The 101,099-nt window shown below is 39.4% G+C and overlaps 2 protein-coding genes across 4 annotated transcripts; one reads left to right on the top strand and one right to left on the bottom strand.

The window, feature by feature from the left end:
- Nucleotides 1-9,413: 9,413 nt before the first annotated feature.
- Nucleotides 9,414-33,823, bottom strand: TMEM41B (transmembrane protein 41B). Its single transcript, XM_083349449.1, has 7 exons — nt 33,557-33,823; nt 25,391-25,508; nt 22,948-23,076; nt 21,918-22,011; nt 18,751-18,855; nt 13,287-13,425; nt 9,414-10,177 (listed from the first exon to the last, which is right to left on the bottom strand). The coding sequence occupies exons 1-7, from the start codon at nt 33,660-33,662 to the stop codon at nt 10,008-10,010; spliced, it is 861 nt and encodes a 286-aa protein (XP_083205575.1). The 5' UTR covers nt 33,663-33,823; the 3' UTR covers nt 9,414-10,007.
- Nucleotides 33,824-40,053: 6,230 nt separating this feature from the next.
- IPO7 (importin 7) lies at nt 40,054-86,320 on the top strand. Of its 3 annotated transcripts, none has more exons than XM_083349447.1 (25): nt 40,054-40,280; nt 52,877-52,958; nt 54,165-54,318; nt 54,638-54,796; nt 56,821-56,977; nt 57,163-57,252; nt 57,961-58,055; nt 58,171-58,255; nt 59,435-59,569; nt 59,806-59,905; nt 61,254-61,330; nt 62,898-63,014; nt 63,975-64,064; nt 66,529-66,694; nt 67,915-68,075; nt 68,680-68,808; nt 74,296-74,362; nt 74,459-74,584; nt 74,740-74,837; nt 76,390-76,485; nt 79,021-79,241; nt 79,489-79,697; nt 80,522-80,725; nt 81,825-81,941; nt 85,216-86,320. In XM_083349447.1, exons 1-25 carry the CDS (start codon nt 40,125-40,127, stop codon nt 85,311-85,313), a joined length of 3,189 nt encoding a protein of 1,062 aa, XP_083205573.1. In that variant the 5' UTR covers nt 40,054-40,124; the 3' UTR covers nt 85,314-86,320. The 3 variants fall into 3 exon arrangements, with proteins under 3 accessions (XP_083205573.1, XP_083205572.1, XP_083205574.1); XM_083349446.1 differs by having other exon boundaries at nt 80,519-80,725; XM_083349448.1 differs by lacking the exon at nt 40,054-40,280 and adding an exon at nt 41,480-41,537 and having other exon boundaries at nt 80,519-80,725.
- The last annotated feature ends 14,779 nt before the right edge of the window (nt 86,321-101,099 follow it).

Genomic DNA, 101,099 nt, shown 5'->3' with positions numbered 1-101,099 from the left:
CCGCCCGATCGCCGCGATCTAAAAACATTCTTATTCGAACAAGCCAGCCTGGCCTGATGGGGGATTGGTGGGGTTTTTTACTGTTGTTTTATTGGGGTTTTAATTATTGTATTGATTGTTTTTAGTGGGCATGTATTTAATCCTTTTTTAATTTTTGTAATTCTGTGTTTTTATTCTTGCCCTGTTCACCGCCCTGAGTCCTTCGGGAGAAGGGCGGTATATAAATATTATTAAATAAATAAATCGTTGTCAAATTATTGTCAAATTGCTATTGTTGTCAAATCATTGCCAAGAGCTGGGATGGTATGAGATCCTTTGCAAGAAGAGGAATAGTGAGGAGCACAAAATCCAATAAATTCTAATTGGCCAGGTTAGTATGTGGTGGGCTTCAACCAATGCCTGGGATATGTATCACTAAGCACTATCCCTGAAAGTGATCACATGCATACGTTTAAGATTCAAGAGTTGTCTCTCACTATCTTCTGAACCACTGTCTTTTAATCCTAAAAATGGAAGTGCATTTTTAATATAAGTCCTCAAGATCTATAACAAATCAATTTTTTTACAGGTTTGTTACCAGTTACTGCTTCCAAGTTTGGTTTCCTATCTTTTAAAGAGCATTTCCTTTTTGCTTTATATGTTCTCCTACTCTTAAACATTTAAAAGACAAATATATTTGTTCCACAGCCCTCTTACAGGAAAAGAGTTAATTGTGCTTTTTATTCCATTTTCTATCTCAACTCTACTGTGCTTTCACTCCATTCTTTGCCATCTTTTCCAAATCACCTGAAATGTGCAGAATATTAGTTTGCCTGCCTTTTATTCTTTCAGCTCTGTGATTTAGAATGAAATATCATCAGCCATTATTAAAAGAAACATACTGAATTATATACTAAGTGCTAAATTGTACTCATAACCATGCAATAATTTCACCTTACTTTGAACTTTTTTACCAAAAATGTAAGAATTTTGAGAACATGTAAAAATTAGAAGACTTGTTTTATGTTTCAAACACCAGTAGACTTCTGACTGCAATTTAGGGTGCTGGTAATTATTTTCTCTTAGAGGTTTAAAACATAATTGTTCCACAGTCTTCTTTCAGAGAGAGGTAGTTGCGCTTTTGGTTGCTACCTTTAAAACCGGTCCCATCTATTTAATAATGTCACCTGATGAGACCTGGGAAGTGTGTTGAACCATTCTCTTTTAGAAGAACATCCTGCTCCACCCCTACCCACCCACCTCCACAAATATAAATGACCCACCCTCAGGACGTGTTCAAGAGTTTGAAAACTTGGATCTTTCTCCAGGCCTTAGTGGGCCCTGTATGTCTGATTGTGTTTTAATTGTTTTACTATATGTTTTGCTATACATCACTCAGAGTTCTTATAGTTTCTAAAATAAAAGTTTGTGCCAAATAATAATGAACAAAACATCTGGAAAACTCTTTCAGAACTGATGTGGACACTAAGTAAACAGTACATAGAAAATTGTAACTTGCGCTACATTTATTTTGCTCCAATTCTGTATTGCTATAAGATTCATTCTTCAGTAGAAACTCTCTGGAAACTGGCTGAATTCCTCTAGCAACGTTCTTTATTTATTTTTTTTATTTTAATCCCATTTATATCCCGCCCTTCTCCGAAGACTCAGGGCGGCTTACAATCTAAGCACAAATCAAATGTTCTTCACTTGCTCCAAGTATTCATAAGATGCAGAATGAAAGAAGTCATGCAAGGAACTGTTGGTAATTTTTATTTAATTTTTTATTAAAAGATTTTATAAAGATAGTAAGAAATATATTCAAAGAAAGAAAAAATACACTGTACTAATTTATTTTCAAGAACAGACTGTACTGCTTGCCAGGCTGAAAATATATACCTTCTGTTTGAAGTAGAATTTTCACCTAACAGAGGTGTTCTCCCTGTTGTGTGGGCCAAGCCAGATTCCCATTCCCCTAACCAGCCCTCATCTATCTATATGAAATGTTTTATTTAAAAAAAAAGAGGTGGAATGCCAGAGAATAGAGGAAAAATTTCAGCCAGGGAGAAGTGGGAAGATTTAAAAGTTAACAAGCAGAGAAAGAGAGAAGATACGAAACACTCACCTCAGTCAGAAATGGTGAAGTTAAAGAGAACACTGGCTTCTATCACAAGCAATCTAATTCTTCTCAGTATTAAAAGATCATGGTGAACTCCTGGTCTAAGACTGACCTGGACTGCATCAGAAGGAACTTCAGAAGGAATTACTGCTAAGGTAGGAGCCAGCACAATCTGACATTGTTAAGTAATTGTGCTGAAGCAGTGTGCATAATTCAGGGCCCAACTGTTTGGCCAGGTCTTTGAATAAGTCTATCTTGAGTCCCATGACCACAGAGTGTGGGAGAGTATAGAAGCTGAAGGATTTCAGAACTTCGGTGACAGCAGAGAAATAGATCATGATCACACCAGGTGTTATTGATGTCAAGATAGACCAGGTCAAGAAAGTTATTTCAAGAAGACTATGCAAGGTATAATACCAGAATTTTGAAAGCCTTGCAAAATTTCTCCTATCTTCTGTCTTGTACCCCCGCCCCAAAATCAAAACCTTTTCTCTTTCAGGGATTACTGGTATTTATTCTACTACCCTTGCATTCCTTCTTCAAAGTAATTGCTGTGCTTCTCTATACTTGAGGTAGAGTGAAACCCAACCCAGTCTTGGATAACCTGAGAAAGACTATATCCAATACTATCACATTATGTCAAACATCAGCTCTATCGTACCACTGGAGCAAGTGTCCTGAACAAACCATGCTCCCAATACTTCCAAATGTGAAAAATGGAATTTTTCCAGGAGAGATTTTTCCCAGGTGAAAACCCAAATAAATCAGATTTAATCTAAAACTCATGAGGGGGGAAAAAACAACCACCAGAAAAATTCCCAATAATGATTTCCCTGAATTCAGTCTGGATGCTATTCCATCCATGAAATGACTGAAAATGGTCATGAATGTCCATCGTGAGTGAGTGGCTAACCAATTTAAAATCATCCATCCATCCATTCATTTCATAAAATCAAGGTAAAAGCGAGTCTGCAACAATTAATCTCATTAGCTCCAACTAATAATATGACCTCCATTTCCCAGGAAGACATCTAAACCTTCAAGGGTTGTAGATGTCTTTTCTTTCATTTGTTTCACTATAGATATTTTACTTATATTTGCTTTGTACTGTATTTATAATTTTTTTTGTAAGCTGTTATAAATCAGTATGGAGTCCAGCCATTTACAAATCATGGCATAAGGCTTGGTGCATTTGGAAAACCCTGTGAATTAAGGTATATTCAACCAGCAGACCTTCATAGGCCTGAAATACATACATACATATATACATACTGTACATATATACACTCTGCTATAAACATTTTTTGCTTTGTATTATGAGTTGTATTAGTTACAGGATTAGCAACTATATAAATTCTATGAACAAACAAATCAATATAAAACCTCCTGTGTTTTAATAGTTATTCCTCTATCTATCCCAGGGGTAAGCAACCTTGGCTCTTTTATGACTCGAAGACTTCAACATGGCTGGCTCAGGAATTCTGGGAGTTGAAGTCCATGAGTCATAAAAGAGCCAAGGTTGCCTACCCCTGAATGAAAATAAATTGGATCTGACCAATTTAACACGTTTCATGTCGCTCTCTTCCAAAAAGAGTAAATGCTAAAATCAGAATGGAAATTATAACTTTCAAAGGTTATAAAATGAAAACATCAAATATTAGTCTGAAGTTATTAATATATGCTGGGATATTTATATTTTTGCAAGCTATATTTGCAAATACTATAGCCTTCTACAAGGTATTGATATATCCCTGCCCGAAAAAATGTAGGTTACTACACAATAATCCCATCTATGTGGTATTGCTAAGCACATTTGATTTGTGCTTAGATTGTAAGCCGCCCTGAGTCTTCCGAGAAGGGCGGGATATAAATGGGATATTTGTTTTGCAATTTGATCTTTGTTCATTCACTTTCTCATACTGTTCATTCATTTCTGTGTTCTGTATTCAGTTCACATTCATTTACCATCTATTCATCCTTGACCCTTTTTGTTGTTTTACCACACATATTTTTCAAACATACAAAAATTTCACTGCTATACAACAAAAATAGGCACGTTTCTCTTATTGCATTCATCAATAAAACTTCAATTCCAAAGTTGTACATAACATTCCATAATTCAAATCTATTCGTCATAGGTTTTCTGTAAATCAACACATGTACTTTCTCATATTATGTCTCTGAATGACCAAATTCATCAGATAACTATAAATTGGCATCATTATGGAATGTTCTCACTTTATGGATTCGCATGACCCTTAGCAGTTTTTTAGAAAGGAAAAAAGGTTTTATTTCAATGTTTCAAAGTTATTTTTTCTTTTTAGATCTGGCATACCAATGTTTTTCACTGCCGTTTCTTGTTTTAAATTCTGAAACAATCCTCTGCATTTACTTGACACGATCTACAGGTAACCCTAGGAGTAAAACTACTCTTTCAAAAACCTTTCAAAGTTACAGTGGCACTGAACTTACAAATGGCAACTAAAGTTGCAGTTGTCAGGGTCCCCACTGTCATGTGATTGCAATTGGAGCACTTGGCAACTGGCTTGTTCTTAGGACAGCAACCACAGTAATGAGATGGCCATTGGTGACTTTCCCTGACAGCTTTCCACAAGCCAAATCAATGGGGAAGCTGGCAGATCACGTCACTTCAGTATCTTGCTGCTTTCTCTCCCAAAGAGCCCTTGGGTGGCAGGGTGAATGCAAGCTCTGATGGGTAGGCAGCTGCCCATTCAGCCTCATGCTGGGTTGTAACATTGCCCACGTAGCCCTTCTGCACTCAAGTCCCTTGCCTGTTCACGCTCACAGAACAGCACGCATTCCTACCACTCACCCACCCTTGCACCAGCTACAACACTCACCCATGCACCCAGCCACACTCACATCATCTGCCCACCTGCTTGGCTGCACTCACATTATAACACTACCCTACTTGTTATAACCAGGACTTGCAACTTCCTGCCAGCTTCCCCATTGACTTTGTTTATTGGAAGCCAACAGGAAATCAGGTCATGGTCACATCAGGTCCTTGCGTAACAACCCAGGACCGACAGCAATGGAGACTGCCAGTGGTTAACAGGTGAACACATGATATTGTGCTTAATGGCCTCATTGCTTAGCAATGGAAATTCTGGTCCCAATTACTATGGTGAAGCAAAGACTATTTGCATTCTTTATTTTTTGTTTGATAGGGGATTTTTAAGACATAGTTTAACTAACAATCATATTTTAATTATTAACTGTTCTATTTTTTTAAGAAAACAAAACTTCCTGTACTATTCTTTATTGTTGTCTCAAAAATAAAAATGGTTTCAGTTCCTCATTTAAAAATAAAGCATTTCCCCAAACTTTAGGATTGAAATAGTCTGTATTCAAAACACTAGGTTACATATATTTGGTAAGAAAAAACTCCCATTTTCTACATGAAGTTCCAAAACATATTCACTATTCGACTTCCTGCCTTTTCAGTTGAAATAGAAAGGCATGTTTATCTTTTTGTTTTGTTTTGTTTTGAGGTGATGGGCCCAAGGGCAAAATCATGCATGTAAAGACCTTCCTCCAAAAAATAAACATATAAAAACAATTAAAATGGCCATTCTCACTTGCAGAAGTACAAAGGACTTACAAGATTGGGATGTTTGGCCATTCTTATTTTAGGATGCTATCAAAGGATTGATGTATTGCTGCCTCTCAACATATGGAGCCCTAATTTTATACCAAAAAAATAGATCAGACAAAGATAAAACCAACAGAACAAATCAGATGAAAATAAGACATGCAGAATAAAAAAATGCAGAAGAGCCTCTTCAGATGATTTCAGTGGATGCAATGAATATTCTTTTTTGTGCTGCTCTGTAATAGTATATGCAGAAAAAGTGCTGCTGTCATCTTTTTACATTCAAGAGAATGTTAGCTGCTCAAAATCTTTACAGCAGTAAAATAACACAATTTTGTTTTAATCCTTGTAGCTTTTGTGTTCCAAACCAGGCACTTTTGCTGTTCTTTTGTAATGCCTGATAGGAAGACTAACTGAACAATGGAAATTCAATCCTCATTGTCAGTCTTCTCAGCCACAAAGAGAGATGGCTAAGAAAGGCTGTGAAAAAGAAAGCTTGCTGTGATTATTGAGTCAATAGCTTAACTATTTTAATTATAGTTTATTTTAAAAAATTATTTAAAAATGTTATGTATTATGAACTGCAAAGAGTTATTAAAACCTAAACAAACCAATTCAAGCTATACAATATCCCGAACAACAAAGACAGAATATATTATTGCCTCTGTATTGGCAGAATTCATCAAGAACATTACACTTATTTCCCAGTAAATACAACTGTAAACATTTAACTTGACTAAAATAATTCATATCAAATTCATGGCATTAATTATACATTTTCAGACGTACCTGAACCAATCTCTTAAAAGATCTAAGCAGTACAAAATTCTAATTGCCATAATACTGCATGTACTGCTGAAAAAAGTTGCAGCAGTGAATTGAAAGGAAACTATACTTGAGAAAGTTAAGCATATATTCTTAGAAATTTACATATAATCCTGCAGTAAAAGAATTCAGTACATATTATAAAAAGTGGTAGAATGCTCTTCCCACATTCTTACATTTCAAGGACTCCACTGAAAATAAGGCCGTTTTCAAGATGGCCAGGGCGTGGAGATTGCAGAATCCTGTATTTTGCATACATACATATTAATAAAAATTCACCAAGGATTAAACAATTGCTACTTCAGGTAGTCTCAAGTAATTTCAGTCTAATAAAGCACTTACTTAGGTCTATTTTTTTTAAAAAAAAACAAGATTATCACTACAATCTGGATTAGGTCTGAATAAATTCCATGTTCCATCTCTTCAGTGAAAATTAATTCCAACTCATTCTTTCTGAATTATTAAATTAAAACAAATACTTTGCTACCATAATTCAAGAGTGTTAATTTGGCCTTTTGTATATCAGATTGCTGGTCAGTCATCTTGAAGGTTTCAGGTTATTTTATTCTTAAATTGTCCACATTCTCCCACCTATTATGCTATAACTATTCAGTGAGCGAAGTTACAACGGCATGGGAAAAAGTGACATATGACCATTTTTCACACTTATAATGGTTGCGGTACCCCCAGTGTCATTTAATCAAAATTTGAATGCTTGGCATGTATTTATAACAGTTACAATGTCCTGGGGTCATGTGATCACCTTTTGTGACCTGACAAGTCACTGGGGTAGCCAGATTGATTTAACAACCCTGTTAGTAACTTAATTTTGGTCACCATACTACAAAAAAGTTGCTGAGACTTTGGGAAAAATTCAGAGAAGAGCAGCTAAGATGATCAAAGGCCGGGAGACTAAAACATATGAAGAACAGCTGCAGGACTTGGGTTTGGCTAGTCTAAAAAAAAGAAGAAACGGGTGACATGATAGCAGTATTCCAGTATTTGAGGGGCTGCCACAAAGACAAGGGTGTCAAACTATTCTCCAAAGCACCAGAGGGTAGAACAAGAAATAATGATTGGAAACTGACCAAAGAGAGAAGTAACCTGGAATTAAGGAGAAACTTCCTGACAGTGAAGACAATTAACCAGTGGAACAACTTGACTCCAGAAATCATGGGCACTCCATCACTGGAGATTTTTAAGAAGAGACTAGACAGTCATTGACTGAAATGATATAGGTTCTCCTGCTTGAGCAGGGGGCTGGACTAGAAGACCTCCATGGTCCCTTCCATCTCTATTCTATTCTATTAATAACTGTGATTCACTTAATAAATGTGGCATGAAAGGTCACAAAAAGGGGCAAAATTGACTTAATTGTCTTGCTTAGCAATGGAAATTTTGGGCTTAATTGTGGTCGAAGATCAAGGACTACCTGTAAACCACCACTAACATTCTAAAACCCGAAATTGAAGCATAGAGTATTACAGCTGCGCCTTCAACAAAGTAACGGAATGCCTTTTATTCAAAACTGAATAAATTTTAGGTGAGTTGGGAAACAAGTACTAATGGCATGTCATTCAGACAGAAAAAGTACACATAGGCATATAGGAATGGAATAGGTCCTACACAGGCCAATTATATTATTTGTAGTAATTAGATGCCATGTTGTGTTCGGTGGCTGTATGGCTTGATTGGTTGACACTGTGATCATTTTACAGTTGTAAACTGCCTGCAGTCTTAGAAAGCAGGTGGTATAGAAATCTGGGTATGAAAATGTAATTTCTTGTATACTTGCCTTACGTATTGGCTTTGTTTCAGAGACGGTCAAAGAAAGTTGGTTTTGCTTGTATGATCTGTAAAACTTTCATTTGATTGCATATATCTACAAGTGGTCCTCATTTAATGACTGCTCATTCAGCAACCATTCAAACGTACAATAGCATAGCACTGAATGAGTGATAGCTGCAAGTGCTGTGGCCACTTGATCACAATTTGTGACCTGCCGTCAGCTTCCCAGAATCGAATCAAAGGAAAAGCCAATAGGAAGCCATGATCATACATGGTTCTCACTAAACAATGGCAACCGAAACTGTTGGAACTGCTATGTGTCATGGTCACATGGTTTTTCAATGCATGACATCACTTAATAGAATTTCCAGTTTCAATTAGTGTCATTAAACAAGGATTACTTGTAATAAAATTAAGCGCACAGAACAATCAGTATTAGATATAGAGGCATGGTTGAGCGATATTCTGAAGTAGAACAGTATATTAGATCTCATAAATGCAGGAAAAATATTCCATGACAATAATAATTCAGTAAAATGTATCATTACTTTTGAAAGTAAAATGCCTGAAGAGTACTTAAAATTCAAAAGTCAATCTTCATTTCATTTTTAATACGATACTTTTCCATTTGAAAAAGGATACATCATATTAGCAAAGCCTATTTACAAAATATACAATTTCTGCAGGTTAATTTTTGCCCAGTGAATAACACTTCTTCTATTGCAGTCTGAAATATATTCATACTTAGGCACTTCTCATTCATTTCAACTGCTGGGTAAAATATGACTGAAGGAATCTGGGCTTTAAGGGGAATTTGGAATATCTTTGGTTTTTTAGATTCAAGCAATTCATTGAATTTTTACTTAGCCAAATTGTATTTGTAAGTTTTAAAAATGGTGCTACACCTGGAAACTTTAATAAATCCTGCCACCCAAAAGAAAATGACTGCAAAATAAAAGGCCATTCCTACATATTTTCCTACAAAACCACCACTATAAAATGTATTCTGATGACTGTTGCTTTTTGACAGACAATAACAATTTCATTAAATTTTAGCCAAATAACTGAAATACTCACAAAGATAGGAATATTAAAAGTAGTATTTTATGTACCATGATAAATTAGCTCCATTTCAAGAAAACAAAAAAATAATATCCTAGAGTTAAATCATTCAATCTTTTACAAAATGAACAAAAAACAAGGACCCAGAAATTTCTGAAAAACACTGGTCAAGCCACCTAATCACGTGTTCAATGAAGACTTTATGCATAAAGAAATGATGCAGTCTCTTTACTCCGTTGGGATTATAGAATTCATTGTGCAATTTGTAAATTTCTTAGGATTCAGTGATGAGGAAAAGATGGGAGAAACAAATAATTCATATTAAATGATCAAAAAGGAATCAAAGCATAAATTCAGATTCAATATTTTAGATTAAAATTGACAATGCCTCAGAATTCTTCAAAAGGTGTGGTTCACCTTAGAATTTTCTTCCAGCTGTAGATTTTGTCCCCTCCCCCCCGCCCCCCATAAATATAACCGAACAAAATTAAAAGATCTAAAAATTTCAGTGTCTCTTCAGCTTCCTCTTACTAAGTTATTTAACATCCATTAGAAAAGGAATCACAGAAGTAGAGCGGATCCTGAGATGAAATGGAAAATGAAGATCCAGGTTGATCCTTATGCAAATTTTTGTTTAAGTTTATTCTGGAAAACTGCTGGTAGAATGGACAGAATTGCTAGAATCATAAGGATAAAGACTGAGTTCCAGGAAACGGCTTCACCTGCTGTAGTAAGTTGATAAAGTGTAGTTCCAGCTTTAATTGCTACAAAAGATGGTGGCGCAACACCTGGAAACAAAAGGTAAAAATGTTTTGGTTAGGAATTATAAATAGCTTCAATACAGAGAATCACACTTTTAATATTATTTATTTATTTATTTTATTTATTTAGTTATATTTATATACCGCCCTATTCCCTGAGGACTCAGGGCGGTTTACAGGGAATTAAAAATCCAAAATACAAAAATTAAGAACAAATTAAAAAGTATTAAATTAACCCTGTAGTCAGTTAAAAAACCCCAAATTAAAAATTCTTCCTCAGTCTGGGCCCGAGAGCTGAAAAAGCCAGGTCTTCAGGCCCCGGCGGAATGATCGGAGGTCGGGGGCAGTCCTCAGCTCCACCGGCAGCTGGTTCCAGAGGGCAGGCGCTCCCACTGAGAAGGCCCTATCCCTGGGTGTCACCCGCCGGCAATCTCTCACCGGCGGAACCCTGAGCAGACCCTCCCTGTGGGAGCGCACTGGGCGAAGGGCGTTTGATGCCGGCAGCAAGTGTTCCCTCAAATATCCCGGACCCAGGCCATGTAGGGCTTTATAGGTGATAACCAGCACCTTGAATTTCACCCGGAGGGCAACCGGAAGCCAATGCAGCTCGCGGAGTAGAGGTGTTACATGGGAGTATCGGGAAACCCCCATTACAACTCGCGCGGCCGCATTCTGCACCAGTTGAAGCCTCCGAGTGGTCTTCAAGGGCAGCCCCATGTAGAGAGCGTTACAGTAGTCCAAACGGGAGGTCACAAGCGCATGAGTGACTGTGCGTAGGGCGTCCCGGTCCAGATAGGGACGCAACTGGCGCACCAGGCGAACCTGTGCAAAAGCCCCCCTGGTCACGGCTCCTATGTGATCTTCAAAATTGAGCCGTGAATCCAGGAGGACGCCCAAGTTGCGAGCCCTATCAACAGGGGGTAACACCTCACCCCCCATCATTAGAGGTGGAATAACATGGTTAACCCGGGACGCCGATACGCACAGCCACTCGGTCTTGGCGGGATTGAGACGAAGCCTGTTTCTCCCCATCCAGACCCGAACCGCCTCCAGGCACCGGGACATCACGGTGAGGGCATCACTGGGTTGGTTCGGGGTGGAAAGAAAGAGTTGGGTATCATCAGCGTACTGGTGATACCCCACCCCAAAACCACGAATGATCTCGCCCAGCGGCTTCATGTAGATGTTGAACAGGAGAGGTGAGAGAACCGACCCCTGAGGAACTCCACAAATGAGAGACCTCGGGGCGGATCTCTGCCCTCCTGTCAACACCGACTGCGAGCGGCCCCGGAGGTAGGAGAACCACCGTAAAACGGTGCCTCCCACTCCCAACCCCCTGAGACGCCGCAGCAGGATACCATGGTCGATGGTATCAAAAGCCGCTGAGAGATCTAATAGGACCAGGACAGAGGAGCAACCCCTGTCCCTAGCCCTCCAGAGATCATTCACCAGCGCGACCAATGCCGTCTCCGTGCTGTATCCGGGCCTGAAGCCCGATTGGTACGGGTCCAGATAATCAGTCTCCTCCAGGAACAGAGGGAGCTGATGCGCCACCACACTCTCAACAACCTTCGCCAGAAAGCGAAGGTTGGAGACTGGACGATAGTTGTTTAAAACAGCCGGGTCCAAAGCAGGCTTCTTGAGGAGGGGTCTCACCACCGCCTCCTTCAAGGCGGCAGGGAAGACACCCTCCTTCAAAGAAGCAGTTATTACTGCATGGAACCAGCCTCGTGTTCCCTCCCGAGCCGCATAAGCTAGCCAGGAGGGGCACGGATCCAACAAACAGGTGGTGGTGCTCAGTCTCCCCATGATCCTGTCCACATCATCAGGGGAAACAGGGTCGAACTCAGTCCAGATAACATGCTCAAGACCGCCTGATTCCTCCACGTCGGACTCTGCCCAGTCAGAGTCCAAGCCGGTCCGGATCAGAGCGATTTTGTCCGCCAGATGGTGACTAAACTCCTCGGCTCGTCCCTGCAAGGGATCCTCTCTCACCTCCTGGTTAAGGAGGGAGCGAGTCACCCTAAACAGGGCGGCCGGGCGATTATCTGCGGACGCGACAAGGGCGGCAAAGTAGTTAGACTTCGCCGTCCTTATCGCCGCAAGATAAGACCTTATAAAGGTTCTTAACTGCAATCGGTCGGATTCGGACCGGCTGGATCTCCAACCGCTCTCTAGACCTCGTCTCCGACGCTTCATCTCCCGGAGCTCCACAGAGAACCATGGGGCCCAACGGGATCTGCGCCGAGTCAGAGGTCGCATGGGTACAACGCAGTCGAGTGCCCTGGTGGCAGCCGTTTCCCAGGCCTCCACCAGAGCATCGACTGGGCTGTGGGTAAGGGTGATAGGTATCGGCCCAAGCGATATTAGCAAGTGACCGTTATTTTATCTAAGCCAAAGCAGTCATAACAGAAAATGTAGGCAGCTATGTTAAATTCCTGTGTATATCCTTTTTATAGCAAGGGAATACAAGATGTTATGAAACCAGCATCCAAAAAGATTGCCTTGCATATACAAGTTAGAGCAGATACTTTGGTTTTCAAACTTGTATGCCACCTGACCCCCAATAACTCTCTTTTTTTAATTCTTTAATTGTAATTTATTGCACAGATGATTTCAATTTATTTTTATCTTGATTTCTGTACTTATTATATGTTTTGTTGTTAGCCGCCCTGAATCCTTCAGGAGATAGGGCGGGATATAAATCCCATCAATAAATAAATAAATAAATACATATTACTTCACAAAATAATGAATGAATGTAAGTAATAAGTAGAAACCCTGAAAAATTTGTATCAGTTGGCTAAATGAATTAGGTTAAGTGAGCTACAATTTCCACATCCTGGGCACAAAACAAAAAACAATAAAAAAGACAGGTCTCCATTATGTTATCTACCCACCTTATTTCACAGATTCAAAATAGATTTTTGTGGAAAATGTAAAATTTTAACACTGACTGGTCATTTGTTTATACATATGCTTGTATCTATAAACAATTCTCATAAAAAAGATCAAAATATGAAAATTATCCAAAATTTCTATAATTGGCCCAACAGATGGCACTATGCACTAATAAATCATGCATACAAAGAAGCATGTATATTTTAAAATCTTAAATATTAAAAAGAATTCTTACCAAGAAAAGTACCAATAAAAAATACTTTCAATGGCACATTTATTACAGGAGAAGTTATATTGATGAACCAATTAGGAAGGAAAGGAGTGATTCTCAAAAATATTATGTAGTTAATGAGATGTTCCCTGTGTCTTTCAACCTGTGGGACATAAGAATACTTAATTAAAATAATCTTGCTTTGAAATTCAGCAGTTTCATCTTAGCCAAGTAATAAATCCCATTACTGGAGCTCAGGAGTATTAGCCTTTGTGTAATGAAATCAATACCAGCCACATAAAAGGGAGATATTAATGACATCGGCAACATAAATTTCTAGAGAGTAAAACACAAAAAGATTAATGCCATACATACTTTGGTAGCAGGATGCAAGCTTTCACATTTCACAGAATTCCTAATTTGCCAATGAAAATGTCTTGTTTTTCCATGTTCCAGTTTGGCGTGCGACGAGACGGGTAGAAGAAGCCGGTGCACCAGCTTCCCAGCCCGATTTCGTTCTGCCCGGCAACCCTAAGGGGTCGGAAAGTTGCCCTGGAGGGGCAACGAAGGAGGGATGTTTCAGGAGTCCGGACCAGATGGCAATCGGTCCAGGCGGACTGAAGAAACCCTCTGAAAGGACGGAGGAAAGGCTGCTGGGTTCGCCCAGGCAACCCAAGTCATCACCAGCCGGAAGAAAAGGAGCCGTGGCGCTCCGTCAAACAGCTGACTGTCAACAGTGTGCTGAAACTGGGTGAGCCAGTTCTTTTTTCCTTTTCCTTCTGGAACTACAATTAAAAATGTTGACCCCCCCCCCCCGATTGGGAAGAGCTAAAAAAAGTAAAGACCCCAGAAGAACTAGAGGAGAAAGTCAAAGACGGTGAGCAACTACAAGTGGAAAGGCTTTTCAAGGAATACAAAAGATCTCTTAAAACTGAACTCAGATTGATTCAAAGAAAGACTACTTAATTTACAAGAGGTGGAAAAATCATTTTTAGCTATAATTCTAAGAGTAAATAAGGTATAAAGAACTTTAAAAGGAAAACTTTGTAACAACTTTTTGAAACCAGACATTGACTAAACAGCATATGAGGACATCTAGTGGTGAAAGATGATATTATAGTAACACCAAACAATAAAGAAAATCTCAGTGTGTGTGATCTTGAGACAACACCTGTTCTAAACGAAGCCCTTTTGTGTGAGTTTTTAAGTGAAAAGACTCTTCATAACTAGAGTTGTTGACTCTGGATATAACTAAAACAGAAATTATTTGAAGACAGCGAATATTTTACATCTGAAACTCAACTGGAGGAGTTGGATTTGGCCTAAAGAAATTGGCTTGTTTTTTCCTGGCTGGATTTTAACCTAAGACAGTTGGCTTTTTTCCTCTTTTTTTCTTGTTGCTTGCTTTATTCTGTTTTCTCTCTTTGAGATATTGAATTTAGCCTAAAGAAGTTGGCTATTACTTTAGTTTTTTCTCTATTTATTTTCAGTCCTGCCATTTTCTCCATACTGTTCTATCTTTCCCAAGAGATTAGGAATCATCTCCAAAGGTTCTTCTAAAATAAACACCAAATCATCAGCAAATGCTTGTAATTTATATGTTTCACCTTTTATTTCTAATCTTTTAACTTCTGTATCTTGTCTAATATTTCTATTTAAAACTTCCAGAGTGAAAATAACAGTGAAGATAGTAGGCATCTTTGCCTTGTGCCTTTTCTTATCTCAAAGTTCTCCGTATAGTCTCTATTCACAATCGCTTTCGCTCGTTTATTGTATATCGTTTTTATCATATTTATAAAATTCTGTCCAAAGGCCATTATTTGTAAGTGTTCAATCATAAATTGCCAGGAAACATTATCAAATGCCTTTTGGGCATCCAGAAATACTAGTGCCATTTGTTTTCCTGGATGCAATTCATAGTATTCTAATACATCCATTACCACTCTTAAATTGTTTTTAATCTGTCTCTTTGGTAAAAAAAAAACACCATTCTGATCTGAATGTATAAATTCAGTTAAATATTCAGTCTCTCTGCCATTATTTTGTGCAGTAATGGTTAAAAACCTTATAGATAAGCAACCCCCCCCCTAAATATCGGAAAAGACAGAATTACAGATAGTTAACAAGGTTAAATAACTGGGGATATAGTTAACAGCAAGATGTTCAATGATAAAAGAAGATAATTACACAAAATTATTGACTCAAATAAACTGGATTTGGAAAAATAGAAAAATTTGCAATTCTCAATATTAGGAAGAATTGCCACAGTGAAAATGAATTTACTACTGAAAATTTTATTTCTATTTCAAATAATTCCTATAAATTTGTAGATTTTTTTTTGAAGATTTGAACTCACTAATTTTGAAATTTATTTGGCAAGGAAAGAAAGCTAGAATTAAGTGGAAATTGTTACAAGATGCTAAGGAAAAAGGAGGATTTGGCCTACCAGAGTTATCAACCATCTGTATTAATGTGAATAAAAGAACGGATAATTCTTAAAAACAAAAGGTGGTTATATCTGGAGGGCATGATTTACAATTGGGGTGGCATGCTTTCTTATGATATGAGAAAAATAGAGTTCATAAATATTTCCAAAATTATTATATAAGAAATGCATTGTTAACAACATGGGAAAAAATAAAAAGTAAAATATATTTTTAAATTCCAGGGTTGTTGTCAACTATGGAAGCATTTTTGCACCCAAATTTAGTGGACTTTGAAAAAGTCTGGACATATAGAGATATAGAGAACGAAATCTGGACATATATAGAGAAGGAAATTTAAAATCTAAACAAGAAATGGAAAATCAGGGTATTAACCTAACATGGTGGACACATTTACAAATGCAAACTAGATATGATAAAGATGTTAAAATGTATGGATTTTATAAGAAACAAACTGTGTTTGATAAGACATTTTTGACTTCGGATGAAAAATTAATAAAATGTTTAATTTTTTATTAACTTTAGAAATGGAAAGTGAACAAGTCAAAGAAACAATGATAAGATGGGCAAAAAAATTTGGTTATAATATAGGATTAGAAAAATGGGAAAATTTATGGGAAAGAAACTACCGTATTTTCCGGCGTATAAGACGACCCGGCATATAAGACGACCCCCTACTTTTCCTGTTAAATTATAGGGTTTGGGCTATACTCACTGTATAAGACTACCCCTCTTCCAATGCACACCAAATAAAAATTAAAAAACATCAGATTTGATTTTAATATGGTAATTTTATCAAATGCTTATGACATGCAGGTGCTTAGAAGGAAAACTGTCACTTATAAACATAAGGCTGTTTGTCATCAAACATGTAAACATAAAACAGTGCAAGTGGATTAAACTTTTCCTAATTCACTCTAAAGCTGAAAGGAAGGATAAAGACAATAAACCCATGGGAGCTGCCATGCTGTTTGTTTTCTAAGCTGTCAACCAAACTGGAACTGATGATGATAGGAGGAAGATAACAAACAATATAGAGAGAGTAAGTGCCGGGCAAGTCCCTGGCGAGTCAGCAACGCCCATCGTAACTCCAAAACTTCCTGTCGCTGGGTTTCTCGAGTCCCTTGCCGCCGCCATGGCCGCGGCCTCTTCGCAGAAACACGACTCCCGCTCGGCTGGAGCCCTGGGCTGAATGGAAGCAGGCGATGGCGACCCGTGGTTAAGCGGCCGACGGCGAACGGGTGATGGAAGGCAAACTTGTCAGCTTCTGGGGCGGCTGCTGCAGCTGCTGCCGTTGCTCGGTCAAGGACTGGCCGTGCTAGCGCCTCCAATGCTTGGCTGTCAGGTCCCCGACGAGAGGACGGGCAGGCGGTCCCCAGAGGCGCCCCGCTGGACCGTAGGAAGGGAGAGCCTTTGCTCCCGCCGAGGCACCGCCTGACTCGCGCTGACCACAAGAATTGCTTGCTCGGAGTGCGGAACTGAGAGCAGCAGCGCAGCAGGCAAGAGAGCTCAGAGACAATAAGGCGAGGCGCCCCTTTGGCGGGAAAGGAGCAAAGCTGGGCCAATCACAGAGCAGGCGGAGCAGGGAAACAGGGAGGGAAACAGGGCAGCGGCTGCTCGAGACGACAGGCGCGGGCTAGTCCCGCTCCTCTCATCAGGGACCTGTCAGCCAGCATTGGAGGCGCTAGCACGGCCAGTCCTTGAGCGAGCAACGGCAGCAGCTGCAGTAGCCGCCCCAGAAGCTGACGAGTTTGCCTTCCATCACCCGTTCGCCGTCGGCTGCTTAACCACGGGTCGGCATCGCCTGCCTCCATTCACCCAGCGATCCCGCCGCCCAGCAGAAAAAAGATCCGAAGGGGTTTTTTTCCGGCGTATAAGGCGACTGGGCGTATAAGACGAACCCCCAACTTTTGAGAAGATTTTCAGGGGTTCAAAAGTCGTCTTATACGCCGGAAAATACGGTATAAATTCACAATATCAACTTCCTATAAAGAAAAGTTATATAAAATGTTTTATAAATGGCACTTGCTACCAGCAAGATTAGCAAAAATGTTTAAAAATATGTCAAATAGATGTTGAAAATGTAAATAGTAAGTCAGGCACATATTATCAAGTTTGGTGGACATGTGATGAAATAAAGAATTATTGGAAAAAGATACATACTTGGCTAGAAAAGATGTTAGGAGAACATGTTGATTTTAAACCTGAACTTTTTAAATTAGGTATAATGCCAGAAAAGACTAATAAACAAAGCTTATACCTGACTTTGCATGTCACAACAGTGGCAAGAATTATATTTGTGTAACACTGGAAAAATGAAGGAATACCATCAGATGAAGAAATAATTAAAAAAATACTAGAATGCGCAGAGATGGACAGATTGACTATAAGACTGGAAAAAAAGAAGAAACGGACTATTATCAAACCTGGGATTTATTTTACCATTGGCTGGAGGAAAGAAGAAACGATTAGGAATATTAGCATGTAAACTCCGACAGCATGTTGGTTGAAAAATTACTATTGCATGTATGGAAAAATGAATTTAAAAACTTATATAAAAAACAGAAATGTTTTCCCAACAACTCCTGATCTGTCATTCATTGAAAGAAATATTCTTCCAACAGTTTTGAACATAGTTAACCTTTAAACCTAAATATTAAGTCATGCCATCTGCTTGCTTGTTGATTAGAAAATCGGACTAGATGCTGAGATGAAGTAATGAAACTGTTCATATGATGGATCCTTCTTGCCTTTTCCCACCATTATTCTGTTCTGTCAGAACAATGAAAGCAAAGGGACCACAGATGCTGAATAATAGAAGGTAGGCAGAAACAGTATTAAAAAGCTAGGTAATTAGCAGGGCTGCTTCATGCCAAAAACACACGAGTATTTCAGCTCATGTGAGACACATTATCACTCCTTAATACTATAATCAGTTATAGGAATAAACTAGCTTTTATGACCAGAAATAGGAAAAAAAATGATGAGATATCCTGTTACTAATTTAATTATTCAGGATGTATGTTCCACCAGAGTGACCTTACCTGTTTTGACCATTTTACTGCTTTCTCTGTTAAATATCTATATACAACTGGTCTTCCAACTAAATATGATAGCATATAACAAAAGGAAGCTCCAAGTCCAGAGCACTGCAAATAAATAGAAAAGCTGTATCTTACATAGAGATACTCAATTTAATGTAATTAATATGCAACAATGATTTGTAACTAAATTAAATAAATTTCAAAATAATACAAAAATTTGATGTGTACATTTAAAATTGCTCCTTCTTTGGTTTAAACTGTATGAAAAGTTTAAAATGCAAGTCTGGGTTTGATTGCATGGAAAAAAGACTCTAATACACAAAAACAAAACAGATAGTAGCAGCACATTTTTTAAAACAGAAAAACCCTGAGAATGCAACACACTATATTCCTTGCATCTGAACATTTTTAAGGTGGGCACCAAGCAAGCAAGGATATAGAAAGAGAGCACCCAAAGTAACTATCATCATTATGGAGGCAAAATTCCTAACAGCTAGTTATGTTAATTCTAAATGTGATGGTGAAACTTGTAATAGTGTAGAAAAATTCAGTGAACAAGTTTCAATGAGGGAGTAATTCTCAAATAATGTGGACTTCAATTATCTGAGCTGTGCCCAGAACTAAATGTATTACTGGGATAGGCAGTTCTAAAAGTAAAAATAAATAAATAAGTTTCTAGTCTACATTTGCAAGAAAAAGTATGTGAACCCTTTGGGATTACATGGAGTTTTGCATGAATTGGCCATAAAATGCGTTCTAAACGTCATGTAAGTCACAACAATAGAAAAACACAGTCTGCTTAAAATAATACTACACAAACATTAGCGGTTGTCATGTTTTAATTGAACATAAGATGGAAACATTCACAGTGCAGGGTGGAAAAAGTATGTGAACCTTTGGACTTAATAACTGGTTGATCCTCCTTTGGCAGCAATAACCTCAACCAAACATTTCCTGTAGTTGCAGATCAGACCTGCACAACGATCTGGAGTAATTTTGGACCACTCCTCTGCACAAAACTGTTTCAGTGTAGCAATATTCTTGGGATGTCTAGTGTGAATCGCTCTCTTAAGGTCATGCCACAGCATTTCAATCGGGTTGAGGTCAGGACTCTGTTCTGTTGAAGCCATTGTTTTGTTGAATTACTTGTATGCTTTGGGTCATTGTCCTGTTGCATCACCCATCCTCTGCGGAGCTTCAGTTGGCGGACAGATGGTCGTACGTTTTCCTGCAAAATGTCCTGAAAACTCTGGAATTCATTTTCCCACGTTTTCCTGCAAAATGTCCTGAAAACTCTGGAATTCATTTTCCCATCAATGACAACAATCCGTCCAGGCCCTGAGGCAGCAAAGCAGCCCCAAACCATGATGCTCCCTCCGCCATGTTTTACAGTGGGGATGAGGTTTTGATGTTGGTGTGCTGTGCCTTTTTTTCTCCACACATAGTGTTGCGTGTTTTTCCCAAACAACTCAATTTTGGTTTCACCGGTCCACAGTATATTTTGCCAGTAGTGCTGTGGAACATCCAGGTGCTCTTTTGCAAACATGCTGCAATATTTTTTTTGGACAGCAATGGCTTCCTCCGTGGTGTCCTCCCATGTACTCCATTCTTGTTTAATGTTTTCCTTATTGTAGATGTGTCAACAAAAATGTTAGCATGTGCCAGAGATTTCTGTAGGGTCTTTAGCTAACACTCTAGGATTCTTCTTTACCTCATTAAGCATTATGCACTGTGCTCTTGCAGTCATTTTTACAGGACGACCACGCCTAGGGAGAGTAGCAACAGTGCTAAACTTTCTCCATTTGTAGACTGCCTTACCGTGGACACATGAACATCAAGGCTTTTGGAGATACTTTGGTAACCCTTTCCAGCTTCATGCAAGTTAACAATTCTTGATCGTAGGTCTTCTGAGAGCTCCTTTCTGCGAGGCATGGTTCACATCAGACAGTGTTTCTTGAGACCAGTAAACCCAAAACAGGTGTGTGTTTTTAAAGGGCAGGACGGCTGTCAGCAACACATCCAATATCATCACACTGGAGTCAAGGTTGGCTCACTCCTAGCTCCAATTAGCTCTTGGAGAAGTCATTAGGCTAGGGGTTCACATACTTTTTTCACCCTGCACTGTGAATGTTTCCATCTTATGTTCAATTAAAACATGACAACAGCTAATGTTTGTGTAGTATTATTTTAAGCAGACTGTGTTTTCTATTGTTGTGACTTACATGACGTTTAGAGCGCATTTTATGGCCAATTCATACAAAACTCCACGTAATCCCAAAGGGTTCACATACTTTTTCTTGCAACTGTAGCTAAAACATTCAATTTTTTAAGTAGCTTTGCAAGAAGCACATTATAGTAACCTAATCTTTATCTTACCAAACTATCAGTAACCAGAGAAGATATTTTTCTTAGGAAGTCTTTTTAGCTAAGGGTGCTTTATAAATGTATGATGTTGAAAGATGTGAATTTCTACTCAATCCAAACAGTTTGATCTAAAATTCTTTGACAGAGCTTGCTACACTATCGCAATTTATATTTCTGTAACGTTCGGGCTCAATTAATGCAATCATTATACTGCTGTATGTTTTCCAACAGTTTAGGAAAGGAGCATATGGTACAGTATATTTACCAATTTTGTGGTAGCTATATTCTTTGCTCATTTGCTAGAGAATTCAAGCCTCTTTTAAACTGTAGGACAAAGCCCTGTATTTGTGAGTATATTCATGTTATAAACCTTAGCAGGTCTTATTATTCATATCATATTTGTGGCAGGTTTTCGACAATGATGATGATTAGTCAGGCATTTTTACCAATAACTATATATTTTTGAAGCCTTCCTGAAAAAATGATATGGAAAATGACTTTTCAAAGTTTTTAAGAGATATTTTAAAAGAACCAGATGTTGGTTGTGTTCAATATTATTTGCAATAGTTATTTCTATGTTATTACCGAGTTAACATTTTGAATTGCATTTCTTTTACTTTAAATAGATTTGAATTCCCTAGGAAGCATTTAAAAAGTACAAAAAGGACAAATATATTCCCATGCCATTCATTAGGTAAGAATAGACTTGATATTTTGCACTATTCACATACTCGGCTTTTCACAATAGCTTAAGTATTTTTTAAAAAAAGAAAGCACATACTACCTTTGCAATAAATACTTACCAGACAAACAAGAAATAGAGCTAATGGAAAAGGATAAAGAAATCCTGAAAGTATACTCAAAAATATAGATCCAGGAATAGCAAATGTTTGCAGGCTAGATGGTGAGTCTAGTTAAGAACAAATTTCGATAAATTAATGAACAAATGAGACCTTCTGTAGTCTTACAGTATAATCCTATAGATTACTGAAGGGTAGACATGTTTTCAACTATAAAAAATTAAAATGCAAGACAAAGTTTTTAAAAAGTATTTCCTGAATAAGCAGTAATAAATTTTCATTTAATATTCTGTATGACAGATGCAACAGTCTGAATCACAATCTAAAATCCAAGTAGAGATTGCAGTTGAATTCATATACATTTTTAAAATAAAGATTCATCTGTCAAAAAACTGCATCTCTTATCAACTCATAATAGACCTGTTCACTTAATGACCACATGATCTGCTTTACAATCACACTTGCTTTACGATCATCGTAAAAAAGGTCATAAAATTTAACTGGGTCAGGTGGTGTCTCAATTTATGACCGCAATTCTGTGTTCCATTGACGTCATAAGTCAAGGACAACCTATAAAGGACAAATACTTATTAGTAGTATCTGTAAGGCTTAAGGTATTTCTTTCATCCATTAAAGTCAGTGTGAAATTCTTGATGTTCACTGAGCTGGAAGGTATTTCATTACCCAACTAGGTAACATCATTAGTTTGATTGAATGAGGGGTTTGCTGCCTTGGTGTTTTCTTGCCAGTTTTGATGGGAGATATGATTTCCTCCTTAGAATATTGTTTTCTGCTTGATGTTGATCCCTGCTTATCTGAATGTTGGCTGCTGAAGGGGATCTGTTTTTTTGTTTCTTTCCTGGGTTTTTTACGGTCATTGTTTTTGTCTGGTATGTTAATATGGTTTGTCTCTATGCATCTATTTCACTTTCATCTTAGAGGTGAAACCATAGCATTACAAGGATTATTAATATATTATTAATATATCATATCACATTCCACAGCAACTTGTATATATTTTTAGAAAGGATACAAGACATAGGTAGCAAAATAGGCCACTAATACTTGAACATAGAACGTCTCCTTGTACTTAGAGAGTACTTTTCCTAAGGCTTTAGCATCATCCATATCTCTAGGAACTTTTATACATTCTCTCTCTTCTCTGCAGGGGAAAAACAGAAAATGTTATTAATAGATATAGTGAACTCTTGCCTCCAGTCAACAAAAAGTGTACTACATATAAACTACCATGATATTATAATTCCCAGTTTTTAATGAAAGCTTTGATCCCATTGTACCAATTTTGCATCACTCAATTCATGTAACTAATTCAACAATCCAACATCAAATCTTGCTAGTCTTCTTGTATAGTCACTGCAATGTTTACTTCAGAAATCATTAGATTGTTTTAGATGAACAAAGTATTCCAACTTAATTTTCTGGCAATTATTAGTCAATTTCAAAATCATCATTCTAAACAAGGTTCCAGAACAGATTTCACCACAAAAGTCTCAAATTCAATTATTTTCATCACTGCATAGCAGACAAAGAATTGAAAATTTATGTCTATCCTATTAGATCTGATGGGATTAGCAAATGCTCTGAGAGAGAACTTGGTCTCATGCCATATGGGGCTTTAAAGATAATAATCAGTACCTTGAATTGCACCCAGAAGGAAACTGCGAGCCAGGACAGCTCACTCTACAGGGATGTCACGTGGGCAAACCTAGGAGCATCCAACACTGGTCATGCTACTGCATTCTGGACCAGTTATAGCTTCTGGGGGATCTTCAAAGGCATGGACAACACTTTGCAGTCATCCAGATGGAAAGTGACCAAGGCATCATTATGAGCAGCATCTTCCCAGTCCAAGAAACGGTGCAATTGGCCCCCAAGGCAAATCTGTGTAAAGGTCATCCTATCTATTGAGTAGGGGCCATGAGCCCAGGAGGAACCTCAAAGTACGCATCAGTTCAGTCTGGGGAAGAGCAACCCTGCCCAGAGTCAAAGCTGACATATCAACAGACCCTGGGACTCAAAACCCAAAGCCACTCAGTCTTGACAGGATTGAGTCAAAACTGTTCCTCTCTATCCAGACCCCCAAACCTCCAGATGTTTAGTCAGCAGTGCAATCTGCATAGCTCAGGGTAGAGAGGTGTAACTGTGAACATCAGAATAATGCTAATACTGCACCCTGTGCTATCAAATGACCTTGCCCAATAGTTTCATGTAGATATTAAACAGAAGATGCAAGAGACTCAAGTTCTCAGGCACCCCCACATTACAGGGGCATAGGGTTCAACCTCTCCCTCCCCACCAACACCCACCGGAACTGGCTATGGAGAAAGGAGAAGCACAACTGCAATGCAGTGCCTTCTACTCCCAATGCCCATAGCCAGTACAGAAGGATATCACAACTGATAGATTTGAAAGCCACTGAGAGATCTAGGCAGTGGCGTAGCGTGGGTTGTCAGCACCCGGGGCAAGGCAAGTAATTTGCGCCCCCTAACCCGTGCACCGCACCGCACTCCTGGCACCCCCCCTCCACAGTGGGCGGCGACCCGGCGGCTCGGATCGGATTCGCACAGCCAGCACTGCAGTGAGAGTGAGTGAGCCAGGCAGGGGCAGAGAGCTGCGAGTGCGAGCGCCCCCCCTCGATGTTGCGCCTGGTGTGGCTGGCCCCCCTGCACCCCCCACGCTACGCCACTGGATCTAGGAGAGCCAGAATTTTACACCACCCCTCTTCCTGGGCCCCTCAAAAGTCATCTGCAAATTGTGTGTTCAACCCAAGGATAGTTTCTTAATCAGATTACCTTTGTGCTATTTGAACTTTGAACCACTTTACTTACAAACTGGACAACCTTTTTAATCTAAATTAGCAAGGATGCAGGTAATCAATATTTATTTATTTTATTTATTTATTTTTATTACATTTATATCCCGCCCTTCTCCGAAGACTCAGGGCGGCTTACAAGCTTAGCAGTAGCCTTCATTCTATGTATATGTCTGCTTGTTAGGGCTTTCACACACACCCCAAGTGGCATTATTACAAAGTCAGCTTATTGCCCCCAACAATCTGGGTCCTCATTTTACCTACCTTGGAAGGATGGAAGGCTGAGTCAACCTTGAGCCTGGTGGGATGCGAACCTGCACTAATTGCAGGCAGCTGGTGTTACTTAAGGAGGCATTAGCCCACTGCTCCACCAAGGTATAAACCTACCTCACAATAATTTTTATAGTTAACATACATATTTTACCATTTGAAAGTATTATCTGCAAATAATTACAGTATAATAATTTGCTAACAAGAGAAAACTAAATATAATTTGTTGGGATTTTTTGAAATTAATAATACGTTATGCTTTTCCAGGGGATACTTGGAACCTTTTAATACCTCACAAGACCTTACATAACTTCTCTAAGTATGTATAATTACAGATGTTAGAAATAGAACGAATTCTTTGTGGTATACTTACTCACTAAGTTGGGGAAAGTTTTTATATACCATCAACATAACAGAAGCAGCTGTTAAGAAGATGGACACTAAGATGAGGAGTGACATTCGTGCAGATCCACCTTCTTTATGTGCTTTTCCTGAAATGCAATGAAAGTGAATTAATTTATTTTTTATTTATTTTATTTGTATCCTGCCTTTATTATTTTTGCAAATAACTTAAGGTGATGAAGATGCCCAACACCAATTCCTCCTATTTTCCTCACAACCCTGTGAGGTGGGTTGGGCTAAGAGAGTGTCAGCCCAACCCACCTCACCCAAAGTCACCCAGCTGGCTTTCATGGCTAAGGTTGGACTTGAACTCATGGTTTCCCGCATTCTAGCCTGATGCCTTAGCCACTAGAATCTATTCTAGACCATAAATTTACTTGAGGAATTGCAGTGAGAAGGGACACTGAGAATATACACAGATTTCTCTAGGATTATAATCCAAGTTACATTTGGAAATATATATGAAATCAAACTGAGGAGACAAAATGCAACATCAAGTTTTATTAAACGTAATTTAATGAATGTAAAATTATGTATGTAATGTAAAGAGACAAAAGGGAGCTGAAATCCAAGCTGAATTTTCGCCCCCGCAAGTGAAGAGGCAGCACAATAAGGTAAGGAGTCCAGGCGCCTCACAGGGTGTGGGGGAGCCCTTTGAAGACTTGGTGCAGGCTGCTTAGGAGGGTCTTTCTGCTCAAGGGCTGAAAATCCTGCTTGATTTTGGCAAGGAAGCTTTTTAGACTCTGAGTGGAGAGACAGTGGGGTAAGGAGCACAGGATGCCGGGGGGGGGTGCTACAAGGCCCAGTGCAGGCCACATGCAAGTGTCTCTTTGCTCAGAGGTTGAAAATCCTGATTAGATTTTGGGAGGGAGAATGTTCAAGTCCTAAGCAAAGAGGAACTTGTATAGCCAGGCCTTCCACAGTCTCCTCCACCCAAGTAAGGCACCCTGTGCTGCTTACCTGGAACTCTGTCCACTTTAACAGGCCCTGAGATCACTTAAAAACTGGAACCAAGAGTGCCAGGACTGCAGTAGTTGAGCAAACCAATCATGTGACATCTCACTTAACAATCCCACTTCTGCTTCTACTCCCATTTGTGGTCATAAGTCAGCAATTACATATTATATGCAGTGGGCAGTTATTGTTCTATAAAATCCTTAATTCTAATGCTAAAAAGACAAAGATTTTGGAATCGGGAGAACAAAAGTTGGGGAGCATAAAATAAAACAAATCCCTTATTACTGATATCTGGGCACTCTTTTTATGGACTCAAGTAGTTGGTGCTCTTATTATCACTCAAAAAAATTTCAATGATCATTAATCAAAATAATGTATTAGATATGTAACAGTACCCCCTTACAGAGCCACTTACCAAATTGCAATTTCAATAAATGAACTGAGTTACCAAGAAGGGCCAATTCCCTGAAATACCATATGTGTTTCTGGCCATACTATATTAAAATCACATAACTATTTCCATATTATTTATTGCCCTATTTCCACTTCTGCCTATATAGAAAATTTTTGAAGCCACTCTTAAAGGAAAAATTACCCTGTCCCAATTCAAATAAAATTGAATATTTGATTAATTTAAACAAGGAAAGTTAGTTAAGGAAGCTGGCAAGTTTTGCTTGAGAGGCTGTTAGAAAATGATTTTCGTGAAAGTTCTTTTTATTTTTTTTATAATCCCTATTCTATAATGCTCCGAATGTTTTACTTATGTCTATATATTTTAATGTATTTTTTGGGTGGAAACATGGAAGAGGCCTTCATCCTGCAGTGGATACAAAATGGCTAATATAATAATGTATTTTAGAGGGCCAGTTTGGTGCAGTTGTTAAGCATCAGACTAGAAATTAGGAGACTTGACTTCTACCGTAATCCTGCCTTAATCATAAAGCCAATTGGATGAGCTTAGATTCTCATCCCCTCTCAGCCTAGGAAGAAGGCAATCTTGTCTTCACTTCCAAAAATCTTGTTAAGAAAATTGCAGAGACTAATCTAGACCGTCAGCATGAATCAGTCAACACTGTCTCAAAGGCACACACGCACACACACAAAGCATTTTAATTAAGATTGGTTATTATTTTATTTGACTTCTGCATTTTTGTTAATTCCTATATTGTTGACTCGCAGTTAAACCAAAAATAGATTGAACTGAATTGAATTATAAAAGTTAGTGTGTCTGGTTTTACACAGGCTGCATGAGGCCAGCCAGTACGGGTGGGTAATTCATGATTTTTTAGTATGATATGTCAACCCAGCCAGTTGTGTTTAGTAATGCTTTAAAAACCTTCATAATTAAGAAAACCAAGCATCTTATGTTAGCACTTCCTTTCTCTATAATGATCATATTTAACATATATGACAGCAATCACATAAAATAAACACTTCACTTACTGTACTATTCCAATACCATCAATATTAAAACAAAACTTGAGTTTAAAACTGCTATGCAAATTCTGTATTTTAAAAAGTTAAAAGTTTTATTACATTTTTTCCTTGCCCAAATATCTGTAATATTGATAATATATGTACTTTTATAGCACAAGTTTTAAAGTGCTAAGTACCACAGAACGTAGTATACTATTCCGGATGTTGATGGGTTAATGATTTATAAAGTTTAACTCCAATTATCCTTACATAACGAACATAGATTGCTTAACACTCTGCCTCAGCCTCAGGCTCCTCTTGTTACTTTTGGCTTCCTAGATGAAATAAGTTGTTCCCTTGACAATTTGCTGGAGTTCCTTCTAGTGAAGCCTTTCTTGGAATCCTCTATTTCCTCCTTAAAGCTTATTACTACTTCACAGATCTCATCAGCCACCATCTTTGGTCACTTTAGAAGTTTAGAAGGTTGTCTGTCCAGCTCTCAGATCTTTCAACTATCAGTTATAATTTTCCTCCAACTAACAAAAGCCTATCCAAAATGATTTATCCATTCAGTTTTTAAATTTTTTTACACAGCAACAAAATCCAGTTTTTGTCCTGTAGTATCATTTCACTGGGTTGCAGATTATAACCATTATAAAACATACAAAAATAAAATATATCATTTCTTCACATATACATACATAGGTACTCAACACTATTCCATATTATGGTAAAAATTGGATGCAATACAAAAGAGAGAGAATAATAAACAAAAGAATTTAAAGGTAGAAAATTAGAAAAAAGAAATGTAACCAGATTTGTGTAGTACTAAAGATTGCAAGCCACTTCATTCAACAACTAGAGTGGTATATAAACCTGTAAAATAAATTGTTTATACTAACATTATTATGGTTGGCTGCACAGTTAGCCAGATATTTAGACATTTAGACTGGATTTCGTATTTTTGTCCAGCTATCAAATACTTTCCAAGGACCTGGGATAGGAAGTTGCTTAATATTATTAAAGGTATCATTGCAGGACACAAGCTGTTCCAAGTAAAGCTGCCTTTTGCAAATATATTATTATTAAAGTTATGTTCTGCCCAACTTCCAACAATTCTGGGCAGTTAACAAATGATGAAAACCTGACAATAAAAACAGAAATAATCAGAAAAGTGTAGAGGTGACAGAATAATAAACTGGGTGGCTACAAAAGAAAACAATCTGTTAAAAAGAGGCTTAAGTCATCCCTACAAGAGGCCTGATAAAAATCAATGACTACACAGTATCTCTTTATATTTATACAGTTAGTCCTTGACTTATGACCACAATGAAGACTGCCTATTACAGTCGTAGTTTGTGACAATTGTAAAACAGATCATTGTGTGACTGACCTGTTTTTACTACTTTTTTGCAATTATTGAGTCACCATGGTGATTAAATGAATCCATGATCACAAAGGAAGCCTATTGTTCACTGTGACATTTTTTTTGCCAAAAACCAGTCATGTGACTATAGGATGCTAGATAAAGGTAAAGGTTCCCCCGCACATGTGTGCTAGTCGTTTCCGACTCTAGGGGCCGGTGCTCATCTCCATTTCAAAGCCGAAGAGCCAGCGCTTGTCCGAGGACACCTCCGTGGTCATGTGGCCGGCATGACTGGACACTAAAGGCGCACGGAACGCTGTTACCTTCCCACCGTAGTGGTCCCTATTTTTCTACTTGCATTTTTACGTGCTTTCAAACTGCTAGGTTGGCAGAAACTGGGACGAGTAACAGGCGCTCACTCTGTTACGCGGCACTCGGGATTTGACCCGCCAAAGTGCCAACCTTCTGATCGACAGGCTCAGCGTCCTAACCCACTGAGCCACCGCATCCCTTTTTAGGATGCTACAAGCAGTCATAAATGCAGGTCAGTTGCCGACTGCCAGAAATGCAGTCACATAACCATGGGTTGGGGGGGGATGTCTGATGGAACCAGGTCAAAAGTACCTTGGAGGGAGATTTCCTTTGAACAGTTGCTAAGCTACTGGTTATAAGTCAAGGACTACCTGTATTTGCAAACCATCACATCTTCTACCATAGCAATACATCTCTTTTTCAGGATCTCTGTTCTCCATTCAGCTATGACTTTTTAAATCTTTTCCGTCATTTTGATCTATTCACTTTTCTTAAATCTGTTTTGTAATTTGGTCCTCAATCATTCTCCCCCACATGACCAAATCACAATGTACTTGTTCCTTTACTCTTCACTCATTTTTGTATTCAGTTGTCATCCATTCATTCTTGACCTACAAACATTTGTGAACGTTTTTGAACTTTCAATATTTCTGCATAAATATGACCTAAAACATGATCTGATCTCCATCCAAGTCCTAAAACTAAATAAGAGCAACCTAATCAACCAAATTAGTTCAAAATTATACTGGTTTATGTATTTATTGAGGAAAAAGGAATTATATTTTAGGTCATATTTATGTAGATATATTGAAAATTCAAAGGTGTTCACAAACTGTTAAGCACCACTGTGCATCTATCTTTGTTTCGTCATGCACACTTCTTAAATAATCCATTTTCATTGCATTCAACTTGCTTTTATGTTTTTCTGACATCCCCAGTGTGGGCAGAAACATGCTCTTATATAAAGCCTAGATTAGACAAAGTTACTAGCTTTAATTACAACTAAACCATTTTCAACATTCCTAAGGGCATAACTGATCAGCTTGAGCACATATTGCCAGTGCGCCCCAAGCACAGGAAAAGCCCAAGTTTTACCCCTAGCAAACTTATATTGAAAACCAGGGTATCTATCTCATCTAAGCCTACTTTGCAATCTACCTACACAGGGATGTTTTTCCCCCTCTACTGAATACTTAGTTCTTGCAGTTCTCTCTCACATGTATATACAGTATATATTAACTCCTACAGTGTGGCTGTAATATTATTTATCCTTTTTATTATCTTCTTTACTTCCTTTTATTGGTATTATTCCCTCTGTTGATTTGCAAGTACACTGAGTACTTCTGTTACAAAGACAAATCACATTTCATCAAATTAAGTATTCAATTCAATCTATTCTCTGTATATCCCCAACTAGGAGGTATATGCAGTGTATTGGCACACAAAAAGCATACATTTTAAAAGATAAACGTGAATAACTATATAACATAAGTTGGAACAAATGTTTTGTATGGCTTAAAAGAAGGCTCAATTTAGGAGACGAGTGATGAGATCACCCATTCAATTGATTTGTGTAATTTATTAGGCCTACAAGGTTGATAAGATATGACCAATGGTAGTTTTGTTTTTTGTTTTTCTTTTTCTAATGATAAGGATATTCTATGTATTGGAAAGTTTAGCTGGGATGATATATTTTTTTGTTAATAGAAGAGTAGATATAACTCTCGGTCTGTTTTATTTGTTTTTCACGATTTGTACTATGTGATTATATGGTTTGTGTCTTTAAACCCCTTGTCCCTTTCCCTATGTATTATTCTGTTGTCAATTTTACTGTAAATAATTAATAAAGATTATTTTTTTAAAAAAAGCATATATAATCACATGGCTTCACCTGAGATCATGGTTTTGCCATCTGGTCTGAGAATCTGGTGGAGAGCCTGCTAAGTGGTTAGACTTTTAGGAAAATCAGTGGTACTTTCCCGCCGATTATGTTTTTAATACTTTTATCTGTAATGGCTTTGTGGCTATTTTTGATTTGTATTGTTTTCTGTTTTTTATCTTTGTAAACTGCTCAGAGACATGATAGTGAAACGGGCAACTATATAAATTTAATAAATAAAAAACATTACTAGATACAATATCCATATGCTTTAACACTAGACAGAATGAATTGTTTATACATTAATAAAACATAATTATACATTAATATTCAATAAATGAAGAAAGTGTGTTCCTATTTCTACCTTTAGAAATTTTAAAAAATATGGTAATGCTTCCTCCCCTGTATGCCTAAGAAAGGCAGAATAAATTATCTCTAGCAAAGTTTATACATGTTTTTTAAATTACACACTATAAAGACATAAATACCAGGGTCGCTGAGAAAGGAGTCAAAAAATACTGAAAATACATCATACCTGGACATCTTTTTCTGATGCAAGTATATAACATATGGCCATATTTATGCATAGCAAGACTTTAGATTTCAAAAGCTGTTCTTTCTAAAAGTTTCAATGATTGTTGATGGTGTCAGAGGCAACAATAAGGCTGATACAACATGTTCAGCATAATTAGGTAAAAGGTAAAGGTTCCCCCGCACTTGCGTGCTAGTCGTTTCCGACTCTAGGGGCCGGTGCTCATCTCCGTTTCAAAGCCGAAGAGCCAGTGTTTGTCCGAGGACGTCTCCGTGGTCATGTGGCCGGCATGACTAGACGCCAAAGGCGCACGGAACGCTGTTACCTTCCCACCGTAGCGGTCCCTATTTATCTACTTGCATTTTTACGTGCTTTCGAACTGCTAGGTTGGCAGAAGCTGGGACGAGTAACAGGCGCTCACTCTGTTACGCGGCACTCGGGATTTGACCCGCCAAACTGCCGACCTTCTGATCGACAAGCTCAGCGTCCTAACCCACTGAGCCACCGCGTCCCTTTCAGCATAATTAGATAAGACTAAATGGCTGAATTCAAGGATTCATAGAACACACTAAGCAAAATAAACAATGTTATGATTTTACACAGTATGGAAACTCACGCCTGAGCACTTCTGATGTCATATGATTATCATTACTTCAAAGCAAGTTACGCAGAAGAATTGACTGAAACTGGCAAATCTTTTGTTCTCCATATGCAAGTGCAACTACATTATGACATGTTCCATTTGAATGGTAAAATATAGCTGATAGTTAAAAGTGAAGAATGCTCTCCTTTGCTCCTTAACTACATTGCTTTAGGCATCTCACATTCTGGAGACTCTATAACAGGGGTCTTCAAACTTGGCCCTTTTATGACTTGTGGACTTCAACTCCCAGAATTCCTCAGCCAGCTTTGCTGGCTGAGGAATTCTGGGAGTTGAAGTCCACAAGTCATAAAAGGGCCAAGTTTGAAGACCCCTGCTCTATAACAAGTGGTAGGAAACCTTCATTCATCTAATACACTTTATACACTAAAATATGATTGGCTAGGGCAGTTTACAATTAAGTATGCAGCAATTAACTTAACTTCAGTAGAACAAAATTAGCATGTTGCAGTGCAATAAACCACAGATTAATTAATTCCACAAACAAAGCCATGACGATGTTTACAAAGTCTGCGTAGGTTCATCCCATTAGATTTAGCCAACTGTTACTGCAATTACTCGAGTTAATTGCCCAACATCACCGACAGACATTTATGATGAGGGAACCTGGATTAAACCATGGGAATTTTTTTTTTCTCATGCCGCATCATGATTCCCAGTCTGTATAATCTCGCAAGGATGGTTACGGTTCCCGATTGGGCTCAGAGCCAGAACACGTTTTCAACTGCCGAGGTCAAATTGAAAACGTGTGAAACGCAGGCACACGGTATGACCTTGCATCACCGTGATGCAGCGCCCCCCGCCCCCAAATAAAACAAGCCAGGACAAACGTAAAGCCTCGCCGTTCTCCTCGAAGCCCTGTGGATTGCTGCCTGGGAAGACCTGTTGTCATGTAAGTCACCTTTCTCTCCTCCTCATCCTACAATGCAAATCTATCACAGCCGGCTAGGACAGCCCAGCGGGTCCAACAAAGCCTGCTTCATTCCAGAAAGACTCCACGTTCCTCCTCCTTACCTGCAATCAACCGCTGATGCCGTTCCGAGGCAGCCTCTGCCTCCTGTAGCCTCTCCGCCTCCATCGTCTGCCCCGAGGCTGCCTGCTTCGAGCCCCGTTGAGCCATGCTCTCTCCTCGGCAACGGATCCAACCAACCGCCGTCGCCGGCCGGCAACAAACAGGCCCGGATCTGCCTTCTCCCGCGCCAAAAACCGCGAGAGGAGGCGGGATCGGGGACGGCTCTTTCCTCCACGCCACCACCTCGCCTGATGTATTTGGCGCAGGCGCAGAGTGGCCTTCGCCGCGGAGCTGATGTTGCTTTTCTCGCCGTTTGGGTTGTGTTCCTCGGGTTGGGTTGGAGGGAGAGGCGCGCGTGGTGTTTCGCAAACTTGACCTTCTTCTGCGAAAGGCGTAACCGAAGTACTTGCGATAACGCAAGAATGTACAGACGTGCGTGTAATGGTGCTCTGAACCAAGGAGTGTTAAATTAGTCACGTATTCCCAACTTTTTAAATAAACGAAAAGCTGCGGTCTCTGGGGATGTGGTGATCAACAACTGACAGTATTTGTTTAAAACAGCGTTTCCCAACCTTAGGAACTTGAAGATGCGTGGACTTCAATTCCCAGAATTCCCCAGCCAGCTATGCTGGCTGGGGAATTCTGGGAGTTGAAGTCCACGCATCTTCAAGTTCCTAAGGTTGGGAAACGCTGGTTTAAAAGCATTGCGATGTTGGCTGAATTATTTTTCTTTCTCTTCACCAAGTATGGCTATAGTACAAACTTTCCTCCAGCATATTTAAAACAGAACAGACGGCTATTTAGTATAGCTACACGCATCCGGAGCTGCCATCATGATATTTTCTTATGTTGAGAAATTAAAATAGGTTTAAAATACCCAAGCAATAATTATGTAGCGTGACTTCATTTCAGATCCACTTTATTTATGTAGCTACCTATTTCTCATGATTCTGGGCAGCTTATTATAGAATTGACCAAATTTGCCTAATGCAAAACAAAAACAGCAGTTATGGGAAAAAAACATTAACATAACTAGGAGATAGGTTCTTGGGGTGGGGGGTTAAGATTTGAGCACAAAACCAACTTTGATGTAGAGTTGAAGTAAGCAAGCTCCATTTCATACTGTCTCAAGAAAACCAGAACAGGATATACAATATATCCTGTATGTGACTTGATGACTAATGCAATATTTGTGGGAGTTGTGCAATCTAATAAAAGGCTGCTGACTTTCAATACTGAAAAAGCAACATCAACTTGTCAACTTCTGTATGCTGTAAATTACTCTTCTCCAATTTGGTCCCTCTAGCTACAGACTAGACTAGAGCCTCCATAATCCAATGTCTGTAACAGAAAATAGATTGGGGGAGGCTATTCTGGAGAATGCAAAGCACATTTAAAACTTTGGAAAAGGATAGAAGGATATGGGGAATGCTGCTTTCTACATTCATCAGAGAAACAAAGAGCTAAGAAACTTGTTCCCCGCTCAGTGCAAGACTCCCCATAATAATGAAAACTTCCAGGAATAAAGTTAGATTTAGTTATTGATCATACAGTTGCTACTGACCTGATTCAAGTGAGAAAGCTTATTGTTTTAAGATTTGTGGCTTTCTGGGCTCAGAAACTCAATTAACTGGCTTGGTTAGGACTTGGATAAGAGACTTCCAGCCTTGCCTGGGAACTGCAAAATTTGCCATGAGTCACTGTCAAACTATGTTTACGTTGTCACCAAGAAACCTGCATGCTGTATCTGTGAAGTCACCAGGTGTTGACTCCTAAAAGGAGAGTTTATCTTTTATGAGGACAGTAAGTATAGATGATGTTGCTAAAGGAATTATAGGCTTAGTCCATATACTTCCTCCTCCATTGCCTCCAATTTTGGCAATGCGCTTACTTTTATTTACTTTAAGCAATTCTTTAGCACATTGACCTTCATTGTATTTTGTGCATTTATATTTTAACTTTCTTTGATTACAGAACTCAAGATACTGTTCCCAGAGAGATTCTAATTCTGGAATTGACCAGATCTACCATAGTTTAATTTCTGTAAGGTGTTTACAGGAACCTTCTATTGGACATACATGAATCTGTGTTGTCTTCTACCATAGTTGCTTGGAGATCTGCAAGTTAACTGCAACATTACAAATTCAAAGCAGAGTGTTAAGTGTCTTTCCCAAACATAAGTCAAAACTATCCTTTGAATTGTCTGATTTTTCAGCAATCTGTTGCAGAAAAAAAATACAAAATAAAGATTATTTGAAAAAAGGAAAAAATTGGGAGACTCTCCTACTGGCTCTCAGATAATCAGCATTAGCAATTATTACCAAATAAGGTGTCTTAGGTTTTTAAAATTGTTATGTCAGAATGAGTATTGATGCACAGAAAAAAGTAATGTAGATAATAAACCTTCATTTCTTTATTTTTCTTGCCCTCTTTTCCTTGATGTTAGTAGAAAATGAGAATACCATAGAGAATATGTAAATAAGCACTTAGTGACTAACAGCTGACTAACAGCTTTTCTTCATAAGCCGAAGAAAAGCAGGAACCCATACTTTCTTATATACATAATACATTGATGAATTTTGCATACATGTGCGTAACTATGCATGAGAAATAGAATGGTATCTATTGACGAAGGAGAATCTAACATAATGTAGTGTAGTACATTATGATAGCTAAGGTTAGGGCTAGACCAAGTTTGAACTTAGCCAACCCTATCGAGTTTTGTGTGTTATCTTTTCATTAGTTTAGAGTATAAATAAATAATAGGAAAAATAGGGGAGGGAAGAGGGAAGGAAGAGTGTAGAAAAGAAGGGAAAAAGAAAAGACATTGACTTCCAACTCCCTTTGCAGTAAAATAAGATAATAACATCAAACCTCAACTTTTTACTTTTATACAATAGTATAAACTAGCCATTTCTATATCTAATCAGTAACCCCCAAAATCAAAGTTTCATTTTTTCCACGTCAAGCACAAAATCCAAAAGCAGTTTTCAAGTAGAAACAAAAGTAGTTACGGTATGTTTTTTTTTCTTTTATCAAAGCATCTCTGATAACTCCATCAACTTTTGCAGCCATTCATCCATTGTGGGGATCGACGTGTCCATTTTTGTGCATAAAGTAATCTTGCAGCCATCAACATATATAACATCAAAATTCCAATTTTTTCCCCAAGTCTTTTTCCATTAAATCCGAAACAAAACTTTCTGGTTTTATCTTTATATTACTTTTAAGATTCTTCTATATTAGAATATGAATCCTATTCCAATATTACTTTGCTTTATCGCATGTCCACCACAAATGATAAAAAGTGCCTTCTTTATATTTGCATTTCCAACATTCATTTAAAGCACCTTTATGCATTCTTGATAACTTATCTAGTGTTAAATAACAATGATATATATCAGTGATGGCGAACCTTTTAGAGACCGAGTGCCCAAACTGCAACCCAAAACCCATGTATTTATTGCAAAGTGCCAGGGCCGCATCAGCATTGTGATACAGGGAGAGCCAGAGTATGGCCACTGGGTGGGCATAGCTGTGGTGGTCACAGCACACTGTTGTGGGTAGGCCAGGACCAGGGTGGCGGGGACCAGTCCCTTGCCATCTCCGGGACATCCCCAGGGGGACAATGCCGCTTGCTCACTCACTCGCTTCCTGCCCCGTCACTTCCAAACGCCACGTGCTTGCTACTCTGGCGAACTCTGCTGGGGTGACAGCGTGCGTGCCCACAGAGAGGGCTCTGAGTGCCGCCACCACTGATATATATCTTATAAAAACTTTTTTTAATTGTAATTTAGTGTAAATTTTAAACCTTTTATCCACATATTCTCCCATTGTTCAAGCTTTACATTATATCCAAAGTTCCTTGTCCTCTGAATCATACAATGTTTTACATATTCACTTTCCAAATTCAAATTCAATAACATTTTATAAACTTTAACAATAATATGTTCATCACTACCACAAAGGAGGATTTCCAATTAATTTTTAACAAAGTCAAGCCTGTAATTCTTTTTATCTAATTTAAATCTTTCAGTGTATATACATAAAGCAGTGGCAAACCCCATAGAGTTTTGATTTGGGGTTACAATGAAGAGAAATCCATGGAAGCTTCCCATAGGAAAGGCAGGAGAAACATGTAAAATAATATCAAGTGCTGGAAGCTAATTTTTTTTCAGTTGACAATTTACTTCTAACTGTAACATTTTAGATGATCAAAATAATAGTACAGAAACAGAGGAACTAAAGCCCAAGCTATCAGTCAATTCCTTTAGTACATTATGTAACTATTTGCTGTTTTGAATATTTAAAATGTCTAAAATATTTCTAATATAAAGGAAGAACAGAAAATGAAAATGTTTTGCATACTTTTAGTTAAACCAAGAGCATGTTAGAATAAGAGTCATTTAGAATTTAGATGAAGAGTGCACTTAGAATTGAGACATTAAAAATTGGTATGCATTCTGCATAACAACAGACTATATATAATTATTTAAAGTAACATTTAAATCCTAACAGCTATATAATTTTTAGATATTTTATACAACATATTATACACAAGCTGACTCTAATCTTAATCATTATCAATTTGAAGTCCCTAGTTTTGTTGGGAATTCAGCTCCTATAATCTTCCAAAGAGTACCAAAACCTTGGGAATTATGAAGCTGAAGTTCTACATTTATAGGCTTCATTAGGTGTACAAAAATGTGATAAACAAGGAAATGAAACTGCATAAATCGGTAAAGCATGAGGTATCATTATGTCAAAAGTTATAAGGTTTTACGTTTTTAACAGTAACAATTGTGGTAAGAATAAAAGGATTTATTAAGTATTACAGTACAATAACTAAATATATCCACATTACATTTATATGTTATATATGATATAGAGGAGTGCAGAGAAAGACAAGATACTGACATTTTTCTTATATAGATCTACAGAAGGATCTTACCAGATTTGAACATTGGGCGCTAACAAAATGAAATTCAGTGGTGAAAAAATTGCTACATTTAGGCAAGAAAAACCAAATGCACAGGTACAGTATAGGTGCTACCTTGCTCAGTAGTAGTAAGTGTGAGAGGGATCTCTGAGTCCTAGTGGACAATAACTTAAATATGACCCAGCAGTGTGCTGCAGGCTGCCAAAAAAGTCAACACAGTGCTAGGCTGCATTAACAGAGGGATAGAATTACGGTAAGATCATGTGAAGCGTTAATATCAGTTTACAATGCCTTGGTAAGGCCACACTTGGAATACTGCATCCAGTTTTGGTCACCACAATGTAAAAAAAGATGTTGAGACTCTAGAAAGAGTGTAGAGAAGAGCAACAAAGATGATCAGAGGACTGGAAGCTAAAACATATAAAGAATGGTTGCTGGAATTGGGTATGTCTAGTTTAATGAAAAGGACTAGGGCAGGGGTAGGCAACCTCGGCTCTTTTATGACTCATGGACTTCAACTCCCAGAATTCCTGAGTCACATGGACTTCAACTCCCAGAATTCCTGAGTCAGCGTAGCTGACTCGGGAATTCTGGGAGTTGAAGTCCATGAGTCATAAAAGAACCGAGGTTGCCTACCCCTGGACTAGGGGTAACATAACAATAGCAGTGTTCCAATATCTCAGGGCTTGCCACAAAGAAGAGGTAGTCAAGCTATTCTCCAAAGCACCTGAAAGCAGGACAAGAAGCAATGGATGGAAACTAATCAAAGAGAGAAGCAACCTAGAACTAAGAAGAAATTTCCAAGTGGATTTTTCTCTTTAAGATGAAATGGAACTATTAAGGACTATTGTCGTTCAGCCAACCGGGAGTTCAAAAATGAACAGATCAATTATTGCACTTCATGTGAGGAGACAGTTCATATCAGCATTTTTCTTTGCGCTTTTATTCTATTAGTAGACATTCCACTTAAAGTCAGACTTCATTTCTCTTACTTCATTTAAGCTTACATAATAGGAAACAATGGCGGGGGGGGGGAATGACATGTTCCCTCCCTAGACATTTCGCCCCACAACCTTGTGAGAAAAAGTAAAAGGAAACTATACTTCATAAGCGATCAGTGAGAATACCATTGGTCCAAATAGGTGGATGCTGTTCCGATTTCCTTATTTTTTTTTTCGTCTGAATCCTGTAGCCCAGGGGTAAGCAACCTCGGCTCTTTTATGACTCATGGACTTCAACTCCCAGAATTCCTGAGCCAGCTTGGCTGGCTCAGGAATTCTGGGAGTTGAAGTCCATGAGTCATAAAAGAGCCGAGGTTGCCTACCCTTGCGGTAGCCAATTTGTAATCGGTGGCGACGGAGCCTTCTCTCCCTCCCTCCCTCCCCGAATCCCCCTCCGTCCTATCTTGCAGAGCAGAGGGCTCTCAAAGTTAAAAAAGATGGCCCTTGAGGCCGCTCTCGTCCTCTCCCGCCCTCCAGAAGGACTACAATTCCCGTGATGCCTGTCAAAGGCGGCAAGCGCCGAGCGGAAGGCGTCGGCCTGGCAAGAGGCGGCGAGTAGCTCTATCCGGGGCCTTGGCGCTTCTCTTTCCCCTTTCGCGCCGCCGGCTGCCGCTGTAGAGCGGCGGGTCCATGTGCGCATCGAACGGTGCTACTGCTCCAGATCTCGTCCGCCTTGCCCGTCTCGGCCTCGAGCGCCCGGCCATGGACCCCAGCACCATCATCGAGGCCCTGCGGGGCACGATGGACTCCACGTTGCGGGAGACCGCCGAGAGGCAGCTGAACGAGGTGAGAAGGCGGCGGCGGCGGCGGCGCCGCGGCCTGGGGAGCGCGGGGTACGGGAGAAGCAGTCCCGGCGACAAGGCCGGCGAGGGTAGCGGGGGGGGGGGTCCGGTCGGGCATGCCAGTCGGGGGCACCGTACGTGGCCACGAGTTGGGTCCAGGCGCAGGCGGGCGAGGGAAATCGGGCGCGCGAACCCCGAACGTCTCCTAGGTTTGGAGTTGCGGACGGGGGAGCTGGTAGGAGAGAAGCGGCTCCGCGAAGGGGAATGGAGCTCCGAACAGGCGAGAGAGAGAGAGAGAGAGAGAGAAGATCCCTCAGCGGCAGCTGGGAGGTCACCTCCAGTCCAGCGAAGGGAGCCAGGCTGAAGACCGAAACTTGGGCCGGCTTGTCGCCGGTCGCCTTGCTACGTACGCACGTGCACACGCACCTGGAGGCGGAGGAGGGGAGGCCCAGGCGCGGGCCTCACCGAGCCGCCTTTCCCAGAGTGAAACGTGGGCAGGAAGAGGAAAGGAGGCGGCGGCGGCGGCGGGAGCGTGGATGGGCGAGGGAGCCAGGCCGTGTGGCGAAGGGCGGGTTGGGCGGAAGGGAAGAAGGCCTCTCCCGCGATCGAGCCTAATGTCAGGCCCTTTCCCGCTCCCTCCAGCATTGTCTTCGGGCACGTGGCAGCCCCGTCCTCCTCTGAGGGGAAGCTCGCCAGTGTCCGGCCCTTGCCCGCCTTCCCCACCGTGCCTTGTGGGCTGGAGCCAGAGTCGCTTTCTCAATGAGGATAGCGACGAAATTTCAAACCGGCCCTTTCTGAAACTGACGGCAGAAGGGATCCTAGTGCAGGAGGAGACGAGGGTGTCCTTCTTCCTTATATGGAGGCAAACTTTGCTGTTTTAAGGTTAAATTTAGCGGCGGGGGGGGGGAAAGAAGAGGGGTGCTTGTCACCTTTCAGAATTAAAATAGCCCGTTATTTCACTTTCACTAATTGCGCTGATCAAACTTTTGATTTGATTTATCAGTGGGCACGTTTGTGAATCAAAAGTGCGTTTGAAGCCAGCTGTGTAATTTCATAGTGTTATTCCCAAGTTTTCAATTAAAATTTTGAAATGGGGAAACGGGTTAACAAAAGCAAGACATCTCATGGAAATGGCATGAATGTCATATTAAAACTGGGGTCCTATTTTAAACCGTGTCTGTTTTCAACATTTTGCAGTCCTGAAGCAGCCAGGCAACATGCAACTTACATCATGATTATGATTCAATGGAAAACCCCTCAAGTATGAAGAATCAGTCTGTATTTGGTATAAGTGTACTGAATTAAGTGTCTAGCTTTCTCTAAAGAATTATATCTTTAGGCCTTTTTTTGCTGTTTTCTGATCTGAATCTTTCAGCATGTAATTAATTATAGCCAGGATATTGAAGCTATCTAAAATGGATACTTTATTATTTCAATTTATGGCCACCAATTCAAGTTCATGACTCTAGGAGTCTAAATATATTAAAAGAATAGTATAAAATCATAAAAACAGAAATAAACAACGCACATGAAGCACCAGCCAGGTTAAAGATCAGAGCAGAAAAAAAAACCTTGGATGAAGTATGAAGGACCTTACAAATCCTGCTTTATTACACAAATTATGTGCAATTCTTTATTATACTGGCATGGGATCTACAAAGTAGTAGGCAATCCTGGGGGTGGTTGGTGGCTTGAGAGTGTTCCTGCCACCTTTTGTTTAAATTTCACTTTTAATTGTGTTTTTAATTCTGTTTATAATGCTATCTTTTTATATGGTTTTATAGCTTTCATTTGTAAACCATCCAGAGTCACTCAGGGATGGGTGGTGTATAAATTAAGAATTATATTGCTAAATTTGCACCAGCCTTAAGATTTAATACATGAAATTTGATCAGATTAAGTCAAATGAACCATCTTGCCTTTCATATGCATTTTAATGTATGACCGAAGAATGTTTTGACTTTGGTGTGAATGATTGAAGCTTGAAGTGAAGTTGGTGATGACAGTGTTTTATTGATTGCAGCTTATGTTAAGTAGCAAATAATGGTTCTTAGGTAACTTGCTATACTTCTTTGGGTTCTACTGTACTCATGGTTTAGAACAGGGCTTTTCAACCAGTGGTACGGGTACCACCTGTGGTACATTGGCACCTGGCAGGTGGTATGCGATCATCCTAGAAAAGAGGTAGTGGGAGAGGGGAATGAGCTGAATGAGTGGCAGCACCGCACAAGCCTGAGCAAGAGATGGCTGGAGCTGCAGGGCTGTCGGCTCAGTGGAGGTGCCAGGATCAGCACCAGGCTCCAGCTGGAGCTTGACGCTGATCCTGGGGCTTCTGCTGAGCCCAGAAGCGCCGATCAGCTAGAATGTTGCAGCATCTCCAAAGTCTTGTGATTTACATTCAGATGCTTGGCAACTGATTCATATTTATGACGGTCACAGTGTCCCAGGGTCATGTGAAGTGACCAAAACTGCTGCAACTACCTAGCAGACAGGGCGGGGGGATAAAAACCAAACACCACCCCACCCCACCCCCACTGCCAATCCTCAACAGAAATGCTCACAACAATGAAAACCTCAAGGCAGGAGGAAGAGTACCGCCGGGTGGGCAGGCAGGTGTCTTGCTTGGCTGTGGCTTGAGGGCACTTTTTTCAGTGCCATTGTAACTTCGAACAGTCACTAAGTGAACTGTTGTAAGTCGAGGACTACCTGTACTTCATCACTTTTTTCCTTTTTTTTTCGGTCATCAAGTTTTTGACACCTTGCTAGGCAACTGGTAGTACTCTGATGTTCCCATATCCTAAAAGTGGTACAGTGGGTGAAAAGGTTGAAAAGCCCTGGTTTAGAAGAGATTAGGATGTATTTTTTCTGTGAAATAGGTCATCACTGTGTGTTTGTTACTTCTGGAAATGGAAATTTAGAATGATCACACCATTTCAGTGAGAACCTAGCTAACAATTGTTTTTGACCTCTGAAAATGAGTTAATTTGTAGTATCACAAAGAAGATGTTAATTAAAAATCTGGAAAGGACCCTGAAGTTGACAACTGATGTTATGAAGCCTGTGGTGCTCAAACTGTAGTAAAGAAGATGGAGTGAAGAGGGGCCAAACCATCACTTCAGGACTTCCTGTTCTTCTTTACGCTGAAGATAGTTTTTAATTACATTGGCTATATGTTTGGGGCCATTGTTCTGCTGCAGAATAAATTTGAGGCCAGTCACACGTCTCCCTGATGGTATGGCATGATGGATAAGTATCTGCCTGTATTTCTCAGCATTGAGGACAACTTTGATCCTGACCAAATCTCCAACTCCATTTACAGAAATGCAGCCCCGAGCTTGCAAGGAAACTCCACTACACCATGCTTCACTGTTGCCTGCAGACACTCATTATTGCACCGCTCTCCAGACCTTCACCGAATACACTCCCTCCTCCTACAGCCAAATATTTCAAATTTTGACTCATCAGTCCAGAGTACCTGCTGCCATTTTTCTGCACCCCAGTTTCCATGTTTTCATGTATAGTTGAGTCACTTGGCCTTGCACACATACACATACACACATGCACACAGAGGAGAGACATGTCAAAATATTTAAGTGGGTATCTAGATTGGCTTCTTTGCTGTGAACTTTCCCTGGGAAAAATGACAGCAGAAATAACAAATAATATATGCTTTGGTCGGTCAAGGAAATGAATGTCAATTGATGTGGTAGGGTGGGATGTTGCAATATAATGAGTACTAGAGAAGATCAGCAGTTTGGCGGGTCGAATCCTGAGTGCCGCGTAACAGAGTGAGCGCCTGTTACTCGTCCCAGCTTCTGCCAACCTAGCAGTTCGAAAGCACGTAAAAATGCAAGTAGAAAAATAGGGACCACTACGGTGGGAAGGTAACAGCGTTCCGTGCGCCTTTGGCGTCCAGTCATGCCGGCCACATGACCACGGAGACATCCTCGGACAAACGCTGGCTCTTCGGCTTTGAAACGGAGATGAGCACCGGCCCCTAGAGTCGGAAACGACTAGCACGCATGTGCGGGGGAACCTTTACCTTTGCCTTTTTAGAGAAGGGAAGAATGTTCGTTGAGATTATGTGAACTGGATGGTCCAACTTGAATAGCTCCCTCCTTTGATGCATACCACATTTGGGGTACAAATTGATAAACAGATGTTTACACAGATAAGATTAAGAGCAGATTCCAGCACAACAGAAAGCAGTAATTAAGTGTTGCTTATTAAAATTTCGGAAATGTAGGAGAGAGAAGTAGTTAAGGGTATTACTTCTATGCATATTGTGGTCTAAAAATCCAGATTTTGGAAAAGGTTTGATTCTGTATGTGAATACAATCATTTTTTCCCTAATAAGTTATTTACATTCAAAGCTTCAACAAAACTTGAGTAAGACTATGTGCATCTAGATTTTTCGCTTCTTCGATCTCATTTCCTATCATTAATTCTGGATGGGGTTACATTATCCTAAATTATCCTCAAGAGCCTTGGTGGAGCAGTGGTCTAATGCCTCCTTAAGTAACACCAGCTGCCTGCAATTAGTGCAGGTTCGCGTCCCACCAGGCTCAAGGTTGACTCAGCCTTCCATCCTTCCGAGGTAGGTAAAATGAGGACCCAGATTGTTGGGGGCAATTAAGCTGACTTTGTAATAATGCCGCTTGGGGTGTGTGTGAAAGCCCTAATAAGCAGGCATATACATAGAATGAAGGCTACTGCTAAGCTTGTAAGCCGCCCTGAGTCTTCGGAGAAGGGCGGGATATAAATGGAATTAAAATAAAATAAAATAAAAATAAATAAATAGAATCAGTGCTCATTTGGCGAATCCTTCTGGACTTGCAGCTTTTGTTCAAAGAGCAACTGGCAACTATGACCAGGAAGGCTTTTGTAAAACTCTGTGTTATATATCAGTGCTTTGGTTATCTCCCAAGTGGAGTAGGGCGTTATGGTCTACATGGAATTGCCCTTGAAGAACATCTAGATTCTAGAAGCTGCAGTTGGTCCAGAATGCAGTGGCACAAGCAATTATGGGTGTGCCTTTATACAATGATATTAACGCCTTTATTTCACAAGCTGCAGTGGCACCCAGTTTCCTCCAGGTGCAATTCATGGGGCTTGTCCTTTACAGCATGGAGCTGCTTTATTTAAGGCAGAGGTCCTCAACCTTTTGGACACCAGGGAGAGAGATTTTTCCACAGATCGGAGCGGGTGTGGTTTTCTGTGCTGCCTGCATCCTACGGCTTTCCTTGTTTGTGGCCTGGTTGCTGGCATGCCACATTTGAAATGTTCCCTTGTAAAATTTTAAGTGTCCTCTGTTCCAATAGAACAGCAGTTGAAATATTTGGTGTGCTCTGTCCTACGGAGTTTTTTTTTTTAAAACACCTTGAAACAAGCCCCTTGCTTTCCTGTTTTTCATTTTAGAGTCACAAAACTTGAGTTGCTGTTCTATGTTGAAAATGTCTCCCAGCCAGAAAAAAGTATTTGATCAAGGGGATTATGTTTTTAAAAAATTCTGAACCACGCAGTAGAAGCAACAGTTAAACATACTTTTCTGCAAACTCTGCCTTCACAAACAGCCTCAGAACACACCAGAAATGAAGCAATAAAAATACCTTCATTTCAACATACTCAGGAACAATGTAATGGAGAAATACTTTTCTGGCTTTGGTTGAGGCTTGTTTTTAATATACGTACACAGTGTACAATTTTGTACTTGGTAGTCTGCTTGATAAAGCACAACATACATAGTGAATATCAAGACAACATTGTTACATGGAACTCAAAATTTCCCATACAAAAAAACCAACAATACACTTAGTTACCTCCCTACTTGAGTTTGGAACATTTTGCACAGCCCTAGTTTATGTTCCGTTTATGCAAGGCAGTCTTATATGAGCAGGTTTTATCTCAGCTGGTAGACTCAGATTGGCAAATGGATTGCCTTCTAATGAAAGGGCTCATGTCAGAGGTGAACTACAATATTTTAAAATCATTTTTCTTAAAGTAAACCATGAAAATAGACAGTACAACGTAGGGGGAGAGGGAACATCTAAAAATAAAAACATATCTCAGACTTCCGTTTTCCTCCCTTGTCCTCCTAGCTTTTTGCTTTTTAAACTGATATTTCACATTTTTATGTATAAGATTGTGATATATTGTTTTGAAACTTAAGGTGGGTGACTGATAGGTGACTGATCATTTTACATCTTGAACTTTGTGGAACTTAGTATATAATAAACTATTGAACTCATGGGCAGCATTAGTGTTGTATATATATTCTCTAAAAATTTACATATTTAGTTAACTTGTTTTACAACAGCAATGTTGGCTCAAGATTAGATTATGCCGTCAGAAAACTCTGTGGAATAGATTTCTCTTTATGTCATGCCTGTTTCTTTCTAGGTTATTTTTTATTGACTGTGGCATAAAAATGAGTTGCTGCTGAGTAGTAGTATGTTATATCCAAACATTTTGAATGCATAATAGCTGCAAAATGACTCAGCTTTGTCTGGAGACATTTTCACCTTAGAGTGAATGGCAGTATTTTCTCAATACGCTTATTGAAGGTGATTTAAAAAGTTAGGATGTTACAATAATTTCTTTTTAGAAAATGATGTTTACATTAGGTTAGCTTTGCTGATTTATATCTGCATGTAATAAAAGAAGGGAAGAGGTATTAGAAGTGATAGTTACAGTAATAGTACTAGTTATTGTTTAGGCTTTTCCTTCCATTTCCATCTTTTTTTACTTATTTCTCCTCCCACCCCAATCCAATAACAGATGTTGCTGGCTAACAACATCCTAATTACAGTACACATCAACATAATAACTGTACCCAAGTCTTCTCACATATTCCAAACCACCATCCTCTTCCTCCTCCTCCTCCTCCTCCTCCTCCTCCTCCTCCTCCTCCTCATTATTATTATTATTATTATTATTATTATTATTATTATTATTATTAAAGTTTTCAGATTCTTACTTTCAACTGTGAGACAGTTATTTTCCTTTATTTTTTCCCTATGGTCTTACACTTTTTTACCCACTAGTTCACAATTCCACATAGTCCATCTAGGTTAAGGCATGGTTAATCATGTTCTTGCTTAGACAAAGACACCCATCTTTCTACATACGGTAATTGGCTGAAGTAGCCTAATTTATAACGTATAAATTTAAAAACCACCCAAATTAAGTTCCAGGACATTCATAATTCTCAACTCTTCCATTCTACTTTACTCCTGCCTAAGACTAATAAGGTGTATGGCTAGATGTGTCTGACTGACGTAAAACAATATTTTAGGATTAGGAATTCACATTAAATGAACCGTGCTATATTTTAATAGAATGGTTTTTCAAACTGTGGTACACATACCACTAGTGGTACTTTGGCACCTGGCAGTTGGTATGTCAATGCTGCAAACATTGACATGTTTTTGCACTGACAATATAAGAGGCAGCCTTTTGCTTTAACTGTTTGGTGTCAGTGTTAGCCTGAATTTTGTTTGAACTGTCTCATTAATTGGAACCATGACATCTGGTTTTGAATCGCTAAAATGCAGGAGGAATGCAACCTGGATGCTTTGACATGATAAGGGATAGCCGCTGGAGAAGGGAAGTGAAACTTTGTGTGTTAAATTAATTGGTAAATGTGATTTATGATGTGTAAATAAGGGAGGGAAATTCTGTATGATGTATGTCAAGGGGAGGAGAATTCAGATTCTGGCATCCATCCATGAGTGCTGATGCTCCGTTCTGCTCATTATAGACTTTTTAAAATAAATAATCATGCAGTGCTCTTTGATGTGTCTTTTTAATCGGAACCATGACATCATGCCAGAATCTTCTTTCTTTCAAACATCCCGGGAGTCCTGAGCCCCCACCGTTGTCTCTAGTCAGGGAGATAAGCTGGCAAAGATTCAGGGAAGAATCTCAACCATGGGAAGAGAAAGCCTGGCTGCTGGCGAGACACAGCAGCAGCAGTGGGGCCCCCAGCAACCATTGAACCAACAACCAGGGTGGGGCCAGCAGCAATGGGGGCCCCAGCAACCAATGATGAGCCCACCCTTCAGAGCAACCTTTGATGGGGACCCAGAGAAACTGATTTTCTTCCTCAACCAAGTACGCTCTCACTTGAATCGCTGGGCCCATCTCTACCCGGTTCCAGGTGCTATGGTCAATGTGATTGTGTCCAGCCTAGAGGGAGAAGCATCCGAATGGTTGAACAATTTATATAACAAGCAAGCTCCTGACCCCCACCTTTTTCTCCTAGGGTTGAGGGAAAGATTTGAGGACCCATCCATTGCCCTCAAAGCGGAAGAACAAATCCACAAGATAAAACAAGCTGGCCGGCCTGCCCTGGAGTATGTGCGGGAGTTTCGAAAGATGGCTGGTCAGATAGAGAGATGGCCTGAGCAATCCATAATTCATCTTTTTAGAGAAGGGTTAGACCACCTTTCTCAGGCATGTATCTACCGACTGCATGGTGCCCCAAGTGAATAATTTCAGATAGAGGAGTGCAGTTCACAGCAAAATTTTGGAGGAATTTCCTTACAGTAATTGGATCATCTCAAGGCTTATCATCTGCTTTTCATCCAGCTACCAATGGGGCTGCAGATTCCACTAACAAAATGGTGGAGCAATACCTCAGATGCTATGTTTCCTACTAACAGACAAACTGGACTGACCTCCCTTTCGATGAGGTGGCCTACAATAATTCTGTGCACAGCAGCACTGGCTACACGCCTTTCAGAGTAGCCACAGGAAAAGAGTTCAGCCCAATGCCTGACTACCCTGAGGTGCCCTCCGCTTCCCAGACACTTGATCAATGGGTGAGGGGTGGGAAGAGGTTTGGAGAAACACAAAAACAGCGTTAAAAAAGACTTCTGAGACTTATAAAAAACAGGCTGATAAAAAAGAGGGCTCCCCAAAGAACATTCCAAGTTGGGGAGAAGGTTTATCTGTCAACTAAATATTTACTTCTCAAATTACCCAGCAAGAAATTAGAACCGAAATTCTTGGGGCCTTTCCCCATTGTGAGAATCATCAACCCGGTCACAGTAAAATTGAAACTCCCCAGACACTTGGGAAAAATTCACTCGGTTTTCCATTGTAGCTTACTGAAATCTTTTCGGGCCTCCACTTTAAGACCTCCCCCTAAGAAGGACCTGGACCCCTCGTAGTAGTGGGTCAGACCTATTATGAAGTGAAATGTATTCTTGATTCTAGAATCTTTAAGGGAAAATTGCAGTACCTAGTACAATGGAAGGGATACCCATTGTCTGAAGCCATTTGGGTGAAATCTAGCGATGTGAAAGCTGACAGACTTATCAAAAAGTTTTATGAGAACCACCCCAACAAACCAAAAGCCAGCCCCTAACTTGTGTTTTGTTTACATTACAGGATCTGTCCTTTTTGTAAGGGTGGGGGTGGATGTCAATCCTGCAAACTTTGACATGTTTTTGCACTGACAATATAAGAGGCAGCCTTTTGCTTTAACTGTTTGGATTTGAATCACTAAAACGCGGGAGGAATGCAACCCAGATGTTTTGACAAGATAAGGGATAGCCGCTGCAGAAGGGAAATGAAACTTTGTGTGTTAAATTAATTGGTAAATGTGATTTATGACGTGTAAATAAGGGAAATTCTGTATGATGTGGTGTGTCAAGGTGAGGAGAATTCAGATTCTGGCATCCATCCATGAGTGCCGATGGTCGGTTCTGCTCATTATAGACTTTTTAATATAAATAATCATGCAGTGCTCTTTGATGTGTCTTTAATTGGAACCATGACACATATGATGGGTTGAAAAGCACTGTTAAAAAATGTTAAAAAAGTATAAAAGTAGTGGAGGGGATGAGCTGAAGCGGTGGCAACGCCATACAGGCCAGTGGGAGAATCAGCTGGAGCTGTGGTGTTGCCAGGGCTCTGCTGAGCACCCAGCTGATTGGTGCTTGTGGAAACAGCTCACAGCCTTGGGGAAAGGAGTCAGCTGCAGCTACACCAAAGGGAAAACAAGTGGGGAGAGAGAGGAGAAGATATAAAAGTAGGCTTTGGAGGGAAAGGGAGAGAAAAAACAAGATGTGGAAGAAGAAGGGGACAGGGATGGAGAAAGAGAGACAGAGAAGAGGAGAGGCTTCTATGAGTCAACCAGAAGGAGAGAAGGGGATAGAACAGTACAAAGATTAATGTCAGAGAAATAAGCACAAGTTTCCCATTGAAAGTGTTTTCCGGTGAGACAACCTGGTCTACCCCAAATAAGGGACAAAGCATACTGTTTCCACTTTAAGTCTCCCTTTAATTCTTTGTTGGTAAATTTAAATTTCCCATTAAAAGTGTGGTAAGTGGGAGTACGGATAGTCCTCAACCTACAACCACAACTGAGCCCCAAATTTATGTTGCTAAGTGAGAAATTTGTTAAATGAGTTTTGTCCCATTTTATGACTTTTCTTGCACTGCAGTTGTTAAATTAGTAACACAATTGTTAAGTGAATCTGTATTCCCCATTGACTTTGCTTGTCAGAAGGTTGCAAAAGGGGATCACGTGACCCTGGGACACTGTGACCATCATAAATATGAATCAGTTGCCAAGCATCTGAATGTAAATCACGTGAGCCTGGGGATGCTGCAATGGTTTTAAGTGTGAAAAAGGGTCATAAATCACTTTTTTCAGTGCCGTTGTAACTTCAAACAGTCACTAAGCAAACTTGTAAGTTGAGGACTACCTGCACTTTATCACTTTTTTCTTTCTTTCTTTCTTATTTGGCCAAGTTTTTGACATACTGCTAGGCAACTGGTGGTACCCGAATAGAATATTGCCATATCCTAAAAGTGGTACAATCTGTGAAAAGGTTGAAATGCACTGTTTTAATACAGGAAAACTACCGGCATGTTTCTTGATCTTACTGAGCAGTCATTGAAGCCATCATAAGAAAGTAGGCCCATTCTTTATTCTGTAATATACGTGTCTGAAGCTGCGTGTTTCTCATCTTTGGCAATTAAAATGCACAGATTTCAATTCCCCAGTCAACCTTAAGATCATAAAGTTAAACCTTCAATCTTAAACTTGGTAAAGTTGAGAAACATTGGTCTAAAACAATATCCTCCAATTGAAGTGTCCTCCAGATGTCCAGACTTCACATTCCAGAACTGTCAGCTCTGATTTTGTTAGTTTTGAGAGTAAACTTTATGCAGCTGGAGGTTGCCCATGCTTAAAAGAACACAAGATTATGTTCTTAAAGTATTCAGATCCCACCACACAACAACTTTGTCACATATCTTTGGTTTTCAGAAAATGATCAAATACTCAGTGTGGAAGTGTCTTCTCGGGATTTCCCCCTATTTTATTCATAACAGGAGATACATACAAACTTAGTATCTGTGCGAGGCGAATTCTATAGTATTAAGGCAATTAAACAGTCATTTTCTCTTATCTACAGTGGTCATAAATGAACAGGAGTGCAGCATTGATTTATTGCTACTCAAGCCAATATTTCTAAATTAACAGTATCTTTCTAAGGTATTATGCCTATGGCTACATGTTTATGTAACTAGTTTTGCATTCCCCTTTTGTCTTAGTTAAACAAGATTTCAATAATACTTGGCTGACAATCAGTCTGCAACATGTCATTTACTTTGATCTTTCTCTGGATCATGATTTCCCCTATTGCTCAGATCGGTTTCAGTTCATTTATTTCAGGGGGTCTTCAGGTCACTCAGGAGCATTTTATCTCCCCTTTCCCAGAGCAACCATTAACAATCCAGCTTTCTGCACCCAAACCATCATGGTTTATCAGTCATGTCAAGCTTAGCCAGCATATCATCCCCTTTTCACATCCTGTCAAAAAGTTTATTTGGAATTCTTATCTGAAAGCAACTCATTCTTTGATACACAATGCAGCTTGATTTTTCATGAAGCAATCAGATGGGCTTCTTTTAGAGCACTGATACATTTTATACCAGCCTTTTTCCACTTTGTGCTCTCCAAATGAAAATTAGTGGAGCTGAAAAGAAACATACATTATGCACAACTGTTTGGCAAATAATGGTCATGTTTTGGGATCTCTTATCTTACACTCATTGCTACATGTTTGTGGCTAGCATGGTGACATGACAGTACTTTTAAACCCATTCTCATAGTAGCTGTTGACCATTTATTGAAAAGGTGGCAAAAACTGCAGTTGTGTTATGTTGACCTTCCTAGTTGTGAATATAGTAAAGGATAAAGGTGAAACAATGCTCTCCTTTTTTTCTTAAATAGGCACCCTAAATCCAGTCTTAAGGATGATTTTCTTTTCTTCCATTGCCTGGGCAGCATAAAAAGCAAAGTTCTGCTGATAGGTATCTGATTGATTGAGATATGCAATATTGTGAGAGGAGTGGAACGCATCTCAGCTATGAAATTGGCAAAGGGAACAAAAGAGATGAGAAGAAACACCCCTCCCAAAGGAGCTAGTAGGCAGTGGATGATGGGGACCTCTAAGCTAATGGAGTAGGAGGGTAACGTTTATGTTCATTTAGCTAAAATGTGGATTCTAAAAGATAAAACCCTTTTTTGTAATGCTTTCTAAAATTTTAAGCATCTAACTATTTTTATATTTTCCTTAATAGGCTCATAAATCAGTGAACTTCGTTTCAACTCTTCTTCAAATCACTATGTCAGAACAACTGGATTTACCAGTGAGACAGGCAGGCAAGTAACAGTTCATCATTTTTATAGTATAAATATTTAGTACTATTAAAAAGTGATTATGAGTAGCAAAATGAAATAATGGAAAGTAGATTTTAATGTGGAGTAATACTATATAAACAGGAAAAGGATGGTCTTTGAAATCTGGGTCAGGAGAATAATCCTTGTATATGTAAATATATAAAGAAAGAGAGAGAGAGAGAGAGAGAGAGAGAGAGAGAGAGAGGGAGAGAGAGAGAGAGAGAGAGATGGATGATAGGTCATCTCATCCTTCTTTGTAATTCCACATTTTTAAAAAGACATAAAAGTAAATAACTTTACTAGATAACAATAAACTTTTCGAGCTATTATGTCTGAGAAACATACATTATTAATCTTGCTTGAATATCAGTAATATTGAACACAATTAGGTATCCAGTCATGTAATGCATGTCTTATGAATTTAGATAAAATTTTTATTAGCTGAAGCGTTTTTAAGAAAAATACTATGTTATGATTCCGTTGAGGAGTAAGCTGAACTAAAGTAATTTGTGTCATGGCTATCGTCAATATCATGTACAATATTTTTGTATATATTGAAAGAGCAAATCATGGATATTTGTTGTCATTAAATTATCCCTACTGAAACTTTGCTTTTAATTTATTAATTAGACATTTGAAATATATAGCATGTTTTGCATATTTTCTCTTATCAAGACATTTTGGCAATTCAGTCTCCTTCAGCTTATTCTAGTCCCCTAACATTGATATTAGTTGCGCTGATAGGTGCCATACATATCAGGGTGTGTATTCCTGCCATAAAGTTTAAGAAATTTTTGTACAAGCATTAAAGTTAAATAAATAATGTGTGACAGACATTCTCACATCAATTTTTTCTTTGCAAAAATTCATAATTATCAATAGGCATTTTATGCCTGAAATAGTCTGAGGTGAGAGTAATGACTGATACTTAGTTTGATGTCTAGGGATTTAATCTACCACACCACACAGTGATGTAGAAGCAGTGATTGCATGTAGCTCACTTTTCTTCCATTTTTTTAAAAAATAAAGAAGCAACAAATTTTAGGACAAAATTATACAGGATGGAGTACTTTATAAAGTTCCATGTTCTGCTTGTGTGCTGGTTGTGAGCTAATAGTTATGTCTAATAGATTTTTACAGATGCATCATAATACAATTTTAGGGCATCTTAATACTGTTATTTGACAGGTGTTATATACTTGAAGAATATGATAACCCAGTATTGGCCTGACCGGGGAATTACTCCAGGGGATAACCCGCCTTACTCAATACCAGAAGAAGATAGACATTGTATTCGAGAGAATATTGTAGAAGCTATTATTCATTCTCCTGAACTGATCAGGTATATTCAAAGTTGTGGTCACAAAGTATTCTTGTTCCAAATTCATTCTTAATTGGAGTATTTTCAGTCTAACTAGAAAGTATAATACTGATACTGTGCTCTTAAATTTATATTGGGATAGGGAAATTCATGGGCATTACACAGTGTAATTGACAGAAGAGAATGCCTATTGTATTTTATTAAAATACTGACATTTAAGTAAACTCCTTGGTGTTCTCAGAGCCTAACATTGTATTTACTTCTACTTCAAACATTAATCTGTCAATGTATAGAAAATCAAAATAGCAGTATTATTTGTAAAATATCTCATATGTTCCAGAGTACAGCTTACTACTTGCATTCATCATATTATCAAGCATGATTATCCCACTCGCTGGACTGCTGTTGTTGAGAAAATTGGATTTTATCTCCAGTCTGATAATAGTGCCTGTTGGCTGGGAATACTCCTTTGTCTTTATCAACTTGTGAAGAACTATGAGTAAGTTATTATGTGTTGTGTGTGTGTGTGTGTGTGTGTTTTGTGTGGGTGTGTGTGTAGTGTGCTTTAACAGTAATTCGCATTACTGTTGTCTATACATTAGAGTTATATGAATAATCTGAATAAAACATGAAATTGAATTTAAGATTGGATTTGACAGATTTTGAAGTACAGGAGATAGGACTTTTTCATAAGGAATATCTTCTACAATTGCAGACATAAACATGTGATAGAGGTAGTGCTCGCTTAGCGATTATTTGTTCAGCAAGCGAAGTATTGATGGTGCTGAATGAGGAGGATTTCAGAATTGTTTCTGGAAGTTGCGGCTCTCACAGCATTCCCTTGGACATGTGATTGCAATTCAGGGTTTGACAACCAGATCATAATTATGATGGTTGCAGCATCTCCTGGCCATGTAATTTTCATTTGCAACCCTGCCTGCCAACTTCCCATAAGCAAAGTCAATGGGGAAGCCGGCAGGAGGTTGCAAGTTGCTCCTGCCACTGCTGCTTTTTTGCCCCAAGGTGGGATGAGCATCTCATTGCACGTGCTCATGCGCGCGCACACATACACATATGTATTCTGTAGCACTCAAAGCAGCCACCTATCTGCCCATAGTTTTCACCCTGATTACCTGGGATATAGTTTCAATGGTATAAGAAAACACTTTGATTTCCAATTTGTCTCATTGTGGTTAATCCCGAGCTGAACAACCTGCATAGTCCACACTTAAGAGTAGCAATAGGAATCACTTCTCGGCCTTTTGGCTAAGGTCAAATTGTCACTAAGTGAACAGGTCCTATGATGACATGTTTAATGAGAGAAATTCAGTCCCAATTACCATTGTAACCCCAAAACTACCTGTGCATCTGCTGCAGAAGTTCAGCAAACTGCTAGATGGTGGCAGTGATATATTTTGGTTTGTGTCTCTTTGCTGCTTGCTATCCATTGGTAATCTGGATTTTTAGATAGACTTTGCCTACTAAAATCTATGTATGCTTGCCTCTTTCACAGACAATACTGAAATGCTACACCAGTGTTTCTCAACTTGAGAACTTTTAGGCGTGTGGACGTCAACTCCCAAAATGTAGGATTTCTGGGGCTTGATGTCAACACATCTTAACGTTGCCAAATTTAAGAAACACTATGCTACACTTCCAATTATTTGTATTATATATGAATATGTTACTGTCTTGGTGTTTTTTATTATTAGGACAAGTTAATTTTTATAGTGTTTTTTAAAAATTAATGCTTTCAAATTAGTCTCGACACCTATATAAATTGGATCTTTGTCTGTGAAATTGGTCTGTGAAAATTCTTGCTCTTTAAATTGCTTCAAAAATTTCTCCCATATTAGCATATTATTTTTAAACAAATACTGTTACTGAAGATTATGTTCAAGAAGTATCTAAAACACTCAGTTAAGAAAATATGTCAGATTATTTTAAAAGTTTGGTTTTTTTGCAGCCCAAAAATGTGCTGAAGTGAGTTGAAGTAAGCCTGATTCTAAAAACTGGCCATGTATTGCAGAAACATTTTTCTTAAAGAAAGCAGATGCAAATGAAAATGTTAAAAGTGTCAAGTTGTATGTACTCAAACTTTTTGTCATCCATTAAGATACCCCTAAATTAAGAGAAGGAAAATTGTTATATGGGGGATTAGCTTAAGATACCCATTTCATTCCTTAAATTGACATCCAGTTAACAATGAAAAAAAATGACCCAAACATGGCTGTGCCTACAGTGGATGCTACAAAAGAGGCATTGGACAAACTGCATTTATGTGATTATAGCACATATAGTAGTATTCTTATTCTTCTCCATCGTGCATTTAAAAAAGAAAGATATACAGCAAAACATCTTTATTTATGATAATTATGTATATTCAGAGAACTCAACAAGACAGAGGATTACATGTTTCCTCTGCAGTACTTTGGAAATAGGTTAAAAGTTCTTCATTTTTAATCAGTGATGGAGCCAATAGTGTTTTTTTTTCTAAAATCAGCTCTTAACTATTTTTCAAAGATACAAAAAACCAGAAGAGAGGACTCCATTGATAGCAGCAATGCAACACTTCTTGCCTGTTCTGAAAGATCGTTTCATCCAGCTTCTTTCTGATCCGTCTGATCAGTCTGTTCTCATCCAAAAACAGATCTTCAAAATCTTTTATGCCCTTGTTCAGGTTTGTCCTTTTACAAATAAATAGTTTTAATCTGTAATCTTGGAACGATTACATGTTGATGCTTAACCAAGAAAGTGGATAATTTAAGAAATTAAATATAGAGTGGATTGTTTGAGGTTGTTTATATCTTTGCTTAATTTATAATCATAGCTTGTTTTTGCTTTGCTCATAATTTTTCTCAACAGTATACATTACCCCTGGAGTTGATCAATCAGCAAAACCTAGCAGAATGGATAGAAATTTTGAAGACGGTTGTGGACCGAGATGTACCAGCTGTAAGTATTTGTTTTATGCAGACTACATGGTTTATGTATGACATTGTGTGTGAGTTGGTTGTATGATTGAATATACAAATAAATGATATACACGGCTATATTATTTTTATCTATAGACAACGTAAGCTGTGCAATGAATGGGATTCTAGTTACATTTATAGATTTTTCTCACTTTCTTATAAGCACGTCCCTTGGAATTGTAGAGCTGACATGAAAATTCAGAAGTAAAAGTTGCAAGCCTCTTGGTTATTTCCCTTTGTATCTTGCGATTCTAAATCTTTTGTGGGGTAAGAGAGTAAACATATTTATAATAAGGGATGGGCGTCCTATGGCCCCAATCTCCCTTTTCTCAGCTTCAAGGCTTCCTCCAATAGTTGAAAACTGACAGCAATTTTTCTCACATTTTTCAGGTGGGAAATTTAAAAATTGTAATCGTAATATGACCCTAAAAAAAGGCCCCAAGTTGCATCTATGGTGCATATACAAATAAAATAAATCCTTATCCTATAGAGATGCAAGACAAGAACTGCTGATTTTACAACATTTCCCTGTTGACTATAGCTGTCATCCCTCCCCAAAATTTCAAATGTGATTCCTATCCATCAAAAGATGGTTCTCCCTGTGTTTAATTAGTCTTTAAAGTAAAAGCACAGAAGCCTAGTATTACATTATAAATTAATACTATATATTTTAACTTGGTTTCAAAAGGAAACTCTCCAGGTGGATGAAGATGATAGGCCTGAATTACCATGGTGGAAATGTAAGAAGTGGGCCCTCCACATCTTAGCCAGACTTTTTGAAAGGTAACTTTTTTTTTCACAAGGCTCATTTTTAAGTATTTTAAATGTTATTTTTTTGTTACATGTGCATCATATATTACAGTGTTATCTTGATTTTTTTTTACTAATATTGCAATAGGTATGGAAGCCCTGGTAATGTTTCCAAGGAATACAATGAATTTGCTGAAGTTTTTTTAAAGGCATTTGCTGTTGGTATACAGCAGGTAGGATTTGTTTTTGTTATAATTTGGGTTTGATTGAGTATTAATTAAGCCTTACTATCATTTTTTGTTTAAAAATTAAACATCATTTGAACTTAAGTAGATGGTGCTTGAAATAAAATCAGTAGTTCCTGTTTCTCGTTTTGCCAAATGGAATCTATTATTTCCTAGAAAACACAATTAACTTCTTTAGTCAAGGAGATTAAATTCTGTCTTAGTTGATAGAAGAGGCGTTTGAATGTTGATGTGCATAATGAGTCACATTCAAGTTTCTTAAGGTCAAATACCTGACATTCCAAGCAATTAGACTTTGCATACATTTTCCTTCTTCATATGTATCACCTTGCACTAAATAAAGCATTGCTTCATACCAAATAATATAGTTCATTTGCATTCGCACATTCTTCACTCTTTCTCCTTTTGGGATAAGCTGTATTACAATGTGCGCAGAAAAGAGTAAGAAATAGTAAGGCAAAGGAATGAAAGGAGAAAATATAGCTAAAGTATTTGGACTAGAAGATATCCAAGGTCTCTCCCAACTTTATTCTGATAGAAATGTATTCACACCAATAACCATTCATTATACTTTTCTCCTTATCTTTATATCTCTATAAACCATCCTGGTTTCTACCACATCCATACAGCTTTTCATGCATTGCCCAGATTTTTCAAACTTCTTTTCAGGATCTCATCTCCATCCACTCATAACTTTTTTGAATTTTCCCCCCCCCCCTCCCTCTTAATTTATTTACTTTGTATTTGGTCACATTCGTTCAGCCTTTGTTTATTCTGCACCCTGCCTCTTCTTTTTTATCACATACATTTCTTAAAGTCACCAAATCTTACTTCACTTAACCTACTATTTTATGTTTCTCCTGGCGTATCTGATGTCCACTTATATTCTAGATAAGTGGACATCAGATATGCCAGGAGAAACATAAAATAGTAGGTTAAGTGAAGTAAGATTTGGTGACTTTAAGAAATGTATGTGGGCAAGAGAATGCTACTATATATAGCTAGCTTCTTTTTCTTTTTTCTTTCTGCCACCCTCTTTCAGCAACACTCACGGTTTGCCACCGATCACATGTTACTCACTCATTTTGTATTAGCTGTGTGGAAAGCTGCTGTACACATTTTGGAAAACAGCTTAAATCTTAAGAAACAATCAATCCATTTTCTTAGGTTTTGCTGAAAGTGTTGTATCAGTATAAAGAAAAGCAGTATATGGCTCCAAGAGTTCTACAGCAGACTTTGAACTATATCAATCAAGGGATATCACATGCAGTTACTTGGAAAAATTTGAAACCTCATATTCAAGTAAGTTGTTTTTCTTGTTCTTTTGGAATGAAGCCTGCATAGCTAAATGATAAATTACGATATTTTTTTCCTGAAGCTATGGTGTAGTAGAATTTGACTGGAGTTTTAACTTGTGTGGATGAGTTTTACATTTGATCATATCATTGACATTTCTAAATTTATTTGATACTGGAAGCTTTGCCCCCTTTTAAAAAAATTTAGAGCACCCTATTAAAACAAATAATTTTTATTTGCAGGGAATTATCCAAGATGTTATCTTCCCATTAATGTGCTATACAGATTCGGATGAAGAGCTGTGGCAGGAAGACCCTTACGAATATATACGTATGAAATTTGGTAAGTGATTCAGAATTGACTAACTTTGCAGAGAGCTTTCACAGCTTAGCGGTAATAGATTCACATATCACAATGTGTCTGACTTGACTTGTTTGGTTTTTAGCTTCATATGATAAATACATTCAAACATTTCAAACATTGTGGTTTTTAAAACATGGTTTATATTATATTGTGGTATAATTAAGAAACATTTTATCCCAGTTTTGCCAATCAAGGCTTTGCATAATAAAAGGGATCAAGATCACAGTAAAACGAAAATGTCAGATGTGTTAGAAAAATAATTCAAAACCTATTTTCACTACTTAGATTTACTAGTGGTAGTTGTGGTGTCTTACATGAGGCATGCAAGATGTAATGGGACAAGTAATGTATGACCTTTCTTCCATTAAGTAAGGTTCTTCTACTTTGACAAGTTTCAGTTGGTAACAGTTCAGTCTCTCCAGAGCCAAGAGTAACTCCCATGGGTCTTTGAGAAATTTCTTGTATGTAATTCTTATGCTTTTAACACGGAAAGCTAGTTTGTGCCAGTCATTGTATCTATTTTACTTTACACTGACAATCAAGGGTCCAGGGTCTTTTCCACCATCTGATCCTTTTAGGTGGAGATGCCAAGCAACAGACCTGGAATCTTCTACATACAACGTATAAATGCCACCTCACCTCTCTCTGACACACATCCATCTGTTACAGTCACTGAATCCCTGAATTTAAATTTTTCAAAGTATAACATCAGCAACTCAGTTACATGTAGGAAAATCCTACTGTACTCAGTGGAATTACTGCATGGAATTTGCATAGAACAAAAGCCTTAGGTTTATAAAATACTCCAGGATCTGTTTTATATTTCTTTTTTCGAGCTTAGGTCTATTCTGTGCACTTAACTGACTTACGGAATTTTCTAAAATGATGTTGACTTGCCAGAGAAAAAAATAATTTATGTGGCTTTCTCAGCATGATCCAAGAAGAGGGTTTTTGTTTAAAAAAAACTTTTTCACAAATCACTGAAATTTCAGTCAGCATGGAATAATGCAATGTGTCCTAGATGAATCTTAATAAATACATTTTAGATGACTTTGTTGTTGAAATAATATTAATATGCAATATGTTGATTATTACATTATCTAAAATTATAGAAATGTTACTCATTTTGCAGCTTTGAGACATTTATATTCATAATTCTCCAAACAGGCAGAAGTTTGAAAAATGTTAAAAATGTGTTTTGGAAGTTCAGAATGGAAATTTCTAGTGGTTGATGATTACAGAATCCTTTGTCTGTTTTTGCTTTTTCTTTTGCATTAATTCCTGAACATTTCAAAAGACAAATAATGTAAATTGATTCTTTTAATAGATGTGTTTGAAGACTTCATTTCCCCAACAACTGCTGCACAAACATTGTTGTTTACAGCATGTGGTAAAAGGAAAGAGGTATGTTCCATAAAGATTACTTTAAATCCAAAAAGATAAAGTTCTTTTTAAATCTCGTGTGTAGACCATTGGATACTTTACTTGAAAAGCTGCTTGTAGAAAGTTTTGAAGAAGTATCTCTTGGGGGCGTCGTGAGCTTTTCCTGGTGGCACACTCAGCTACTTTCCATAGAAACAGTGTGTGACAAGCAAAGTTTCCAGTCTGCATGCTTTCACTATATTCATTAGTTTGTTATTTTATTTATTTATTTATTTAGATTTATATGCCGCCCTTTCCCGAAGGACTCAGGGCAGTTTACAGGGCATTTAAAAAAAAGTCAATACAAACGTTAAAACAAATTTAAAAAGATTAAATAAAACCCTGAGAAAAATAAAAACCCAGTTAAAATTAAAATTAAAAAAAAATTCTCAGCCTTGGCCAGAGAGCTCGAAGAGCCAGGTCTTCAGGTCCCGGTGGAATGAACGGAGGTTGGGGGCAGTCCTAAGCTCCGCAGGCAGCTGGTTCCACAGGGCAGGTGCACCCACTGAGAAGGCCCTACCCCTGGATGTTACCCGCCAGCAATCTTTAACCGGCGGCACCCTGAGAAGACCCTCCCTGTGGGAGCGCACTGGACGAAGGGAGCTTGATGCTGGCAGCAGGTGTTCCCTCAAATATCCTGGACCCTCGCCATTTAGGGCTTTATAGGTCATCACTAGCACCTTGAATCTCACCCGAAGGGCAACCGGAAGCCAATGCAGCTCGTGGAGTAGAGGTGTTACATGGGAGTATCGGGAAACCCCCATCACGACTCGCGCGGCTGCATTCTACACCAGCTGAAGCCTCCGGGTGGTCCTCAAGGGCAGCCCCATGTAGAGAGAATATGGCACACTAGTGAAAGAATTCAGTTCTGCTGACTGCCTCTCACCATCTCCCTAACATTGAAGTCCCAGATGATTCATGTAAGATGCAGTGATTGTACCATTGGTATTGTTATTACTATGTCAGGTTCTGACTCCAAGCATGACAGCTCCCAAAACTAGGAAAGACATCTTTCATCTTCCATCTAGGTTTCTTTATTATTCCACACCTATGGAGAAAACCTTGCCGTGAAGCACATATTCTTGAGAACTATTAAGGAGGAGGAGCTGTCTTTACCCTCATTGTCTCTCACAAACTATATGAATTGAGTTGCCTCTTACTCCTCCAGAATGCACCTCTTTCCTCCTGAGAACCCAGCCCATTCCATTCCATCGTGGAGATGATGTGGCTAAAACTGTATTTAGTATTTTTATAGTTTTGAAAAAAATAGCAGAATGTGTCTGAAGGATTTTAGATTTTTCTTGTTAATAATTACTTCCTGCAATCAATAGTGTTATCTTTTCAATTCAACTAAATTCCCAAAGACAGTTTTTAACCCTGGTGTCTTTATTACTTCTAAGCAATTTTCATGCACAGTATTTAGAAAAACACAGGCAGATAATATCTTAGGTATTAGGAGCTACTCAATTCAGAATATTGGTTGAACCTTTTGATTGATTGAAATACATTAATGAACTATATCTGGGCACTTACTTAAATCTCATTCTAGGTCCTGCAAAAAACAATGGGCTTTTGTTACCAAATCCTCACAGAGCCAAATGCAGATCCTCGTAAAAAAGATGGAGCATTGCATATGATTGGTTCTTTGGCTGAAATACTTTTGAAAGTAAGTAGAAATTCGTTGATCCTTTAAAATCAGAGGTCCCCAACCTTTTGGGCACCAGGGACCGGTTCCACAAAGAGTGTGTGGTTTTGTGTGCTGCCTGCATCCCGTGGATGGAGCTTTGGTTGTTTGCAGACCAGTTGCTGTCATGCTGTGGCCCGGTACTGGTCCATGGACCGGGGGTTGAGGACCACTGCTTTAAATGTCTTGAGATTTTTCTGCCTTATTTTCACTACAGATAGTCTTTGACTTACGATTGGTTGTTTAATGACTGTTTGCAATCATGATCGCCTTAGAATGTTTTTTACAGTTGGCAGTGGCTATAGTAACTTCAGACTGCTCAACCTTTATATAATATATATAAATATATCCAATGCATAAAGTTAAGATGTTTGTCTTCCTGAAACTGATAGAGGAAGGCTTGTACTTAATTAAGCAACTACGCTTTCCCAATACAACCACGTGATGAATTGGGGCTCATTTACTAATTCAAAGGAATTAATTTTAAGAAATAGACCTTATAAAATACACATAAATTAATGGTGATAGTGAGCTAAATGCATGATACTATATTATTGAATTTGTACCTTTTATGTATTTATCACTATTCTATATCTAACAGAATAGGTTATCTAGAATTATATTTCTTAAATTGTACCAGTTAATTTTGACTTTCAGACTCAGAAACAGGTTTCTGCTTGAAGTTAAGCAAATAATTCTTGCATGATTAGGTTTAAGTAACTTTGTAATACGTGAATCATTTTCAGTGTCTTTGCTTTATTTCGATAATTTAGGTAAAAGTTGTTTATCTGTGATTTACTGTTTTGGCCAGAGTCAGCTTAGCAACTATTTAGCCCAGTTACTAATGTTAATAGGATGGACAAATCAAAAAATATTTTTGAGAAGTGAGTTATATATGTAAAAAAAGAGACTGATCTACTATTTGGAAAAATGTTTCAACAGAAAAAGATATACAAAGATCAGATGGAGTACATGTTGCAGAATCATGTGTTTCCTCTGTTCAGTAGTGAGCTGGGCTACATGAGAGCAAGGGTAAGTGCAAAGCTGGATCCCGACATCTGGAAGTTTCTAGAATGTAAAGGAACACAAACTTCCCTTAGTCTTCTTAAAAAAAGTTGTGAGGTGACGGGAAATAGATGATTCTGATAATCAGTTTGATAATGTATTTATTACATGTCTTTGTATCCTATCTCATTCAGAGATCCTATATATAACAAAATTATACCATAAAATACAGTGTGTACAGTTATATAATATAACCCCTTCTCCCAAAACATTTGCCTTCAATTATGTAGTGCTGTCTACTTTGAAAGTTCTCTGAAAAAACATTACTTTTCCAGCTTTCCAGAATGTAAATGTGTTGTGGGGTATGTGTGTGAATATCCATTGAACTTTGAATAGGGAATCTATGGCATGTCCTCCTGGCCAACACATAATGTAGGCAGATTTTATTTGAAGCAGATAGTCCTGCAGGTACAAAGCAACAGGCGTGTTCAATGTTACTATTACAGATAGTCTTGGTTATGACCCTAATTGGGACTGGAATTTCCATCTCTAAGCAAAGTGGTCATTAAACAAAACATCACATGGCCTCAGTGCTTAGCAGTGGCAGTTCTGGCAGTCCCAGTTGAAGTCATTAAATGAGAACCTGTTGTGACCACGTCTTGAGGTCTCCTGTCAGCTTTCCCATTGATTTTATTTGTCAGGAGCTGCCTGGGAAAAATGAAAATAGCAATCATGTCTTCTGTCTCCCAACAGCTCCCACCCCAATACAGGCCATTCCCAATTTAGTTTTTCCAAGCCCTAAAGGGGATGATTTCAGGGGATCACTAAGCCAGAAGATGCCGACTCATTTCTGCCCTGCACAAACTGCCTCTGCTTCAACTGTTCCCCTTCTCCCTCCCAATCTGTTCTATTTTGGCTGCTCTGCATAGGGAGGCTAAAACTAAGAGGCTGCTATTTTCTGCTGTCATCACCTGGGGAAAATTGAAGTTGAGACAGTTGGCATAAGGCAGGACAATATGACCACAAATGTTGTGGCAGTTGTAAGTGGGCCAGTTACCAAGCACCCAAATTTTGGTCACATGACCACAGGGATGCTGTGATGACCATTGACATTGAGAGTGACTCGCTCACTGACCAAAGTTAGACAGTAAACTTCCATGAGTGGAATGGATTTGAGTCTTCATCTCCCTGGACCTACATCTTAAACATTACATCATGCTGGCTGACTATGGGATACTGTGGATCTCAAAATGGTTGTAAGTCCTTTTTTTACAGCACCATCTTTATTTCAAACAGTTACTGAATGAATGGTCATAACCAGAGGACAGCATTTAGCGATAGCTATAACTTCCACATTGACATTGAAGGCAGTCCAGTGTAGGGTTGCATTACAGTAATCTAAATGCAAGGTTATAAGGACATGACTTATTCTTGCTAAAGCATCTTGGTCCATAAGTACAGTCAGAATTTTGAGTTCCATAAAATGCCATCATCAGCCAACATGATGTAATACTTAAGGTATAGGTCCAGGGAGATGAAGACTCAAATCCATTCCAGTCTTGGAAGTTTACCAACTAACTTTGGCCATCCAGTCACTCTCAATTTAGCCTCATGGCTGGAGAGAAATGGAGATCCTGCTTTGAGCTTTCGGGACGGCGGGGGGGAATATACTGTGTATTTAAACAAAAGAAATATACATTAATAGTAGACCAATTTTTAAGTTGCAAGTCCTCTTTTCAAAGGAAATAGGCAAATGTAACAGTGGTTTGCCTGTTCTGCCTCCAGGTAACATTGTTTTTCTATTAAAATAATTTCATTAGCTTTAATGACATTTTTCTATAACATTCAGTAATCTATTTATATAGCAAATATTACAGAATATTCAATGTTATCTAATTTTGTCTCCTGTAACAATTGTAGAATAACATTTTGAGTACCAAAGAAAAATAGTTTTGTCTTCTATAAAGATTATAGAATGAGATTTTGAATATCAAGCAAGTTAGTATATAAGTTTCATACTGAATCTTTTCGCTGCTATAAAATCAGACTAATAATGGAATGTTATAAAAAGTGAGACAGCTCTTAATGCACAATACTACCACAAAATATATTGTTGAGTTTTTTTAGGGACTTATAAAGCTGATTGTGTAACCCTATGCCTGCTAAAATATAAACAAGAGGGTTAAAGTAGCTGTAATTAACAGTATGGTACACTTGCATTCTGCATTAGATCTCACGTACAGTCTGCAGCTTAAGGACAAGTAGAGACTAATATTGATCTTGGCTATCTGAAGACAAGTTTATCGTTAACTAATTACAAATTCTCAAAGATAACAGTGGAAAGGGAAATGAAAAAAAGATCATCCAGTGTGCTTGAAGCATTATATTTTTGCAGTTTTGACAGTTATTCCATGGAATAATGATATGTATGTAGAATAATATGCATGTTGACCATAATTAAATGTGTTTAACTGCTTACCAACTCTACCAGGCTTGCTGGGTTCTCCATTATTTTTGTGAAGTTAAGTTTAAGAGTGACCAGAACCTTCAGACAGCATTGGAGTTAACAAGAAGATGCCTGATTGATGATAGAGAAATGCCTGTTAAAGTGGAAGCTGCCATTGCACTGCAAGTTTTGATTAGTAATCAAGAGAGAGGTACATCTTCTTCTTTGTCAGACAAGCTTAGAATCAGGAAATAAAAGTAAATGTGAAATAATTTGTCAGCTCAAAATTTCATTGCATGTAGTTATTTAAACAAGAAGTGAAAAATAGCCAGACCTGAGATAAAGCAGTATAGAAGGTATCAATTGTAATCAGCCATATTTATTTCTCTGTTAATGTTTTATTACATAAATGCAAGTCACCACTTTATGATAAATTATTGGAAAAAATTATACCCTGTCTATTTGCAGTTGTTAGGAGCAAATTCATACTTAGGTTATTTCCTCTCAATATGTGCACAGAGAGCTTATGCACCAGAGACAAATTCTTACTTAGTGTGTCCAATCACACTGGGCAAATAAAGAATCCTATTCTATTCTATTCTATTCTATTCTATTCTATTCTATTCCTGGAATACTGGAATTGTAGATCCTGCCACTGCCTCCTGTAATTGCCACTGTTATACCTCCTTGCTCCAGCAAGTAACATTGCTGGTTGTCCCAAGTAAAACAAGCTGAGGTGGAATAGTACTCTGCATCAGCATGCTATCAGCACCAGGGCTGATGCAATAGCTGCATTCATAAAACCATAAGTTTAGGGTCGGAAACACAATCCCATATTGAAGCAGAAAGCTGACAGCTCCTAGCTCTTATTGTGAGACCACCCCATTGCTGACCTAAAAGTTGTTCTAGATTAGACACATGAAGTCCACTTTCTTGTTACTCTAATGGTATCTCACTTTTAGCTATCATTCTTGTGCTGTATATAACTGAGCTGACCTGGAAGGATATGAGTTTGTGATCTCTTATTTAGTCTGTTGGAACCGTTTGAATATTGTCTTTGAGGGTCAGAGCATCTTACTGCTAGGAAAGGGGAGAATTTTTAGAAAAACGGACCCATAGGTGCAGACTGAGAAAGGAGAATGAACCAGGACTGTGCCTCCTCTTTCTGTATAAGGGAGAGATAAGCACAAATATTCAGGGTGGGGCATGGGGAAGCCTGGAATTGTATACTAATAAAAATACGGCCTGTCATTTTCAAAACAAAGCCAGCAGCTTTGTTATTTATTTATTTGTTTCTTTATTATTTAATTAAATAACATTTGAAAGGGTCTTTTTCAGACCATATTTTTTAAAAACAATTATAAGTGCTTAAGTCATTTAGTTTTGTTATTTATTATAAAAAAGTCATGTTTATTCTTGCTTCCTTTGCAGCTAAAGAATATATAACACCATTCATTAGACCTGTAATGCAAGCCCTTCTTCACATAATTAGAGAAACTGAGAATGATGACCTTACCAATGTAATTCAAAAAATGATCTGTGAATATAGTGAAGAAGTTACTCCTATAGCCGTTGAGATGACTCAGCACTTGGTAAGTCTGGGCCCAGTACATTTTTATCTTTTATTTATTTATTAAATATATTTGTCAACCACCTTGTCTATTTTAGTGTTTCTATTTGTTTCACTCCTGATGTTTCCTAAATATGTGTGTACTCTGCTTATGTACACTCTGGTAAACTTAAATGTGTTGTGTTTGTGGCTAAGTGCAGCATATAAATCCAAAAACGGAGTAACCAAAGTATCAAGAAATAATTTTAAAATAATAAAAAATAAGATGTGAATTGTTTTTTTCTGCCTTCATTTGAGATCACCTAAATTGGGGAAGAAGGAGAGGTGCTTCACTAATGACAGCGCTCTGTTGAGTGTCTGTTTTGAATTATTTGCAACAACATTTGCTCTTTGATAACTCTTGTCAGCCACAAACTCAAACCCTGAATCAACTTTTTGATCCCCTGAGCCATAAGAAAACAAAATTCAAATTCTTCTCTTGATTATAGTTTGTCCCTCTCACACACACATGTTTATTTATTTATAATGTAAACATGCATACATTCTTGGAAATTTTCTCCTTGGTTCTATACTATCTGTTTCTTAAACTGTACTACTTTTAGTTGAGATTTTTTTTGTGTTTTTAGGCAATGACTTTTAACCAGGTGATTCAGACAGGACCAGATGAAGAAGGCAGTGACGATAAAGCAGTAACAGCCATGGGTATCTTGAATACTATTGATACACTTCTTAGTGTAGTCGAAGATCACAAAGAGGTAAGGATTTTTGTGGTTACTTGTAATTGTATTCCCCCTCTTTCCTGTTTTAGTAGGATGTTCTTTGGGGGATAACAGCCATGGGTATCTTGAATACTATTGATACACTTCTTAGTGTAGTCGAAGATCACAAAGAGGTAAGGATTTTTGTGGTTACTTGTAATTGTATTCCCCCTCTTTCCTGTTTTAGTAGGATGCTCTTTGGGGGATGACAACCCTATTTTGTTAATCTGTGACAGGTTTTTGTTGGGCAGTTAAGCAGCAGCCTAAACTAATGAGACAAAAATTTGGTTTCTGTATTTTTTAAAAATACAGTCCTGCATCTAGTAGCGATGAAATGAACAGAGAATTTCAGCTACTTGGTATCATTTCCAATACAAGTAAAATCGCTAATTGTACAGAACATTGATAAATAACATCTGGTGCAACTTGTGTGGGGAGGGGGTCTAATGTACGATGGTACATATGTTCTGGAATGTTCCACTCAAAATTTGGGATGCTACTATAGCATTTTTAGAAAGCTAATTAAAACTTGTCTATTTAACCAGCACTTCATTGTATGAATATTAAAAGAAAATACTTTCCCCCCTCCATTTTTTTAATAAACATGTTTGGCTCTTTCTTAGTGTAGCGTTACCCCTTCAGAGGCCGCCAAAGCCCAGCCCCTCCCAGCCCTACTCCCCTCCATCATTTTCTGCAGCTGCTCACTCAAGGTGTTAGTAAAGTGTCTTTTCTAGCAGAAGCTCACACAAAGTGAGGAGGGGGCAGACTCTCGTTGTCGGGGGGGGGACTTTCAGGAACAAAGATGACCAGCCCCTAACCCCGATAGTCCATGGAGACGGTGTTTAACAGCCCCAGGTAGTTATAGCAGCAATAGTCAATGATTTCACAGCGACCGTTTGGAAACAAGTGGGGTGGGGAAAACCCTGGCTCCAGGCAGCAATAGGAACATGAGCAAAGATAGTCAGCGTTCTGCAGTAACAGCTAGCCCTGCAAGGGCAACTCCTCACAATGTCTATAGCTTGCACAAATAACAATAATCAAAGTTCGGGTGGCCTCTGGTCTCCAAAGCAGTAACAACTAGCCTCTCCTTCTCTTCTGTTGTCACTCGCAGTCTCAGGTCTCGTCAGTGACAAAACCCCTCTCCCCTTTCTTTTATTGTTAAAATCTGAATTTAGCAACCCCAGCAACTTTTTCCTCACTCCCGCTCGGGATATCCCCCCTAGGAAAGAAAGTAAAATTCCACCTTCTCACTCTCTCCTTCCTTCTTCTTCACAGAAAGGGATCAGCTAAAACCTCAAATCCCTCTTCTACTTTACCTGGTCTCTCTCTGACAACAGTCACAGCAACCATCCCACCCACTTTCTTTCCTCCTTTTTCTTTCCTTTCCTTTTCTTTCCAGATCCACGCCCACCGCGCCCCAAACCAGCAGCAGCTGTCTGAGCTTCCCTCTCCCCGGGCAGGCTCCTGCAAAGCCTTTCAGCCAGTCCCCCTAGATTAGTAAAAATTAATATGTATTACTATTTGTTCATGTCTTCAAAATGCTTCAAATTACAAAGGAGCGTAAAACATAAATAAGTAATAAAACATTATTTAATGACTGAAAATTGACACAAACATCTATACATTTTTGCTGGATAAAAACTGATCCATCTAGTATACTTTTTTCCACATCTGATATTCAAAAAATATCCAACTTTTTAATTAAGCATAGTTAATTCGTTAGCTAACCTATGAGGAACAGGGTGCTGTATTAGGCCTTCAGCCTAAGCCATGTTTTTATTTGTTTATTTTATTCATACATTATAATTATAATATATTGCTATACCTTTGACTGGAGCACACTCACTGCTACTTACTGTAGAAATAAAATAATACAATTGAACTTCATTTCATTGGGAGCATTAAGTCATAAAATACATAAGCTGTACAAATTCCTTTTTAATTACCGTATTTTTCGGACCATAAGACGCACCGGACCATAAGACGCACCCAGTTTTTAGAGCAGGAAAACAAGAAAAAAAATATTCTGAACCAAATAGTATCAGTATACTAAAACAGGGCTTTTCAACTTTTTCATCCATTGTACCACTTTTAGGACAAGGCAATGTCCGAGTACCACCAGTCGCCCAGCAAGGTGTCAAAAACATGACACCCCCTCCCAAAAAAAGGGAAAAAATGATAAAGTACAGGTAGTCCTCGACTTACAACGATTTACTTAGTGACTGTTCAAAGTTACGATGGCACTGAAAAAAGAAAACTTATGACCATTTTTCACACTTATGACCGTTGCAGCATCCCCAGGGTCATGTGATTTACATTCGGATGCTTGGCAATCGATTCATATTTATGATGGTCACATTGTTCCAGGGTCATGTGATTGCCTTTTGCAACCTTCTGACAAGCAAAGTTAGTGGGGAAACCAGATTCACTTAACAATCATGTTACTAATTTAATTTCTCTCTCTCCTTCTCTTTCTCTCCCTCTCTCCCCCTCCCTCTTTCTTTCTCTCTCCCTTTCTCTCCCTCTCCTTTCTATTTTTCTCTTTTCCTCTATTTCTCCCTCTTTCTCTCCCTCTATTTCCCTCCCTTTCTTTCTCCTTCTTTCTCCCTCTTTCTCTCCCTCTCTATTTTTCTCTTTCCCTCTATTTCTCCCTCTCTCCCTTTCTCTCCCTCTTTTTCCCTCTTTCTCTCCCTCTATTTCTCTTTCCTTTCTTTCTCCTTCTCTCTCTCTCCCTCTTTCTCTCCCTCCCTATTTCTTTTTCCTTCTCTCCCTATCTTTCTCTCTCTCTCTATTTCTCTCTCCCTCCCTCTCCCATTGTCCCTTCCTTCCTTCCTTCTCTCCCTCTGTCCTTTCCTGTCTGTGTTAGAGCAGTACCCACGGAGGCGGCCCTGCAGCCCGGCTTTCTCTTGCAGAAAGCAACCTGAAACGGACCAAGGGAGATTGCCAGGAACGAGATCGCGTTCCTGGCAATCTCCCTTGCTCTGTTTCAGCCTGCTTTCTCTTGTAGCAAGGGAAGCTGAAACCGAGCAAGGCAAATTGCAGGAGCATGAGATCCGCGTTTCTCAGCATGTGCCGATTTGTGCTCCTGGCAATCTCCCTTGCTTTCCACTTGCGGAGGTTGGGGCTGGCCATATGGATCACCCTCGGACCATAAGATGCACCCTCGTTTTCCCCCTCACTTTTGGGGGGGGAAGTGCATCTTATGGTCCGAAAAATACGGTACTTATGTATTTACCCACTTTGGATGGATCTTGCGGGAGCTCTTTTTAATTGGCTTAAATTCTTTTTGATTTACCGTATATACTTGAGTATAAGCCGAATTTTTCAGCCCACTTTTTGGGCTGAAAAATTCCACTTCGGCTTATACTCCAGTCAACAAAAAAAAAACTTACCGAGGACTTGTGCGCGGCCGAGGCTTTGGTGCTTCCGGGATCGCGCGCACCTCTCCCAAGCCACCGCCGTCCGCAGACCTGCCGAAGTTTGGGGAGGTTTGGGGAGGTGCGCGCGCACCTCCCCAAACCTCCCCAAACGTCGGCAGGTCTCCGGACCTCCGTGCCCTGCCTGCCTGCTTCTTTCCGCTACGGAAAGAAGCAGACCTCCGTGCCCTGCCTGCCTGCTTCTTTCCGCTGCGGAAAGAAGCAGACCTCCGTGCCCTGCTTGCCTGCTTCTTTCCGCTGCGGAAAGAAGCAGACCTCCGGAAAGAAGCAGACCTCCGTGCCCTGCTTGCCTGCTTCTTTCCGCTGCGGAAAGAAGCAGACCTCCGGAAAGAAGCAGACCTCCGTGCCCTGCTTGCTTGCTTCTTTCCGCAGCGGAAAGAAGCAGACCTCCGCGCCCTGCTTGCCTGCTTCTTTCCGCAGTGGAAAGAAGCAGACCTCCGCGCCCTGCTTGCCTGCTTCTTTCCGCTGCGGAAAGAAGCAGACCTCCGGAAAGAAGCAGACCTCCATGCCCTGCTTGCCTGCTTCTTTCCGCTGCCATTTAACAACCATTCAAGGTTACAAGAGACTCAGGAAAAGTTGCTTACAGTCCATCCTTGAAGTTATGACAGCTGCACTACCCACATAGTCACAGGATTGCAATTTGGGCACTTTTCAACGTGTTTGCACACATGTCTTGTGATCGCCATTTGCAGTCTTCTCTGTTGGCTTCCCTAAAAAGTTAATGCAGAAGCCAACGGAGATGGTTGCAAGCTGCTACTTCCTTGGAAGATTTTCCTCATCCTGTGTGCAGGGAGGAACTCTTGGGTGGAGGGGGGCCTGAAGAAAAGAAGCTTGTATCATAAAGTTCTGAGATCTTCTGCCCTTCAGAAACATTGTATTTATTAGCTTTCCAGCCAGAAAACTAGCGAACATAATGTTTCTGAATAGTAGAAAGGATTTATCCAGCCTTCCTTGCCTTCAGAAACATTTCAACAGCTGGCGCTCTTCTTGTGATTGTTCTGAAGGCTATAGAAAGAGCCAGTTTTCTGCTGTGCGGAAACATGGCGTTTGCTAGCTTTCTGGCTGGAAAGCTAAAAACTGCCACGTTTCTTAATGAAAAGTGTGGGGGGGTTGGGGGGGTTTAGGGTTAGGGTTTCAGAATACTGCTTTTAAAAATAATTCATTTATTAAGTTTTGACATCATACTGTAAAATACAAACTAAAAGAAAAGGGAATGGCAAAACAAAGTGACAAAAAACACATCAAATATAACAAAAGTGAACTTCCTTTTAGTATAGCATATATTGACAATTCAACCACCTCTCTCTCTGTGTTTAAGGAAATAACACCAATCTATAAAATACCTTAAATTACTCATAGTCTAACATACTAAAAATCAGCGTTGATTAAATAATCTTAATTTCATCCAGAAAAAACGCTAAGATACCAAGTGTAGATCACCTTTTATTTTAAAAACTGCAGTTATTTATCTAGTCAAGTCCAATCTAATCTTCAAAATCCAAAGTCAAAAGCTGATTCTTTTCTTTTCTTTATCCTGCAAAAAATTATCATTTGCCTCCAGTTTGCATGAAATTTAATCAAATTATTATCTCTTTGCAAAGCATTTTGCCATCTCAGCTAGCTCCATTAATTTCAAAATCCATTACTTCCATTGTGGATATATATTCTTTCCAAATTTAGGCATATAACAACCTTGCTGCCATAGCCATATGTAAAAAAAGTCCTATTTTTTTTCTCCACCTGTATATCAGCTATCCCCGAAAGAAAAGTTTCAGGTTTCAATATTACATCCATTTTTTAGAATAAAGTAGTTTCTGACAAATTCTGCAACTGGACTGGAAGAAAAAATAAAACCAGAAAGATAAAGCAAGTTAATAAGGTCGTTTGAAAAGGTACAAAAAATTATAGGTATCACGTAAGGAAGGGAAAAGGAGTGAATATGGATCGTTGGGGATTGATAACATACTATTTTATTTTCAAAATTGGATTTTCCATTTTAAAGTATGCAATCTCATACAAGTCTTAACATTTAATTTTTCTGTTTCAGATTACTCAGCAGTTAGAAGGTATCTGTTTACAAGTAATTGGAACAGTTTTACAACAGCATGTTTTAGGTAATTTTTTTTAGTTGTATTAAATAATATAAACTTATTAAAAACTACTACTAATTTGACCAAAATCACACTTAATGATACTTTGATCTGTTCCAGAATTCTATGAGGAAATCTTCTCCTTGGCTCACAGTCTGACCTGTCAGCAAGTCTCTGCACAGATGTGGCAACTTCTGCCTCTGGTCTTTGAGGTATTTCAGCAAGACGGTTTTGATTACTTTACAGGTGAATACTTTATGCCTTCTGAGACTCATATTACAAAGGGAAAATGATACAACATAAACTGAAATGTTAATGCATACTGTATTTTTTTTATTTTCATGAATATTAAGAGGTAAGAACATACATAACATTTGTAGCATTATTCTTTTTAAATACAGATATGATGCCACTGTTGCATAATTATGTGACTGTTGATACAGACACGCTCCTGTCTGATACAAAATACCTAGAAATGATCTACAGTATGTGTAAAAAGGTAAGCAACCCATTGTATCCTCAGAATAACTTTGTGTGTCTTTTTAAAACTAGGAAAAGAGAGATGTGAACATTATGTATGCTATTATTTTAATTCCTCCTCCAGAGTAGATTTAAATGGCTGCAGTCAAATGTGCATAGTATATTATCTATGTCTAGTGATAAAGTCCATTTGCGTTCTGCACATAGACTATATTGCTCACATACAATCTGCAGCCAAAGAGCAACATGAGATCATAGTACTGGTCTAATGATGTTGAAAGACAAGTTTATCATTGACCAGCCTCCAAACTCTCAAACATATTGGTGCAAAATGAGGTAGAATTTTGAAACACCTGTGTTACGGTTTTGTCAAAAACCCAAGCAGAGCTATATGTTAGAAATGTCTTTTGGAAAGTTGGCCTTTGTAAAGTCTAGCAGACAAGTCCTTTATTTTGAGTCTGAGTTCTCATATACATATTGGCTTTCATTTTTTTTTAGTGATCATTGCTATTAAAATAAACAGTCTCTCTTATGTTTTGATTGGAGATTTCTTGCACAGATTGTGTTTCTGTACAGGAGGATTTTCAATCTGGAACTAAATTCCAGCATGATAGATTAATTCAGTTTTCCCTTCTGCCTTTCTCCATCCCCTTTATTATATGTAGTACAAGTAGTTCTTAACTGGTGACTGTAATGGAACTTCCCTGTTATGGTCACAAGTGTGATTGTCTCACTTAATGACCTCCATCCCTGTTCTTCCTGATAAATTGTTAGACAAACAGGTGGATCATTAAGCAGGGGGTACCTCAGGGGGAAGGCCTAGCGCAAACCCAGACCCATCTATCCTGTACCTCCCAAGGCCTCCCCCACCCTTTAAATTCCACTTCCTGCACCTAGTTTCCCCACAGCCCTTGGGCCTGTTTCTCCCCCAGGTCCCCTCAGGCCTCTCGTCCCCCAACTGGGTCAGGTATGGCTTAGATCTCTTCTCCATCTTCCATCACCCATTGTGCACTTATGTTCTAATGGTCTCTGGAACTTTCCTCAACACTGCACTTTAGGGAAGCAAAATGAAGTGGTTTGTTCCTGGGCTGCATGGCAGCCTCCTGGAAGTGATCACCATTTTGGCAGGACTTGTCAGGATTATGGATACACTAAAAATGGCTGCTGATTTCGGGACGAACCACTGAATTCTGCTTCCCTAGCACTGCATGCGTAGCACTGTGCAGACTTCTGGAGATTTCTTCAGCACTGTGCAGATCACTTTACAGAAGTAAAATGGAATGGTTATCTGGGCCATGTGGCATCCTCCGTTAAGTGTATAAAACTGACAAGTCACCTTCAGATCTTTTACTGGTTTGTATTTGTAGATTCTTAACTGGAATTTGGCTTTGAAAATGTGAAATAATTACTTTTTTGAAAAATATTTTTCCCATATAGATATGTAAAAAGATGTATTCATTCATATATATTGATGAAACTTAAGAGATGATTGAATATTTCTTATAGCTGAATTTATTTATAAAAAAATGATAATACTGAGTACCAAAATTCATAGTTCATGTATTTCCTAGGTCCTTACAGGTGTAGCAGGAGAAGATGCAGAATGTCATGCAGCAAAACTATTAGAAGTTATCATTTTGCAATGTAAAGGCCGTGGCATTGATCAGGTAAATTAAATAATGTATCTTCAGAAGTATCTGAAAGAAGCCATACTGTGGAAATGGTCAGTTACTTACCATCTAAATGTAAATAAACAATATCATAATAAATACAAGTCCTCTTAAGTCAGGGGTCCTCAACCCCGGATCCATGGACCAGAACTGGTCTGCGGCATGCCAGAAACCGGGTCACGCAAACAAGCAAAGCCACATCTGCAGGATGCAAGCAACATATGAAACCATGCCCCTCTGGTCCACGTAAAAACTTCTCTCCATGGAGCCGGTCCCTGGTGCCCAAAAAGTTGGGGGCTGCTGCTATAAATATAGCAATATTGTAACATTCTGAGGTTTCTGGGTTTTTTTTTCCTGCTCATTTGAAAAGAAAACATAAAAATTTGCATATAAATAAAAAAGGAAAGAATTTTAAAAAGTTTGTTCCATCAAGAAGGAATACAAAAGCTGAAACGTTCATTATATCATAGGCATAATAGATATTTCAATTTGAAAAAACTACAAGTTCACATTTTTTTCATATAACTATTTTCAAAAGAATAACAAAATTAAAAGTTAAACAGGAAAGGAAGCTTTCTTTAAAAAAAGCTCAGGAATAAAGGAATAAAAGTGCAGAGAAGGGAAAAGGTGACTTCTTGACTTCTGATTTTCTTTGGTACAGATACAGATTAAAAGAATATATAAAATTCTTATTGTAAGGTTAACACTTATCTACATTACTACCATAATCCCATCATCGAATCCCAAAATCAACTTCATTTTTTCCAATTTCTCACAAAAGGTCCAAAGGTGATATCTAAATAGAAATAACGCTTATCCAAGTCTTTTCTTTCATCAAAACTCTCAATTTGTTAGTTGTCATACACCAACAATTACTCATTTTATAAAAATTCTCTTTATGATTATGATTCATTGTAAATTTCAACTCTTTCTTCCAGATTCTTGCCCATTAATTCAACTATATATATGTATACAGGGCTTTTTTTCTCATAGAACGCTCAGAATGGAGTTCCGGCACCTTTTTTGGATGGAACCTTGTAGGGTAGGCAAGGCAGGTTATTTCACACACACACACACACACACACACACACACACACACACACACACGACAGACATATATATATATGTCTGTTTTATCATACAGGTAGTCCTCGACCTATGACTACAATTGGGTCCAAAACGTCTGTTGCTAAGCAAGGCAGTTGTTAAGTGAATTTTGCCCCATTTTAAGCCCTTTCTTGACACAGTTGTTAAGTTAGTAACACGGATGTTAAGTGAATCTGGCTTCCTGTTGACTTTGTAAATCAGAATAGAGTTGGAAGGGACCTTGGAGGTCTTCTAGTTCAACTTCCTGCTCAAGCAAGTGGCTGTCCAGTCTTTTCATAAAAATCTTAAAAACATTGCTTGTCAGAAGGTTGCAAAAGGTGATCACTTGACCCCAGGATATTGCAACCTTCATAAATATGAACCAGTTGCCAAGTGTCCGAATTTTGATCACGTGACCATGGAGATGCTGCAACGGTTATCAGTCTGAAAAACACTCATAAGTCACTTTTTTCAGTGCTATTATAACTTTGAATGATCACTAAATGGAACTGTTGTTAAGGATTCTGTACAATGTTGTCCTCCGTCTTTATTTTCAGTAAAAGTTAATCTTAGCAATAATATCATTTGTACAGAACTCTACATCAAATTCAATTTTGTCCTTTTCAGATTCATAATTATCTAACTCACAAATATTTATTTTTTTCCCTCAATTTTAAAACCAAATTTCTTCCATCAAAACATCTTGATCTTGTGCGGTCATATTTTTAACCAACATCTTTGTTTTCTGTTCATTAATTTTAAAGCCTGCTATCACATCAACATATTTTCAGTTTTTTCAGCAAAGATTGCATACTCAGAGGGTGCTGTAAAATGAAAAGTCAACCATTAACAAAAGCTCTCAAGTTTAAAGTCTGGTTTTAATTTTTAGGCCCACTATCCTCTTGTCTGATATTTCTGTATCTACAAAGACGCCTCTTCCAGTATAACTAGCATTTCCTCCTCCTGCAATGAATCGTTGACTATGGCCAGGAAAAAAATCCTAATCTCCTCTTTGGCAGTCTTGAGCAAGCAAGAAGGGCAAAGATTTATGCTACAAATGGAGAACACATGACCCCTGGACATTGCAATCGTATTGTTGCCAAGTGTCTGAATTTTGATCATGTGACCATGAGGATGGTAGTATGTGTGAAAAATGGTCATGAGTCATTTTTTTCAGTGTCATCATAACCTTGAACGGTCACTGTTGTAAGTTTAGGACTATTTGTATTATCTCTGCTCATCCTAAGAAGAAATCTTGGAGGGGAGGGGAGATAGAGAAAGAGAAGATCGGAGTAGCTGTGGAAGTGTTATACTAGAGAGTTTAAAAGTTAAGAATTTAATACATGCATTGCAAGATACAGATATTGAAAATCCAATGTTATCATTGCAGTGATGTTTTAACATTTGCCTCTGACTTGAGTAACATTTTTCCCTCCATCTCTTTAGTGTATACCCTTGTTTGTGGAAGCTGCTTTAGAACGATTAACTAGAGAAGTTAAAACAAGTGAATTACGGACAATGTGCCTCCAGGTTGCCATAGCTGCTCTCTACTATAATCCTCATCTACTTCTGAATACCTTGGAAAATCTTCGCTTCCCCAATAATGTGGAACCTGTTACAAATCATTTCATTACACAGTGGCTTAATGATGTAGACTGTTTCTTGGGGTAAGCTTGTTTCTGGGATTATGGCTTTAATTCATTAAACTTAATGCAGAGAGAAGGGACTATATAGATACAACTGGTATCTCTTTTCCATCTAGCTTCTTCAGGGAATGTGGGCTAGATACATAACAAGCTCTGTTGGGTATGCCCATTGATCAGTTCAGCCATTCCCTTTGTAAATATCTCAAGTAAAATTTGTGGCATCTTTCCAAAAACCAAACGTAATATGCCATTTTCTTTCTTATTCCAGACTTCATGACAGAAAAATGTGTGTGCTAGGCCTGTGTGCATTGATTGACTTGGAACATGTACCGCAGGTTTTAAATCAGGTTTCGGGTCAGATCTTGCCAGCTTTCATACTTTTATTTAATGGGTTAAAAAGAGCATATGCTTGCCATGCTGAACATGAAAATGACAGTGATGATGATGATGATGAAGCTGATGAAGATGAAGAAGCAGGTAAAGCAATGGCCTTTCCTGTAGAGCTGAGTAGCAACATTGCTGATATAGCTGTAGAAAGTTTTTCAGGAAAGTTTTGGCTATATCTTGTGATTTTTTCCTGTCTTTGTTTCATCTTTGTCTTTTAATTGGTCTCAAATATTTATGTACCTCTCATTTTTTACACAGTACTCTATTCTGTTTGGGCCTCTTACATATGAATAATTGGTCCTTTGCCACGTCTTAAGAATGCGCAAAAACTACCATTGCTAGAATTTCTCTGGAATGTTTCATTTTCTTGACAAATGACTTGGCTGTTCATGGACTTACCGTTTTTTTGGAATTTAATTTTTCAAATTAGAAAGATCTTTCCATTTGGAAAATTAATTTCAGAAAAGCAGAATGGACTGGTGGTGGTGGAAAAATCAGAGTGGAAAATTAGTATGGTCCAAGAACTGTATATTTCATCTTCTGGAACTATTTGTCCCCAGAATGTAGGCATCACATATACCTAGTCATATTTATTGTGCTCTTCAATCTGTTCCAGTATTTTTTATTTTTGAAAATAAAGCTAAGCAGACTTATACTGTTGAATCATTGGCCCAATTCATTTAATGTTCTTTCATTGTTACATCTGATTTGCAGTTATCATTTCGTAGCTGTGTGATGTAGTATCAGATGATTAAATTTGTGTTCTCTTCATAACCTAGTGTATTAAAGACCATGTTGTTGTTTTTAAAAAAAAGTGTGGAGATTTTATGCATTAGAAATAATGGAATAATTAAAGGGGAGAGACTAGATGAAATTTTTGGCCACTCTTAAAACCGTTCGTTTGGTTACAGAAGAACTTGGAAGTGATGAAGATGATATTGATGAAGATGGTCAAGAGTATTTAGAGATTTTGGCAAAACAGGCTGGAGAAGATGGAGATGATGAGGATTGGGAAGATGATGATGCTGAAGAGACAGCACTGGAGGGATATTCAACTATTATTGATGATGAAGATAACCCTGTTGATGAATATCAAATATTTAAAGCAATTTTTCAGAGTAAGAGCTGCCATAGCTTTCACTGCAAATCTGTATTCCTGTGTGCTGAAATATATACTATCAGTGTGGTATGCTAAAGAACCTTTAAGGAATATGGGAACTCAAGGAATGTGTGTAATTTGAAAAGATTCAGAAGATATTCAAGGAATTTGAAAAGCTGCAGCCTAAGCATTCAGCAAATCTGAAATGAGTCAGGTTTGATGTAAATCGATAGTTTAGCAGAATTATTAGTAGATACTTCACTTTTTATTGTAAAAATTAGACTGTCGGAGATAAATACTTAGGTTATCTTTGCTGGAGCAAATGTTTTTATTACTACAGCAAATTGTTCTTACGGTGTCAGATTACTGGTTGTGTGTCCCTATGGAAATAGCTAAGCAGAAAGGTCTAAAAATGACAGGGGAAAGGAAAGACGTTGGAAGGAAAGAACAGCCTTGGATTTTTCAAATTTGGTAAGAAAATTTTTAGCAATTGGGGGAAGTAAGATATAGAAAAGAAAGTTATAGAAAAACTAGTTTTCTTCTCAGCAAAATGGAATAACATTTAGCCTCCTACCTAGTATTTCGGGTGATATTTTGCTTGAATTTTTTTCTGACATATATGTGCCTTATTAAAGAATAGAAGAGAGAAAATAATTTCAGGTGACAATATACATTGTATTATTTCTAGTCAACAATTGTAGAAGCACTCCACCTATCATCTATTAAATAAATTGATCGCTCCTACTCTGTAATAAAGTCAAATTTCAGTTGCACATTAATGTGCAGACAAAACTAATTTCAGAATGAATTGAAAAAGGAAAAATACCTTAAAACATCTATAAAAATAAGTTTTATTGGATTGATGCATTTAATTATGCATTCTTTCCCCATTGTGTTAAAGACTGTATAATTAATATTATTTATTTTATTTATAAAATCTCTCCGTAAAGAATCCCAGAGCAGGATATTTAATTATAACAGCAAAAGTAAAAATAGAACACCAGCAACAAGAAAGCAAAGAACAGACTTAAGATCTATCAAGAGGAATCTAAAAATAGTAAATTAAGATTGATTTGCATAGAATTTTCCAAATGCTTACAGATCTATATATTTTGCAGCACTTCAGAATCGTAACCCAGTATGGTACCAAGCATTGACACGTGGTCTTAATGAAGATCAAAGAAAACAATTACAGGACATAGCAACTTTAGCAGATCAGAGAAGAGCTGCTCAGGGTATGCATTTTAATTGAATTTTACATGGATATATTAAGTTCATGTCATTAGTATTTTGCTGAGGGATATGTGTTTGACCCTGAAAGAGCTTCATCTTACCTCATCTTTAAATTAGGAAAATCTTGGACACCAAAGTTGGAGCCAAGAAGAATGGGCTAAATTTAACTCTTCTACTAGAAGGCTGGTTTACACTTTTTCTCCCATGAAGAAATCTGTTCTTTAGTTTTAACTCTGCATCTTCAAGACAGGTGACTTTTTCCTCAGCTCCATATTAGAGCTGAGAAGAAAAAGGAACAATCACATTCTTTTCAGATGGCCTTCAGAACAAGCAGTGCAGAAGAGTCAAGAATCCTTTTCAGAAGGATTTTACAAGTAAGACTCAGTAAAGTTACTCAGAGGGGCTTGGTCAGCAATCAGCTCCTCAGATTATGTAGAACAGGGGTATCAAACTGCTGGCCCGTGGGCCGGATGCATCATGAAGAAACCGTGCCCGCCCCATTGCCGATAATGGCAAAAAAGCTCCGATACATCGCACAATGTCATGTGACGTCGTGAGTTTGACATGTCTGCTGTAGAAGAAGCCACCAAGCGCAAGGAAAAGATATTCAAACTATAGAACAGCAACAAGAAAAAAGTTTCAGTAAGCACTGGAGAGAATGGAAGTCACTGGTCCTCAAACTCCTTTGCAACAAGGAGGGAGCTACAGGAAAAAGCATTAGCTGACCATAGGAAGCAGCAGAAAATCTTGGTTCCCTGAGCACTAGTGCCATTAAAAAGCGTTCCACAATATCCACAGCTTTTGTGGATTGATGTGCCACATAGAACCATGTTTGACTGTCACAAGGAAGCAAAGGAACAGAAGTTTTTCAGGAAAGATTATACACCCTATCTCACAAGTCAAACTGAAGCCAGATGAGTTTCTAGAAACAATTCCAGAGGTAGAGAAGAGGGTTACAAAGTGAGCTCTGTACTAGACTGTAGGTGCCACTCACTGTGACAATTCTCTAGCAGCCTTCCTTTCTCCAGGACTAGACTTGGTCAGCTCCAAGTTTAGTAATCCTTATGTATCCTGAGGAAGTTGTAGTTAGCAGCATTAGCAGTGATTTGCTGACAGTTAACATGATGAGCTCTCTTGACTACTAAGAATGTAGGCACAGCAGAATCCAAGCCTTAAGCTTACGTTGAGGACATGTGAATCTGACATGCCCTCTGTCCATTGCTAAAATGGCAATAGCAAATATGTGGAATAATATGTTAGAGAAGAGAGAGAGGACTCATTTTTATTCTGGTACAGCAGGAAACATACAAGATACAACTGGCAACCTAAAACGAGCAAGATGGCATTCATTCCAGTAGACATCCCAGGACCTTAAGAAAGAACATAGCCCTGTTCAGTCTGAATTATGCAGATCATGGGAATAAACATTATCCTGCTCTCCCACCAAAACAAAATGGATCTGAAATATATACAGTACTAACCAGCTTAAGGGGAGCAGTCGTGTGTACTGGATAGAACCTCGTTAGCTGGGTTTGGCCATTCTGCTGCCTTTGTATACACAGCAAAAACCCTGCACATTGCAAGGAATAATATTGCAAAGTCACAGGACATCAGAGGCTGGTCCTGTGGGATTTGGGCTGAGAAGACCAGCCTTTAGAGAATGATTTTATGCGATATAAACATTCACCCCAGAACCTGTCTTATTTCTGTAATACCTAACCTAAGACATTCAACTAGAAGCTGCCTATCCAGTGTCTGCTAGGATAAAGGGATGGGTTGTAATTCGTTTGTAAAAGTTCTGACTTGTTGCAGAAAGTTCCAGGTGCAATTGTAAGTAGTTCTAGTTTACAAAGTAATGTATGAGATTTCTGAATGAGACCCTGGAAAGTCTGATATCCATACCATTCATCAGGAAGTCATTCTTGCACTCTTTATAAGTTCAAGGTTTTGCAGGTCTCTGCTTAGCTGTTACATTCAGTTTCTAACAAGGACCTCTTTGAAGTACTTGCTGAGTAAGCAGTAAACTCAGATTTTGCATAGTTTCTGAACTATGAAATTTCTGGCAGGTGGATCAGAAGATCTCTGCAATTACTTTGCACTTTGGGATATCTTGACAGGGGAACAGTTTCCCCTTATCTGTTATCCTTATCATGTACACTTCCTCAGAGATGTAAGCCTCCTTTCATTGTCAGTCATATATCACAGGGGTGTCAAACTGCCAGCCCACAGGTCGGATGCGTCACACGGAAGCCATGCCCACCCCATTGCCAGCAATGGCAAAATCGTCCTGATATGTTGCGCAAAGTCACATGACGTCACGAGTTTGACATGTCTGATATATCACTTTCTGTCAGGGGACTTGTCTTTCAGGCCCAAACAAGGGTTCCTGTTTGACCCATCAAACATATCCCATTAACGTGCATTTTTGAAATAAATTCCTTGGTAGCCATACCCTTGGCTAGAAGAGTGGGGACAGTGGAAGCTATCTTAGTGGAAGGGATTAGGCAGAGTGGCCTAGTCTCTTCTTGTGCTAGAGAATGAATCTGTCTCAAATTATATGTTTACTGAGTGCTAAAAATATTTCTCAGATGCTCTCTGTAAGGTCAATAGCCTATTCTCTTTGAAAACACATAATCAAAAACAGTATCAGACAGGTCAAGGTGTATGTTGCTGTGGAACTCTCAGAAAGAATCAGCAATTCTCCCTCTGTCAAAGGATCAGCCACATCTGTAGCTCAAATTGTGTAAATTTTCAATAACACTATATGGTTTGCAACAAAGTAACTTGATGAGAATGAAGATGTACAGTTTAATCCCAATTATTTATAGATGAGGATCTCTGAAGACATTTCTCTTGGCAGCCAAGATTGTGGACACAGAAACAGTTTAAAATCTTCAATAATTTTTGGGAGAATTTTTTGTTTTTTAATCAAATTGCTATATTGTTCATGACAAGATTCTGATTTTGGTTTTGTATTTTCTCTTAAATCAGGACACTTTTTTGAACCAGCCATATTCAATATGATGAGCATGATAATTTTACCTTCTTGCCTCGTTTCTCTTTAAGACTGGAAAAGTATATATGTGATATCATATTACTCATTCTTCTGCTTGTTATTCTATAGAGCACTTCTGTTTTTTTAATATGCAGTTGGAAGAGAACTGATTTTTGAGGATCTCTTGAGGTATTTTTAATATTAGAACTTTTTGTTTTGTGAAGAACTTATCTTACAGAAACAATTTGGGACACTAAAGAATTCTGTCTTGTCTCTTCCAGAATCCAAAATGATTGAAAAACATGGTGGATATAAATTCAGTGCTCCAGTTGTGCCAAGTTCATTTAATTTTGGTGGTCCAGCCCCAGGAATGAATTGAATTATCACTACTTTTCCTCCTACTGTGTGATTGTAGTGAAGAGCTTGTGTTCCTCCCAATATAGTGGTTCCAGAACTGGTTCATGTTATCTACAGCTCACGCTAAATGAATTGGTAGAAATTGAATATTTTAAAAAGAAAAAAGCAACCCAGGAGTGGAACTCGATCATGCAACCTAATACTGGAAAGAAGGTTTTATGAAGATAGGAAGAACCTGAAACTTGAGCTTCAAATGACACTGTGGATATTGGAAATTAAGAGGGGATGTCTTGAAGGCAGCTTCCTTTCTATGAAGAAAATAAGGCATTGGCTGCAGGACTGGTTGGAAAGGTCTCATTTACAGTACACAAGCTTGGAAGGCCAATTTAATTTTTACAACTGTGGGACTGAGTATTTGCCCAGTTTTCTTTTCTTCTCCCCAATGGGTGTCTATTCTTTTAATGTACATAAAGGCAATTGGATGGCCTTACTTAACATTTCATTATTTCCATTTATCAAGATTGTTCATATGTAGAATATCGGACACTTATTGTAGCACTACATAACTGATAAAATCTGTAAATGATTTAGCACTTTCATATTGAAACAAGCCTGCTAGCCTATGTACAAAATTAGCAAAATGTTTGTTTATTAAAAAAAAGGGATGTTCTGGGGAAAATTTCAGGTTATTAATTTAAAACTAGCAGTTTTGTACCTGGTGAACTGTGGTGCAGCTACCACTGGTTGTGACTTGAATTTGATATGTAAAGAAGGGGCTAGTGGTATTTCATTGCTGCTAAAAAAGAAAAAAATGGCAACACTCTGTGTCCTTTGTTTTTTTTTTTCTTTCTTAAAGCTGTCATTGTACAGATGGAAAATTGAAAACTTCATGTTTAAATGCTGAGTGGAAGTTCATTTTCTCAGCGGTGTGAAAACAGACATGAAGTTCTGCTTTTCCAGGAGTGTATTTTGATGTGTGGTGAAACATCTACATAGGCCATCTATTAAAATATGATTTGGCTAACTTGGGCTGGAGTTGATTAAAGTTTTATTCCCATATATGGGAATATGATCAGAATTTATTACATTTCAAGGACCTTCTCTCTCATCTATGCGTCCTTCCCACTTTAAGATACACAAAATTCAGGATTTTTTGCCTGATCCATTTAGAACAGTGGTCCGGTTTATGTAGTTGTCTTAATTGAGAATTAAATAAATCTTGTCAATAATAATGCAGCCTCTTCATGCAGCGTTTAAATTGTTTCTAACCATAGATTTCTATTTGAAGATAAGGTCTGTTGATTATCAGTTTGGAAAAAGTCAGAATCCTAACTTAATTTCAAGTTTAAGATGTCATAATGCAAGCCCTTGACCTGGAATAGGGATCTGTGGTCAGAGCCATATAAGGGCTGCACCTCGTAAAAAGTCTCATTGGTATTTTGACTTAAGAAACTTAGGTTAATGTCATCTAGACATGGTCTCAGGGTTACCAAGTCCCATCTTTGAAGCAACAGTTTTCTTTATCATTAATGGCATTTTAGCTACACGCTAGAAGACTTCTTCCTGCTGGGACCACTATTGAATGATTTGGTGAAGAAGGGAACATCAAATAATATGACTGGGCTGGCGTAGTGCCCCATCTACAAAATAAATACATGGATAAAATCATAGATGCTGAGTTTCTGATCTTCCATTAAGATCACTGGTGTCAAATCTTTTAAGTAAAATGTTTATTTCTCCTGGCTGTTTTTATATTAATGGTCATCTGTTATAACTGGTATTGAACAAGCTACCTTAATTTAAATGCAAGCCTCCAAAACTTTAAAGACAGGTTAAATGAATTGAATTTATATCTATAAAAATAAAACTGAAATGAAACGTATATATTATGATATTCAAAAAAAAAAGCAATCTTCAGAAAACCAATTTGTGTGATGAGTATTTGTTTTCTATGTATTAGTGGGGGCAGACTGCTCGGAGTGTTGACTTCCTAATGGAATATCTACCTCTCAAAATTGTCTCAAGCTTGATACAAGAACCCTTGTACTTTGACTGAATACAGATTCAATTATATAGCTAGTGGCTAAAGGAGCATTTCCCGTTCAGTTTTGGGTAGATTTGAAGTGAGTTCTTGTATCTTATCTGTAAATACTTTTATGCTATTCCATTTTCTGAGGTTTTTTTCTCATTGGAGAGACTTTTTTCTGGTATTAAATATGTCTTATTACAGTTGTAAATTTTTCTTAGTTCAGGCAAGATTAAAATACACATATCAGAATAGGACAGTGTGGGTTCTCAGAAAAAAATAATGTTGAGCCTAATCTTTAAAATGAACACTAGGAACATTAATTTATGAATATTTTAAATAATAGATTGAATTCTTTAGTGTAAATTTTATATTAAAGTGTACAATTGTTCAATACTAGTTGCACCAGAACTCTTTTAAGTAAAACTTATAAATCGCCATGTCTAAATCATTGTGAACCAGGAAGTTTTACTTCAGGTAAAGTAAATCCCTATTTTTTGCTGGCATATCTATATGTTTATCGCATTAGTATTACACACCTGATTTTGCTGTGATTTATAATTAAAAGTTCTTTGAAGCACTTGCTCAGTAAGCAGTAAACTTTCATATCTCCTAAAATGCTGTGCCATTTTCAATAGCAACTACTATATAAACTGAATTTTACAAACGGTTATATATACTATGATACATCAGAATTGAATTTCCTTTTTAGATGTTCTTTAATGAATAAAGTCTAAAATGAATAAAGTCTATTCCTCACAGACAACATGTGTTAGGGTACATAAATGCTATCTGAAAGGATACAATCCAGAAAGAGGCTTCCAGCTTTTATTTGTGATAGATTCTTAAACTTGGATAGTCAAAAAGTGCTACATACAGATTGTACAAAACTTTGCAATTCATATACAGTTGCAAGAAAAAGTATGTGAACCCTTTGGGATTACGTGGAGTTTTGCATGAATTGTCCATAAAATCCGCTTTAAACATCATGTAAGTCACAACAATAGAAAAACACAGTGCTTAAAATAATACTACACAAACCTTAGCTGTTGTCATGTTTTAATCGAACATAAGATGGAAACATTCACAGTGCAGGGTGGAAAAAGTATATGAACCTTTGGACCTAATAACTGGTTGACCCTCCTTTGGCAGCAATAACCTCAACAAAAGGTTTCCTGTAGTTGCAGATCAGACCTGCACAACGATCTGGAGTAATTTTGGACCACTCCTCTGCACAAAACTCAGTGTAGCAATATTCTTGGGATGTCTGGTGTGAATCGCTCTCTTAAGGTCATGCCACAGCATTTCAATCGGGTTGAGGTCAGGACTCTGGGCCACTCCAGAAGGCGTATTCTGTTCTGTTGAAGCCATTGTTTTGTTGAATTACTTGTATGCTTTGGGTCATTGTCCTGTTGCGTCAACCATGCTCTGTGGAGCTTCAGTTGGCAGACAAATGGTCATACGTTTTCCTGCAAAATGTCCTGATAAACACTGGAATTCATTTTCCCGTCAATGACAACAATCCGTCCAGGACCTGAGGCAGCAAAGCAGCCACAAACCATGATGCTCCTTCCACCATGTTTTACAGTGGGGATGAGGTTTTGATGTTGGTGTGCTGTGCCTTTTTTTCTCCACACATAGTGTTGTGTGTTTTTCCCAAACAACTCAATTTTGGTTTCATCTGTCCACAGTATATTTTGCCAGTAGTGCTGTGGAACATCCAGGTGCTCTTTTGCAAACTTCAAACGTGCTGCAATATTTTTTTTGGACAGCAATGGCTTCCTCCATGGTGTCCTCCCATGTACTCCATTCTTGTTTAATGTTTTCCTTATTGTAGATGTGTCAACAAAAATGTTAGCATGTGCCAGAGATTTCTGTAGGGTCTTTAGCTGACACTCTAGGATTCTTCTTTACCTCATTAAGCATTATGCGCTGTGCTCTTGCAGTCATTTTTACAGGACGACCACGCCTAGGGAGAGTAGCAACAGTGCTAAACTTTCTCCATTTGTAGACAGTCTGTCTTACTGTGGACACGTGAACATCAAGGCTTTTGGAGATACTTTTGTAACCCTTTCCAGCTTCATGCAAGTCAACAATTCTTTTTTTTATTGAAAAGTTTTACAATACATTTTATCAAAATAAAACCCCTCCCAACCCCCTCCCCTCCCACCCCCTTCCCACTCCCCAACCTTCCCCAGCCCCTCCCTCCCTTTCCCCTCCTCCCCCCCACTTCCCAGAGCTGAGTACAGGGTATAAAAATACAAACAATCATAATCTACCTTATGCAAACAATCCTAGACTATTAAAACTATCGCACTTTAACTCATATAGATAAACTCCAAACGTAGAAATATCACATCAATAATTATTCAAATGCTGAATAATACTTTTTAATCCCATATTTACTCCGTAGTATCTCTCTGTTGCAAATAGTCTTTCAGGTGCACTAAAGTCTTTACCATATCCTCGATATTAAAAACTTTACAGTCCATTCTTCTATAATCAGTAGTTCTACCTCTTTACTAGAAATCTTACTGCCATAGTTAAATTCAACATCCACTTGATATCCGCCACAATAGTGTCAATAAAAATACCCAATATAAACAATTACAGGCAAAACAATTTTACATCAATCATTAAAAACTATTCTTTCCAGCTGGGCTTTAAATTTCCATACTAAAACCAAGTTTATGCAATCTTTCCTTCTCCTAATATATTATACAGCTTCAAGTACCATACATTACTTTCCAAACTTAAAATTTGTTATATAATCACCTTATTCTTATGTTTTCTATTACGTGTTTCATTATTGCCCATAAAAATATTACAAGTTAGCTTTCATCTATAATTTTTCCCAAACTTGCACCAGAACATATCACAAAGTATACTTTGAACACGTTATCCACCTTCTTATCACACAATAAACATACATACCAACCAAATAGCAAACCATAACCTACAAAATTTCAGTAAGCACTACTACAATTTTTCCCAATTAAGTTTTCATAATTATCTTAAAATTAAAACAGCATAAAATATTACAACACATAGTTATTTTATAAGGGTGAAAAATATATCCCCAAATATTTAGCCCTTCTAACAATTTCAATTCCGATAATCCTTATTACATTATTATCCTTCAGTTATGCAACAATCTTCAGGCTTGGCTCATTCGTCTAGAAGCAGCACGCCTCTTCCAATTTCTGGCCTCCTCCAGTGATACTGAAATTTGATCCACTCCTGTAACTTTCTCATCTGTCTGCATTATTCCTTCAGCACCTTGTAGATTCTCTCTATATCGTTGAGACTCTCTCTCACCTTTCTTCTTTGTAGATTCCAAAAGTGGTATGGGGGCTGCTTTTAAAACATTACTGTAAAAATCACATGCCTGAATCACCGTAGTAAGTCGATGCCTCGTACCTTCGTAGGTCACCACCATGCCCACTGGTATCTCCCATCTAAACTTGATATCACGTTGTCTCAATTCTTGTGTCAAAAAAGCAAATTCCTTCCTTTTTCTTAAAATTCTTGGAGGGATCTCTTTTAAAATCAAGACTTTTTGCTCAGCAATTACAAATTCAATGTTGTAGGAGGCTTGAATAACTTCATTTCTAATCACACTCTTTGTAAAATAAACCACCACATCTCTGGGTAATTTCCTTTGTCTTGCAATCCACGAATTAACACGGAAAATTTTATCTATATCTTCCACTATTTCATCTGCTGGTCACCCCAGCACCCCTTCCAGAGCCTCAGAAACCATTTTCTTCAAATTTTCTTTAGGATTTTCTTTTAAGCCTCTAATCCTTAAAGCAAACTCCATCTGATAATACTGTACGGAGGTCAAATCACAATCAATTTTCTCTACCACATTTTCAGTTTCTGTCATTTTTGCTTCCAGTCTAATATCATTTTGACTGAGGTCTTCCACTCTTTCATCCAAATTCTCAATACATGTAGCCATGCCTTGAAATGCAGATAAAATGTCTGCTCTCATTTCTGTTAATTTCTCTGTAATCTTTTCATCCATAACCTTAACTAGTTTTTCTGTTAACTTCTCCTCCAACTTTTTATCCATTATCTCAGCAAATTGTTGCAATTGCTTTTCCATAGTCTCTTGCAGCACATTCTGCAAATCTTTAACTGTAAGGGCTGATGCAAATACGGGTGCTGGGGGCAATAAAGCTTGCAACGAAGACTGCTGCACCAGAGCAGAAACTTTAGAAGATATAGCCGCCATTTTCACCCACTATTGTTTGCTACGCACTTCCACTTACAAGCTCAGCAAAGTCCATTGAGTTAAAGATCAAAAGACCATCTTCACCTAAATTTCCTGTATCGCTCTGCCTGCGTCCTCGTTCTCCAGAGTTCTTTCTTGCTAGCAGGGATGGTTGCGAACGCCCTGTTCTGCTCCAAAAAGCCCGGAGCAGAGGCGCCTCACAGTCCGGAGCATGCCCAGGCTTCGGGGGGGCTCAATCCTTCAGCCGCCAAAACTTTAAGTTCTGGCGGCCCCAGAGAGCTTTACCCCTACCTGGGCGCTCGCCCCCTCCTCTTCTCCCGAGGAGGGGGCTTCCGAGCCGCCGAAACAGCTGATTGATGCTGTTTTCGGCGGCTCTACGGAGCCGCGAGGCTGACAGCCGAAGAATGGCTGCCTCCGGCGACGCCTTGCCATCCGGAAGTCCGCAAGTCAACAATTCTTGATCGTGGGTCTTCTGAGAGCTCTTTTCTGTGAGGCATGGTTCACATCAGACAGTGCTTCTTGAGACCAGTAAACCCAAAACAGGTGTGTGTTTTTAAAGGGCAGGACAGCTGTCAGCAACACATCCAATATCATCACACTGATTGGAGTCAAGGTTGTCTCACTCCTGGCTCCAATTAGCTCTTGGAGAAGTCATTAGGCTAGGGGTTCACATACTTTTTCCACCCTGCACTGTGAATGTTTCCATCTTATGTTCAATTAAAACATGACAACAGCTAATGTTTGTGTAGTATTATTTTAAGCAGACTGTTTTTCTATTGTTGTGACTTACATGACATTTAGAGCAAATTTTATGGCCAATTCATGCAAAACTCCACGTAATCCCAAAGGGTTCACATACTTTTTCTTACAACTGTAACTAATTTAGAATGTTATAATTTATGAAGTTCAACATTTTTCCCCAAGTGATGATACATATTTTTACTATACATACATTTTAAAAAAATATATCACTGAACAAACTACTTCAGTGAGGACTATTCTCATTGACCACATTATGATTATAAAAATTGCATGAAATGCAGTGATAGTATTGTTACTGTACTGCTTTCCTTGCAAATAGTTCAGCTCGTTGCAGGAATTTGCACAGAAAAAAAGTTTCATACAGGAAAATTTTAATATTCCTATCCTGTAGAAAAAATGGCCTGAGTAAAAAATAAGTGGTATTGGTTATTAAAAACTTGTATTCTTGCAGATTTGAGAGTAAAATCTTGTGTGTGGTAAAATAATTGGACTAAGTCATTACTGATAATTTGTTAAACATGCAGGTGCAAATGGCTGCAAAGATAGAAAAGGAGGATCTACGAAGGCCAGACTTTGTATAAGACTAGCTATATGCTAATACATGTAATATTTTCATCACACACCTTTCATTCCTACCCAGTTTTCGACGGGTTCAGTTTCCACAAATGGTACGCACAAGGGAAAAGGGTACCGCCGGGCGTCGTTGCCTGGAGTAACACCGCCCCAATGGCAATGTTGGAGGCGTCCGCCTCCATGACAAACAGCCATTGCGGGTCAGTATGCTTCAAGATGGGCTCCTTCATGAAGGCTTCCTTCAAAGCCTGGAAAGCCCGTTCTGGACCGTCCCACTGAAACCGAGTCTTCTGCAGGAGCCGAGTGAGGGGGGCTGTCAGGGTAGCAAACCTAGGGATGAAAGCTCGATAATAGTTGGCGAACCCAAGAAGTCACTGAACATCCTTCACACGATGTGGGGGTTGCCAACTCTACAAAGACTCGACCTTACTCGGCTCCATGGCAATGCTCTCAGGAGAAATGCGGTGACCCAAAAAATTGATGGTCACCCAGTAGAACTGGTACTTCTCCAATTTAGCATACACCCCATGTTCTCGGAGTCGCTGCAGGACCTGACGGAGATGTTGATGGTGCACCTCTCGCGAAGGGGAGTAGATCAGGATGTCGTCCAAGTAGATCATGACAAACTGATCTAACAAATCCTGGAAAATATCGTTCATGAAATGCTGAAACATGGGGGCGTTGGTCAGGCCAAACGGCATCACCGTGTATTCAAAATGTCCGTATCAAGTACCAAACGCTGTCTTCCACTTATCACCTGACCGAACTCTGACAAGGTTGTAAGCTCCACGCAGGTCCAGTTTCGTGAAGATCTTAGCCTCCCGGAGTTGGTCCAAGAGTTCGGGGATGAGGGGCAGTGGGTAATGATTGTGCACCGTGATGGCGTTTAATTTTCTATAATTGCAGCAAAGCCGCAATTTGGTGGACTTCTTTTTAACGAAGAGCACGGGTGCAGACACTGGCGAGGACGAGGGCTGAATGAAACCCCGAGCTAAATTCTTGTCGAGAAAGTCCTGCAATGCAACCAACTCGGGGTCTGACATGGAGTACAAATGCCCCACTGGGAGAGGCGTGTCAGGGACTAAATCAGTGGGGCAGTCATAGGACCTGTGCAGGGGTAATTGATCCGCCTCCGTCTAGCTGAACACATCAGCAAATTCAGTCAGTTCGGAAGGGAAGGAAACCCCTGGAGAACCCTCCACCTGGCCAGCATAGATATGGCAGGTGTGGTCCACGCACTGCAAGCTTGGAAAGGTGACCAAGTTCTGTGACCAATAGATCTGTGGGTCATGCGCCCAGAGCCACGCCAGTCCCAAGACCACGGGGAAATGCAGATCTGAGGTGATATATAACTGGATGGCCTCCTCATGAGAACTGATGGCCATACATAATGGTTGCGTGGCGGCCTTAATTGGCCCAGACAGGAGCACTAGACCATCGATAGCCTCCACTAATATGGGCGGTTCCACTGAGCACTGGGGAACAGCCCATTTGGCCACAAATGCTGACCCCATAAAATTTGTGGTGGCCCCAGACTCAATTAAGGCATGGACTGGAATCCCCTTCGGCTTGCCGGGGAGGATCAGATGTGCCTCCAATATCAGATGCCGTGGAGGTCCACAGGCAGCATCAGAAAAACGTCGCTCGGTGTGGGACGCCCAACCTAATACACCTTTTAGATCAGGCTCAGGGCATTTCCCGACAGAGGAGTAGGCAGCTTTCTGGGGGCAGACTTGGTCACTGACGCCCGTCGTCGCTTCTTTGGGCAGAAGGCAGCCAAATGCGCAGGGTCCCCACAGTAAAAACACAACCCCCCCCCTGATCGTTGTTTGTTTATTTCTGCCACCGATAGACGAGGCCTGGCAGCAACTAGCTCCATTGGCTCCTCCCTCTGAACCGGGGTCTCACGCACAACAGGGGCCGCAGGGGTCTCTGGGGTGGCACGGCGACTCCTTTGCTGCTGCAACCGAGCGTCGATCCGCAAACAGAGATGGATCAGCCCATTGAGGTCTGAGGGAATATCAACACGGGCCAGCTCATCCAACATCTCCGACAATCCTTCCTGGAAAGTGTCCACAAGCGCAGCCTCATTCCAGGCAGAATCCTGGCTAAGCAGCCGGAAATCGCTGATATAGCCCTGTAGGGGGTGTTGACCTTGCCTCAGAGCTTTCAGGCATCGGGTAGCAGTCTGCGTCTTTATGGGGTCCTCATACATCAGACGCATATGATTACAAAACTCCACAAAATTGTCCAACAATGGACTAGGTTGGACTAGCAGAGGTGTGCCCCAACGAGCTGCATCACCAGAGAGAAGTCTTAACAAAATCCCCACCTTATCCCGGTCAGTGGGAAATCAGCTGCTCTCATGCTGATAAATAGCTGGCATTGTCCCAGGAAAGCAGGAAACATTTCTGGATTGCCATTAAATTTATCCGGCATCGCAACTTCGCATTTTCTCCTGGGTGGTGATGGTGGTGGTCGTGGTGCAGCATGGACCTGTGCTTGTAATTGAGCCACCTGAGCTGCCAACAAAGCGAGTTGCTGGGTGAGCTGGGCATTCTCAGCACGTAGCTGCTCCATAATAATAAGGGGTGGAAGGCTGAATGCAAACTGTTCTGTTCCAGCCTATGACTGGCCCTGTTTGAGTGTCAGGGACAACTCCTTTTTATAATCAATAGGCTGGAACTAATCCAACCAAATTTATTTACAAAAGTTAAATGAAAAAGTTCAAACAAGACTTAAACCAAAAAGGTTCAACAAGAGTTAAACAATAACAGACCAAGACTCTATCAGAAGCTCTTCAAACAGTTGCCTTCAGCAACCAGCACCTCCCAAACATTCCCCTTTTAAACAGCAGTCTCAAGGCATGGCTTCTGATTGCCTTCTCCCGAGTTGCCTCATTGCTTTCCTCTGCTCAGTTCTGCTAGATTGCCTCCTGCTTCTAGCATCCCTGAACAGAGCCAACTGTGGATTGTCTTCTTCCAATCCTTCATGCTCACACAGCTGGGTCTGAGGAGGAACAAGATGGGAGGGACCTGGCTGAGAGTTCTGCCATGCATCAGAAACTTCCTCTGACACCAAAGGCTCTCCAAACCCCTCCTCCTCCTCCTCTTCAGAATTGTCCGACTCAGCTGCCGAAACCACAGGCTGACGCTGAATCACAACAGGAAGCAATAGGAAAGCAGCGGCGGCAGCTGCTGTTGCAGCAGCCTAGCATGTTTGCTGAGACTCTGGAGGTGCTACAGGCCCAGCATGGTAGCCACCACACTCGCCGTCTTTGGTGACTTTGGCAGCAGGAGCAGCATCATCTGCCTGCCAGGTGGAAGCAACAGGAAAGCGGCAGCGGCGGCTGCTATTGCAGTAGCCTAGTGTGCTCACCGAGACTCTGGATGTGCTCCAGGCCCAGCATGGTAGCCATTGCACTTGCCGACTTTGGCAGCAGGAGCAGCACCATCCTGCCTGCCGGTCAGAAGCAACAGGAAAGTGGCGGTGGCTGCTGTTGCAGCAGCCTAGCATGCTTGCCGAGACGCTGGAGGTGCTCCAGGCCCGGTGTAGTAGCCGCCGCGCTCGCCGTCTTTGGCAACTTTGGCTGCAGGAGCAACACCGCATGCCTGCCGGGTGGAAAAGGCTGGCGGAGCTGCTGCCTTTGGCTGTTCTGTGTTCGGGCCAGGCAGTGGAGAGAAGGGGGAGGCAGAGGCTTGTGGAGCTGCTGCCTTTGGCTGTTCTTTGTTCGGGCCAGGCAGCTGAGAGAAGGGGATGGTAGAGGCTTGCGGATCCCCATACAGGGGTGGGGACGCTTCCAGGTCCCTGCACAAAAGGCGACGGGAGGTGCGCTAATGGCTTGGACTTGTTGCCAAGGTCAGCAGGCCTGGAAGGCACCACGGTGGAATCTCTTGGAAGATCCGCCGCCTGCGGGACAGCCAAAAAGCGGGGACCAACAGGGGAAGCTTCCGAGACGTGTGGCGGACACCTCCCCCCAGGCTAGCAGAGGTGGCAGTGGAGCAGGGCGAGGGGAAACCTGCCAGGCAGGGAAGAAGCAGGCCCGGGGCACCCCGAGACTGGCCGCCCCCACCCACGCAGCAGGTAGAAACAAGGCCCACTCACCTTTCCAGTCCTCCCATCTCTTCCTCCGCTGCTGCCACGTGCAGTCTGAAGAAGCAAAGAGGTTTGTGGGCAGTCCCACAAATGGCTTGTGGGCAGTCCCACAAACCAAAGAAGTTCAATCAATCAATTCAAATTTCGTGAAGTTTGTGTGTGTGTGTGTGTGTGTGAGAGAGAGAGAGCAGTTTGAATTGATTGATTGAACTTTTTTAGTCCCACTTTTTTTTCAGAACTGCACATGGCGGAGGAGGACTGGGAACTGCAGGAGATGGCTTGAAGAGCCGCATGCGGCTCCGGAGCCACAGGTTGCCGACCTGTAGTATAGGGTTTCCTGCCTGAGCAGGGGGTTGGACTAGATGACCTCCAAGGTCCCTTCCAACTTTATTATTATTATAAATGGCCACTGGGCAAAAAACCCCAGCCTTTAAGATGACAGAAGCAGCAATCACTTGAGAGACAAATGTAGGGGATTCTGTGGTAGTTAAATTGCTATTTTTAGTTTAGCATTTTATTCAATACATTTGCACAAGTTTCAGAACTAGGTGACAGTATCCTATGCTTTGTTTGTACTGAGTTGCTATGCATAGTTAGCATGGGAAAAATTAATAACACTAGCAAAAAAAAGCTTTCTCTATGATGCAGTAATACAAGCTAGGATAGTAATAAGAGTTGGTTTGTTTTGTCATATGACTTAGTAATTGTTCTTTCTCACATTAATAGCTCTTAAATGAAAAGTACAACCTACATTTCCATATAATACAGTACTTTCCTAGAAGCACACTGCACTTATTGGTTGGTGCTCTTCAGTGTATTTGTGAACAAAGCAATAATTTCTATTGGCATCTGAAACTGTCAAATTAACAATTATTTTTCAATTAAAATAGTTGCAGTGCTCACTCACTATGAAGCAATGTTTTTGGAGACCAAGAATAAGGAATGTAGGTGTAAGGCAGAACTGTTAACAGTTCGTTATAGAAAAGATTGCCAGCAGTCTTTTATTAGCTACTCCAGGAATGTAGACTTGGGAGACTAAACTGAGCAAAAATGTAACTACAAAAAAGATGTTGAAACTTTGGAAAAAATTCAGAGAAGAGCAACTAAAATGAACAAAGGCCTGGAGACTAAAACATATGCAGAACGGCTGCAGGAGTTGCGTTTGGCTAGTCTAAAGCAGGGCTTTTCAACCAGTGGTACGGGTACCACCTGTGATACATTGGTACACAGGTGGTACGTGACCATCCTAGAAAAGTGGTAGCGGGGCAGGGGAATGAGCTGAACCCGTGGCAGCATCGCAAAAACCTGAGTGAGAGATGGCTGGAGCTGCAGGGCTGTCAGGCTCAGCGGAAGTGCCAGAATCAGCACCAGGCTCCAGCTGGAGCTCGGCACTGATCCTGGCGCTTCTGATCCCAGAAGAAGCGCTGATCAGCTGGAATGTTGCAGCATCTCCAGGGTCTTGTAATTTACATTCAGATGCTTGGCAACTGACTCATATTTATGATGGTCACAGTGTCCCAGGGTCATGTTGTCACTGCGTTTTTTTAGTTTTTTGTCAGTACATTGCAGTTTGTTTCTTTGCAAGTTGAATTGTTATCTTATCATTGTAACCATGGTGAGTGTCACATGTTCAGCCATGTATTTTGTTTTGGTTTTATATTTATTACTCTGTACGCATGTCCAAAATAAAAGTTACTTTCTTTTTCCTTTCCTTTGTGCTCTCTGGTGAGATAGACATGTAGTCATGAGTCTTTCTGTGTTTTTACAAGTTTCTTTGTAATTAAAAGGTTAAAAGTAGAATATATGCTTTGGGTTTTCTTTCTTTTACCTGTTGTTTATGATGCATCAAATGAACCACGGTTCATCGCCCTCTGATAGAGTTTTGTTTGATTTACTCTTCTGACATGGTAGCAGAGTTTGGTTTGGTTGGTTTTTTTTGATGCTGATAAGCGTTCAGTTAGTTCAGCGACTGAGGAACGCTGTGCTCAATTTACTGAAAATGCCAAGAACAAAAAAAGACAGAAAGGAGTCTGACAAAGAACAGACTTTACTTGCTTCTGCCATGCATCTTGGAGAAGAAGATTTAAGGTCAGTTACACCATCTTCTGATTTCACTAGCTCTCATGCAGCCGTCTCAGAAAGATTTCACACTCAAGGAGCTCATGCTGAATATGAGTGGTTCGGTGCCAGACCAGTGAAACATAGGCAGGATGTAATTTATTATTCTCCTCGTACCCCTGAACAAACTCTGCATGAGAAGGCTGTTCAATGTTATTGTGAACAAATTGAGTTTTTTGAACAGAGGCTGCAACAGGCAAAAGCATATGCCTCAATGATTAACAGCATGAGAGGGATTCTTCTGTTATTCAAAGCCCAGATTCGGCCATATTGCCTTCTTCTTCCAAGCCAAAGCCACTCCCACCAGTGGGTGTTAGGTTAGACCACAGGTCGGCAACCTGCGGCTCCGGAGCCGCATGCGGCTCTTTGAGCCGTCTCTTGCGGCTCCCAGCCGCCCGGTGCGCGCGCACCTCTTCCAACGGGCAGTGGTGCGCGCGCACCTCTCCAAATGGAGAGTGGCACCGCCCGTTTGGAGAGGTGCACGCGCACCTCCCCGAATGGGCGGAGGTGCGCGCGCACCTCCCCAAACCTTTGGAGAGGTGCGCGCGTACCTCCGCGCGAATGGGCAGCGGTGCCGCTCTTTGCGGAAGCTGCCGCGGCCCGTCTGCTAAGCTGCCGCTTTCGGCAGCTTCACAGACGGGCCGTGGCGGGCTTCCTGAAAGAGCGGCACCGCTGCCCATTCGCACGGAGGTACGCGCGCACCTCCGGTCGTTCGGAGAGGTGCGCGCGCACCTCTCGGAATGGGCAGGGGCGCCGCTCTTTGAGGAAGCTGCCACGGCCCGTCTGCAAAGCTGCCGAAAGCGGCAGCTTTGCAGACGGGCCGTCGCCATCGGGCAACCGGGAACCGGTTCCATCTCATTTTTTAAAAAATGGCAGCCGCGTGCGTCCGCGCATGCGCAAAAAACCTTTTTGCGCATGCGCGTGCATGGACACACGCACGCGGCTCCCTCTTTTTTTAATTTGTGATGGAACCGGTTCCCAGTGGCTCTTTTTCTTTTTTAGGTTGCCGACCCCTGGGTTAGACGAAGGGGAACAGAAAGATCAAATGGCACACAAGGCTACGGTGATGCCTGAATCTAATGTTATAACACCATCTGCTGATGAATCTGTTTTACAAGATAGAAATGAATTACTATATGGAATACAGGAGCAAATACAAAGAATGCAATCTGCGTTTACACAGATGTCTATTCATCAATCATTGCTCCAAGCTGATGGTGCTAGAATTCCTATTAATACTGCTACTATTCAGTTTCCTGTCCCAGATAGAGCACAGCAACAGCCAGCCCATGTGCAGTTACCACTGGGTTCTCAAATACAAAGGCCAGTGCCAACTGCAGACTGACTTAATGTAGCAGCTCAAGCGCCAGCGCCTCCTGCTGGCCAGGGTGGAATTGCGGCTCAAGTGCACCCACAGCCAGCACCGGTACCAGCGGCAGTCCCAATGCATCTGCCCCAATTCTTGGCACAGGCGCCACTGGTGCCTCCTGCAGGTCAAGTCCAGATTGCACAACCTGCACAGCCAGTACCTCAAATGCATGTTCCTCAACAGGCATCTTCTATTGTACCACTGGTTGGCAACTTGAAATTGAAGCGATCAGGACAAAATTACAGGGCATGGGTCAGTGAAGTTGGACTTTTGCTCCGCAGAGAAGGTACCCATTGCATGGTATTTAATCCTCCTAACCAGCCATGGACTCCTGATATATGGGACTTGAATAATAAAGCATGCACAACATTATTGATGTCAATGGACACTGAATTGCAGCTTACGTTTTCACAAGATGCAACTGCCCAACAAATTTGGACTCAATTAGAAGCATGTTATCGGCCTACGTCCATTGAGTCTACATGTGTGCTTTTGTCCGAGTTCCATGGCTCTAGATTAAAACCTGGTGAACATATTGGAGAACACTTAACTAAAATGAAAGGAATAAGAAGAGAACTGGATGAAAAAGGCTATCCTATTGATGACTTTCAAATGATCAGCATTA

Source organism: Vipera ursinii (assembly GCF_947247035.1).
Source record: "Vipera ursinii genome assembly, chromosome: 1".
NCBI lineage: Eukaryota > Metazoa > Chordata > Lepidosauria > Squamata > Viperidae > Vipera > Vipera ursinii.
This window is presented reverse-complemented; position numbering and strand designations above follow the sequence as displayed.

Coding starts and splice junctions, on each gene's coding strand:
- TMEM41B (XM_083349449.1), bottom strand. CDS start 33,662: ATGGCTCAACGGGGCTCGAAGCAGGCAGCCTCGGGGCAGACGATGGAG. Junction 22,012..22,947: donor TATTTTGCTACCTATGTCTT/GTATCCTTTCTA, acceptor CTCACCATCTAG/CCTGCAAACATTTGCTATTC. Junction 18,856..21,917: donor CTCTATTTCTTGTTTGTCTG/GTAAGTATTTAT, acceptor ATTTATTTGCAG/TGCTCTGGACTTGGAGCTTC.
- IPO7 (XM_083349446.1), top strand. CDS start 40,125: ATGTGCGCATCGAACGGTGCTACTGCTCCAGATCTCGTCCGCCTTGCC. Junction 52,959..54,164: donor TTTACCAGTGAGACAGGCAG/GCAAGTAACAGT, acceptor GTTATTTGACAG/GTGTTATATACTTGAAGAAT. Junction 68,809..74,295: donor TAGTCGAAGATCACAAAGAG/GTAAGGATTTTT, acceptor TTTCTGTTTCAG/ATTACTCAGCAGTTAGAAGG.